Raw genomic sequence first — 134,290 nt, forward strand, 5'->3', positions numbered from 1 at the left:
ACCTGTTACAGCTGGGGTGGAGCACAGCACCTGCTCACAGTGCTTCTTACTAGAGAGCAAGAAAATGCTGAATACAATTTAACTTCATGAAAGCAGATTTAAGTCAGCAAAGCATAATCAAACAGTCTGGAATCTAGCCAGGTCATCAGATTTTAACTGTATCAGACTTGAAAAGTAACACAACTTCTTTACATTCAGGGAGGTTGTTTTTCCAGTAGTAAAATAACTCGCCAATGCCAAGAATTACAACTGAATTTTGGCACAGAACAGGACACACCACCCTGACTTACTTTCCAGAACTCACACACAGGCAGTGACCAGAAGCAACTCAGTCTGAGCCTGGAGATCTGACAGGAATATGACCTAAAGTGCTTTCAGCAATGGCAAAGGGAACTGTCACAGATAAAAAATCTGCAAGAGCAGCTTCCATGCACGAGAAACTGGGGAAGCAAGGGGACAGTTTTGTTCAAGGACAGGGACCTAATCAGTAACAGAGTCCAGCTGCTTGCATGTGACCTGCACTGTGCAGGAAAACTGTGGGACAGCAGGGAGCTCTGCTGTGGAAAAGTGGGCTGTGGATATTCTCAGCTCAGTCAGAGAGAAAGAGAAAGGTTTTCTAACCAGGCAAGAGCCTGGGAAACAGTTGGGAAAGAATGTAAATAATTCTCTAATCTATCTTGTTATTCATATTGTTTATAGATATGTTCTGCTACTGTGCGTCATTCACTGCCCACCAATGGTGTGACATGTTTTTGCTTTAAGACCAATGAAATTAGCCTTCTCGATGTTCTCTATATATAGAGTGGTACATTTGAAATAAAGGGAGAGTTCATTTTCTTTGCCTTCTGATCTGCAGTTCTCTGTTCCTGTCCTGCTCAACGGCATCAGCTGCAAGTGGTCATCCAAAAGCTGCCTCTGCTGCAGTCAGAAAGGATTTATTCATCTTTCTGTAAGCAGGGGGAAAGGACAAGAAGCCAAGCATGCAAGGGTGCAGGAAACAAACATTCTCGTCAGCCTGACCCTTATTTTAATTTTTGCTAGCACTTCATTTGAACACAGGTCTGTTCAGATGGCTGCTTCGAAACAATTCCATTTGGGAAATTGAATCAATTCCCAAAAGATGAGGACTTTGGGATCCCATCACAGAAATAAGAATACTGGGAATGTGAAGTAGAAGATATCCAGAGCACTTCTAATCATCAGTATTTGCAGGAGCAACTAGTTTGGGAGAGAGCAACTGTGGAGAAACTCCAAGGTGAAAAAAAGGAAAAGGCAACTACAGTGATCATGTTATTGATGGAAGACAAGGCTGTCTTAGAACAAACTGCTAAATGTTGGGATGAGGAGAGGACTGCTGGCTTTACAGAAATCAGTACAAAATCTGTGACTTACTTGAGTTCTTTCATGGCAATGAGCAAGGGGTCTGTCTCTCCTTCCAGCTCCACCATCACAGGGGCACACATCCTAGGAAAAACATCAACAGCCACTTGAGCAAAAATACAGAGAGGGAAGAGCTAAACACCTGCCTAGCTGTGTCACCTCTACAACAGCCAATAAAGTAGGGGGGTGGGACACCATCCTGGAAAAACTGATTTGCTCTGCACTTGGAGAAGAAAATTCCCCCAGATGGTTACAGACCAAACTTTTACTTCAGTGTTCTTCCTGTCCCATTCCCTAGGGCTCTGCTAACCAGCTCGTGCTCAAGGACTGGTCAAATCCACACTCTCCTAGTCGCCCTCTGCTGTACTTAAACATGTAGAAAAGAATGGTTCTAAATTAATCCAATGAAAAAGGTGGAATTGCTGTAAAATGAATTCTACAACCCCAACACATCTCTTACATTCTGACTTGCTCACAGCTTCCAGCCCCTGGACAGTGACGGCAGAGAAAGCTCATGTTATGTGTGGGTGAGGCCATGGGAGCTGCTGCTGGTCTGGGATCAGCACTGGAAGTAGAAGATGCAGGTGAAGCAGAACCAGGTACCAGAGTGTTTTGGATTAAAGGCCTGGCATGGGCCCATCTTATCTCCCCCCATTTTTCTTGCCTTTCACCTGTGAGCTTCTAAATGATGCACAAGAGAAGTCTCATTATGAAGGCTCATTATGAACCAAGATGAAACTCAAACCCTTGCCACTGTCTAACAATCTCTCTCAGAAGGTAGTTTTTCAAAAAGCACAACATTTTTTAATATTTATTATGAAAACAAATCTAAAAGGGCAAATGGATTAAGAGCAGCCAGCCTTGACAGCACTTAAAAGTTAGTTCTAAATGTTATTATCTATTATAAATAAGGCCTTTTTATTGCAAATACTTCAAAAACCTTACAGCTACCCACAATGCAACTGCATTTAGAACAAATTTCAGGTTGGTTTCTTCACTCCCAATTCCTACAGCCCTGTGGTATCAACTGAAGCTGTTTTGAAGAATCTCTCTCTCTCCAACATTACCTTTCACAAACTGGTTATGAACTTTCAAGTCCATGCTGACTCTCTGGAGTCTCTCTGGAGGAAAGACAGAAACCAGAACAGTCTTGTCCCATTCCCTAGTAATTTTGTCTGTGATCTAGGAAAACTCATTGTGGCTACTAAATGCTCCCTCTTTATGCACAAGTAGCACAGTTTCAGGCAAGGAGAGACACACAGACTTCAGGTGCAATAAAGAGTCAGCTTCAGGTTGACCAGAGGGTGACATGCAAGCTCAGCAGTCATGCAAAGGATTCAGAAGACCTGGGAATTTTTAAGGGAAGAGGAAAGCACTAATCAGTGTAAGGGAGGCACAGCTGCAGCAATGCTGGGGACACAGTGGGCAATACTCACGCTATCTGCAGGGCACGAGTGCCCAGGACTCTGGCTCGCTCGTACTTGGTCATGTAGGGGGTCGTGATCCGCTTCTGGTTCGCCTGCTGCCGCTCTCCCGAGGGCAGAATCTCCACGTTCTCCTGTCCCTCCTGGTGGAAACAGACCCGCGCCGCTGCTCAGCCGCACCCGCGACCGAGGCCCTGAGGTGTGGGGGGAGCCACCGAGGCCTCCCCAGGCACAGCAGCCGCCCAGCCAGGCTGCGACGCGGCCCTGCGGGCGGCCCACGGGACACCCACCTCCTCCGCGTTCTCCAGGTCCTCCAGGCCCTCATCCTCCTCCACATCGTCGAAGTCATCCCCGTCAAAGCTGCGGGAGAGACACACGCGTCGCACTTGTGGCCGGACCGCCCCCACCCGACCCGCGCCACCGCCCCGAGGCGAGACACGCCGCCGCCTTCCCTCCCGGCCCTCGCGGCCCGCTCTCACTTGTCCTCGTTGTCGGACATGTTGCCCGCCGGGCGCCTCCTGACCCGCACTTCCGGGAGCAACTTCCGGCGGTTGCCGTGACGCTACCGGACGTTATCCCGAGCCGTTGCCATGGCGACCGCCGCCGCTTCCCCCGTTCCCGCTCCCCTCGTCCCGCCCGGTCGCCGCCGTCGCGATGGAGGCGACAGGGACCCCGGGCCGCGGCGAGGTCTCGGCGGCGGGCAGGGCGGCCCGGTACAGCACAGGCACGCGGGAGTTAGTGAGAGGTAACGGCGGAGCGGGCCGGGGCCGGGCTCAGCTGCTCGGGACGCCGCGGTCCCGCCCACCGTGCCTCGCCCCGAGGCAGAGCGTCCCACCGCGGTCCGGCAACCGGCCCGTCGCTGGTGTCGCCGCCCCGGCGGGAGTCTCCCAAACCCGCATCTTCCCTTTCGAGTTGGGGTTGTGAGGGGAGGTGACCCTAGGGCGGGTTCCCCAGCCCGGCTCTGCTGCCTCTTCATCGACACGTTGTGTTTTTCAGGGATGATGGAGGAGTTGCAGATGACGCATTCCCAGAAGCGATACCTGATGGACTATGTGAAACGTGAGTGAAGCCCCCCGGCTCTTCTGCCCGCTGCTGTGCTGTGGTGAGGAGCTTTTGCATCTCGGCATTCGCCCAGAGCCCGCTCGGACGGGCAAGTGCTTTAAACCAGCAGCACAGTGGCTGCTGATACATGGGGACAAACGGGAGAGCTGTCCCCACGGGTCACCCAGGAAACAAGGCGTAACGGTGTGACTTGAACCGCAGTCTGTCGTGCCCAGTGACCAGGGTGAGACATCTCGGGCACTGGGGTCTTCGTTTGTGATGCTGCTATAGATCAACAGGTAGATCAGCTGGCAATGGCCCAGATCCATCCATTCAGAGTCCCCCCTGCCTGATTTGCTGTTATTTTTGGTTCGTCCCCCAGGTGGAGATGCCCTGCCCCTACAGAGATTCCCTCCATCCAGCAAACAGCCAGTGCCTGTTTCCTATCCAGCAGCCTGTCAGCCACACAGGCTTCCAGCTAGACCGCTTCTCCGACCTGCCAGGGTCTGCCAGGCAGGGGATGCCTACACCCGGGAGAAATTCAAGCCACAGCCCACACGTAAGTCAGCGAACATTGCTAATAAATACATGGTGATGCCTGGAGCCTCTCTTCCCCTTCTGTCCCTCCCCTGCCTCTATCTCAGCAGTGGCAGTGTATCTGAATTGTTCCACGTTCTCATGCTCTCAGTCTGCAAAGATGCTTCAGAAATGGATCTCTGAGGGAACATCTGCTGTAAGTGCTCACTGACTTCTACCTGCCAGCTGGGGGGTGACAGGTGATAGGGACCTGGACAGTCCCTGAGTAAGGACCGGGCACTACATGGTATTTTAGCACATAAATGTGAACCACACCTCTGATGTTGGTTTTGGTGGGCTCTGTACACCCGTGTGGTGCTTGCACAAGTTCAGGGATGGACTGACGTTAATGAAACACTTCCTCTGGCACAGTTAGCAGGGAATCAGTGTGGTCAGGCTCCCCCATGAGGAGACGTGTTGATAATAATGTTTTTTCTTTTCCCTTTGGCATTCACAGGAGATTTGGAAAAGGAGAAGAGAAGACTTCAGAACATTTTAGCATCAGGGAAGGATGAGGTGGAGGACAAGATGGAGCAGGTGCTTGTTCGGAAAAAGGAAGAGGAGATAGCTGAGCCCGACCGGTTTGAAGAATGTACGTCTTTATGTCCCCAGGAGGGAGGCAGGCAGGAAGCCTGGGAAGCCAGCTCCCTCCTAGGGCTGGAGTGGCAGGCTGTGTTGCCAGTAACCTGAAGCCCATTACAGGAGGAGCCACAAAGGCCAGTCTCCAAGAGAAAGGACTCACTGCCGTGACACTCTGATCCAGGCATCCTCACAGAGCTTATACTGATGAGGTTTGCTGGCAGATGGGCTGCCCACACAAAATGCATCCTGCTGGCAGGGGAATAGCCTAGGGATTTGCAGGGATACCTGGGAAGCAAGCTCAGGTACTGTTAGTCCTTTTCCCAGCAAGCATGACTCAACATAGACCAAGTCACTTGATAGCCTGACCACAGTTTGGGCCGTTCCACTCCAGGATCACAGCAGTTATACTAGCAAAGCTTGAATATCAAGCAGAATTTGAAGCAGTGAAAGACTTTGGCCTGCAGTGTATACTGGGATGCCAAAACCCTGCCTAATACCTCTCTGTGCTTGAATCTTCAGTGTGTGTGTACAGCCCTGCCAGGCCTTTGCCAGCCAGGGCAGCACAGAGCATTGCTAGAATAATATGTACAGAAGGGATACTCCCTGCTGCAGGGAGCCAGTGCAGCTGATTTTACACATGCTTGGTAGCCTCCAACACTTGTCCTTGACACATCTGTGACAGGATTTGGATCAGCTGGCTGCAGGTCTGTGCTGCAAAGCAGCAGCTGGTGATCCATGCCTGGTCTTGGATGGTTGCAGTCCCTGGGTGACACATGTTAACTAATGAACCTCAACAGCAGGTTCTGTCTTCATCCACAGACTGGTTAAATTGCCCACAAGCAAAAGAGAATTGTCTACATAAAGAAAACTAGAAAACTGCTGTTCCTGGGAGTAAGGGAGTGGTAAGAAGTTGGGCAGAGGGGACCTACTATCCATTATGTAAGGGACTACTGAGGTAATTGTGATGACATGTTGGGCAAGGTCAGTGTTACAGCAGATATCACCCTGCCTTGATGGGACTGCTGTTCAAGCAGAACTTTAGGAAATTGGGGGTTCAGATCTAGACAGAAACGAGTTTTCTTGCCGTTTGGCTGCATGCTATTTCCACAGTTCTTTCTCTTATCCACCAGTGATGAATGAAATTCAAGAGAGGAGGGAATTCCTGGAAGAGATGGAAGCTCTAGGACAGGGCAAGAAGTATCAAGGGATCGTCCTCACTGAAATCTCACAGGTATACAAGGGCCTTGGCTGAACAGTGCATGAAGGGAATCCCATGTGTCAGAGAGCATAAAGCAGAGTCTTCTCTGATATCTGAGCAGGGAAGGGGGCAAAGAGCTGCTTCCCTTCATAGCACAGCCGAGGCGTGAATTTGGGGAATGGTGGATAGCGGTTTTCCAGCTTTCTTTCCATCTCTGCCTGTAACGTAATCAGGGAAACAGAGTTTTTATTCTTGAGATTGGCAAGAGAAGAAAAAAAAAAGCTGCTGGCTTTCTCTCTGCTCAGCTCTTCCCCTTTCTACTTTGCAGAAATTGCATGAGATGGAGATCATTGACAAGAAGAGAAGTGAGGAAATGAGAAATATCATGACAAAAGCCTTCCCTGTTGGGAACAAATCCAATCTCCAAGACTAGGCCAAGGGCAAAACACAGGTGCAATTTGTTCCAACCTATTCTTCCCAGACTCTGGGCATCAGAGGCTGGTCTGTGTCTGTTTCCAAAGAGGGGGCAGCGCGATCTGTTGCCTGAAACTAGAAGGCAGGACCAATGTGTACATACACAGTGACAGAAGTTGTAAAATCCTTCCCACACACTGGATCCCTTCTTGCTCAATAATATTAAAGACATGAAAACATATAGCAACAGCTCCCAAAACATGACAAAGCAGAGCCTTCTTTTTCCTCTGCAGTGCCTCAGCAATCCATCCACAGAAATGTCATTCCTTCCCATCTACCCAGAGGTGGAGGTTTCTCGTGACAGCATGATGGTAACACACATTGCCACCACACCTGTAACCTGCTTGCTCCTGGCCCTGTGATGCCAAGAATGTCTCTGGAGGAAATGCAGCTGCACAGCCTTGTGCAATCACAAGCCCTTGGCATTGCTACAGGTCACTGTGACTGTGACCTGCAGCATCAGCAAACCTCTGGTGGCAGCCCACTGGGCAGGGGCTCAGGAACACAGCTATGCCAAGCAGGGACAGGGAATTTCACCCCAGTGGCTGCTGCTCTTTGCTGTGGACTTGCTGTGATTTTTTGGTTCCTGAAAGCATGGTATGCAGAATAGCCACTCTATTCCCATAGAGACTGGAAATGGCTGTTTGCTCACCCATAAATACCCGCACTTCTGTCCTCCAGCAGGCTGAAGCATGATGTCCCACTTTTCCTGTGGAAATCCCAGCATAACATCCAGTTTCCAATTTCCTTAAGATCTCATCCTCTGCTTCTTAGCAATACTCATCCACTTTCCAAAGCCAGGCAGCATGCCCTGGCCCTGGGACAGCACAAGTGCACAAAGGAATCAGAAACCTAACCCACGATCATTTTTTTTAAATCCAATGTTTCTTTTATTTCTGTTCAGGTGAATAGAAGTCATGGGGTTAGTACAGTATAATTTACAAATCAAATTTCTGACCGGGCACAGGGCCAAGGGGTGTCAGGCTGCAGCAATCCCAATGGCCTTTGGCAACAGTGATGTGACAGCAGGCTCTAAAGCAGATTTGTTTCTCTTTGCAGAAGAGTTGTGCTTTGGGATCTCCCCTCCCCTACCACTGTTCCCCATCAGCCTGCTGGGTATGGCAAGGGTGAGATGGCATTACCAGCAGAGGGCTGAGCTAGCCAGCTCCCAGCCATGGGGGCCATGCTGGGATTGAGGAGGGGCTCAGGTCCCTCTGGTTTTAGGAAATGAGGATCCCTCTCCAGAATACTACACCAGCCACCTTGCAAGGCACTGCTCCGAAAGTATTTTGGCTAAAGCCTGTTGGGTTTTTAGAAGAGACTGCAGCAGATGGCTCAGGGCTGGTTATGTCTAATTTGCTAATGAGAAGGCATGATGAACAGCTGACCAACCAAACACCCATGAAACTCTAATTCAGACTGATCCAATAATTCAATAAATAACTCATCATCTTGGAAGTGAAGGCAGGAAACAAAAATGGAAGGAAGAAGGGATGGTTGGGAGAACACATTCCCTCCTCTGATGTACACACACGCACACACATGACAAATAAAATACGGGGTTTAAAGTTTTAGGATAGGTTTGAATTCATCTAGTAAAGGAGGTGTAAAAAATAATCAGCCACATCTGCACACTTTTAAAGTATACACAGATGACGCTGGGTAAAGGTCAGTTATGACCGCGCCTCTCTCCCCTGCTGCTCAAGGGTGGCACTGGTGAGCAGGGACACAAGCTTAGTGCCCCTCACCAGCACTCACTCAATCTTGAGCTTTTCTGCCCTTGCCTGGAAAAGGAACAGGTCCTCCCTCCCCAGGAAGGCAGCAGAGTCAGCAGTGTTTAGCAGCAGTGGGGTTCCTGAGTAGGGCACGTGAGCTACATCCTAGCAGCTGTATGCCATCCCCTTGGGTCCTCTCAGCCTTGGGATGGAGCCCACCCAACCCTGGCGCTCGAGGGAGGGGACGGCTCAAAATAAATAGGGCACCAGTTGTTTTGTTGGCTATGGCTCTAGAGCCTTGTGATGCAGGAGTATTTTCTTAACCTTTTAGTTTAGGCCAGTAAAACCCAAAGGATCCTGATTCTAATGTCAGTCTTCTCCTGAAGTTAAAAATGGGACAGAAAAGGGACAAGAGTGGGCAGGCAGGGAGAGACAGGGAGGCCCAGTCCCCTCCTGGCAGAAGTCAGAGGCACATGGAACTATCACAGTTAGGGTGGGAGAAGGGACGGGGTGCAGTTAGTGCAAGTTTTCCACAAACACGAAACTCCTTTGTTGTTCTCAGTTAATGATAAGAGCACACAATTGGGTAACGTATCTGAAAAGCAAATCCGTCTTCTCCTCGCTTTGTTAACAAGGCTTCACGGAGGGTATGGTCATGCTCCCCCACAGCCTCGGGAAGGGGAGGGCTTTGGTCATTCTCACCCGCTCTGGGCTGAGGGCTGGCATCTCCCTGGGGTGGCAGCTTGGGTGCCTGGGGAGGGAGCAGGGGGAGAGGCGAGCCAGGGCCAGGGAGAGGCGAGTCAGGGTTCCCTCCCACTGCTCTAGCTTTTCTCCTTGGGTGACTTGCTCTTGGAGTCGTGCTTGTTGCCCAGCAGCTTAAGCACCTTCATGGGCTTGAATTTGCCTTTTTTCTTGCTCTCTGTCTCCGTCTCCTTGTGAAATTCTGGGGTTGCAAAGGGAGGTTGTTACTGTGGGATGTCAATAGTTGTACAGACATTTACAAGACAATGGGCAAAGGTGACAACCATGAATCAAAGCCCTCCACTGCATACACACTTTCTCTGATAACAGGGGTGTGCAGAACAACTGTGCCTCTTACTTTATTGGCCCTACAGGAAAGTCTCTCCAGTCTACACGGAACAGATTCAATCTCTCCTACACACAATTTCACAAATGGCTCGTGCTGCCCCTTACTGAGGTCAGTAGTGAAAACATCACTCCAAAAAGCTTCCCATTTGTTTCTTACCTTTCCTTTTAATCATGGCTTCCAACATTTTATCCTCCTCCTCTTCTCTGAAAGAAAGAATGGGAAGGAGGTCAGGAATTCAGCCCTGAAAACAGCTGCTGTATTGTTTAAGGCTAGAAAACCTCCTACTTAGAAGCCATAGAGGGGCAGATCCATCACTGTCTTGTGAGCATTTGCAACCAGCAGGATAAATCCCACAGGCTGCACATGCTGTCCTGTCTTTCCCACACAAAGCATTCAAAGAGACAAGGATTAGGAAGCCTGGGAAAGACATCAGCAACATGGACATCTTGGGACACCCCCACAAGGCACTCATGTGGCACTGAGTCAGACAGGCTGTGCTTTTCCCTTCTCCCCCAGCTCACCCCATTCCTCACTCACCTCTGCCGGTCCTCGTCCAGGCAGTTCACAATGGCGTTCCTCTGCTCAATGATGGTCACCAGCTCCTGCATCAGCACCTTCTCCCTCCCTCGATCCTCATCGGTCCAGTCCTTCTCTACCCAGCCAAACCCCAGGGAAGGACAGGCAATTACATGGCTGAAGGAGCACTGACATTCAGGGCTTCGGGGCAGAGATCTCCAGCACAATCCCCTCTACCCTGCCATGTTACAGGGCCAGTTGGGCTAGCAGTGCAATGGGGACAGAGCCCTGCATGAGGCATTCCCTGGGGACAAAAAGAGCACATCCCTGCACAAGACTGGGACATACATTGAGATGGGATACAGCCTCTGGAGCCAGCTGATTGCATTGGCATCCCTATAGATCTGCCTCTCTTCACCTGAGATCCTCCTAGAGAGAGGGGAGATGATTCCCAGGGGAAAGATGATTCCTGTGGGTCCCTTCCAACTCAACATATTCTATGATTCTATGAAAGAAGGGGTAAGCACACCCAGAGTAGTGCTTTACCTGGCTTGTTGAGGAGGCACCGCAGTTCATACTCCACGTCTGACTGCCGCTGCTCCAGGTTCTGCTGCTTGAAGCTGCAAAGGAAGGGGGAAATGTTGGGAAGCACTGCAAGGCTCCAGAGAGGTGGAACATCATCCCAAAGTACAGGGTGAGCTGGGAAGAACCATCAAGATGCTGATCTTGTCCTGTATAGCCAGGGAGCCAAGGACCAGTAAGGACCAGCCCTGACTGCTCAAGGCCTTCCCAGAGTAGATGCTGCAGAGGCTCTGGTGACACACCGTGGGTCAGTTCTCAGTGCATCTGGACAGATTTGCTTGCCCTTATTCCCTCCCTTTTTAGGCAAGGAGGCCCTGTCTGGATTTCCCCTGGAAGCACCATTTCAGGAGGGCTGAGAAAGGTTCCCCAAGAGAGTGTCAGTGCCTCTCCACACACCTGCACACACTTACATGTAGATGAGCTCCGACTCGTGGCGCACCAGCATGTGCTTCTCATGGATGAGTTTGAACCAGTCCACAAGCAGGCTGTCCTCAGGGTTGTCTGCCAAGCAAAGGGACAGTTCAGAGCCATTCCCAGCCCTGGTGGATCCCATCACCCTGCAACAGGCTGGGCTCTGCCCAGCCAGGGGAGAGGCACTGGGCTAGAGCCAACCCAACTTCAGCCTCTTTCTGAGGCCCAATGAGACCCTATCTCTTCTCCCACCTGTTTCTATTCTAGGGACATCTCCATGTTCAGGGTAAGGTTGTGACCAATCTTGGAGGCCAGCACAGCCTCTTGTGCTCTTCCAACCCCAGCATCAGCAGGGAAGAAGTCACTGTTGCTATTTCCTTGGCTGGAGAGAGGATAGCCCTAGGGTCTGTCCTGCCCCACACCCACAGACAGCCCAACCCACACACCATTCTCAGCACTGCGCAGTTTTTCCTCCAAGGCCACTCCACGGTGCTCCAGCTCATCCAGCTGATGCTCAATGGCATCCATCTCCCCATAGATGTCTTCCTCAGGGATGTACTGATCTGTCTGCACCTGCCAAACCATAAATCAGACACTTTCATTACCACCAGACTCCAGTTTCCAGGGGTAATCCAGAGCTTGGTCAACACTAGCAAAGGCAGGGGGACAACAGAATATTCCATTCAAGTGTGGATCTGAAATCCCCATCCCACTCCACTCTGGAGTAAAGGAAGATGATGGTGCTTTCATGAACAAGGTGTAGCCTACACACCCTCCTCTCCAGCCACAGCCATCTCCTGTAATCCCAGCCCACACATGCCTCAGCAGGGTGCCTGCAAACTGCTACAGCCCTGGGGGATAGCACAGAGTTGGCTTTTCCCTCCTTGCTCCCCAGGGCCCTTTTACCTTGCGTTTGATCAGTGGGAAGCCATGGCCTGGCGCAGGAGGACGCACAGGCTTGGAGCCCTTGGGAGGTTTCTTTGCCGAGGGGGAGGCAGCAGGTGATGGCTTCCGATTGAAAGGGTTCTCTTTGCAGGAAGACTGGAGAGGGCAGACAAAAGCAGATATATGAGCATCCAGGGAAGGGAAGGGATCCCATCAGGTGAGAATAAGCAGACAGGGCAGCACTAGGGTTTGTCCTGCCCCACAGCCTCCTAAAGGAGGAACACAGCACTCATTTCCACAAGCACCTAGTCAAAAAAATTGCTGTGCTGCTGTTTGACAGCAGTTTCCCAGCCTCTCTCTCACAAGCATGCTGAAACATTTTCCTTCATGGTTCCCTTCCTATTTGCTCAGACTGCATGACATCCTGCCTCTTCTCTAGCACATGGGGTACAAGCAGAGTACAAACAGAGCCAGCATTTAACACAGGCCTGAAGCTTGCTTGCAGGGAGTCACACATCAAGCCTACCAAAGGGCAAGCCTGGACCTAAAGATCCCCTGTGACCAAGTGATGGATGGGGAAGAAAAGCCCTGTGATCTGCATGGGGAGAAGGTCATCATCTCACCTTCAGCTGTGGTTTGGGTGAGGAAGATGTCTTGGGGCTCCCAGCACCCCCATCTGAAGCCAAGAGGATGGGTGTAGGGCTAGCCCCAGTTGGAGGCTTGGGGGGCAGCCGGGTGGGGCTGGTCTTTAGGCTGCCACTCCTGCTGGTGTGCAGGGTGCTGGGCTGTGTCTCCCCACTGAGGCTGGCCAGCTCGCTGGAGGAGGAGAAGGAGGAGTTGGTGGAGAGGCTGGCTGGGACAGCAGGGCTTTCACTGCAGGAGACGCTGGCCAGCGGTGCATCAGCGCTGGAAGTCTTGGCAGCTGTTGGCATGTGCACAGTGGGCTCGGAGGAGCTTTTGGGCACTGAGGCCTCATCGGTGTCTCCCAGCACCTTGGCTGAACTCTCAGAGTTGATGCTCTCGAGGCTGAGGGCTGGAGATGGGGTGGAGGATGATGGCTCAGAGTGTGACAGCCTGGAGATGGGGTGGTGGGCTGCAAAGTAAAGGTAGAGCTCAGGGAGGAATGAAGGGACAGTCAGGACAGAAGGGGAGGGTGGCACTGTACACAAGGGTCAGCATAAAATCTTGCCTGCAGATGCTGTGCTCCAGTGGGTAGAGAGGACATGGCTAATGCAAACTAATGCAACCATCACCGCATAAAGGCCTGGCCTGCCAGGGTGATGCAGAGGCACTTGGGAAAGGGTAACCTCCAAGGGGATGCACAGGGGCTGCAGAGGAGGGATAAGGGAGCGGGAGGAAGCTCACCTAGCGGGGAAGCATTGGGGGCTCGTGGAGCTGGCCGCTTCTTTGCCTTTGGACTGCTGGTAGGAGTGATGCCATACCAGGGGTGGAGAGGTTTGGCAGCAGTCTCGCTCTGCTCCTGCTCAGGTGTGCTCTTTTGGGTGTCAGCACTTTCCACTTCCTCCTCATCCTCTTCCTCAAAGGGATTGTACGGTTTGGGCTCTCTGGTATCAGACCTGCTGTCCTCACTCCTGACTTTCCCCACCTCCTCTCCATCCTCCTCCTCTGAAGTCCTACTTGGAGTCTCATGGCTGTTGCCTGGGGGAGGAGGGGGAGCTGGCTTCTTCTTGGGCTCTGCTTGCACTAAGGCCATCCATGGTGGGTCCTTGGCTCTTGCAGCCGCTCCACCACTGGTAGAAGAGAAAGAGAAATCAAGATGGCAGAGACAAGATGGGGTGGCAAGGCACTGGAGGGGGACTTTGCCCTTGGGGGAAAGGAAAGATGGAGCAGGATGTCTCCCATGCAGAAGCAGCTTCTTCATCCAAGGACAGCCCTAGGCTTCCCCAGACACAGTGTCTCACTCTCTGTGGGCAAACCTACAGACCTTAGGGAAACACAGCCTGCCTAACTTGCCTGCTGGGCCCAGTGTTTTGGTGTCTGAATATGACAGCCTCCATCTGCTAAGCAGTGGTAAAGGCTGAGCTTTATGAGCATAGCTGGTCTTCCCACCTTTCCCAGGACAAACCCTCCACAAGGCAGACAAATGTCCCCTTCTCAGCACCCACAAGCAGAGCCATTTCAGAAGGCATTTGGCAATCTGCCAGTGCCACAGAAACACCTTTCTGAAGCTCTCAAACTCTTTACAGTAAGAGAAAAATGCCCTGGGAGGTACGGATGAACACTGTCAGCCTGACCATGCTGGGCTAGCACCTATTGGAAAATAGGTCAAAGCCTACATCCTCCTAAGAGCAGGAACTGATGGAGGTGGGAGAGAAGACTTACAGCTGTGCTGTCCCCATAGCCCCACCTCACTGTGGAGTTCTCAGGTGATCTGCAAACAGAGGGACGTACCGATCAGAGGAGCAGGGTCTCCCTCGAGGTTTTGGGATAGGGGGGCTGGTTTCAGGTACCCGACCTAGAAAGACACAGAGAGTCAGACTGTCACAACACCAAAAAGACATGAAGAAAGGTTAAACCAACATGAGGCACCTTAGATACCTTCCCACAGGAAGGTGGCTATTCCCACTCACTGAAGACCCTATGGCATTTCTCCCACAGTCGATGCAGCCAGGTAACCCCAAACATTCCCTCTGCCTTTTTCTCCCCACTTTGCCCTGGAAGCTGCACCTGGAGAACTAACATGCCCCTCTGTTCCTGCACCTGCAAACCCCTCCGGCTCTACCAACTTCCCTCCACACTGGCTTGCTGCCTTTGGAGAGCTCTGGAGAAGTACAAAGGAGCAGACAGGAAGGAAAATTAGTACTGCTCTCCTTGCTATGGGGATGGCTGGCAATTGCTGACAATCAAAGACCTGGTATCTGAGCCCAAGATTTATTCAGAGGCAGAAGAATTTCAGGCTGCAGAGAAAGAAGGGAACTCAGCCACTGAGGATGTGGAGGGTAATCCCTGCCACCCCCTGCCCTCTTACCGTTCACCATGCCAGGCCCACACTCGCTGCCTTCGCCCTGCAGAGTGGACCTGGGCCGGGGGACAGGGTGGGAGGTTGGAGGGGAGAGGGCAGACGCATCGGTGGCTTTCCTTGGGGCTGGGGTGGGACGCGAGTCTCTGAGCTGTCCATCCAGCGAGCTGGCTTTGTCCTGAGTGAGCCCTGCAGGCTTGCTGGGGATTGGAGGCCTGGGGGGAGTTTGGGAGACAGGTGCCCCACTGCCAGCATGAGCAGGGGGTGTGGGTGTCTCTGCTTTGCTGGCTGTGCTGTCCTTCTCTGCTGGGCCAGCAAGGCCCTCTGCAGGCGTAGAGGTCTCTGCCACACTCTCCTGGGAGTCACCATCATCCTTCCCCACCTCTGCTCCTGCCTGGAAGGCATTTTCTCCCATGCTGTCAGCCCCAGTCTCAGTTCTTAGCTCTGGTTGGTCTAGGCTGGGTCTCCTCTCTGCCTTCCCGCTCACGGCCAATTTACCACGATGCTGCGTGCAGACAAACGTCCCTGCCTCTGACCCAGGCTTGTATGACCCTGGGAGCAGCGTGCTGGAGCATTCCTTACACCTGCCAATGAGAAGAGAGAGCACCATGAGATGGGGGATGCTACCCTGCCCTTCACAGAAGGCAACACACCTGGAAGACCCTTGTAGGGACAGAGTTAGTTCTTACCCTTGCTATTAAATCCTAGAGTGCCCTTGGGGAAGTCGTTTGGAAAAGAAGTAGAGAAACGTAACCAGGCCACTGTAGGACCCCATGACAAGTTCACAACTCAAATACTGCATGCATTTGGGTTCTTCCTTCGTCTCAGAAATGATTGAATAGATGTGGAAGGGTGACAGTTGGTACTGGGACATGGTGTGGTTTCCACACTTGGAATGAGGAGAGGGATCAACGATTCACAGACATGAAACAGTGAATATCAACTGGAATTAGGAAGCAACTGGTTCAGAACTGGCACAGGGAGGCTATGGGCTGCCTTGCAGGGGCCAAGGGTCCTGGCACGTGAAAGAGCTGTCAGACACATTTGTTTGTAAAACAACCGCTCCCCAATGCTGATTATTAAATAAAATTACATCAATTTCTACTTGGGAAATTACTGTGTTGGAGGCTTCCAGAGTATTCAGGAGAAGAAACACACAAGCCTGGCCTGGTCTCATGCTCAGCCTCAGTAATGCTGACCATGGCATCCAGCTGGGCCACAGCATTTGGCTGGAAGGACAAGGGCCTTAGGCAGCAGGGCCATTCTTACACACTGCCTTGCCTGTTGAAATTGGGCTAATAGCTTCCCTGTTCTTTGCTGTCTGCCACATCTCCTTGGATCATCCACTCTTCTCCAGCTGAGCCTCTGAATGCTTCCTAATGAAGCCCTCCAGGCGCAAGCATGATACAAAGCACTGGCAACCAAGTCAGTCCTTCTCCACCTGGGAAGGGAGGTGGATAGCATACATGAAAGACAGCCAAAGGTAAGGGGCTGATCAAGCACTCCCATGAAAACCAAGCTTGTTCCTTCTTGTCTGAATACCTGGTGCTTGCAGCAGCTGGCTGCCCTACGCTGCCAGCAGATAATTTTGGCAAGGAATTCTGCTCTGGGCATCCAGTTGACTGGGATTTCCTTTGAAAAGGAGAGCACAACTGTGAGGACATAGGGACTCTAGAGAGAAGGGGTAGGATGAAATGAGGAGGTGGAAAGACAAGGGGAGAAAGCAGTTTGCTTTGGGTTTATTTCCATCAGCCCATGAGAACCACTGCCACAGGACATTTCAGACCAAATACTGTCCATGAATCAGCACGGGAAAAAAAAAAAAAACAGAACAGAAAATAGACAAGAAAATAATCAGGAGGCAAAACATTTGGGATTAAATAACGGGGTCTCCCTGCTCAGTCTGAAGGGCAATGAGCTGTGCCATGGCAGACATGGCACCTCCCCTATTCCTGGCCCATGAGGGAATGTTGCACCTGCACCCCAGAACTCCTGCTTTTGTCCCAGCTGCAGATGGGAAGCCTGATGGGCCCCAGCTCAGCTGCCCTCCTGTGACACTGTTTCTACAGTACATTGCCAACTGGCTTAGGCAGGTGAATGAGGCCTCCCACATCTTCCCAGTGGCTCGATGTTTCTGACCAGATGCCAACCCTTGTCCTGTGGCCCATGGGAGAGATCTCATTTCTTCATCATCACAGCAGGGAAAGCAAAGTGAAATGATTTCACAGGTGCTGCAGGTAAGGACCTGCATCAGGGAGTAACCAGAGATCTGCTCATTCCTCAGTTTGTTAACAGTCTGCAGCTCTCCACATGCTCCCTGGGAGCTCAGCACCACCCAGGCAGCATGGAAGCCTGTATATCCAGTTGAGGATGTGGAGTGTAGGTGGAAGGAGGTCTGTAGGATGATGTCATGGCTCAGACCTCAATGGAAGGGGAAGAGGGGGTGGTCCTGGGTAGGCAGGTGGTAAAGAGGCAGAGCATCATTTTTTATGGAGGTGGGAGAAGCTCAAGAGGCTGGGATTCCAATAAGTGAAGGGGGAAAGTACAAGTCAGCAAGGGAGGCAGGGAACAGGATAGGAATGGAGCGCAGGGACACAAGGAGCTAGTCAGACCTTTGGGACAGGGGGCTGGAAAGTAAATGGAACATCTTCACTTTTATTTCAAGCACTGTTGTTTGTGTTGCATGTTGCCCAGGGATGCAGACACTCGAAGATGGAGTGCAGCAGGCCACAGACCCCCAGTGTGCCGAGGGGAGAGGCTGCCCCAGCAGGCCTGGCCATGACATACCTGAAGCACTGGCGGTGGTAGAGCTTGCCCTCGGCCAGGTAGCGCTGCACCAGGTGGACGTGCTGCTGGCAGGCTGCACAGGTGCTGCTGAGCGTGCTGCGCTGGCACTGCTCCGAGGGGGCATCATCCTGGGACACAACGTGCAGGCAGCTCAGCATGGGGGCCACGAGCTGCTCCCCAGACCACAGATTCTCCAGAGCAGCTGCTCCCTGTGCAAGGCCCATCGCTGAGGACTCGTGGCACAGCTCAGGGACTGACCTCAGGGGCTGACAATGTACAGAACAGCTGCCCTCAAGCCCAGGCAGGCTGCCTCTTCCCAAATTAGAAGGGTCCACTTCAAAAAGGTGCCCTGACCCTATCTACAGCTGAAGGGCTGTGGAAGGGACTAATCTATACCCCAAGCACCAGGGTCCTGCAAAACATTGAAAAAAGTCCCATCCCAGACAACTGCTAAAACCTGAAATAAAAGGCATCCTTTCTGCCATTCTAGTCCCACATTCCTGCTCTTTTCTCATCTACAGGGTTATCCCCACATAAGGAAGGACACCCAGCACCAATCTGCCCAACCTCTTGCCTGCCATGGACAAATTACAGTCCACAGACTCATAGAGAAAAATCAGTCTCAGCTGCATCCCACAAGAAAACAAAATCCCAAACACCCCTCACCCTCCAAATACACAGGCAGACTCCTGCAGAGATCCATGGCTCCATGACAGGCTTGTTCCCATCTCCTCACCCTCAGCACAGGGGGTACCACTGCCTCAGGCTGCCTTGTAAACTTTACCAAGAAATTAGGTACCTGTGGTGCTGAAGGACTCTCAACTGCAGCCACAGGCGTCTTGTGGGACAGCAGAGGAGGAGGGGAGGCAGCAGTTGGTCGCTTCATAGGCGGAGGGACGCTGGCTGGAGGCAAGAGGGAAGGAGGATCAGGCGTGGAGAGCAGTGGTGACTCACACCACCCATGTGCGGGAAGGGGAGGGGAAAAAAAAAAAAATCATCCAGCCTTGTGACATAGGATGAGACCTGCCACTCCCAAAACACCCATTTTAGGTGGAAGAGACAAACACAATCTAATAATGGGTCAGCTGTGAGGCTGCCAGAGAGTCTGGCCTGCTGTGGATCCCCTTCTGTGGCCCAGGGATACCAGCCTCCCACTGTGATTTTATTTACTCATCATGTGCTACTTGGCTTCCTCGTAATTGACTCCCTAAGCAACGCTCAAAGCCCAGAGCAGCTGGGGTAGCTGCTGATGTATTGCTGTGACCCACTGGGCCCCAGGGCTTCCAGGCTGTCAGCAGGTCTGTGAAGCATCTCTTGCTGTTCGGGCTGGAGCTCACACACCAGTCTCCAGCAGGATTCCTTGTCTGGGAGACCAGCATCCCTGGAGAAGCATATACAAGTGGAAGAGATTTATCTGATGTTGTGGCTACAGTCTGAAGCAGAGGAGACCTGGAGCTCTCATCTCCACCCAGCCAGAGGATGCCCGGGAAGAGCTGTCTCAAAGCACTCAGTTCAGGCTGCAGTTGTAGGGACAGATGAGCTGATTTGAAACATTCCAGCCTGGTTCCACTCCCTCTGTCCTCCAGTCACTTTACATGTACCTATGTCATAAAAATTAGCTGTGGGAGATGGGCTCCTATTTAGCTTTCTCCTATTTTAGTGGGTTAGAACAGATCACAAAGGGTTTTGGTGAGCAAGCAGGGGTGGTGGCCCAACCCAAGTTGGCAGGAATGCAGTGCAGAGGGAGGAGAAAGGCGTTTCTTTTTCCACAGCCTGAGCTATTACATCACCCCACACCTCACCCCTATGCACTCTCTCTTTCAAGCCCTCCTCAGGGGCACCAGCAAGATGTAGGAGAGGCAGGTACTACCTACTCCTCTCCCCTTCCCCACAAACACAGCTCCCAGTTTCCACAGGAAGGAGGAAGCACAAGGTGGTGCTGGGTTTCCTGTACTCAAACAGGGGCAAACTGGAAGCCTGAGGGGTTGGGAGGACACTCACCTTGGCTGGGGTTGTTGAAATGGTTGTAGTACTGAGACACGTAAGTCATGATGCTGAGGCAGTCAGGGACTTTCATGGAGACCATATCATTGGGATCTAGCAGGGCTGGGATGCCCAGCTCCCGCTCTGCCAACTCAAAGGCCTGCAGGAACAGCACAGAGGCATTTAGAAAAGAAAACTGATGTTTCATGAAAAATAACAGAAATATCAAATTGGAAGGACCCCAGAGAAGGTTAGTGAACCTATGGCATCCCTTATGGACAGAGGCTTCCAGACATGCTGCTTGACTAAAAAAAGTAGCAACAGAAGCAAGGTTCCCTTCAAGTTTTCACTGAAAAAAAAAAAAAAACCCAGTGTTTTTTCAGCTCAACCAGCAGTGCCCTCACACAAGAGCCTGCCTGGCAGAGTCTTGGCTGGCACCACAAAGGGCCAAGGGCTGGCAGGTACTTCCAGTGACACTGAGCTCTATGGAGCAGCGCCCCCAGCCACCCCAAATGCTCACCCCACAGAAACACTGACTGCGCATCCTTTCAAGCTCTGAGGTGCCACACCTTCCCCTCCCACAATCAACAGAGCCATCCCTGCTCAACATCCAGCACCCTGCCACGCACAGGCCAGTACTTTCAGTACTTTTCTGTGTCTCAGCAAGCAGAAACAAGGACACTGTGATAAGAAGCACCCATCTCCTCCAACTGCATACACAGCTACCCAAAAGGAAGGAATGGAAGAGATAAAAAGCTGTTGGAGAGTTTCCCACTTGTCAGTGTGTGTGGATTACTGTCTCTACACTGGCCATCCCTCTGCTGAGCAAAGGGCAGCGAACCCACATTGATCTCCCAGGGATAGGGGTCTGACAGGGACAGGTGCAAGACTATGACAGGGACTGAAGAGAAGTAAGTTTGGAAGAGATGAGAGTGGTTTGGGCACTGAATGGTGAGGTACCAGGTGAACAGGTAAAGGTACTGGGTGTAGGTAAAGACTGAAGGTGCCTAGTCTCTGGGGCAGGAGGTGCTGTGTAGGGTGTGAGATATAAAGGAAAGGAATGGAGAAACAAAAGAAAATAGATATTTGCAGTAACTAGGGGTGTAAAAGTGCCCCCCGTGGACATCCTGCTCTGTTCAGCCTGGCTTTAAGCCAGTTGTCTGGACTGAGTCTTACTGAACACAAGGTTGCAAGGAGCAAGGAGTAAAGAGAGATCTCACCTGAGAGGTCTCTAATAGGACAAGATACCCATTGTGTGGGTCTTGAATGGAAAAAGCTGCTAATGACTGAAAGGGCCAATTGATGTAGGAAAGGACATGCCAGGACACAGCTGGACAGCCCTAATCCCATAAATCCCAAATCACAGAATTACAGAATGGCTGGGGTTGAAAGAGACCTCAGACATCATCTAGTCCAAACCTCTGCTAAAGCACATTCACCTAAAGCAGGTGACACAAAATCACATCCAGCTGGGGTTTAAATATCCCCAGAGCAAGAGACTCCACTTCCTCTCTGGACAGCCTAGTCCAGTGCTCTGTCACTCTCACAGTAAAAAGTGTTTTCCCTCATATTCAGCTGAGGAATTTCAGTAATTCAGTTTGTACCCATTGCCCCTTCTCCTGTTGCTGGGCACCACTGAAGAGTCTGGCCTCATCCTGGACATCCACCCTTAAGATATTTGTATGTAGCACAACTCATCTTGGGAAGGTGATGGGCCATGCCTTTCCACAGACTATCAGATGGAGCCTGCAGCAACTAGGTCTTTTTGTCATTTAAAACAAAAGGGCTATTGCTGCTCTGAACTACCACTAGCCCTGGGGCTGGGCACCTCCCCATTCCACACTGCCTGCTTCTGCTACTGGCTCCAGCTGTCCCATGCAGGAAGGGAACATTGCAGACCAGGGACTACATGACCTTCCCCTCTGCCGATGCCTGAAGTAAAACTAGCTTCCTGCTTCCATTGCCTGCAAATCTGGAACAACTGATGTCAAGATGTTGCACCATTTAAATCTTCGCCTGAGATGTTGTCTTGGCAACAATTAGGATAACCAGGCTGGAAGCTGATGTTTCAGATTCCCTTGTTTCCAGATAAGCTCCTGCCTGTTACTTACAAACACAGATTTTTCTTATACCCTCAGCACTGTTGTCACAAATTCCTCCCACACTACATGACCTCCATCAAGTCATTCTCACATAATTTCTTCCTTCTGTGCACTGCAGAACGGGAACTTACCAAGCGATTATTCTCATAGACGTCATCCTTGGAGAGAGAATCAAAGTCTCTGAAATGAGAAAGCACAAAATAGCTACATGAAGTGCAGAGGAAAAGTGCCCCTATGCCATCACACATAGATTCCCAGGATAGTCAACCTTACAACAACTCAACACACAAGATCCTAGATAAACAAAACCTTGGCAAAACAGATTTCAGGTTTTAACGGGACAAGGAAACCAAAGGGAAATTGCAATTAAAAAAAGAAAACTACTCCCAAATGGGTGGTGACCAGGAAATTAAAATGTCATTTTTGTCTCTTGTTACCTGCTTCTGCCCTTGAGATTAAAGGCTTCAGAAACACCAGGGCCATGTTTCAATTAGCACCACACACTGCTGCACCAAAGATTGAACGACATGACCCCAAACTCGCTTTTCAAGGCCACTGGCATAACAGTGGTGGGTGGGGATACAGATCCCTCACCTCAAGAGAAAGAAGGGACAGATATAGGTGGTGCTATGAGGGTCCTTGGACAAACCTCCCTGCACCACCTCAAGGAATCTGGGGTGACACAGAAGATCTTCAACTGTACTTCTGCCCTTGCTTTCCCCCAAACATTCACAGTGCACAACAAATCATCCTCAGCTGCAGCCCTTGGAGCTGAATGCAAGGTGCTCAGGGCACACAGAGGATTCCCAGCAGTCTCCAACCCAGGGGATCCATTTGTTGCAACACATTTCACTTGTTCCCCTGGAGCCCTTTGGGAGTTCAACCTGGCCACAGGGACTGATTAGCTGCCTTCACCAGGGAAGCAGAGGGCAGAAAGTTAAAGCAGTCTGCAGGCTTTCAAAAGAGGGGGAGAAATGCAGGAAGGAGTTAGTTACGCCTTTTGCATGTGCATGTGGGTATAACGTGTGAAAACAGCATCACGTTGCACTGCTTACAGCTCCTTCCTGCTGAGGATCTCAGCTTTGTTACAAAAAAAAACCCTCATGCAGCAGCCTGGTGTGCCTGCTAGCTGGATTCACGGGAGGATGCAGTCCAGAGAGGTCTAGGGTCAAGCAAAGCCACCCCAATGGACCACAGAGACGTGCCAAGGCTTGGGAGATAACACAGGACAATTCAGACTAGAGGAGGGAATGCATTCCCCACCCCGAAGGTGGTGTGCAGGATCCAGGCGAGGTGGATCATGCACCTGCAGAGAGGGGCTACATGAACCTCCTTCCTCCATCCCCCTCTGGATTTTATTGCCTTTTCCTGGAACACCGACACAACCCGTCGCAGCGCCGCATGGCAGGGCAGCCCCTCACGCAGCTTTCCCAAAGCTGCAGAGGAAGTCCGTGATGAGCTCAGGAAGGTTTTCCCGGCTGCCTACACCACTATAAAATTACACTTCCTCCCTTCAAAAGTAAGAGGCTGCTGGTGCCGTTTCCTCACAGACGAACAAAGCTGCAGCCGCTCACTGCTGCAGGAGCAAATGCAGCAGACACACAGAAAGGTGGGCTGGATGTTCAGCTCTGTTACCTTCCTGAAAGCTCATGTGAATGCATGTACAGAGCTCAGACTGCTCAAAATAACACAACTTTACCTTCTCTACAGGCTGGTGAGCAAAGGCTTCAGCTGCAGCCTATGCTTTAAAATGTCAAAACCACTGCCATTTTTGTAATTATAACTAGTCTCCACTGGGAGATGTTTTTTCCCTAGGCTTTTGTTTTGTTTTTGCCAAGTCCTTTAACCTTGCAGTATTTTTTTTCCTTTTAAAGAAAATGCCAACTTGGAACACAGGAGAAGCAATGACAGCAAAGTTATATATCAACTGTCCTCTAAACATTCATGACCTTCATTTTGAATGCCTTCACTTTCAGGATATGGGAGTGGTGTAGCTGGAAGCTCGAAGACTCCTTGGCGAGCTGAGAGAGTATTTTCTGACAGACAAAATATCATGTCCATTCCACTCTGCTTCAGCGAACCAAAGCTGTTTTAGTGTATCAAGGCAACTCCATTAGGAAAAGCAGATGCCAGCAGAGAGAATGTGAAGCTCAGGAGGTATCAAGGGGTTACCAAGCAGCAAGGGAATAGGAGATTCTTTTCCACTAATGCAGGATTGCAGGCTCAGCTTTATCCAAGATGTTGAAGTCCATCAGTACATGGCCCCAGGGATCAGTTTATTCAGTTCCTCTCCACTGCATTTTCCAGCTCCCTCTCTGATAAGCCAAGCAGGACCACACTGACCTGTGTTGCTCCTGACATGAGGACTCCCATATACCATTTGGTCACGTGGCATCCCTGTGGCTCCAGGCAAGCTCCCAGTACCAATGTGCAAGGAGCATGGCCTCTCAGGCATGGGGAAAAGTCACTCCAGACACACCCCTTTCCCCTCTATAAACTGTCTGCTCTGCAGAGAGCCCAGAACTTGCCATCCCGCAGTTCTGTGACATGCAGCTGCATGTCACATTATTTCTTTGCCCTGATGTCAGCAGTCTTCCATCCAGCCCTGCTCAGGCTCCTCTCCTGCCAACAAGGGATTGAATGTAAGACCAGGCAAGACTCTGGCCATCCCAGCTGAACAACTGTCTTGACTCAGCAAACCTCAGTGTTGTACCATATCCTGGACTAATATTTCTATGCAAATAACATCCCAAGCACTTACCTAATTAGATACATGCAGAGCCACTAAGCACTCCAGGGTTTAGGGCAGCTGCCAGGGAGCACAGCAGATCCAGGGAAGGGGGAAGGGTGTGCCGTACAGCTAAAACCAGAGCAAATTCCTGGATTCCTCAAATATAAATCATGAGCACTTTAAAGCAGTGCCACATAATAAGCCATTCAGCTTTCCAGGTCTTGTCAGGGAAATGCAGGCAGTACATGGGAAGGAACAAACAAGATTTGTGATCCTGCCTGTAACCAAACCCACGGCTCTAGGGACACAAAACAGCGTTTCTTAAACAGCTCTCATCTCCTGTGTTCCTCAAGCCTCCATCTCTCCCAACACTCCAAAGGCATGTGCCATACCCCTTTATTCTTCTCACCCCTGAATGCCAAGATCCTTCCCTGCATGCCAGGGAGCCTGTACAGCTTGAGATGCTGAAAGATGCTCTTTGCTTCATTAATCTGTAGCAAACACCTTGTAAACACTAATTTTGTGCTTCAGATTTCTAGAGCACTGAGCAAACAAACTCATTAATCCCCACAGTCCACTGTCAAGTTGGTCTGGATGTTGACAGCTTAACTGTGAAAAGGGAAGAGAAGAGATTAAATGCCTCATCTCCAGATCACACAGCCAGCAGCACAGTCAGAGGCTAAATCCAAGTTTCCCATTTCCCTGACTGGGACAGCGAGGTAATGAAGCCAAGTGAAGTGCCTAACAACAATGGAGTCAGGGATTTTCATCTGCATGGTTCAGCACACGGGTCCAAGAGGTGTCCACCTGGTTCTTGGTGGTCACTTCAAGACACCTTTAGCTGAATTCAGCAGGCACTGAGGAATTCCAGTCTACTTCTCTCAAAAAGCCCAAATCTACAGTGTTTCCAAGAGCTCTGTGGGAGCTGCTCCAAAGCTCTCCAGGGCAGCACATCACTCTGATGCCAATTTGCCTTATTCCACGGTGATTGTGTTCAAATCAGGAGTCATGCAGAAAACTGTCCTCAGTTTCACTTACCCATATGGTCTTTCATGACAGCTTCTCCTCAGTGTGTTCCCTCCCAGCACAGCAGCACAATAGGGGTGCATCCAAGCAAGGTCAGAAAACTGGGATAGGCTGACAGCCACCACAGCAGCATTGCCCAGGGGATCAGGGTGGCAGAGGAGCAGTGTCACACAGGTAGAGAAGAGCTTCAGCTCAGCTCTTCTATGGATGTGCCCATTCCTCCTCTCTGCAATCCCAGGGGAAGCCAGCAGGAAGCAGGGAAGCAGAGGAACTCGAAGTTCTGTGGAGCTCAGAGAACTCCAGCCTTCGGGGACAGCGCAGCTGTCTCGTGCAGGCCAGGAGAGCCCCGCACAAAGGAAGACCACAGAAGGTCAGAAAGGCACTTGCAGATCCCTGCCAAGTCCCATTACTGAGCTGACTGAAAGCACTTTAGAAGAAAAGAAGGGCAACCACTTTTCCTCGGCCGTCAGGAGATTTACTGTCTCTGATCCAATCTTCCCACTTCCAAATTGGGACAGGCTGTAGAAGCTGGAATCAGATGAAATGATGCTGCTCTCCTGACGGAGGTCTGAAAATCTTTCTACAACATGCCATGTCCTTGTAAGGCCCTGGGCTTTGTCTCTACAATGCAGCTCGTGCAGACGTGAAGCATGTAGTTAAGACATCTGCTGGGAGCAGATTTAAGCCTGCTGACAACTTAAGAGCAGCAGCCTCTGCATTAATGGGATGGCAAATATGGTTAATGGGAAACTATCAGGTAGTTTTAGTGGTGTTTATCGTAAGCTTTTACTGAACCTCTGCTTTTCAGTTTCCAGCTGCTGTGCTATTTACAAAAAAATTAATAATTGCAAGTGTTCCTGTCCTTAATTTGCCTCTTCCCACCCAACAGCCTTGCAACTGGGAGCATTTTCAGAGGCTCCATTCTAGCTAGTCAGAGTGAGATGTTGCGGTGTGCTTTCATGGGTTACCCCCGAACCCTGGTTTTCTCCCCTGAAAACTTCTTCCCAGGTGTGTCAATCACTCCTCCTTTCCCCACCCTGACCCCTGCTGAGCACTGTCTGTCACTCCTGGCATTCCAGAAGTGCATCGAGTGAGCCATAACATCCAAGAGTTGCAGGACACAAGACCACACAGCTCCTTCAAGACCCAGAGATGTGATGCAAAGATGTCTTGGCTCTCAGTCATTCCAGAACACCATGCTGAGGGTTTTGGGGCAACCACCTGAACTGCAGCAGGCAGCAGTTCAGTTTCCAGCCTACCTGCTCAGCTTTAGCTTGTAAAGACACCCACCTGTTCCACCCTCTCATGGACACCACAGCTCCACAGTGAAGTCGCAGTCAACCCTGTGCCTGACAGAGGTTGCTGTCACAGCAAAAGGCCTTCCTGAGGCCAGGTCGGGAAAGAGAACTTGGTCAGTATGGGCAGCCTCAGAGGAAGAACCACCAATCCCAGAGCAGAACGTGACGGGACACATCATCCTTGCCAGCTTTAGCGGCAGGCCAAGGAGCGCGTGCACACCAACGAGCGCGTGCACGCCAAGGAGCACGTGCACACCGGAGGCACAGCGAGGTGGGGCAATGCCTACCTGCCCTGCAAGGGCTACCAGGGATTAGAGCAGATGGGCGCCGGATTCCCAGCACCGCCGGGGCACACAGGGTTACAGCGGCAGGTCGGGGCAGATTCCTTCCAGCGGCTCAGCCAGTTTCTCCAGCCTAACACAGTGCCCCCAAGCAATCCCAAACTCACTGTCTGCCTCCTGAAACTCACTTTCCCCCACAGAGACACCCAAGCTGGGGGAGCCTAGAGAGGCTCAATACCCCTATTGGCATTTGCTACCTCCTGCTTTCACTGTGGAGAAAACAAGCTAGAAGCAAATGCAAGCAGCAACCTGGTCCAGCCTTCTACACAGTTCAGAGTGGCTGCCTCTGGCAGCTGGGAATGTCCCTGTGCAGGACAGGCCTCTGGCCCTCCTGAAGTGTGAAAGCTCACCTCTCATTGAGGCAAAACACCCCCGCACCCAGATTCCAACACCATGTCTCTTCTCCGGTAGGCACCGCTCCCATTAGGGTGTATGGACCTAATCCACCTCCATGACCTCACCAGCCTTACATCACACAACTTCTGCTAACCCTGACCTTGACAGGTCTGCAGGACCAGGTCAGAAGGTCGTTTGCTGAAACACAGAGTGACAGAATGGTTTGGCTTGGAAGGGACCTGAAAGATCATCTGATTCCAACCCTGCTGCCATGGGCAGGGAAACCTTCCACTGGACCAAGATGCTTAGAGCTCCATACAATCTGGCTTTGAGCACTGCCTGGGAATATGGAATCCTTCATTGCCAATACCCAACTATTTCTCAACAGCATCTTCTTCAGTGCATCCCCAGTACACCAACGCAACAGAGACACATCCGCTCTCTGAGCCCCTTATGTCCGTGCTCAGGGAAGCTTCCCTGCCGGCCTGCCTGGAGCTGTTTCCCACGGCTCCTCCATCCCCCCCAACCCCTGTGACCCCCGTGATCGCTGCTGGGCACAGGCGGCCAAACCCCTCCAGAAAGGGGGGGTCCCAGGGGTCCCGCGCCCCAAACCGCCGCGCCCCCCGCTCCTTCTGCCAGCAGCGCCCGCGGGCGGCAGCCGGGGCCCCGCGGCGCCCCGTCCGAGCGGCGGGCAAGGCGCGGCCTGCACTCACAGGAGGTCGGGCCGGTGGCGGTGCAGGATGGCGCAGAAGGCCAGTCCGTCGCGGAACGAGGTGCTGAGGTCGCGGATCTCCACGCCGCGGTAGCCCTCGCACTGCCGGCGGCACCAGGCTTGCAGGGCGCCCCGCGGACCCGACATCGGGGCGGCCGCTCCCACCGCCGCCGCCGCCGCCAGCCCGCGGCCGGGCGGGGCCTCCCGGGGCGGGGCTCCGGGGGGCGGGGCCCGGACACGCCGCGGAAGCTCCCGGGCCCGCGGGCTCAGCGCTTCCCGGGGAGCAGGGCTGCGCGCTGGGGAGAGCACCCTGTCCCACCTCGGGGAAAGAGTTGGGCCTGAATACAACTTAAATTCAACTAGATTAAAAACTACTCGGCAACCTGATTTCTGAAACCCTCTCAGGCTTAGACACAGGCTGCTCCAGGCAGAAGCAGTTCTCAGCAGTCCGAGGGGCATAAGCCGTGGCAGTGGAGTACATCTGGAACGTAGGTGGCTCCCAGGGTAGGCTTAGGGCCAAGGAGAGCTTTGAAGATCAAGACACTTGGAGTCACAAGGCAGCGCTTCACAGGAAGCCGTGGAAGAAGCAGAGGAAGAGTGCGATACAATCTCAGGAACCCTGAGCAACATCGAGGCAATGGATTGTCACGAGAGCTGGTGTGCACGCTCAGGGTGATGGTTTGACAAGGGGGGAAGCACACTATTAAAGGCTACTTTATTGGGCTTAGCTTCCTTTTCACCTCCAACAGCTACCTCTACCTCTGTGGAAGACCAAACCATCACACTGATGTTGAGCTGCCAGTTCCAAATCTTTAAGAGTCCATTCTCTGCAGTTATTTTGTTTGGGCTCTACACTCCTTTCTTCACTCAGATTTCATCAGTCGTACCCTGTTTCTTCTACTCCACTGTTCATTCTATATCATTCTATGGTTCCAGAACTGTAACAAGTGAAAAATAAATTCTCTGACTGGTTTGTACAATCTCCCTACTCAGCGCCCTAGATAAGCTGTGCCATAAATCACAAGAAAAACTACTCTGTAGCAAAAAAGGAAATGAAACATTGTGTCGGTTTTGTAATGACTGAGCTGGCTACTCAGCATCTCCCTGATCTGCCTGACAGCGTCTTCCTGACGTAACCCAAGGGACAGCAGAAGGGAGGTTTTCTTGAATTTTCCAGGTTCCATAATTAACTCATCCCTTCACAACTGTAGGTCAGAGACAGATACACAAGGTACATGACCCTGTACTGTGGTTCCCTCTGACAAAACCATTTTGTCCAGAACCACTTCCACTCACCAAACCCTGCTGCAGCAGGCGAGGCTTGAGCTCTAGCCACCCCCACCTCCCTCCGGAGCGCCTTCCCAGCACCAGCAGGGCTCTGTTGAGGCTGCTGAACACCCTGCATTCCTCCAGCTTCAAGCAGTGCCAGGCACCGCAGCTCGCTGAGCCCATCTTTCCACCCAGTGAGAGCTGCAAGCTCCTCCTGGCTTCGTTCCACCAAGCGCCAGTCCTGCTCAGTTAACCTTCGGCAGTCCCTCAGAGAAGGCATGGAGCCTGGGAGATCAATGGATGGTCTCTGTGCATCCTTTGGAAGCTGCTCTGGCAGATGAAAACAAAGCAGCAGCATATTCACAGACCTGAGAACAGTCTGTAACCACTGGAGTGTTTCAGATGATACAGATACGCATTAAAAATCTGTAACTCCGACATGCCAACAAGATATTAAAATCCCAGCAACACGCTAAATTCCTTTTCTATGCTATGAACTAGAACTGATCATGGAGATACCTGCCAGAGTTCTCATGATGAGTATCACATCCACCTGAGCACTTCCTGGGAAAGATTTAGGCTTTGGTTAGTAAGAAAGTAGGGCAGTTGCTGTTGACAAGTACGTTCACTATGATGCTGTTGGCAAATACACAGAAGGAAAAGTACCAGCCCCAAAATCAAAAAGGAGCAGATTCTGTTTGATATGAACACAGCTCCCCACAGGCTGCTGCAATGCAGGGACACCTCAGTCCTTTAATTTCTTAATGATATGGCTGCCTCAAACCCTCCAGAAATTGAGATAGTGAGCTCCTAGAATCCGTAACACCAACACCAGCAGCTAGAAGGCCAACAGGAATTGCCCTTTTAATCTCACTGTGCTGCCTGTACCCTGCCAGCCTGAGTTACTTTGTGATGGGAAACAGAGTTTACTTTTGGGCAGTATCTAGGACACTGGAAACCTGACCCTCATTCAAACCCAGAATATAATCCAACAAAGGCTAATTATTCCCTTTGTTTAAACAGAATCACACACAGAGCCAAACTGGACAGCTAGGACACCTCTCTCAGTGGAAAGGAATGAGAGGGAGAAGTACGAAGAGGCAGATGGTGCATCTGAAACACAATTTGTGTAGCTTTCTATTACACATGCAGGTTTTCCTCTTGCACCTGTTTCTACCACTCAAACACCAAACTATTTAAAGATGGCAAAAGGGGGAGAGGGTGTGGAGAGATGCGATTCGTTCTTTGCATTCTCTTCCGCAATACTTGCAGGTCCTTGATTCCCTTTTACGTGACTAGTTTTCAACTTTTTTTCCCCTTCTTTCAAGGCACTACAAATTTGCGGCTGGAGGCGAGGGAAAATTTGCATTTAAAGGGTTTTAATAAATTAAAGACCCTCGGGGAGTTTTCCAGAGAAACCAAACTCAATTAAATTAAGGGCCAGGTCTCGGGCATCACTTCTGCTGAAATAAAACACAACCTCCAGCAAGGACATATCATCAGACGACTAGTTAACATTGGTTCAATGTTTATAAAAATTCTCCCCTCTCCTTTAAAAACATGACAATCCACTTTGGAGCATTTCTACTCCATAGCAACTAAAATAAAATAGAGGGGAGAAAAGGCAAAAATACAACCTTCTAAGAACATAACTACAACTCAGGTCTATTCACTGCATGGGGTAAAAGCTAAAGGAATAGCATTAGCTTACATCTCTTTCCATAATCCTGTGAAGACACTGTCGAATATCTCATTTTCTTCCTGTCAATCAGTTCTGGAGCTTCCCCATTTGCTGAGCACCTAAACAGATCTGCTCTCTATTGTTACCTGCAACATGGACCAACAAGGGCACAAACCAACAGCAGCTGCCGATGTCTCCAGATGCAGTTATATTCTTCCACAGAGGAAAAAGAAATGAGTACAAATGCACAGGAAAATTCCACTAATTTATTAGATGTCTTGTCCTTCGTAAGATAGTTTGAGCCAAACAAGTCTGCATATTTAAATACAAAATACCTTCTGAATTACAGGAGATTCCAGAAATGCCAGAACTCTGAGCTCTCCTCCATCAACACAGAGAACAATCTCTCCCACCCACTTCTCTGCCCAGGCCTGCACTGCATCCACATTAGGGTCTCTGGCCCATCTTCTTCAATGTTCGGTTCAGCTGGAATTAGAGAAAGCAAAGGTCAAAAAATACACAGTGATTGATACACACTGCTGCTCCCCTCAGCAGACCTTATCCAATACCTCTTAACTCCTTCCTCTCCAAATCTCTGACAAGAGAGCTCTTGAGCCAATACAGCATGTCAAGCAGAAGGGGAGTAAGTAGAACTCTCCTCTCCAAGACAGCAGAGGAAGATGTGGGGAGAAGACAGGATGCAAACTTGTAGCAGCGGTATCACAACCCTGTATTAAGTCCCCAAATCTCAGAATTTTGCCCTCTGAGTTTCCAGTGCAGAACAACCTCCCTTGGGAGAGAGTGTAGCAGTGACAGAATGTTACCTCCTGGCCAAACTCAATGCTGAAGCCATCTATGCTCCAGAAATCTGAGGCCATTTTCTAGAACCACAGTTATGAAGTTAGAGATATGATTTTGGTTGTGTTACTGACAAGGACACCACATTTATCTAGAGACAATGGAAACAGCATCCCCGGACAGTAAAACTCTCCTCCTTTTCCACTGTGGCTCAACTGAGCACTTCTCACAAAAACATACCATTTCTCAAAGGCCAGCAGCTGCTGCTTAGAACACCTGCCTTTGCCCAGTGCTTTGCAGAGCCAGGCCTAAGTCCAGCATGGAATTACACAGCTGTCTCTCATACAAGTGTGGACCTTTGAAGGCCTGCACAGCCCAATGACTGCCCCATGCTTCCTACAGAGCTACACAGCTCTCCTGCCCAGTCCTCACCTCCTCAAACTTGTGGATCTGGCGGATGAAGAAGTCCCCGTAGCGTCGAGCAACCTTTGTGTCTGCAATATGGATCATGTCCTGGGAAGAGAACAGACGAGATTAGGAAAAGGACTGTGCTACTAGCTACTAGCAAACATAAAGATCAACCTAAGGAGCTTCACCCCAGTCATGGTTCAGTACCACATATATCTGACCTGTGCTAGTTCCACAGCACCCATCCATTCTCCTTGGGCTGCCTTCCCTCATACCTTTGTCTGGGATGAGTCCCCCATTTACATTGTATTCGCTTCCCACATCCTTATACACTCTGTTTTTTTCCTCCTTGCAGCAGTTTGACAGTTCCAAGCTCAGTTCATGCTTCTCTCTTTTCAGTCATACTACATGCCATGACAGCTGGGCTGAGACATGGCATGAGACCTTGCAAGAACAGGTCCGCTACAAGGACCAAGAACACAGGGTAACCTGGTCTCCTTCCTAGCAAGAAACCTAATGGTTACTGCTATCTTCTTTGACTACAGTCCTACAAGACTCTTTGCTACGCTTCCTGCTCCTGGAGCTCCAAGGCAGATGGTGATAGCTCCACACTTTGTGTTAAGATTCCTCCTAGAGTAACCACAACTAAATGCTGTTCCAGCACAAAGCAGACCTGTAACATGACCAAGCAACATCTCTGCTTTGTCAAACAAAGGAGAGATGTGGGGGACACCTACAAGGACAATCCCATCTGACACATAAGCAGCAGCACTATCTGTCACTCAATTATCACCTCCTAGAAAACGGACAAGCAGCTCCCTCTGTCCTGGGGAAGTGTTTGTTTTCTAGGTACATTGACTGACAAAGCTGCCTGTGATATTCCATCACTCTTCTTTCACTGACACTCTTTTTATGCAAGGCTATAACGTCATCGTTGGCAGGCAAGCCCTATAAATGGCAAAGGAAGAAGGAATGTCTCCCACAGAACAAAACTAGGTGCTGCCAATTCCAGAATTTCCTGGGTGAAAGAATTTCCCAGCCAGTAAGTGGCAGATACCAACCTTGTCAATATAGAAGTCAACCTCAGAGGCAGATTGGAACTCTCCATCCAGGGCAGATATGCCACTGGTCCATACCAGGTTCTTCATCTTGTGCTTGAAGACGAGCAGCTGGATACGGAACTCCTGCTCTGTGAGGTCTAAGAAGCCGGCCAGCTTCGCCACAGGCATGGTGGTGTAGAGCTTGAGGAAGCTACGGATGGTTGAGAGCTGGGCCTGCTGCTGAACTTCATCAGCGAAGACCTTGAGCTGCTGCAGGAAGGGCTCCTTGTGGTAGTTGGGGTGCACATTGTCATAATTGGGCACCACAGGGGAGAGGAACTTGGGGCAAGCATAACTGAAGAGCTCCTCATAGACCTGCGCGTCGCCCTTCTGCATGCGCAGCATCTTGTCCCCGTACTTCTCGCGCAGCTGCAGGTGGATGCTCTCGTCTATGCGCATGGGGTACATGGTGAGGGCGATGGCCAGCAGCGCGTGCATCTGCTCGTTCTGTTTGTTGATCTGAGACAGAGAGGAGACCCTGTCAGCACCACCATGTGCTCAGGCTTTAGGGTGCCCAAGGGAGCTGGCAGCTGCACTTTGCAGAGGAAGATCCTTTACACAAAGCACTGATGGGGGACAGCACAAAGAAGCAGTGCCTCTAGGCAAAGCAAATGGATGAACCAGACATCAATGCTCTTAGAAATAAAAGAGAGGGTGGGCAAGAGAAAGATATAGAGTAAATGCATCCAGAGCAGCACAGAACCCAGAGGGCCAGAAGCGTGTTTGACTGTTTTGGTATGAGAACATGCAGAGAAGGGAAGGCAGATAGTTTAACAACCATCTCCTGGCAACGGACAGTTGTCATGGAGGTCAGTGAAAAGAAGACTGAGAAAGAATATTTATATGAGTGTGGGATGAAATGGACAGCTGTGTGGCTGAAACAGACACAACCAACTTTTTGAAGTGGAATTAAGACTGGCAGGATTTGGCTAAACAAAGAGTTAGGAATTAATCGTAAGGATAAAAAGGAGACAGCAGGTAAAACAGGCACCAAAATCAGGAGGTAAGACAGCTTTGGTAGAAAGAGAAAGGAGCTTTGTTATAGCCATGTCTGTGAATAATTATCAGATAATGGAAATACATCTGACAATGGCAGCAACCTGAAGTGCAGCATTGGACTAGAAACACAGCTAAGTCTGAAGAAGCGTGGACAAGAGTATCATCAGCAGCTGATACTCATTAACAACCCTGCCTAGAGCTAGAGTGCACATGGACCTGGGGCAACAATATGGGGAACACCCAAAGTAACTAGTAACATAGCTAAGAGCAAATATTGCCTTCCATGGCAAAAGAGTTCAGAGGATCCCCCAGTCACCATCACCACCAAAGCCCAGGATAATAGCTGGACTATTAGACATAAGCTACCAGGTGATAGAGGAGGGATGGGAAAGAAGACAGTGGCTTTTTCTTTGGGTAAGTCTAGTCTATTTTTTCTCTTACCATCTCATACTTGTAGGTCGTCCTCTGAAACATGCTCTTTGTTCTCTGGATGTAGAGGAGGATGTTGGCAAAGACACGGATGGCATCCTGGTAACGCCGCATCATAAGGTACGCGAAGCCCACATAGTAATAGGTGGTCACCTGGCACTCAGGCACCCGGGAGTACATGCTCTGAGAAGGAAGGAGTAACATGCTATGTTAGGGGAAACAATCCACACCCCTTGTTACACAATTCAGTCACCTCTGCTTTCACTCCCATCCCAAATACAGAAAGGAGAGGGTTAATTCAGGATACCTCACCTCCCACCCATCCCTGCAGCAGCTTCCTCACTGTTTTATTAGATCATCCCATTTCCTATGTTTTCCAGTTTTAGCTTCCTGCAAGGAGAGGACTCTTGCTCTGTGCCTAACATTGCTCTGCTCAGTTCCCTTTCCCCCTATTTCACTCCACATCCTGTGCCAGAGAGCACAGATCTGTGCAGATCTGTGCCAAGCCTTGACCCAAACCCATTGCAGCTGAACTTTTATTAGCCACAAGCAGTACTCAATTCTAAGGCAAATACAGCCTAGGTGGGAGTGGGCACAGTGAGAACAGAAGCCAAAAATACAAGAAGGAGCCACTGGCAAAGTTAAGAATGGTGTGTTCAGGTAGTTACCACTGCACTACCATTTGTAGTTCCAGCAGTATTCTCTGTAACAACACTGTGTTGCACAACTCGACAAACCTCCTAAAAAACTGGCCAATTGTGCTGCAACAGCATCAGGCATTATCATGTGGCTTGATTTAATGCCAAAGCTCCAGCTGTGCTCAGCCACAAACTCCGGACAACTACAGCAGATACAAACAGTTCCTCAGCTGGAAGATTCAGTACAGCAATTTTTCACCAGCATGCTTCAACAGAGGCATTTGGAAGACTGCAAAAGAAGGGTTAAAACATGTTGCATTACCTTCTTGTTGAGCTCGATGTTCTCCAGCACCTTGATGGCTTGGTAGTAATCTCCCAGCAGAGAGTGCAGACGCAGCAGCCCAACCAGGCTGAAATAGCCCAGCATCTTGTACAGGGAGTGGCGCCCATATTCACCAGCCACACTTTCGGGGTCACCTAGGGAAAAAAGGAACCACAATGCCATCCTCCAAAGAAGCAAGCTTCCCTTACAATACTTTTCTGTTTAAAACAAAGGGAGCAAGGCCTGAAATGTAATCACTGCTACTTCTCACCTAAGGCAAATAGAACCAGTTCCCAGCCAATCCATCCACTGATTATGGGTTTGATCCAGCTCCCAAACAAAGTTAAGCAACTTGGGTCAAATCAAAGCAAGGCAGCACAGACACCAGTGCTGCTTGGCACCTCCTAAAGCTCACCTCCACTTGTATAGACCTCCAGCTGTCGGTTGATGTTGGATTTGTCAACCAGAGAGTGCAGCACATTAAGGACACTGTGGACATTCCAGATCTTGGGGTTGGAACGAAGGAAATCAATTTCCTCTTCAGACTTTTTGGCTGTTTTACAGCGGTACTGGCTGAAAGACTGGAACTACAGGAAAAAGTAGAGATTCAGTGATGAGCAGCTTGTCTAGAGATGCTCAGGCAAGTGCACTAAGCTTACAACTTGCTCACACAAATGCATTACGATAAATTACAAGTTGCATGGAAAAAAAAGTTTCATGTGAGATCAAGTGGAAATTAAAGTGGCAGATTATACCACCTTTACAGAGCCTAAAAGAATTATACAGTATAGAGGGAAAAGGCCAGGAGACAGATTGAAGCAGAAAAGGAAACAACTAGGAAAGGCAACTAAACACAAATTTGCTGTCTGAACAGGTAGAAAAGAGAATGACCAAATTATAAGATGTGTTTGCATACACACATCTTTTTCCCTTATAGGCACACATCCTTTTGGTTCTCAAGATTGACAAGACAACACTTCCAGGCAGCTCTATAATAAAGAGTTACAGAGAAGGGAATATATTCTCTGAAGAGAAAAACCAATAGCATTTGAGATCTGTACTGCTGCACTCAGAACAGTAAGTGAAAAACAATTCTTAATGTCAAGATCTCAGACCATAGCTTATTTCAAATCAGGTCATCAATCTCTCAGTGCACACATAAGGGCCCTACTGACTAAGAAAGACAGAAATTTTGTTCTGAAAGAAAAATAGGCACAAAAGCTCAGAACTCCCCAAAGAGCACCCTGTAACTTAAAAATCTGTACAACTACTTCATCTACTTGGCAACACAAGAGTAACAGTGATCACCAAAGATTTTCAACTTGCAATGGTACCCTTGCTATGGAAATCACAGCAAGGGAAGAAATGGAAAATTTATATAACTAATAAAGGAAAATACACCCCAAAATGACCCAGTTTTATAATCACATACCTGGTATATGAATTCATCAATGATATCCCAGAGCCACTGGTTGGGCAGTTCCAGAGGAGCAGGGCCATCAGCATCTGCAGGAGAACACATGAGAGGGTTAATACCTTCAGCAAGAACACTGTCAGAATTGGAGGAATAGACAAATTAAACAACACAAGAATTTCCCTGAAATGGGAGATGGGGCAGCAGATGAACGAAGCTTTCAGTAGGGCTGAGATGCAGCTTTGACTACCTCAACTGCCTTCACTTTCAAAGACCATGAACATGCACAGGGTTAATCTCTAGAGTGTGACTGCTCAGCAGCATCAGCTCTCAGAAGCTCCACACAGACTGCAGGGATTTATCCTAACTGATCCATTCTCCATATGAGGCTTGGCAGGGAGTCACAAACACTACCATTTGCTCCAAGGAGAGTTAACAACAGTAAACAGTTATGAAACACTGAAAGTTTTCTTTAGCTTACTCCTTCGTTTTACTTTTTAATACAGATAGGTGAAGCAGTTCTCAGCAAGACAGAAAGCTAAGTAAGTTTTATTCTTTACACTATTTCAAAAAGCACTGGCAACTATTTCTGCTTTTTCTGGTTTCAAATTCATGGGTGTAAATTGCTCTTCATTCAACTCAAACATGCAAAGAGCTTATACCTTTCCCTCTATTATTTATAAACAAGCATGCTGCTGTTCTTCTGACCCTTTCTTCAGCTCTGCTCTCTCCATCTGATCTTTCTCTCCAAAACTCACAAACCAGAAATTAATTGCAGCAACTCACTGAGGATGTAGTTGAAGAGATTGCAGTAATTGTAATAGGACTCAAATCTCTGCTCCAGCGTGGGCCCCCCCTGCAAAGAGAAGTCAGCAGAGTCTGCTTCAAATCAAGTAGGGCAGGAGGGAGTTAATGGGCAACAGCATAAGAAGGACAGTCACAAGAGTAGAGGGTCTAGTTCAGGAGTGCTAGAGCCAGTATTCAACCAGGACACCCACCAGCATCACCCAGAAAACCTGAAATTGTAGCACTGCTGTCTCACAAAACAGGGATGGCTTTTCCTGTACAGGCAGCTTCTCCCAGGATACCGAGCAGTAAAACTTCCTGTGAATATTCTGCATTAACCTTCCCTGTTCCCCTCTGCTGTTCAGATTCAAGAACTTCCTATTACCTTCACCAGCTTTCCTTCCTTCTCTGCTAATGAAAAGCCTTAATAGATCAACAATTCTGTTTCTGGAAATCATTTCTAAACACTTGACCTACTGGTTCTTGTTTCAGCTGGAGACACTGAGTCTGAAAACCACTAACAGCACAGCTTGAGAAACCAGTTTCTCCTGTTGAAGCCTGGTTTGGGTACACAGCAGCCTTTTAAAAGTGCCCATTTCTCCACCCTCTGGTCCACACTAAAACTGCAGTTATTACTTATTTACCCGTAAGTCATGTATCTGTTGAGACTTTTTCCTTTAAGAACCAAGTACTATGACTTTCTCACCGATTAAAGAGGCTTAAAAATAGGCTTTAAAGGCAAAGTTTGCTTTGTTTCACAGAGCATTATTCCTTTCATTTCCTTCTTCTCCATCCTTCAGGGTATCCGTGTTTCCCTTTTCACAAGGCACTCTGTTCCCATGTGAGGTTTTTCATGACAAACAATGCACCTTCCTCTTGTGACACCCCTTCTCACTGCCAGCTCATTTGAAGAGGAGCCACAAAGAAACACACATAAGCAATAAAAAGGAAAATTCAGTTACCTTCCAACACCCCCTTCTTCCCTAACTCACTAACCATTACATTTGCTGTTAGAAACAAAGAGCCTCCTGAACACTCAGATCCAGTCTCCTGATTCATCTGAGCTACCAGAGAAACCTGCACACTCATCACCACCAAGCCTGAAGAGACAGGTAATGAGCCTCAAACAATCAAGTCTTTCTTGCTTTTCAGCAGAGAATCCTTACTAAACTAACAAAAAGCAAGACTTTTAACCTTCCCTAAAATCAGTGTGACTTACAGCTCATGAACCCATCCAATCCTGCCTTGCAAAGATTAGGGGAGCACTGATACTGTAGTGGCAGCAAGACCTGTCAAGTTTACTGGCACAGAGAAGCCAGCATGCAGCCCACAAGAAGACACAGGGTCAACACTCACGCTGACTTTGGCGTAGATGTGCCTGTAGTACAGCTCCTTGTAAAGGATCAGGAAAACTGCATCTGGAAAGATGACAGAAGAGGACATCAGCAAGCCACAAGGCCTATGAGCCTCCTGCCACAAGAATTAAAGGACAAAAAGACACTTTGCTCAAGTCTGACTTCTTGCCAGGCATCTGCTGAAGGTGAACGAAGTTCACACTTGCCAGAGTGAACAAAGGCGACTGACTCAGACAGCAACAACGCCGTGCACCTGCTAACTCAATGTCAGGAGGGATTCAGTTCCTTCTCTCTCTGACAACCCAAGGGAAAGTGGAAAGACTCACCATTTCCAACCTGAGGAGCAATGGCCTCAGCCTCTGGCCATGGAGTGTTCTTAAAAAACCTTTCTGTCAGTTTTGTCCAGCTGAAAAACAGACACACATGAGATATGAAAATCCACATTTCCCTCAGTATGACAGTGCTGGAGTCAGAGATGACAACAGAGAAAGGCCTTGGACTTGGTGAAAGCTGAGCAGCACCACCAACTCCTGTTAGTAAGTCCAATGTTGAAGCAATTTATGAAAATCACAAACTAAGCAGTGAGACTTCAATTTATCCCCCAGGCACGAAACAGACGTGTATGTCACTTCCACACTCCCTTTATGTCAAGCTGCCCCAGCTACAAGCAGGAGTGGAAGTAGCTGTTGGGAAGACACACAAAAGCTACACCTCATAGATTTTTGCAAACTGCCAGACTAACACCACTGAGAGCCCTCTTTGCAGCCTCTCTTCCTGTTAGGCCAGGGCTGACACTTCCCTTCAGACAAATCACAACTTATGTATACTCACATTAGCCTAATAGGCTGGAAATACCTAGGAATTTTTTTCCACAGCAACCAAGCCAAACCTGTTTCAGAGAAAGCCCAAGTTTGGAACAGCACAGGTAGTAGTCAGCCTTCCCTTTTAATAGCATCACAGTTAAACAGTGATTTCCATCTGTTGGAAGCAGAGTATTGTACCTGTTCTCATAAATGTCCTGGATCTCGTACACCTTCTGGTCAATAACATCACTGGAAACACGGCTGGCCTGGAGCTCGTACACCTTCTGGTCAATGAGATCTGACACCGTCTTGTGAAAATACTGAATGAAGTTCTTGATCACTTCGGGGATCACCTGGTAGGTCTGCTGTTCGTACTGGCGCTCGTAGGCCAGGTCTTGCTTGGGGTCTCCTGCGGAGAAGGAGGAGCAGTGAGGCAGCCGCCGCACGGCCCGGCCCGGGCCCACAGACCCAGCCGGGCGCAGGCAGGCCCGGGGCGCGCGTGGGGCGCTCACACTCACCCGTGTGCATATCATAGTCGTTGGAGTACGCGTAGGGGTCGTAGGCAGCCTGTGGGGAGAGGGCGGCAGTGAGTCCCCGTGAACAACCCGGACCCGACCCCCGCCCCCCCGGGCCCGCCGCCCGCACCTCGTTATCGTAGTCCTCCCCCGGGTAGGCCATGGCGGCGGCGCGGCACGGAAAGGGCTCCGGGCGGAAACGCGGGACTGGCGCGGCGCGGGCACAGGGGCGGGGCGAGCAGGGGAGCAGCTGAGCCCTTCTATTGGCTAAAGCAACTGCCTGTCTTCATCCTGCTGGGCCGGCCATGGCCCCCTTCTCTATTTGATTGGAGAAGACAACTGCCCGTCAGGCTCTCCTGGGGTCATGGCCGCCACTTCCCGCCCCGCCTCTCTCCTACCCGCTCCCTCCCCATTGGCTGCATGCACGGGTTCTGTCGCCTTTCATTGGTCGAGAGGACGCGGCCCGCCCCGTTGCTATGGCGATGCCCCGCCCCTCTCCCCGGCCCGGGCCGTGATGGGATGGAGGGCGGCGGTGGGACTGACGGGGCGCCCGGCGCGGAGCCGGGACCGGCACCGGCACCGGGGTCAGAGCCGGGTCCGGGCTCACAGCCGCGCATCGCGCTGCCGCCGCTAGGACCGGGCGCACCCCTCGGTTACCTGCACGTCCTGTGGCAGCGGGAGGAGCCCGCGGGCAAGATCCCGGCCCGCCGCCTGCGCAGGGCCGCCCGCCTCCACCGCCGGCTGGGGCCGACGGGCAAGGAGGCGCACGGTGAGCGGCGGGCGCGTGCAGCCGCTGTTTCGCTGCGGAACAGCCCCTCCTTCGGCCGGCTCCGCACGGGCTTCGGGAGGGGGGTCGGCTCTGTTCGGTGGGCGGCTGGGGAAGGCGCCCCGGTCCTGCCAGAGGAGGGTGCCCGTCAGGCACTTCGGGAGGAGACGAGGAGAACCATTCTTACCTGGTGCCTTGATCTGCTTCCTATTCTCTGGAGCCAGTAGCAGCGTGATTTGGCCCCGCACGTGTGCTTGAGCACCGGGATGGAATGTTTCAGTAGGGAAACGTGCCTTTTTCCTCTGTGCTTTCCAGTAATTGCTTTCTTTCCTCCATAGCTCTGAAAAGGCTGCGTGAAGCTGCCAATAGCAACGATTTGGACACAGGTAACGCTTCTGTCAGTCCCACTTGGGACCTCTTCTTGGAAGGGCAGTATCTCGAGGGCTCTTACTTCAGGAGAGGAGGAAGTGGGTGCAGATAGTTTGTGGGCAGGATGCTTTAGATGCTTCAGATCTAGAAAATGCTTTTTTAAAAACCCAGGTTTGTTCTCCAAGCAGAGTGGGGCTGGTTATTGTTTTCACTTTTTCACTGCACCTGGTTCATAGTGTTAGTTTTCCATCTGCCTGGAGCTAAATCAGCACTGCACTGTCCCAGCTGTTTTGGTATGTTCTTTTGCCCAGTTGTTAGCAGCAAGAGAATAATGTTTTGATTTAGGTGGAAAAGTTAGGATTATCTAAGCCATACCCTATATGATGAGGCAGTGTGACCCAGTAGATTAGAACCAGGGCCAGAGCTGGACTCTTCTGGTTTCTGCAAAATTCCCTTGTGGTCCATAAATTCTGCTTTCCAGATGTCCAGCCTCAATACTACATCTTTCTCTCTCAGGCTTTGTTAATTGAAGCATATCAGAGTTAGTTTATCAAAACAAAGTTTTAGTAGTTTTTGCAATCTGTGCTCCTACAAAAAGAACTTAATGACAACTTAGCTAGATGCTGGCTAAGAGTAATAAAAGAATAACACACTATTTATAATGAATAAATATTTATTGATTATGACTAAACAATCTACTTAAAAGGTAAATAAAACCATTAACTAAAATTGCTAAAAAGTTCTGATATTTCCAACAATTCCCCCCTTTGGAAGTGATCTTAATTTTCCTTTACGATTACTTCCACTTAAATCATTGAGTATCTAGCAAAACTTCAGACATTAAAATGCAAAAATTTTGCTTGTATCTTGTTATAAGATATCATAGATCATTCATTCCAAATGAAATTCCAAATCAGGGTATTATCTCTTTTAACAATATCTTGGTAACTTCTCTTGCTTTGTTGATGCAAGCAGCTATCCAAAGAATGTGTCAGCTAAAACCAATAGGTATCAATATCCCTCTTGTTGAGGTAACTCCGAAAAATCTGTTTGCCTATAAACTCCAGGACAGTTTCCTCTTTTTGTAGTCCCTAAAGGAGGTCTTTTGTAGGGCTGTGGATTGTGTTGCAAAGATATTTTACACTTACTGACTACACTTTTGATTCCTGGTATTTTTACACTAATTGCTTGATGTTTCAAGTTATTTCTAATAGCTTCTGCTCCCCAATGTGTTTCTCTGTGTTTATCTTTGGCTGCTTCTCTCATCACTGCTTGAGGTACTATATGTGGTATGTCTTTCCATTTCTCTTTCTTTTGGTAATATAACATCAACTCTAAAATACCATTTTGGTGTAAAATACCATGAACTAGCCATTTTTCTTGATGATCTAATAGATAATCTAGCCACGAGAGAATACAATATGCTGTTACCCGTATCCAAGTTAAAGAATTGCTTTAAAATTCCTTCCAGTGCTGCAAAATACAACCTAAAGGTGAACACTTGGGTATTCCCCCTCTTCCTGGGCTCGAGAAGAAAAAGGGAAGCCCCCAGTAAACAGAAATTCCAGCAATGACTAAAACCGACACGAGAGAGCGCTCTGTGCACACCAACGCAATCCCAGTCACTGCAGCAGTAGCAGCCGCTGTGCTAACGCCGGGAGAGAGCTCTGAGCAAACGATCCTCGCTTTAGCAATTCACATTGCCCGAAACCAAACACTTAGTACACACCAAATACCGTAAAATTCACAATCAACATACAATGGCTTCAACACTCTTACAGCCAATGAATTTTCATACAAACTCAATTTATACTTATGACACACTCGCATTACCACACACTCTCATTTTCCAATGCTAACAGATACCTTAGGCTTTAATAAGCAGAAATATCTGGGAAAAACCCTTCCACAACATGGCTCTTCGTGCAAGCAGCACTGTCTGACTAATTTGTGGGCAAAGCAGAGGGTGAAGACTCAAACAACACCTTTTGATAGTCACTTATATAGTTTTATAATTAGAGTTTTCCAACTAGGCAGTGGGACTCAAACACAATTCCATTAATATGCACTTACAGAGTTTTACACTAACTTTTAATAGAAAATAGCCAATTATATATCATCGCTTTCTTAACTCTTATTATGTTAGAGAGTGCAAGCTTGTGATTAGGTATACCTTTTTAAACCTTCAGTAATGTCTTAATAAACTCCCAGGGGTTTTTGCCTTGAATGCAGCTGGATCAGAGGATTGAACATTTTCCCTGAAAAAAAATCTTTCAGTATGCACCAAAGTCCTTGTTCCTGTAAGTCTGTGGAACATCAAATATGTTGTCTCACCTGGGTCACCAGTAAATTGTTTTTAAATCCTTCTAAATTGTTGGGGTAAAAAAACCCCTCTAACACTTTCTTTTTAGTGTTAGTGCGCAAGATGTTACGTTGTTGTTGTTGGCCAGGAGGGATTTGTGTGGCTCACAAAATTCTGGCCTCCACTCAGACACAGATCTAAAACTTCTTCACTTATTTATACTTTTTAGCAAACAAAGAAATTAATGTTCGTTGGTTATAAATTACATAATTCTCTTCTATTAATTAGTACTCTGTCCTCTGTGGGGTATTGATTTCTCACTTCTCATGCTAGTTAGTCTATATTTTTAGTCTTTTTAGTATCTTTCTCCTCTGGTGGGGACTTTCCAACACATATACTGAGTCTTTGTTAGTCCCTTCTGATAAAGAAGGGTAACTGGTTTTTGCACAGTCCTTGTGGTCCATAAATTCTACATTCCAGATGTCCAACCTCAACCATACATCTTTGTCTGGTTTTGTTCACTGAAGCATATCAGAGTTAGTTTATCAAAAGTTAAAGTTTCAGTAGTTTCCCCAAGCTGTGTTCCTACAAAAGTATGTTATGACACCTTTGCTAAATACTGGCTAAGAATAATTTAAGAATCACACACTATTTATAATTATGTATATAGACTATGATTAACTAAAGCAATTAATTTCAAAGTTAATGAAAATCATTAACTAAAATTATTAAAAAGTTATATCATTTCCAACAGGAAGATGAAAGAATGCAGTTTTATGGAAGTCTTTGTTTCAATCCACCTTGGATTTGATAGACAGGTTCCCATGTTTACAGTCCTCTTGTGTTTTCTTTACTCTGCAACTTGAGGAAATGTGCTATGATTAATTTATTTTTCATCAACAAGTAAACATCTTTGCTGTTTCCTGTGGTGGCACTGGGTGGAGAGGTTATGTCATTCCTACTTGGTTCAGGGGAAGAGTAGCTAAAGTGTTCCTTTTAATGATTCTCACTGGGGCACTGACAGTCTCCCATTCTTTCTTCTGAAGTATCAAACATTCCATGTTAACACCACTTCCATCTTTTTAGGTGTTCTTTTCAGTTCTGTACCACACTTGAAGTAGGATGTGTACAGGAAGAAATTCAAAGGTGGCTGTAAATTCACTTTCTGGAAGCTGAGATGAATGGTGACTTTCAGTGGCCTGAAACAGTCTTGACTGTTGTAGAAAATGCTCTTTAAAGATCTCAAAATATAGTGAACCTGTCAGCATTTTTAACAACTATGGAATGAGCTCTATTTTACATACCAGTATGTCAGGATGATCTCAAAGCAACAGAAGTAACAGCCCTTACAGATGCCCCTAACACAATAATAGCACCTATAGGTGCTATTTTTATGGCCCTAATCTTTTCACCCTTTACTGATCTCTTTGCTCGGCTCTTGGCAGGTCGGTGCATTCCCCTGCCTGCTTCCCAAACTGTGGCCACCATTGGTTAGGAAGGGGCATAATCAAAACAGGTGTGAAGAAGTGGCTTTTCTCACTACCTGTGGTTACACTGTGAAAATTCTCACCACAAGTCCATGTAAATATTAAAAGTTTACACAGGTGCAGAAAATAACCATGTAAATTCACAGGGAAAGCCATGGAGGGGTAGTGAGGACAGGATGCTAATTCTAGCTTGGGAAGTGCCTGAGATGCAGCTGACTAAAACCAAGAGTTTTTACCACATCCTTCCTATGCTTTTGTATTCTTCTCTAGGTATTTGCTGCTGATTGACCTCGGAGCTTGAAAATTTGCGTAGGTGGATCTTTAGCCGTTAGAGCTGTTGGCTTATCTTTTATGGCAACATGTGGAAGGTGGTGAAGGCTGAATCAGAGGGTGGAGGTTATGCCGCTTAGGCTGGTTCTGCTGAGCTAGGATAGTGGAAGTAACTGGTTCAAGTCCAGTTGACTTAGCAGCTGACAGCACGTGTATCTACCCCCAAAAGAGCAGATAGCATTACCTCTCTGATCAGGTGCCCCTTCAGCTTACCTGCTTTCTTCTCCTTGGGTCTGTCAGTGCAGCAACTCTTGGAGGACGGAACTGACCCCTGTGCTGCGGACGACAAAGGCCGGACAGCCCTGCACTTTGCCTCCTGCAATGGCAACGATCACATCGGTGAGTAGGGAGGGGGAAGTTCTCCAACCTCTCTGTGGCAGGGATTTTGAAGGATGCTTTTTATTTTGCTTCAGCACCTGTCAGAGGTTGCTCTTTTCTGTTCCTTTTGTGTCAAAGTTGCCAACTCTGGCCCCAGGGTTTGCCATGTCTGCCTGCTGGAAGGGGAGCAGGACCTCCCAGCTCTAGGACTGTACTGGTGCAGAAGGAAGAGTGTCCTTCCTCCCAGTTCTTTGCATCAGGGAGCCCAGGAGCAGTGGCACTGCATGGCTTTGTGCTGGGTCCTTCTGCATCGCTGTGCAAACCCCTGCCTTGTCTCAGTAAGGAAGCTGATGAGCTGAACAGAAGCACCTGTAGGGCAGCCTGGTGGCTGCCACGTGGACCTGTGGCCCATGTGGGCCTGACCTGTGGGGCAGAGGGAAGGGACTGATGTGTCTCTGTTTCCTTGTTTCTAGTCCAATTGCTTCTGGACCATGGGGCTGACCCAAACCAAAGAGATGGGCTGGGCAATACTCCCTTACACTTGGGTAAGTGCCACACAGATGAGCTTTGCATGCAGAGAAGTGAGGTGAGAACCTCCTTACTGTTCCTTTCCTCTCCACCTTCCTCTTGCCTGTGCCTCATAGAATGCATCTCCAAATTTAAGCACCTAAGAGGAACTCTGCACTTCATTAGATTCACTCCTCACAAAGACTTAAAGAAAAGGTTTGAAAAAATTGATTTCCCTCCCTCTGCCAGCCCCAAGGAGTGCAACATCTGTTCCAGATAGAGTACTCAGGCTTGAGTGGGTGGGTACCTTAGCATTTGGGCTGTTCCTATTTCCTCTGGTAGAGAAGCCCTCAGGGAAGCAGCAAGCTTTGTGCTTGAGCAGAAACTCATTTTTGTTTGTAGCTCTGAGTTGTGTGTCCTATGTTTTCCCTCCCCAGCTGCCTGCACGAACCACGTTCCTGTCATTACCACGCTGCTGCGCGGAGGTAACATTTCCTCTATAACAGTTACAGCCTGTTCCCTTCCTGCCCTGTTGAAACTCCCCAGGGACACCAAATCCTGATGACAGACCTCACTATCCCTGCTTGTGAATCTTGCAGGGGCCAGAGTTGATGCCTTGGATCGAGCTGGCAGAACCCCGCTGCACCTCGCTAAATCAAAGCTGAATATCCTGCAGGAAGGATTCTCCCACAGCCTGGAGGCTGTACGCCTTGAAGTGAAACAGGTGAAAGAAACAGCTCCATATTCTCGTGAGGGGGTGCAGCCCCTGGCAGCCTCCTGCACCCTTTACTTAAATGCCTGTCTGTAGGCTCTTAACTGCTGTGGGAAGAGTTTGACTTCCATTTTCACAGACGTTCCTTTTTCCCAGCCTCTACTTTAATTTTTCCAGGGCCTCCCTTGGCTCTGGTCAGCTAAGGATGCAATTAGTGAATTCTTGGGCTGTATGGAGCATACTCTTTTCTTCAACCACGATGTAAGAGATGCCTTGTGGCAGGAGCACAGCACAAGGCTATAGCTGTGCCATACACATGCTCTGTATTCATAGCACACTATCCTGCTGCAGTATGTGGAGGCATAGCACATAGCATTTGCAGGAAAGCACTCCTGGACCTGCAAATGCATGGGGCATGGGCCTCCCTTCAGGAGCCACATAGACACAAGGATTTTTATCCTCTGTGCATGAGCAGATCCTGCTGGAATAAGAAGTCCCTGCTCCTTACAGTGAGGGAAGCTAACTAGCTATAAAGAAATGTTTGATGCTTTCAGGGCTAGACCTTGTGCTGCTTCCTCTGGGCTTATCTCTCTTCCCTGTTCTTAACCAGGCACAAGGATCACAACTAGTCTATCTGTGACTGGTGAACGCTTCTGGTGACTCATTGGAGTCTGATGCTGCCATTAGCGCCATGTAATTGCTTTGCCTGGGTTCGTCTCTAGGGGTCATGTACTCTGCCATGTGCTGCAGCTTCAAGGCTGTGTGCTTGGCAATTTAATTTTTCCTGTAGAAACACTCCAGCCTGGTGCAGCTCTTTGATGTTTGCCTCTTATGCCTGTTTGTTTCAGATTATCCAGATGTTGCGGGAATATCTGGACCGTCTAGGGAGGCATGAGCAAAAGGAACAGCTGGATGATCTCTGCTCCAGGCTACAGATGACTAGCACAAAGGAGCAGGTAGGCAGCATTGAGCTACTCTGACTCACCTCCTTGCTTTGGGACTCCTGCATTTTAGAAGAATGCAACTGCATGAGCAGTGGGGCATTGAAGACATGGTTATTGCTCACATTGGGTCAAGTGGGCAAGTTACATGATGACTCATGGTACTCCTTTAGGTGAAAATTCGAAATGCAGAAGGCATCACAGTGCCAAGCAGCAGAGAAGCTGAGGATCAGATGGGCTGAGGACACAGTGTAAGGCCAGGATCAGCACAACCACACAGGGTTACAGGGCCTGGTTTTTTTTTTTTCCTACAAAAGACTGGCCCGTAGAAACAGGCTTAGAGGAAATAGCCCTGATACCATATTTGAGTTTTGGGCAATGTAGAAACATGCTTGTATTTTAAGGACTGGCTAAATCACATAGAGTGGATGGAGGTCAATCATCACCTCCTGAAGAATGGAGAGAAGCTCCCATTGCCTTAGATTAGGGCTTGTTTGATGATGAGGATAGTAGCCCTTCTGCATGATTGTTGGCACCAAAAGGATCCTGTCCTAGTATAAGTTCAGCATGGGCATTACTGGCAATTCTAGTGCAAGGATGGTACCTGCTGCATGGGGGTTTCTTCTCTGGGGCTGGATGGCTGCACAGCTGCATTCTCCTCCCTGATGGCCATCTGTATTCTTCTCTCAGGTGGATGAGGTTACAGACCTCCTGGCCAGCTTCACGTCACTCAGCCTGCAGATGCAGAAGATGGACAACAGGTAATGGGCTGCCAAATCATCTTCCTGAAGCAGCAGGAGAAGCCTTAGAGAGAAAAGGAAGCTGAAGCTTGCTTCTCAGATCACTGACTAAACTTTGCTGCCAGCAGCCATTCCTGCCCAGACTGACTCTCCAGTGGTGCTCAGACTGTTCCTGTTGGTGCTGCCACAGCTGCTCCACGGGAAGGCAGCAGGCTTTGCACAACAAAGGCAACAGACAAGAATGCTGCAGCTGTGACTTTGGGGTAAAAGAGCTGCTCTACTTTTTACCAGATGGGCTGGCAATGAATGGGGTACCCTTTCCAGAGATATTTTGCCTTCTCCGAAGTACGTCAGCTCTGACTAGTGCACTCAGCAGCTGGCCAGCATCACAGAAATGCTTGGAACATTCCTGCTTGGAACAGGCACCTTTTGCCACCTCCATACTGCTCAGTTGCACGAGGGAGAAAGTGACTGCCTTGAACAGCAGAAGGCTTTGTGCTATGAGAAGAACACACATTTAATTCTGCATGCTAGAAGCTGAGCAAACATTCTGCCTTAAGAAACATGCCCTGAGGCTTAATCCTCATGGTCCGCAGAGCCTGCTGTCAGAGGGCAGAGAATGTGTCTGGTTACAAATGGGATACGAAGTTTTTCATGGCTAGACTAACACCTTTCACTGCACCCATTTTTTAAGTCTGCTGCAAGTTAGTGCTTAAATATTACGGTGTAACACTTCCAAAAAATACCCAGGTACACAGCTAGCAGGTCAAATCTGCCCTGTTGCGAGAATAAGGATTGGAGGGTGACAGTCTTAACACAGTTCCAGTCGGACATCTACATCTTGCAAAAAAGCCCCACCATAACTAACATTTGTGTTTCCTGTTACTGGCAGTCTCAGGCAAGAGGTCCAGTTGTGACAGGAGGTATTGTGGACTCTGCTGTAGGGCTGAGGAGGTGGATTTACCTCTGCCTCAGCAGCACCAAACCCATTGCTCAGCCATTCCATATCTCTTGCTTGTCATGGAGAACCTCAAGTAAAGTGTGAGAAATGAATTATGGCTTATGCTGGGAGCCTGAAGTGATGCAGCTATGAAGGATGCAGGGAAATGCTCTTACTGCTCTCTCGCTTCTGCCCACTGTGGTTAGCAATTAAGATTTAGGTTGCTTTGTTGTGGAGCAGGGATCCAGGAAATCTCATTGATAGGGCACCAACAGCAACAGGGTGATAGGAACATGTCAATAGTGATCTGAGTTCCCACCTGTGTTCCACACTATGGTGTGCTGATAGCCACACCTATCTCACAGCTTGGGAGTCGCTGGTTTGAAAGAGTTTATTATTAAGATTCAGCTTAAATATGCAGCAGCCATAGTTTGAAGCATTCTTCAGAGATACTTAGGTCAGCATGCTCTCTGATATCTGCCTCTTGTCCAGGAAGAGGCTAAGTGGACCTCTGTTCAAAACTGAGATACCAGAAATAGGCATGACTTTTAGATGGGTTCATCTGTGGGCTGCTGGAGGACACAGCTGGGAGCAGCAGTCTCATGGCTGAGCTAGAGCTGTCATTGTGCATACTGATACTTCATTATGATGTGCTGGATGGGAAGGATGCCGAAAGGGTGGGAGACAATCTGACCTTTTTGTATTTTCAACTTCAATAAAATCCTGTCAGCCTTTTATGACTCCTCAGCCAAGTTCTCTTTTTTTTAGAGTGGCCCATTCCTCTTTCTTTATGTCTGTTCCAGGCCCCATGCACAGCACTGGAATTGGTAACTGCTACTCTCATACCTGGTCCTCAAATCAGAAGTGACAACACAAAGCTGTTTGAGTTCAATCACCACTCTATTATGGTCTGGGGTTCCTGGGGTCTATCTGACCCCGGCTGCCTTAGGTGTCCCAGATATCACTGGGCTGATAAGCACAACCTGTCCAGGTCCCTCAGGCAAACTCCCTGCCACAGAGCAGCTCAGCTCTTAGGTGAATTCAGCTCTTTAGTGATTTCAGCTCTTTGCTTGCTAAGTGCTTCAGCAGACACATAGGGATAGAGAGAGGAGAAGGCTGTATGAGGTTCCACAGCGGTGTCTTTATTGGCAGCTCCTGCAAAGGGTTTCAGTGACAGCTCTTCTGCCGAACTGGGCAGAAATGGGGGTTTATGTAGAGTAGAGGTTTTGGAAATGGTCCAACAGTAAGGGTCGAGGCGAATATGACCTATAGTCTTACAGAGAGATAACGAGGGTCCGAAGGCAGAAGAGGGGCTTCTTTGGTCCAGTCATCATGACTAGGCATTTCTTTTCTTAGGCAAGTGACCGCCAGGGAGGCCTTGCAGGGCCTCTGGCTGCTACACCACTCTGTTTGCAGATCAAAGTACAGGATTGCTGGCTGACCTTTACTGATCCTGACATCCACAGCCAAGAAATCCAAATTTAAAATCTAGGTAGTTGCTGTGAAACTGTAGAAACAGAGGAAAGAGACTCCCAGCAGGAGTGCTTCAAGCTGGAAGATGAGATATTTTGCAGAGAGGAAAAGCAGCATTGCCCCATGCCAAATAAAATGGCTGTGCTGTGAAGAGACAGCAAGAGGATGAGGGGCTGGGGAGGGACATCTGGGCAAGGCAGAGAACTTCCAGCATGGCCCCTATGTGGGGAGCAGGTGACCTTCATGCCCAGTCTTTACTGAACTTGTTTCTTCCCATCTTTACAGCCCAGTCTTGATGTCCACATACACTCAGCTGCCAGTGCTTCTGCCCTCAGCAGCCTTGTTGCTGAGGAGACCATTAAGGTGCCTGAAGAGCACGTGGCTAAAACGCTCTTTATCCCTGCAGTTACTTTAGTTGCTGATGTTGTCTCTAAGTAGATGCCTCTTACAAGCTTGCTTCAAACCCAGGAACACATCTAGCTGAGACTCAGAGTGAAGCTTTTAGTCTCGGCACACGTGATGTTGTCCACAGCTCTTCAGGCTTTTTTCTTGCCTGGCGCTGGGTTTTTTCTTAACAGCTCCTGACACAGGGGAAAGGTGGGGGTGCTGCAGCCTGCCAGGAGCAATTGTCTTGCTGCTTTTGCCACACTGCTCCCACCATGGCAGGAGAGGTAATAAAAAAACAAATGGCTATAGGAAGTCTTGCCACTGCTTTAGCAGTAATGCCAGGTAAGAAAGAGAAAAGCACATCTGGTTTTCAGTGGAGAAAAAAAAAAATGTATCATGTAGGAACTGTATTCTATGAATCACCACAGTCAGTTCTGCTTTCCTGCGTCAGGGCTTGATGCTGTGGGCTGCCCTGAGCCACATCATGTGTTTGACACTGGATGGAGAAAAGTTTTAGGTTTCTTTGCATCAGCCAGTCATACCCAGAGCCTTAACTACCCTGTCATGCTCAGCAGCTGTATCCAGAATGAGAATTAGGTGCTGGGCAGGAAAGAAGCTGTTCCAGGGAAGAAGAAAACATGGCTTCCCACTGTGCTGAGAGCTGTAGACTGGCACTGCCTGGTTTTCTTTCTGCTTCTGGCATAGAGGCTTCAGCTTCTCCCAGCAGCTTTTCTCTGTCCTTGCTCCCTGTGCCACAGATTTCCCTGCACAACCCATGAGGCCAGTGGCAGTTTTCTGCGTCTCCCAGAGGTGTCTGCTGCAGTAATGGAGAATGGAAACAACAGCACAGGTTTCCCTCTGCTATTTATTTTGCTATTAGAATCAGTCCAAACTCCCCATTTTCTTTGTGCTACACTATCAAATGCAACCCTCAGATCCCTTCCTGGGCACTGATTAGTCCTTGTTCTCAGGGCCATGGTATCAACTGGGACTTTAGGCTTTGGTTCCCTCTCACCACTACCTGACCTCCAAATACACTCTATTTCCCCTCCTAATTCAGAGCATGTGATCTGCAGAATTCCCAGCTATTGAACCCAGCAGCAACCTCCCTGGCTCTGAGGCTGCTGCTGTACTGTAAGATGCAACCGAAACCAGATCTGCCCTGAGAGCCTTCTTGAGTCTCACAGAGGAGCCATAGCAGAAGCAACAGCTCTGACAAGGCCTCTCAGCAAAGCTGCATGGATGTTACTAAGCAAATGACCTTTCTCTGGAGCAGCTACTTCACCCACACAATCGAGTGCAAAGCACACACTGCAATGTTTGTGAACATCAAGAATTTGTTCAGCTCTTCAGCAACCGAAATAATTAATCTCCAACAGCTAAACTCATTTTCTTCCTCCACCTTTGCCTTTCCAGCAGACTTCAAATCCAGCACAGCAATTATCTGTGCTGCTAAGGAAGCCCCATGAAGCGTCTTTGGCAAACTTCTCACCCTTTCATCCACTTCCTTTGCTCACTCTGTGAGCAAAGGTCTCTTCCATCACAGATAGATACTTAAAAAAAGATGCCTTCTTCATGCATTGTGCCTGGCCAGCCTGGGGAGGCAGCCCTGGGCAGGCCAGGGCCCATGGGGTGACTACATGGAGGAATCAGCAAGTTTGGATTAGGAAGATATTAAAGGAGGTATGGAAAACAGCGTTACTCTGTTTTTTTTATGAAATCTCTGAGAGGGGAAGAGAGCACATGGAAGAATTAAAATAATCAGCTGCCAACCTGCTAAGGCTGATCAGCAGCTAAATCCAAAAGCAAATAACCAGAATTTCCTTCCCAGGGCTGCCAGATTTGCACACAGGGTCATAAGCAGGGTGAGATTCTTGACACCTGGGTCTGGCACCTCGCAGTTTGTCGGGCTCATGTCACACATGCCAGGGAGATGCCAGACACCAGAATCAGCACACAGTTGTCAGGACTAAGTTACTCCACAGAGAAGAGCTGATGCTTACCCCTAGATGCAAAGCCCTGACCTGATCATACCTCTCCCATTTCATCTACCCTGTTCCAGATCTTGGAACAGCTGCACTCTACCGATGTGGCAAACCAGCCCTTGCAGGGTTAAAGATGAGCTTGTCAGCCCGAGTGATAAAAAGTAGGATAGAAAATAAGAGAAAAGAGTAATTAATTAAGACAAGAAGCCGGGAGCAGAGACTGCAGAATGCCAATCAGTCTGGAGGGAAGGCTCAGTGGAAAGCAGCAATCAAACGCCTTCGGTTTTAATTAAACCTGTCTCTCTATTAAGGATGCAACATCTTTGCTTCACCTCTGCTTTTGAGCTGAGAAACCAGTTGGAGCATGTAAACTGGTACTGGATAGACAGGAATTCCCTTCTGGCTCCAGAGCCTTCCCAACCCAGGCTCAGCATCTGCCCTTCCTGCTCATGTGCTCCCCAAAATTGGGGCTTAGCACCAGGCAGAATGTAGTGAAGGGGTCCAGGGCTTGCAGCCACTTATCATGCTAAATGCACCTTCTCCCCAAGATCTTCCCTGTCCTCTCTGTCCTGCTTCATTTAAGCTTCACCCCACTGTGCAGCAGTCAGCCTTGATCCAATCTGTTCCGTTTGCAATCTGGGACCAGGAAGAACAGGATCAAGGGTGAGCAACAGCCCAGCTGCTTCTAGGCAAGAACAGGCAGTGTCCAGCCATGCCATATCACTGTTCCTGACTGCTGTTCCCTTCTCCCTCCAACCCTTTGGGCTGTGGAGTGAGTCTTCACCTGAAGAAATGATGAAACCATGTGAGCTGGCCACCAGCCATGGCATCATGTGCAGAGGGTGGCTGCAGAACTCACTGTTCCCACGAAGGCACACTGGACACATTTCTGAAAGAGATCTGCTGTAGAGGAGTGGCAGCCACCATGAAAGGAGAGAGGTGGAAAAATCATAAACAGGGAGAGAGGCAAGGGAGGCTCAAAGTGCAGAAAGCAACAACAAGCACTTGAATGGAAAAAGAAAACTAATTCCCAGCAGTGTTGGCCTTCCTCTTCAGTTACCCTCTGCACAGAAAAAGGGATGTCCTTGGAGCTGAGCTCTAGCAAGCTGAACAACAGCTTCAGTGAGCATTAAAAATACCATGTCACCTGGGAATTAAGAGTGGGCAGGACAAAGCAAAAGGGAAAGATTTATGCAAACAGAAGTAGGGAACAGTAAAAGAAGAAAAATAAGGGGGAGATCATGGCTCTGCTCATGCACATCACAGCTCTGCAATCTGCCTGATGTCACCCAGCCTCACTGTACAATGGCTACAGCACTGGCTGGGGCCAAAACTCCTTTACTTTTGACACAACTTCCAGCACCATGCATGGGGACAAGCGAGGACACCAGAGGATTTTGTAGCCCATGCAGGGCTTAGGACACCTACAAGTGCCATGACATGCTTGTAATTGTTTCCCAGCTTCAGTGTGGAAGTCTGGGTGTCCCACAATGTCATGGCTTTCCTTAAACACTTTTTCCTAAGCTTCCCAATTTTCACCTTCTTTTAAGAAATTACAGGTGCAAATCTGCCTCACATTAAGGGTTACATATTCAGGATCCACACAGCACTAATAAAACACCATACATAATTAAAGAAAAGGACGACTGTTGCAGTCGCTTAAAGTTTACTGTGAATATAGAGTTGGGATGATGGCAGATCTCAGACATGACTACAGGATCATGGAGGAGGTGCTTGAGGAGTTCTGGGGGACTTGAACTCAGTTTAATGGGTCTGAGTGAGCTCATCTCTCACTGCCAACATAAAACCATCTCAGTGGGGATAAGGCATGGGCATGATGATCCTGGAGGAAAGCAAAACCACTGTGATGTGGTCAGAAAATGTGATGCCAATATAGACTTCTTTCTTGCCTCTCTAGCCCTTTTCTAGGGCTTCTTCTTGGTCTTGTCCAACAGTTCCTCTTAGAGGAGTCACATCTAGGGAATGGCCAGCTGTTGCCAAAATTTCCTCCTCCAGTATCTCCTTCTGAACAGAGACCATGGCACCTTGTACCTGCTGAGTCCATGCTCTGGCATGACTGGCACCCTCATGGTCCCTCTTCCTGGTGTTCTCCTCTGGGGTTTGGGTCACCTCACTGTTGCCTCCATAGAAATCTGTCCTGTTGGGAAAACCTCTTTCCACGTTGACCATACGGACTTTCCTTTCAACCCTCTTCTTCTTTTTCCTGATCTTGTTCTGGAAGAAGAGGCAGGTGAAGGCCTGCTTGAAATGTTTGCGGAAATGCTTGGAGATAAGGGCGTAGACAATGGGGTTGAGGCAGGAGTTGGTGTAGGAAAGGCAGTGGGAAGCCAGGCGGAAAGCGTAAGTGGCCCGGTTGAAGGGAAAGTGGCCAAACCAGAAGCAGAGGATGACCAGGTGGTGGGGCAGCCAGCAGAGGCAGAACAGGATGGCTACTGTGACAATCATCTTGGTGACCTTACGCTTGGCTTTCCGAGACTCTGAGATTCTTTCTATGGGGTCTACAGAAGTCCACAAGAACTTGATGGTCCTAGAGTATGCCAGGCTCACCACGGTCACAGGCAGCAGGTATCCAAATACAAATGTGAGGATGTCCAGAACCTTTCGGCGCTGGTCCTCCCAGATGGGGACACAGATGGGCACACCATGGTAATGGATTATCTGGTAGTAACTGAGGTAAGGCCCTGCGAAGAGCAGCGACAGTGACCAGATTACCACAATGGCCACTCCTGCATTTTGGGACGTGCGGAGATCCCGGGACTTCAGTGGATAGCGAATGGCCAAGTACCTGGCAAGGAGGGGAAGGAGAAGGAGAGAGAAAACACAGCATGGGTGAGATGAGGTATTTCTCCTGCCCTGTGGAGCTGCCATCTGTGTACCCCTTCCCATGCAGCCACCCATCTCTTCCCTCCCAAATCTTTTGGGAGTGAGGGTTACAGTGAATTCACAAAAATATCAGGGGCATTCCAACAGTGGGCTTGGGATCTCTATCATCCACTCTGCTGTGCTAGCTCAGGAAGGGCAAGCAATGTATCTTTTGAACCAGGTAAGAGAAGGATAGGAGCAGGACTCTCCTGTTTCTTCTGAGTAGTGTTGCTGCCCTGGGGGTTTTGCTGTTCTTGCTTATGCACGGTGGACTCCCCTCCTTTCCAAGTGAGCGCTGGATAATTAGGCTGAGATCTTGGCTTGGTAGAGGGGGAGGGCATGGGGAGCTGGGGAGACTGGCTCTGCTGGCCCTACCTCTGGGGAGACCTGACCTGCTTCTTACAGGACACCCAACTGGGTAAGTAGTGGCCTTCCTCCCAGCCTTAGCTCAAGAGAGGCAAACACAGTGTCCCTGAGCTGCAGAACTCAAAGGGAAGGGGACACTTACCTGTCAACAGAGACAGCAGCCAGGGTAAAGCTGCTGGCATACATGGTGAGGTAAATCAGGAAATGCACGGCCTTGCAGGCAAAGGCCCCAAAGAGCCACCCATCCAGGGTGTAAATGGTGGCCTGGAAAGGGACACAGCAGATGATGAAGCACAGGTCAGCCACAGCCAGGTTGAGGATGAAGAGGTTGGTGGTGGAGTACTTGACTTGGCCATTCCACAGCAGCACAGCCAGCACCAGCCCATTTCCCACAGTACCCACAAGGAAGATGAGGGAGAAGATGATGGGCACAATAATCCCTGCTGCTCGTAGCTCCGGGCTGTCAGAAGAGATGTTCAATTCCCCTGGCATCTTCCTGTCACACTGCAGGGACCTGCATTGGGAGAAAGGAATAATAGGCCCCAAGGTGCCTGACCCCAGCCTTTGACACTCACGTTTCTCCCAGAGATGACAATCCCAAACAGCTGGTTAGATGATGCCACCAAGATCCTCGTGACATCACTGGCAAGAATGCTGTTGTGGTCAGTCAGCCCACAGCTGCCTGGCTTGAGCAGAGCTGAAGCCTCTTTCTCCTGCCCAGATTCACATTGCCATCAGAACACCTCCTGTGCTCCCAGCACTCCGAAGAATCCCTCCTGCCCTGCCACCTGGCCTCACCCACATTCCTCCTACATTCCCAAATCTGCTAAACCCCTTGGCATTGCTTGCTTTGGTAAGTTTAAACCCTGGCTAGTGTTCAACAGGGTTTGGCCACGGGGCCTGGGGTAGGAGGCTCCCATGGGCTGCAAGCGGTCCCAGCACACTCAGCCCAGGCCTGTGCCACCTCCCGCAGCAGGGACCCGATGCGTGGATCACACCCTGCAGCAGCAGCACCCCAACACATTCCCACCCCAAGGGAACTCCTTAAGCTGGGGCCCCCTCCACCTAGGAGCTGGCTGCTCCTTGCTCCCTGTGCAGTAGTTACGGTCCACAGAGGAAAGGCAACTAAATGCACCTTTTCCTGATGCTGAGAGGTGATCAAGGGCTGGATGGTGGCAGGTAGGTGAGGATGGAGAGGAGACCCTGGAGCCACCTAAAATACAACATGATGATCACTGTGAAGAAGCCTGTTATTATCACAGCTCAAGGTATTGCAATTTGCTGCAAAACTTCCTCCAGCCCTGAGTAACACTGTGCTCAGGCAAGGAACACCAACAGCCTATCTCTGAATAAGCCTTCTCCTTGTTAGGCTATCATTAGAACAAATTGTCCTTCTCTGAGCAAAAACAGAGAAGGAAAGATACTGTTATCTAGCTACTGTTGACAAGTAATTAACTTGGTTTTGGGTCATACAAGCTCCCCCATCCCTCAGTTCATGCCACTTCTGCTTCTCAGCTTCTTTGTGTATCACACCAAGAGACTGTCCCTGCCTCTCTGTGTCTCTGGTCCCCTCTGTCCTACTGATAGCTACCCTCCAGCTTATCGTTCTGGCCCCATGGGATCTCCTCACTGAAACAGAGGAGCCCAGTCTCCTTCTGGGCATGCCAAATGCACCAGGGTGTCTCTATTCAGGGAGCCTGAGGCCACCTTTCAGCTTTGGAAGCCGTACTCACCTTTTTGAGGAAGGGCCTGCAGCTTTGCCACTCGCTTAGGGGGAGACCTCTGTTCCAGTCCACGGCAGTGGTAGCGGGAGGATGCAGACCACAGAAGACTTTATCTGGGCAGCTCTGTCATCCCAGTCACTCCTGCCTGGTGCTCCGCTGCCTCCCCCTGCCCACCACCAGCTCTGCTCTCTCTTCTTCTGGAGCTCCTCTCCTCTCTCTCTGACTCCCCCTTTTTCCCTCCCTCTGCTCTTGCTGCTGATCCATAGTTCTCTGTTGTTTTTTTTTTTTCCCTCTCCCTGAGGTTGGGTTTGGAGTTAACTCCTCTCTGTCCAGCTTTCCTGCAGGCTCTGCTGCTCCCTGCTCCTCCTGCTGAGAAGGGGGGAAAGAAAGCTCACTACTCTGTGGTGGAAAAGGGAGGATGGAGGGGGAAAGGGTCCCTTGGACCTCAGCAGCCACCTCTCGGTGCTGGGTGCTCAGGATGAGTTGTCCAACACCTCTGGGGAATGCAAATATCCCACAACTGTGAACCTTATCCCTGCCCTGTCCCTCAAATATAGGGTCCTAAACCCTCTGGAGGATGAGCAGTTAATTGCTGTTACTAGATGTTATTAGTTAATTGTTAGTAGCACTGAGCAAATTGAGCCTCTCCCACAATGTCTGACCTAGGGAAGAAGGAGAAAGCAGGTTTTGGATTCCATCCAGTCCAGGTCTGCACTCCACCAGTACTACAGTAGGGGAGGGAGGACAGACAAGACCTCCAGGATGGCGACCTCCAGAGGTCCAGCTCCATCATGTGCCAGGAAAGAGCAGTGACCCCGCAGCCCTGCCGCTCTGTCCTGGTGACAGGACCTGTGCCCTGACGACTTCCAGATGATCCTTTCTCAGCAAGACTCAAAGGCCACCAGCTTCCCTTCATTGGCAAGGTTGTGGGTACCTCCTCCAATGATGGCGCAGGATATGGAGAAGGAGGCGCTGGCCCCTTCCCCTCCACAGCAGCCCAAATTATCCCCATTGGCTCAGTGACAGGAGGGACCATAAGGCTTCTCCCCCCCACCCGCCCCTCTGGTGGGAAGGAGCGAGGTGTCCCCGCCAGCTCCCTATCAGCCGCTGTAACCAGGGAAAAGGGGAAGGCCATGCTTCGGTACGCAGTGATAACCCAGGGGATGCGGCAGAGTATGAGCCTGCAGCCGGGCACAGCCTGTCACAGCGCTGCTCGCCATGGAGGGACCACACCGCAGCTGCCTCCTCCTCCTCCTCTGCCTGCTCCCACCACCGGGCATTCCAGACCCACCACCACGTCTGGAGGAACCTCGGGAGCCGCTGATGCCACCGTCCAGCACCGCTGACCCCGCCGCCCACCTGCTGCGCGGCCACCCCTCGGCCCCGGTGCGACCCTACAGCCTGTCGCTGTCCCCCGAGGATTATCGCTACGCCCCCAAGCCCCGGCACCTGCGCCCCGGGCGGCTGCGCCGGCTCCTGGGCTCGGCCTTCGACCCCTTCTGGATGGCGACCGAGGAGCCCCGCAGTCGCAACGGGAGCATCTTCGAGGAGAACCTGGAGTCCATGAGCAGGGACCTGGCCGAGGGTGCCGGGCGATATCACCGCAAGCTGTGGCGAGAGGTGGAGGGGCTGGAGCTGCCCCCCGCCCCAGAGCTGCCCCCAGAGCTAGCGGGGGCCCTGGCCCGCCGCCTGCGGCAGTGGCTGGTGGAACGGGCCACCTGCCGCCTCACCTCCGCCTGGGTCGACCTAGGACCCGTCTTCTGGCCCCGCTGGGTGCGCCACACCACTTGCGAGACCGGCCCCCCCGGCTGCTCCTGGCCCCCCGGCATGAGCTGCCGGCCCGCACAGCTCACCCGCATCAAGCTGCTGGCCTGGCACTGCTGGACCCCGCAGCAGCCCGGGCCCCCAAGCTGCACCTGGCGGCAGATCCCCTACCCCGTTGTGGCCGCCTGCAAGTGCTCCTGCCGCTGAGGGGGCTGCGGGGGCTACGGAGGTACCCCCGGTGCCTGTTCTTGCAGCCAAAAGGCCTGAAAAGGCAAACGGCTGCCTGGACTCACCCTTGGAGCTGGGGGAAAATCCCCCAAACAGAAATAAACCTCCAGGAAGGAAGTGGGGATGGCTGTGGTTGTTGCTCTGTCTCACCAAAACTCCTGGGTAGCGGGTGCAGCTGCTTCCCCCCTCACCCACCAGTGCCGTGAGGCATTAGCACCAGCGGAGGCCCTTGTGCAGCATTTATCTCCTGCAAAGGATGAGGGATGGAAAAATTATGGCACTGAACGGCAGGTTCAGACCCCATTTGCAACAGCCCCAGCCGGCTCAGTCCAAGCTGGGGCATCCCTGCCTGCCTGGGTGGGGCTGCAGGCAGAGAGCCAGGGCAAGGGAATTCCAGCAAAAGGTAGAGGTGGGTCACTGCTCGGGGTGGAAATAGCAATGTGGAGAGGGGCTGGAGTGAATCGGGGGCAGTGAGGTAGTTTGGGACTGCAACAAGGCAGCCTAGTGAGAGTAGAACTGGGAGGTGGGCCACGACCCAGGGCTGGAAGCATTTCTGGGGCTAGGTGTGTATGAAAACGGGATGAGATAGGATAGTCCCCCTACTTCGAGGTAAAATGGATCCCCCACCTATCCCACAGTGCAGAGGGTGACAGCTCCAGACTCAGGACTGCCTGAGCAGCATACGGGGTATGGGGCAGGTCAGGGAGCCCAGGATGGGAACTGCATCTTCAAAAAGGGGCATCTGCCTCCACAGCAAAACAGCCTCTGCTTTCTGGGCTTAAAGCTGCCTACAACTGTAGATCAGATGTAGCCTGGAAGGCACTGAAGCAATAAAGAGCAGGAGGATGTGCCTCAATTCAATATTAACATGATGCCTCCAAGTCAAACGAGTATGGCATTATTCATTACCAGTGTGCCATCATCTGACCCTCCTGCCTTCCTGGGATTCCAGCACTACACAGTCTGTTCCCCAGACAGCTCCACAGCCTGCTGCTGAGCTTGGCCTTGAAGCAGGCAGAGTGCAGGGAGTTGGCTGCTGAGGCACACGAGAGATATGGAGGTGAGAGGGAGGTCAGTGCGTCTGGTGAGAAGAGGAGCAGAAGGGCGAGCCCACAAGTTCATGCAAAAACAATTGTGAGCATCACAGGAGGGAGGCTGCTCTTGCTGCTCTGGCCTGCAGCTGAGCAGAGAGACATCTGTAGGGCTGCTCTGCCAGCGAGGAGGACTTGAAAGCTGGAGCGGGGTTAAACTGCTGAGGTTGTCTGTCCTGAGTGGAGTGGAGGCATCAGCAGGGAGGCCTGCAAAGGCCAGGGGAGAGGGGGACACCAGGGCTGGGGACCAGCAGGAGAGAAATGTGAGGGAGGGTGGTACAGGTGTGCAATGGAGGTGTGGCAGGTAGGGGGAGCAAAGGGTGCACATGCATTGGGCTCGAACCAGCAGTGATTTAGTTTAGGGTCTCAAACCTCCCTATACTTGAGCCCATCTGGCTGAACTTTCATCTCTTCCAGGTTGCACAAGGGGCCTGAGAGCAATCTCCCTGCCTTCCCCATTCCAAAATACTGCCTGTTGAAAAGGGTTTGCAGCACTGCGAGGGCCTGGTGCCACAGAAAGGAATCTCCATATCATAGTTTATCAGCAGGCTGAGCTCAGGGCCTGTGGGGATGGAAAATTAAACAAAATCAGCACACAGTTACACTACCAGCTGTTCTAAAAGGGTTTGGTTGCAGTCCTATTGAACCTACAAGACACATTTCTTCCCTATCCTTTGCATCCTTATAAAGCCCTACGATCCTGGAGTAACACCTGTATTCTTCTGCAGTTGCTCTGGCTCAGGTCAGACATTATTACCTTGTAGTTTGCTCCCTGACAGCCTAGTGACACATAAGGACTTCAGAGCAGGTCTCTGCTAATACGACCCAGTGCTCCAGCACTCAGGCACAGTACACTCCATTTCAGCTAGAATCTGTCCCTGGCTGCAGCTACTCATTCAGCACATAGGCAGCTGGCAGGACACACAATTTCTGATCTGGAACAAAACTGATGCAAACAAAGCAATCCTAAGAGACGCGCAGGTCCCACTTGTGCCTTTTTGAGTGCTGAAACACTACAGCACAGCTTGGAGGAACAAATCCAGAGATTCCTGCCATATGGAAGAGAGTTAAAGGTTTCTGTCACCTGCTCTGCCCCTGGCCTCGGCCTCAGTCAGATGCAGATCCTCTCACCATGCTGCTGGTCTCTGCTGCCTCAGCTTGCCCACTGCCTGATGGCCTCTCTGGGGCAAGATGTCTTTCCCAGGGCAGGTTTGGGACCACTGAAGCAATTGGAAAAGTCTTGTAGCTGGGGACCAAGTAAGCCTCATGTCTAACACGTGAAAGTGAGAAGGAGGCAAAGGAGCACCAGAGCTTTGGGGGGCCCATATCCTCTTTCCCTAACCAGCTGCCGGTGGCACAGGTTGCAAAAGGTGTAGGAAACACCCTTGCCTCAGTGGGGAATTGCAACAGTCAGATCTGCCAAGGTGATGCTGCTGGACACACAGGACAGCATAGAAGAAGCAGGCAACACCAGCAATGCTGTTACTTCCATCAGCAGGAGACAGCAGGAACTGCAGCACTTCACCATCTGGACGGAGGCTTCGGGGAAGGCATAGCAGAGTGTCTGGTCACAGCATGAGAGGATGGGGATGGGGTGCAACTCCTGGATGAGGAAATAGGAGGCAGACAAATATCCGCTGCACTGCGGGACACCTTTAATGACACTTTTAAGTGCTGTTTACCAGTGTTACTGCCAGCATGCTGCAACAGCCAGCTGGCTGACTCATGTGACACAGGCTGTGATGCCTTGAGGAACAGTCCTGCTTTTGGCAGTGTGCTGTTCAAGCCTTTTTCCCCATCAGAGGCACTTGGTTGTGGACGGGGATGGTGTTGAAGAGGTGTTTTCTGGCCCCTCAAGACAGCGCTCCGTGCTTCCGTCCCACCTCGGTGAAGGCTTCCACGCAGCGGTCGATGTCCTCGTCGCTGTGCACGGCCGAGATCTGGACCCGAATGCGCGCCTTCCCCTTGGGGACCACGGGGTAGCTGAAGCCAATGACGTAAATGCCTGGGGAGGAAATGCAGACAGAATCAGAGCTGGCTGGGATGGAGACAGGCTGAGGTGTACTGGGTGATAGAAAGGCTCCCCTCCCAGTAACCACTTCCAGCCTTCAGGGTTTTCAAGTGCCATCTGCTCCCAAGCATGGAAATGAGGTTAAGGGCCAGCAATGGGGATGGAGTCCAGCCTAGCAGGACACAAGCATTAATGTAAATCCCCTCCCTAACTGAGAAAGAAGGTGCAGCCAGCAACATCTAGGGGAGACCATGAGGACATATGCAGCTGGAGGGGGGAGGAGTACTGGATTTTGTGCAGGAACGTTCTCTGAAGAAGGGCTTGTGGTGGCACCACCGCCAACAGTCCCTTCCCTCAGGGAATGTGTCTGCATACTGAGCTCCCTCCCCAGATCACCTCTGTTGAGCATGTCCTCTGCCATCACTGACGCCAGCCGAGCATCCCCCAGCATGACTGGACAGATGGGGTGGTCTTTCCCCGAGATAGTGAAGCCAGCCGCTGTCATCTTACTTCTGAACCTGGTGGAGGGAACAACAGGATGAGTAAAAACCTCAACAACCCTGTCCTTGGAGACCACTGCCTTTCTTTCCCCTGGGAGCCCTGCCCACTGAGAACTGGGTAAGGTTTGCTCCACTGTTCATCTTCTGTGCAGGGAAGAGATCTCTCTTCTTAGAGTGATCTCCTACCGTGTCCTGCCAAGCATAATGGGACTGCAGATCTTTGAGTGGACAATGTGCCCCAGCTCACAGAACATCCAGATGCGACACATCTGCCTGACACAGGCACATCCTGCAGCCTCCCCTGAGCCCTGACATGCAAACTGTCTTCACAGTTATCACTGGGAAAGGAGGGGTGAATAAATCACAGAAAACTCACTCCTAACAAAGCTGCCCTTGCTCCCACCCCAACATGGCCCCCTCACCGTTGTGTTTTGGCAGCCATAGACTGTGCAATGGCATTGCTCTCCATAAGCAGGTCCAGGGCCTTGGATGCACAGCCCACCACGGCAGGAGGCAGGCTGTTGGAGAAGAGGTATGGGCGGGAACGCTGGCGGAGCAAATCGATGAGGGGTTTGGGACCTGTTGTGTACCCGCCTGCAGACGGAGGAGAGAGAACTGGACAAGGCACCCCAGGGTGACCTGTTTAGAGTGAAGCTTCTTGATAAAGCCAACCTGGCACCTGTAGCAGGAATTTAGGTACAAACCAGGTCTAAAAATCATAGCTGATGCTTTTGACCAAGAGTTTCCACCTTGACCCCAAAGGCAAATGCATGAGAAAAATGACAACGTAACAGGCACATGGCAGGATCTCCCTTAATCCTGCAGCAACATCACAAACCAAGCCTTATGCCACAAGTGGAAAAGGATAACATGCATTTGTTACTCTATCATTAGGCAGAGGAAGGAAATCTAAGACCAATGCTGTAGAGCTCTTTAGGGCATGCAGGACGCTGGACAGGAAAATGCCTTCACCTGCAGCTCCTCCAAGAGCTTTTCCCAGAGTAGAATTGATGATGGTGACTTTGTCCATCACTCCCAGGAGCTCATCAGTACCCCTGTAGAAAAAGGAATGTTACATTATCAGCTGTGCCAGCACGCAGCAGGGAATCTGCTGGATACCTCAAGGAAAACAAAGCACTGTCAGCCAGGTCTCTGGCATCCCTCCTTCTAGACAAGGAGGAATAGCCCCTTGAGATAGTTCAACCCAAGTGTTGACCTTCCTCTCCTGCAGAAAGCCTAAGCTGGGACCTCACCAAGTAAGAACATGGGTTCTTCATCCCTTAGAGATGGGAAAGTGCTCAAACTTCCCACACAGAAGTTTAATAGTCCAAACAAAGCACCTGCCAGGAGAGGTGGTGCCCAGATGAGCTGGTCATACCATCTGTTACACACTGAGAAGGAGCTGTCACCTGGGGATGGATCACTACTGAAGTATCTCCTTTCAATCCAAAGGTGAGGTGCAAAGCTTTCAAGGAGTCCCCACACAAAAAGACGCTGGCCATCAGCAGCTTAGTCCTTGCTTCAGAATTAATCAGGGTAGGAGGAAGAAACAGGGCTGAGGCAGTCACTAACCGCCCATTGGGTCCCAGGAATCCTGTGGCATGGCATTCATCAATGAAGACCAGGGCATCATACTTCTGGGCCAGCTGGCAGATTTCCCTCAGGGGCGCGATGTCACCGTCCATGGAGAAGGCACCGTCAGTGGCCACCAGCCGCAGTCGATGCTTCTGTTGGAGGGAAAAAGGCATCCCCAGGGGTGAAGATGTCACCCTGAGGAGAGGGGCTGGCGAAGGCACACACTCAAACCCCTGTATGGAGAGGATGTACCTAACTGAGATGGAGGGGATTTGCATCACAACCAGCTGCTTTGCCACCTTGCCTATCCATGCCTGTCGGCAAAAACAACGCCTATTGCATGGGAAAGGGCAGAGCTCACCCTCCAGGACTGGTTACTGCACAGGCAGCACAGCTAAGCAAGTGCCCTGGCGTTGGGATGGGAGCAGACTTCCATACCTGCGCTTCCTTCAGCTTGGCCTCCAGGTCCTGCATGTCCATGTGCTTGTAGCGGTACTTGTTGGCCTTGCACAGGCGGATGCCATCGATGATGGAAGCATGGTTCAGCTCATCTGACAGCACTGCATCCTCTGGGGTCAGCAGGGCCTGGCCGTGCCAAACAGAAAAGATCATCCTTTGCTCTGGATGCCACCTCACCGAGATCTCCCAGCCTCCCTCAGTACAGAGAACAAGGTTGTGATTGATTCCAGCTGCCACATCTCTCCTGGCACTGCTAAACTTTATATTTCCTTCCTAGTCACTTTATCCCCTGATTTCTTTATGCCAGGCTCTTGCTTGTGGTTTCTGAGCGCAAAATCTCCCTCCCTCTTTCCTAACATGTGACATCACCCCTGTCCTGCACCTACACTTTAAGGGTGCAGAAATGGGAGTCCTCCCCAGGAGCTAGAGCTGGCTGGAGACAGCAAAAGTGAGGGTGGTTAAATGCCTCTGCATGGCTTCCCTGGTGCAAGGGCCCCAAGTCAGGGCTCTTCACCACCAGCCACTGCTATCTTTTCTGGTGCATAGAGCTCATAGCAGAGCCTCTGGAAGGCATGGGAGCCACACTGCTGTCACCTCCCTCCTCCATGCACAACACAAGGAAAACCTTATGAACCTCAAAGATACCAGCGTTGGCATCAAAGCAACTGGCATAGAGAATGGCATCTTCCCGCTGGTGGAAACGTGCAATCTTCTCCTCCAGGTCCTTGTGTATGCTCTAAAGAGAAGAGAGGAGCAGGAGTCAACAGTGGGGCAGCACAAGTTCTTGCTTGCCCACTGCTGTTAAATGCTGACTTGAAAGGGCTGGAGACAGACAGGTTTTATCCAGAAAAGGTGTATGTGCGTGGGAGAAGTTACTCGTGTTCAGCAAATGCAGCCCTAAAGTATAATTATGGGTTTGGATGCCAAAGCTCAGCAGGGAGACTCCAAGCACCCCATGCACAAGGGAGAAGCTCTGCTTGTTCTTTGCACTTAATCAGGCAGGACTCAAAAAAGGCTCCAGCAGGGATAAACTGGGCTGGGTCTGATGGAGCCACTTTAAGTCAGGTTCACTGTAATTTTGACCCAAAGAGAGAGAAAAAGACATTTATTTTCTGAATTCAGAGGCGTGTTCAGTTTCTTTGCTCTCAGGTATTGTAATGGTTTAAATTGGCGTATTTCCAGACTAACAGGGGTCTGGCAGGCTCCTTTTCTCGCCGGGCCACGTGTAAGTCAGCACTGTGCACGCAAGCCGAGTGGGAGTGTCGAGAGGGGCGCTTACATGGACACCCTGCGAAAGACCCGCGGGGAAGGGGATGCTGCCCAGTACCTGGGTACCGCAGATAAAGCGGACAGAGCTGAGCCCAGCGCCGAACTTCTCCAGGGCCTCCACAGCGGCACGGATCACCTCGGGGTGGCTGGAGAGCCCCAGGTAGTTATTGGCGCAGAAATTGATGATCCCTGCGTGAACAGAGAGAGAGAAGCAGGGGCATGGCACCGAGGGAAGGGACCGAGAGCCCTCCTCTTCCTCCCCGCCGCACGCACCGGCGCCGCCGCCCGCCAAGCGGAGGTGGGGACCCTGTCGGGAGACGATGACACGCTCGCTCTTCCAGGTGCCGGCGCCGCGGATGTCCTCCAGCTCGCTCTCCAGCCGCCGCCGGAGCTGCGCCGCCGCCGCCGCCGCTCCCGACGCGGCCCGGGGGGCGCCGGCCCCGGCCCCGCGCAGCGTCCGCACCGCCGCCGCCCGCCACATCCCGGCGCTGCGCTCCGCACGCCCAGGGGCGGGCCCCGGCGCCCAATCGCCGCTAATTAACCACGGGTTCATTACGAACCAATGCCCATTGGCCGCCGGGGCACCGCCCCCGTCAGGCGGGGCGAGCGGCCGCCGCAGATCCAGCGGCTTGGAGTGCTTGGGCACGTTCTCTAGGAGGCGATCGGCGTCTTCTTTGGAGGAGAGGCTCTGTCCCAAGGGGTTTAGGCACCCCAGAGCTAGATATGTGATGCCCGGCGTCTGAAGGATTTTGAGGGAACGCCATCCATGACATTTAGGAACTGTAATGGGGTCATGTACTAGGGTCTGGGGGATTTCATAGCAACAGGGGATCTCGGACCTCAAGGATCAACAAGCCCAGGACATTAGGTGCCTCTGCCTAGAGATTTGGGGTCCTCAGTACAGATGACTTGGATCCTTGCAGATAGGTGGTTTATGGGTGCCCACCACTAGGGATAAAGAGCCACGGGTCTGTAGCATGTGGGTGTATTAAGCTGAGGTGACCAACAATCCATTGGACAGAGAGCTTTAGGACTTACCAGGTGAAAATTAGAATACCCAGACCCAAGGGATTTGAGCACCTTTGGCCAAATGTGTTTGTAAACTATAGGCTCAGTGGCTTTAGACACAACTGGTCATAGAATGATAGAATGGTTTGGGTTCGAAGGCACCTTAAAAATTATCTAATTGCAAGCTCGTGCCATGGGCTGGGACACTTTCAACTAGACCAAGTTGCTCAGAGCCCCATCAAAACTCAGCCAGAGTATTTTTAAGGATAGGGCATCCACAACTTCTCTGGGCAGCCTGTTCCATCTGGATTAGGTATCTCCTTCCTCTACTACAGCTGACTGGGGAATTCTGTGGCCAGAGTGGTTTAGACCACTCATTCCAGGGGAATTAGGTACCAGGCTCTTGAAAGATGTTTGGGATCTTCAGTCTAGGTGTTTTGGTAGCCTTTGATCCAAGGGTCTTAGGAACAAGAGCCCACAGGGTGCATCCAGGCCAAGGATTTCAGTGTTCTGAAGCACTGAATTTGGAATCCTGAATGGTTAAAGGACTCAGGCACCATTTGCCCAAAGCGATTTAGGAAGGCTGAAGGATTTGGGAGCCATCAGGAGACCCTGGTGAAGACCCTGGGCTTATGAGAGTTAGGCACAGCAAGTCCAAGGGCCTTGGGCACTCAGAGCCCTTGGGATTTTGGAACTCCTGGCCCAGGTGGTTGGGGATCCTGATTATCAAGAAGTTTATCTGTCTCTAGCCAAGAGGGATTAGGCAGCCACTGCCGGAGGCTCAGACCCTGCTGCAGTGAGGCCAGCCCACAGGCTCCCTGCCAGCCCTGGCTGTCAGGATCACCCAGCCCAGCCCAGGGAGGGGCTCTGGCAGGGGACAAACAGGCCCTGGAATCGTGCCAGCCCCACTGGGCACAAAGCCAGAGCCCTCCTGTCGCAGCAGGGCTGAGCCCAGCAGTTCTGCCTCACCCTGCCCTGGCTGCCCACCACATCCCACCTGCAGAGCTGTCCACTGCCTCAGGATGTTCCTCCCTGGGGAGCAAAGATGCTTATGGCTGTGTTTGACCTTTCTCCCACTTCCCACTCCATGGACACCTTCAACTCCTTGAAAGCCAATGTGGACAGACTCTGGCCCCACTCCATCTCCTCTGTCCCATCCCTGCCCCAAAAGTCCCGGCCACCATCCAGCTGTGCTGAGGCAGCTCCATAGGCAGGTGAGCAGCCCCGGTTATCTCCAGCACCTGCTCGACCTCACACCCAGCAGCCCAACATTCCTCACCTCATCCCCACAGTGGGGATCTGCAGCACCGGATGAGGGAACAGGGACCCCTTTTCCTCCTCCAGGGAAGGCCAGGGCTTTCACAGCCATATACTCCGGCTTCCCCACCAATGTCTTTGCCCGGCCCCAGCAAACACATAAATGCGCGAGGAGCTGGGGCAGGACCAGGAACTGAAATCCTGCATGACTCCAACAGGCACACATCACTCCCAACACACAACAAGCAGTCCAGCATTAATAAAACCAACAGACACACATGCAAGAAATTTCAGAGATATCAGAATAAAAACCCAGACCAGTAACACTTTAAAATTGTTTTTTTTTCATTCATCAACTGCCTTGTTTCAGCTATTTCAATTCACGAATAGAACAATTCTTTATAAAATGCAGTAGAAAGGAGTAAAAACAAAGGCAACAGCTATTTACAGAACCAACGGGGAGAGTGCCGAAATGCCTCTAGACTTCTCACTTCTTCTTGGGCGACTTCCGGGCACTGGACTTGGCTCTGGATTTCGACCGCCTTGCCTTCTTGGGTTTGGATGCCTTCAGGGACTTGGCCTTAACAGTCTTTGGCTTCTTGGCTTTCTTCGGGCTCCTCGACTTCTTCCTGGCCTTCTTGGCGGCAGATTTGGGCTTCTTGGCCGGGGACCTGGCTTTCCTGGACCTAGCTGGCTTCCGAGGCGAAGTGGATCTCCTGGCTGCCTTCTTCCTCTTCCTGGAAGGAGACCTCTTCGCCTTGCTGGCCTTGGCTAGGCGGAAAGAGCCGGAGGCACCAACTCCTTTGGTCTGCTTGAGGACTCCAGTGGCCAGCAGGCGCCGGATGGCCAGCCTGATCTGGACGTCGGCATTCTGGCCCACCTTGTAGTTGCTCTTCACGTACTTCTGGATGGACTGCCGGGATGCGCCACCACGGCTCTTGTCGGCTCGGATGGCTGCTGTGATCATGTCCGAGTACGCAGGGTGGGCTGCCGGCCGCCGCGCTGACCGGGCCCGCTTGGGCTTGGTGGCCGAAGCCGGTGGCAGTGGGATCGGGCTGTCACTCATGGCGAGTGCTTCGTCCCGCGATGCCCTGCTATGCCCTCACGGATGGAAGCGTGGCCCGCCCGGCCTGGGACCCCCGCCCCTGGGCGGGGAGAGGCTGGGAAGGGAGCGGTGGGTGGGTGAAGCCGCAGCAGAGCCAGTGCCGCTCTGCCGCCGGTGCCCCCGCTGGTGCCTCTGCGGCCGCGCCCGCCGCGGGCTCCCTTTAAAGCCGCGGTGCGGACCGCGGGGAGGACTGCCCCGCGCGCGCCACCCGCCGCCCGTGTCCCCGCGTGTCCCCTGCCACGCCCTGACCCGACCCACCGGGAGCGACAGGGAGGGACAGTGCGGGGGACACTGTGGAATAAATAAGAGTATTTGGGGGAATACATGGTGGGGACAAGGAGGGACACTGGTGGGATCAGCGGGGGACAGTGAAGAGCGAGGACTTGTAAGGGACATTTAGTGGGGCAGCTTAGGTACGAGGTGCATTTGGAAGTATATTGTGTAGGGACAAAGAAGGACACTGGGGGGACATCGGGGACGCTGGTAAGACAGGGACAGGCATGTCAGGGATATTCAGAGCAACATCAAGAGATGCAGAGGGACACTTGGGGAAGACACAGGGTTAGGGAGGGACATTTAGGGGCAACACAAGGAGACATGCTGGAGAAATATCAGGGGACAAGGAAAGACACTGTGGAAGATATTAAGGGGGCAAGAAGGGACACCAGAGAAGACACTGGGCACGGCACCAAGGAGAAAACGGGGAGCACTGGGCACAAGTCAGCTCAGCAGCAATACCCCAAGGCGAAATGCCACTATTCCCTCTTCTGCCCCTTTGCTCTCCACCAGGTGCTTTAGGAACACCAGCTCAGCCCTTGCACATGGATGGTGAGGGGTCACAAATAACAGGCTGTCCCCTGGTTCAACTCTTAGTGTGGTGTCAGAGTAGAGACATAGTGGCAATCAGCCATCCTTTCCCTGCTGGGTGAGCGGTCGGCTGTTCCTGGGAGATTAAATATAGCCACTATCATCATCTTGCCTGTAGGATTTAGACGATGTTTTCCCCTTATTTTTTAAAAACATGCGGGTGCAGCCACCTGGTGCCCACCAACATGCCATCTGGGGCTCAGAGGTGAACCAAACCTCCCAGTGCTTCAGTTTAGCATTAAAATACACAGTGAAGCACCTCTCAATAACCTCTGAGTTCCCTTGGTCTCCAGGGCCATGAAAACCACCAGCCAGGGACACACAGAAGTATGCATCAATAAAACATCAATATAGATATAAAAATACAAATAAAAATAAAGAAATTGAAATAATAGAAATAGAATCATAGAATCATATAGGGATGTTTGGGCTGGAAGGGACCTTAAAGATCATCCAGTTCCAATTTCCCTGCCATGGGCAAGGACACCTTCCACTAGACCAACTTGCTCAGACCCCCATTAAGCCTGTCCTTAAACACTTCCAGGCATCCACAACTTCTCTGGGCAACCTGTTTCAGTGCCTCATCACACTCACAATAAAGAATTTCTTCCTAATATCTAATCTAAACTTGCCCTTTTTCAGTTTAGAGCCATTCCCCCTTGTCCCATCCCTACATTTAAATAGAAATAGGAATCTTTGATGTGAAGACCTGGCGTGGAAGAAGATACTCAGGCCCCTGATGCTTTCCCACAGGTGGAAGGACCAAGTGCATCTCCTCGAGCCTTCCTCCCTGATGGAGTTTCTTCACATGCTCTATCCCATTTGGGGAGTGGGAAAGGCTCTCAGCACCTGCAAACCTTTTGATTTAATTAGGAGCAAACTGCTCCTAATTGTGGAGAAGAATAATTATTCTCCTGCCTCCCTTGGGGTTTGCTTTTGTTTAAGACCTAATAAATAAATGGCTTTCCATCCCATATGGAGTGCACAGAGCTCCGGTGGCCTCTGTGCAACGCTTTGACCGGCTGGGGGACCTCTCATTTTTCCTATCTGGGAATAAACCGCTGGCGCTGGCTGCTGGCACGTAGGCAAACCCAGGCAGGCAGATAAGGCACCATCTGTTTTTATTTGCATCCAAGTTTGCAACCGTTGCGTGTGGCTCACCCATGCGCCAGGCTCTGAGGGGAGACAAGGAGGTTGAGGAGGGGTTTAGGAATTGGCCCCTGGGGCTGGCACAGCACCACGGGCTGCCTGCGGAGCCTCCAGCCCTAAAACCCAGGCAGCAATTATCAATCCAGCGCAGTGATGGGGAGGCAAAGGCGGCGGGGGGAAAGGCAGCAGGGAGGGACACGGCAGATGCTTTACCTAACTTTGGCCACCTTAGGAGTCTAATCTCACTCGTTCACCTGGGCAGCTCCTGCTGCTGATCCGGGCTGCTCATCGTCCTCCGGCGGGTGCCGCTGCTAGCAAACAAACATGCTCTCCCCTGTGTGTGGAGGTTCTGGCCCTTTCATACAGACTAGATCCCTAATTTTTAGTCAGTCAATCTAAGGGGAAGATCCCGTGCCCCCAGGCAACTCACTGGAGGGAAGGCGCACAGGTGGTCACAGCTCATCAAGCTGCTGCTGGCTTTGCACATGGGGGGTAACGTGGTCATGGCAAAACCCCAAGCACCCCAGCTGATACTGGAATGCACCCCTTGAACCTTGCACTGTTTTGACAATGCATCTTTAACATGAACTGGTCAGGACTGAGAGAGAGGATGAGAGAGTTTTCCAGCCCCTGGCAGGATGTCAGGCCTGGAGGTAGAAGGCAGATGCTGCCAAGCAATGCAAGCCCTGATGCCTCTGGGAAGTGGGTCCAGTGCTTTTGGCACCTCACTGCAGGCAGCACGGGGGACTCATCCAGAAGGAAGAGTTTTTCCCATAGGCACACGTGCCACCACAGCCATCTTGGGTTTATGCCTGTATTTTTGGCCACAGGAACCTGCCACCATTCCCAGGATGGGGTGGGTTACCCCCTGCACCCACTTTTCTCCTCAGGAATTGCTATCCAACCACTCCAAGCCTCCTGAGCCTTCTCTTTCTGGCATTATTCTGCAGAGATTGGGAAATCCCACATCTCCAACAAACCCCAGAGGACAGAGCCTGGCAGAAGAATCCTCTCTGTAATCCTGTTTACCTTCTCCTCCCTGCCTGCACTGAGTTCAACCAGACCCCATGGGAATTTACACATTTCCAGCTGCAGATTTTGTCTTAAATGGTCAAACCACGTCTACTGCGGATGTGCTACAGATCATCGGGTAATAGCCCCTGCCTTGTAGGGGCAGGATAGCTGTTCATAGGCCTTTGAGGGCACCAGGGCACTTCTGGTGCCCAATTAATGTCAGAGATAACATTTCATTTTAGCCAGTTTCCATTTCAGAGAGACTCAAAATCCCCAGCAGTGGGACTTGGTCTTGGTGGTACTAGGATCCAAGTGCGTCTGTGCTTTTTTAAGAGCAAAACACAAAAACTAGCTGAAGTTCCAGCTGTGCTCATAAGAGTTTCAGCTCTGAGTCCCTGGTGTGCAATGCAGTGTGGTCAGCCCAGCATGAAGCCACTCAGCCTGGCCATTGCTAGGGGCAGAGCAGGCTTGAAGGATACAAATAAATGGCAAAGTACCCCTCACTGCTGGACTGATACCACTGTTTTAAAAGATTTGTGGGTTGCTTTTTAAGAGTGAGCTCATTACATGAGCTGCGGTGCTGGCTCCCATACAACCATGGTGCTGTAGAGCTGTGGGTTTTCCCTGTGCTTGAGGCTGGGATGTTTGTCACAGCCACAATCCAGCTGCAAGCAAGCGGATGGGACACAACCATTGCTTTGGGATGTTTTTGGGGCTCTGCCAGCCATCATGCCTGTCACCCACGGGCATTTTGGTCATCTCCTCTCCTGGCCACTCTTCCCCTGCCCAGGTCCCCTGCTCCCAGGAGATAAGGATGTGGAGACGACGGGGTGACCATATCGCCCCGATACAGGCGAGACAGGCTCTGCCTGATTAACGCCGCGCCAATTTTGGAGGCGCGTCCCCCATGGCCCCGGGATGAGGGGAAGACTCTACCCTGCCCGGGGCTGATCTGCAGCCACAGAGCCTCAAGGAGGGGCAGCTCCACCACATGTCAGGGGCACACACATTTCGCCTGTGCTTACGCCACACACTTATCAGGCTGAGCAGCCCTCGTCTGAAAGGCAGAAAAAAACAACACAGCACCCCAACAAACCAACCCAAACACAAGATACCAAACTCTTCGGGGAAGGGATGGGTGAGCAGGGTGCTGAGCACTGTGCAAAGAGCAGTATGCAGTTCACCCCTTGTTTACCCCCAGTGCCCCACTTTTGGAGTTTCCTCCCCCAGGAGTAGGTATAACTATACAGACTGTTGTTTGAGTGGTTATTTTTTCTAAAAAACACACATGGCCCGCAACACTCTGTCCTGAACCCTTTTTTCTCCTCCTCTTTTGGCTCCTATAAATTCCCATGGCAATTCCAAGCTCTGCAGCCCAAAAACACCTGCCCTGAGCTGTTCTTTCACCGCTTGCCATCCCATGAGCAAATCCCCCACATGCCAAATGCTCACCCCTTTCCAAACTCAATGGCAACAGCCATGTCCTGCTGGGGGGCAGAGGGAAAAGCCTGGACCTTGGGCAGCACAGGGACAGAAGGGTTTCTAGACCAGAGGCAGAAGGCCAAAAAGCATCAACAGCAAGCCCTGGTGCTTGACAGGCGTAGTAGGGAGCTGAGCTCATTGCTTGGACTCTTGCACCATCCACTGGGTTGCCCAAGGGCCTTGTGCATGTGACTAAAATCTGCAACCCAATTTTACCAGAATTTGTGACTAACAAAGTGATCTGCCTTTCCTGGGGAAAGTAGTCCCTGCAGCCCTTCCCAAGGGAAGGGCAGGCCTGCACCCTCTTGCTCTAGGGAATGCCAATACCATGGCAAAACAGCAAAAGAGTGTCTCCCTAATACCCCTCATTTCAGCTGCCACTGCATTCTTACACCCTGTTTCCATCCCCAGGTCTCAGAGTACTCCAGTCTCTCAGCCAACACATCTGTCACCTCCATCCAAGAATCCTCCTCGACCCCTTTGTCTTTCCTTCTTCAGATGCTGCCTCCAGCCCCAGCATGTGACAACAATTCGATCTCTTCTCTGCAGAACAACAGCTCCTCTTTATATCGGGATGGGGCTGAATGAGTAGTAGTCACCACCAGGTCCTCCATCCTGACATAAAAGCAACATGCTTCACACAAAAAACAGGAGGAGGAAAGCATTTGTGATCTCTGCCATCTCCCCAGGATATCTATATACTGTTTACTCTGCCAGCAATTTGCAGTGCCATGTACCCTTCCAATACTGGATTTACTAATGCAGCCCAGGCTCAGCTCTTCCTCCATGAGGCTCAGGGTCCACATGGAATTTTGGGAGCAGCGCAATGAAGCAGATTATTTGCCCCCTCAAACACAAAGGTGGGGCAAACTTGCTGGGCCACTGCAAGGCTCCTCTCACTCTCTGGCCAGGGGTGCTCCTGTTTCTTTCCCTCACCAAATCCTGAAGAAAGGAAGCAATTGGTCAGTATACACCAAAACCTTGAAAAATCACACACACAAACACACCCCTCACCACTGGATTAGGGCTTCATGGCAAGCCTTCTTCTCAAGGAACACATTTTTCTCAGCGAAAGGGGAAGACTTTATTAAGTTAAAAGTTGAAGGGCACAGCGGAGCAGCAGCAGCTGTCACCTTGGGGAGATTGGCTCGGGCGGGTGCAGTAGCAGCCTCACAGCTCCTCTTCCCCAGAAAGGAGAAGCCCCGTGGCTCTGGGCTCCTGCCACGGAGAGAGAGCTCGATCATGTGGACTCTTGCCAAGGTGTCCTCTTTCAACTGTCTCAGGCAAGCACATCCATGACAGATAGCCCCAGCGGCTCCCTCCTATGGCTTACGTGTCTTCTCCGCAGGTCCCTGGGGGCGGCACGGGGAGGGGGAGCATGGTCCTTGCCGTACATCCCAGGGGGACCATGGAGACATTTGGAAGAGAGGGAATATGTGCCAAAGGTGGCTGTGTGTGGCCAGGAGAAATGGAGCTAGGAAAGGGGGAAAAACCAGGTTCTCTTTTTCAGGTTAGAAAAATGCTGGTGATGTAGTAAAAGTTTTCCTCCTCCTCTTCCCCTCCTTTCCATGGGGAAAAAAATCCTCTATAAAATATAATTTTCACATATAAAATCCTGAGGAAGGTGCATGTAAGGAGCCAGTCCAAACAACGTGCTCAGGTATGCAGGCAAAAAGGGTTCATCAAAAAAGCTTTGGGAGGGGAGTGAGGAGGTTGGGGGTGTGTGGGATTCCTCACCAAGGTGGCAACGGATAGGGATTCAACCTCCCTCTCCCCACAAGTGAGGAATGGAGCAAATACAAAACAAGAGCAGATAACAAATGTAGAGCAGACCTAGAGAGAGACAAAACCAGACATGGTTTAGAAAGATTCCAGTGAGCACAGAAATGCCATCCCTTCAGCTCCCTGGGGAGGTGGCTGCCTGGTGCCCTGCTACAGACCCACTCATCTCAGCACCCATCAGCAAGCGCTGGTGGAGCAGGGTGAGCCCAATACAAGCAAGAAGCAGAAGCACTCTGGACAACAGGATGCCCTCATTCCTGTCACCTTGCTCCCCCCCCATCTGTGGCAGAGATGCCTGCAGGTGAGCGTGGGAGAAGGGCTGGGTCTAGTCGGGCCTGCTTTGATGCAGACCTAAATTAACGTGCTGCGATAGGGAAACCACTTCAAAGGTGAAGGCAGCAGAAACACTGCCTACACAGGGAATGTGTAACTACCCACGCGGTCACCCAAGCCATGGGGCGAAGGCCAGTATTTGCCTGGCTCCCACAAGCAGCCTGGTTGAGGAGTGATTGGTGCTGGCTGCATCAAGAGCACCATGTAAAGGGGGCTGGAGCCCTCGGAAGAACATCAGGGACAACAGGAGGGCCAGCAGTGCAGGCCAAGAGGATGCGAGCAGCAGAGAAGGATGAGTTTAAGCCTAAAGTTTCAAAACTGATTGGAGCAGGAGAAACTGGCAGCTTCCAGGCCCCTGCAGCAGCCAGTCTCAGCCACCTGCACCTGCAGGGGACATCCAAGCATCCCCAGGCTCACCGTTACTTGCTGTTGCACAGCGACTCCTTCTCCTGCAGAGCCGCCATGGCCAGGCGCAGGTGCTCCTTCAGCTGCTCGATCTCTCGCTCCGAGCGCACCTTAATGTGATTCAGCTCTGCATAGACATCTTGGTATTTCCCTGAGGCAAATCTCTTGTCCTGCCAGGGGAGGGAGGGGGGCTAAGGCAGGTTGCAGGGCTGATTTTAGGGAGGGTGGCTGCAAGGTGAGCCCAGTAGAAGAGCCAGCAGGTGAGGAGGGGAGAGCTAGCCCTGGGTTTGAAGCCCATCCCAATCTGGGCCAGGCAGAAACCACTCAGAAGAGGAGCATGGAGGTATCACTTTGCAAACACCAGGCCAGGGAAGAACGCAGAGACACTGGTTCCACATCAGCAGGGATGTGCAGCATCAGGTTGAGGAGGTGATGTAGGCTTTAACACGGCTTGTGTGCATGTGGGGCAGCCATATGGGAAACATAACCCCACCAGGAATGCAGGCCACTGAGAGAGCTGTATGCAGCTGCTTATATGGCCAAAAACTTATGTGAATAAGTTATAAACTCCTGGAGCATCACTGAATTCCAAAGCCTCTTTCAGGTTCCCCATTGGCAGTGGCCTTTGAAAATTCCTCTGAAGGAGCTGCTGCCAGTGGAGGGAGCAGCACACCCGGAAACGGTGCCCAAGGAAACCCATCCACTCAGAGAGGGGACAGCTAGGGGAAGCAAAATGCCAGGCAGCCTTAATCTAGGTTTCCCACTTGCAGAAGGTGGCCTCCTGTCTTGTCCGTGCTTATGTGTGCATACATCTGGGGAAACCAGCAACTCTGTGACTCCTCCCTTGTACAAGGTCAGCCTATGCCAGTCCGTGCTGTTGGAGCTGCTCTGTGCTCTGCAGTCAGCAAGGACAAGCAGCACAGGTAACAAGAGAGTTTGTCTCAAGCATCCCATCAAACCCAGCCAAACCCTGCTGATATGCAGCCCTGCTGCTTCCCTGCCTTCCCTCTCCTGCTCTTTCCCAATTGCTCTCAGAAAACACTGACCTTTTGCATCATCTGCAGCTCCTCCCGGAGGCACTGCACCTCCTTCTTTACGTACTGGAGCTCATTCTCCTTCACCCGCAGCAGCACCTGGGCCAGAGAAGGGGGAGAGGAACCAGAGGTGACTCAAGAGCCACCGCCTCGGAAAGGCCGGCAGGCCCTGGCACAAGCGCAGCGGTGGAAAAGGAAGGAAGGGCCAGAAGGGCTGGGGCAGGAAACGGCGCAAGCAGCCTGAGAGAGCAGAGGAGGGGAGCCTTGCAATCTGCTTCCTGCACCGCTCCATTCGTCACCCCCTCCCACTTGCTCCAAGCCAGAGCCATCAAGAGGAGAAGACCCCCAGAACGGGCGGGGATGGAGGCAGTGGGGCAGCCAGGGGGAGCCCGTACCTCCAGCTCACAGGAACTCCGCTCGTTGTTGTGCGAAGCACGGTCCCCAGAGCCCCGCGATGAAATAAAGCTTCGCAGCTTCCCGATCTCATCCGAGAGGCGGGTCTGCAGCTCCTGCAGGCAAAGCCAAAAGACATCAGAGTAGCCATGGCACAGATTTCTTACTGTCCTGACCATTCCATCTCCATGGAAGACCCTGTTCAACTTAGAGACCATGTTGTAACCCCCTGTCCATAGGCAATGGCAGCATCTACATCCAGCAGAATACACTTGCCATATTTAATGCCACAGATAAGACGGCCTCTAACTCTTCATCTTTTTCTTTCTGATGATAGAATCTCAGAAGGGAAGAAATATGAACAAATAGGAGAGTTTTAATAGAGGGGCTGTGCTGTGTGAAGGAGGAACATGCTCCAGTGCTCCTCTCTGCTGGCAGGAAAGCCCTTCTCTTGCCTGATTTTTCTGGAGGAGGTCCTTCCCCTCTTGCTGACAGCGCTCCAATATCTGCTCCCGCTCTTCTGCCTTCTGGGTGAGCTCCCCGATTTCCAGGCACTTTTGGGAATACTGCTCAGAAAGCACCTGCAGCTCCCGCTTCAGCGACTCCACGTCCAACCTGCCAAAGAGGCATCAGCTCATCACTGCCCCAAAACCCTTGCCAGCGCCTGGCCCCTGGCACTGCCTTCCTGCCTGCCATGGCCAGCCTCTGGCCACATCAGTCATTAGCACAAGACAATGTTCCCTGTGAACCCGAGCTTCAGTTCCCACACTCCTGCACATGAGCGTGGTGCTTCTTGGACCTCCAAGCCATGCAGAAGAAATGGAGGAGCGTTCCATAAAGAAAATAGAGGGGAAATAGCTATAGGTATGAGGGAGGTGCTATAGGGAAGAGAGCCAAGCAGAGGACAAACCTCGCTACCTGACAGCTGCAGCAGCTCTGGGAGCCACTACTGGGGCACCCACTAGTCTTGAGGAAGGAGCTGGGGAAGTGGCAGGAGGAAAAAGTCAGGGCTAGAGCTACAGATGGAGTGTGGTGACAGCGGCACAAGGCAGCATCATCAGACAAGAGGAGCGAGAGAGATGCTTTCTTACTGGTGCTGCTTCTGGAGGGCTTCTGGGAGTGAGCTGCATTGCTGGAAGCTCCGTGACCTGCCCAGCTCCTTATTCATTTCCTCCCGGTGGGCTTTCTTCAGTGCCTCAATGGCTGCAGAGGAGGACAGGGAGAAATGGGGGATCAGGCTGTGCCAGCCTCATGGAAAACACACCTGAGAACTGGCTAAGCTCTTGTCACTGCAGGTTCCTAGATCTGTCTCTGCAGATTCCCCCTCTTCCCCTTCTTCCCTCAGGGTATTCCCCACCAACTCCACACTCCAGGATAATCATGCTGCCAAGGAGACTAACACAGGGCACTGTGGGAGCTCTCTACCACTTCTGCCTTGCCCACCCACAATAGTGTGCTGGTCCCCTCCCATCTATCCAGAGGCATGACCCCATTTCCTTCAGTATCTTTACCACCCCATCTCCACCACAGCCACAGGAGCAAGAAGCACCAAAGCTTGTGCTCCAAGGAGCGCCAGCCTCACACCAGTATAGTGAACAGTGTGGCTCCAGATGACTGGGACGACGGGCTTCTGGCGAGAGATGTTTGGGGAGAGGCAGGAGGGACCCAGCTGAGCAGGGGCACAGCTTGGTGTTTGCTCCTACCTGCTGCCGTTGCCGCCGCCTCCTCTGCCAGGAGCCGCTCCTTCTCCTGCCGCAGCCGCTCCAGCTCCCGCTGGTGGTGCCTCTGTAGCTCCTCCATCACTTGCTGGTGGGATGATTCCATCTCAGCCAGGCTTCGTTCACAGGCCTCCTGTTGTGAGGAACAAAGGAGGTGTGAGAGACCAGAAGAGAAGGTGGAAGGGCTTGGGCCAGGACAGATACCTGGCTGCAAGTCCAGGCACATTTTTAAAGAAGTGAGACTACTTCCCAGGAGGGTCTTTTCCTTCTGAAAGTGAGGTGGCACTTGAATCACTGAACACAACCATTTTACAGGGACACATATCTTGCAACCCCCCTTTGTACTTTATAGAGAAAGAATGTTCCTGTAGCTCTTAAAACCAAAGCAGCAATACAGGTACATCCCTCTTGGTCCAAGAGCTGGGAATGACATGTCCGACACCACAGTCCCAACTCTACACCAGGCTGCACTGCCTGGCTGGAAGAGATCAACAGTGGGAACTGCATCTCAGTATCTGCCTTTTAAATGAAGCAGCATCCCCTTGAATCAACGAAAACCGAGCCTCCTCTCCTGAAAAGTGACACCCTGTACTACCCTGTGACATGATGGAGGTTGCCAAAGAGCCCTCCCCACAGCCTAGTGGTTAGGGATCTTCCTCACACAGCCCTCCCTCCTTTCTGATGGCTCTAAGACCAAGGGGATGGCTCTTTCTATGCTGAGTGCTATGATTAACTCGAGCTAGAGCAAAGCAAAGAGGTTCCCACCTTGGCGCTATGCCTTCACTCCCCCTCTAGATGCTGGCAGTGCCTCCCCGAGCCTCTCAGGAAGGATTCGTTCACCAGCAAACCGTGCCATGATGATTAATAGCCTGAGCCTCAAGGACATCAGCAGAGAGCTGAGACATCATCACATCCCCCAACAGCTCCTTGCCATCCCATCCCTTCCCCAATGAGGACTAAGGCTCATACAAAAGACACTGGAACATGTTCTGTGAATGCAAACCCTTCCTGGCTACTCCTCTCTACTGTGATGAGGGAAGCTGGGAAGCTTCACAGAACAGAGGAAAAGGTGAGGAATCAATTTGGTAATCTACCCAGGGACCAGCTGCAGCCCTTGGCAGACAGGGAGAGCGAATCCTTTGGAGAAAGGCCAAGTTTGGCCTCAGATGTGAAATGCTGGCTTTTTGAGCCAAGTTATTAGGAAGATAAGGAAGTTCCTCCCCACTGCTTTTGCTTTTTTTTTTTTTTTTTGACCATAAAGAGGCCTGTAAGATGTAAATATTAAATCACAGTAACACAGAGACTGCTAAGTGTCTGGGCTGGGTGCTACAAGGCTTGTGGGTTTCTTCATCTGTGCTAGGTACAGCCAACCCTGTGGAACAGACTTCACCAGCTCCAGTTTCCTGCCCTGCCAACTACCTCTGCCCCGGTATCTTCCAACACATAAGGCTCATCCTGAAAATCCCACTCTATGGTCAAACGGCAGCCTCCACACAGGAAATCCCTGCGGGATGTGACCCTGCTTGCTTTGGATCAGTCAGCGAGAGGGGAAAATAAATAAACAAAGAGAAGTGAGAGGATGAAGCATGAGCAAATTCTGCTTTGCTGGCTCTCCCACGTGCTGTCCCAGCAAACGAATGGGCTGTGCTGTCAAAGTGACCTTCAGGGCTCGGGCTGTCCCCAGGGACTGACTGACTGACTGCTTTTAACAAGACACGTGGGAGCCCCAGTTAGCAAGAACCACATGTGGTGAGCACTAAACCACTAGGGAATGACCAGAGGCTCTGCAGGAAGCTGCTGACCCATTCCTGAGCTGGAGGATGGCTCACCCCCACGGCCCAGGACAGCATTGTACCCACATGCAAAGCAGGACACAGATCCTGCACCTCTCCCCAAGTTATCCTTCTCTCCCTTTATAACCCTGGCCCCTTTAAGGCCAGGCAACATGCACCAGCCTTTATGTAATTAACATTGATTACAAATGGGCCCAGTTAGGGTCACCATGGCAACCCAATGATTAGCAGTACCTGCTTGGCAATAAGCTGCATGCCAGAATTTCCCAGTTTGGTACTGGCAGTGACCCCCAAGCCCCAGGTCTGGCACTCTACTCACCTGTGAGATGTACCCTCGGGGCACATGGCTGTCCCCCTGGGATTTTGCTGCCTCCCGAAGGCTCTCGTTTCTGGCCCTGCAGGATTCCAGCTGTGCCCGCAGTGACTGGATCTGTGCCAGGGAGGACAGAGAAAGATGTTCAGCCAAGAGTGGAAAAGTGCCATGGCCTGACTGATGTGCCACATCCAAGCCCTGGGCCTAGGGATGGGGAGGACAACACACGGCCAATGGAAGCCTCTGCTTCCCCAGCAGCCTGCCAAGAGACCACACAGGCAAAGCCAGCCCCAGCCTGGTTAGTGCCGCTAAGGAAGGGAGGAGACATTCCAGCTTTCAGAGGTGATCCATGCTGGAGGAAACCACCACAACATGGTTCCTTTCAAAGGCTGGCAGGTGAAGTGCTTGCAGACTTGGGAATAGCCAGCGAAGAAAGGCTGTGAATGTACTCCCAGGAAACATATTCCACACAAGTAGTGCCACTAAATAAATTATGCTGAACCAAAACATGCTCTGGGGAACCTCTGCAGGTGCATGAGAGCTGGCCTATAGCCTTGCATTACTAGGTTCCAAAAGCTTCCATGCACTTGAGGAGACAGAAAGAATGAATATCTCTCTGCACCTCTGCCTTGCTCTTCTGCAGAGCCTCCTGTAGCCAAGTATCACATTAAGGGGCCACCAGAATCCCAGAGATTTCAGAGAGGAGAGATGCTCTTACCTCCTTTTTCAGTGCCTCATTGGTGTCTCCCTGGCCCGCCTTGCTCTGGTTCAGCAGTGTTGTCAAGGGTACTCGCCGCAAGTCCTTCAAGGGCAGGTGCTCCAGCTCCAGCCACTTCTTCTCTATCTCCTCATTCAGACGAACCCGTTGGTCCTCCGAAAGCGGAGGAGTGGGGAGGTCCTGCTCCCCAGCCTTGTGGGAAGGGTCTCCTACTGGGCCATCGCTGTTTGGGACCCTGCCATCGGGGGTCTCAAACCATTTCCGCCTCTCCTCTGAACGGATGGCCAGATCCCGCTCCAGCTCCTCATACCTGGGAGTTCGGTCCGAGATCTTCAAGCTCCCTTTCGTCCTCTGCAGGGACCCCTGATTTCCAGGGTCTTGTGGCAAGGGAGACAGCTCCACATAGTCAAAGGCATGGCGCTGCCCATCCGCCTTCCAGTGACTGCCCTTTGAGTTCCCCTCGGAGCCTAAGCCCGGCTGCTGCTGCTCCTCCGTCCGGAGTGAGCCTTTCTGGGGAACACAGTTACGAAAGTTCTCCTTGTCACAGTCAGGGAGTCTGAAAGCAGAGCAGGAACTGGTGAAAGAGAGGCACGTGTGGGAAAGGATGCCAGGAGAGGCACTTCCAACTGCTCTAGGCTCAGACCCTCACTCAGCCCAGCCTTACAAAACCCCACCCTGAGTGCAGAGCTGGACCTGTAGCATCCCATCCCTCAGGGAAACAGATTTCTCCACCAGGCAGCAAGGATCCGCCCTGGTTCCAGCTATGCTGGTGGAGAAACCAGCCTAAACTTATGTGGTGAGGCAAAAAGCAGGTAAAAGAAAGGGAGCCATCAGGTTCTCAACCCCTGTTACTGGCTGCTGTAGCCAAACCACTTTCAGAAGGCGTAGAGGGCAGGGCTGCTCTGGGAGTGGTGAGATTTCCAGAGGGGCCTTCCTTGCCCCTGCCAGTCAGGGTAGAGGGACAGCAAGGGAGAAGAGGACAGGCAGCACTGGGCAGCTCTTACTTGGTGACGTCTGGAGCACTGACTGGGCGCACATTCTTCCTCAGGGCCTCGATCCAGTTGCGCCGGATGCCAGAGGTCATTGCTGACAGGGTGAAGACGGCATCCTTTGTCTGCAACAGGGAGGTGACAGAGGCCCTCTCAGCACCCAGTGGATATGCAGCAGCTCCCTCTTGCTCCCTGAGACCCACAGCCACTCACATACACCTGCGCTGGGCTGTTAGAAAGGCCACCCTCTGTCTCAGGCTCTTGGGGACAGCTGGAGGGGTGGGAGAGGAGAGGTGGGAGGGGTGTTTGAGAGGGATCCTTTATGAGACCATCTCCAAGCAAAGGCAAAAGAAACCTTGCTGGTGCAGTGAGCCAAACATCCAAACATGCACTGGTGCAATCCAGTTGTTCAGGTGCCAATAGTCAGGTGCCAGCACTGGCGTACGGCAGCAGGGCACAGGGAAACCCAGACCATGAAGTGCCCAACCCTGCACACCCACAGAAATATCATTTCTCATGCTGCCTTAGCAGCCACCTCCTGCTGCTACAACAAATAGCCAAGGGGTTATTGTAGTGTACTGGGGCTGGATCCAGGGTACAGGCTGTCACTCAGAGCATGGTCAGCCAGGTTACGTGGAGATCTGCAGTGCTCACTACTCCCCCCTGCAGCTGTAAAAAAGTTGCCTTGGCCAACATGTCAGACACTCCTGCCTTTTAGCTTGGCTCCTGGACTGCCTCCAGTACAGCCTTTAGGCAGCCCTGCAAAGCCTCCTCCTCCTCCTTCCTTCCTTTGCAGGCAGCCAGCCCTGATGTCCCAGAGCACTGTCACCCATGTGTCAAAAAACAACCTTGGGCCACCATGCTGGCACAAGATCTGTATGAATTGCCTCTCAGCATCTCGGCACAGGGAGGGAGCACACACTCCCAGCCCGTGTCCCTTGGTGCTGCTGCTCCGTATGCGTGGTGCCGGACACTCACGTGTATCTGGAAGCCGTAGTTGCGCTGCACCGCAAACTCTGTCACATCCGTGCAGGAACGGAGGTCGATTTCTCCGTCAAGGTCATCAGCCTGCAAGCACAGCCACCCGCTAGGACATCAGTGTACAGCCAGCTTTGAAAAAGGCTACCTCTGCCTTCATCCCACAGTTCCCTGGGAGCCAGGCACAGCTCTTTGGGAACCAGGCTCAGTTCCCCAGCACAGCATGGCCTCTTCTAACAGAAGGGCTGCCAGCAGCATGGATGGAGAGCATCCCACATACCCAGCCACAGGACCAGCCCTTCCCCCAACTCCCATCACTGACAGTCCCCCCAGACTTTGCCACCCTGCCTTCATCCTCTTCATCACCCCTTGGCAAAGAGCAGCTTGGCACCTCAGTCGTCCTTCAGGAGGACATGGTGCTGTTGCTTGTCCCTGGTCATGCCAGAGCTGTGCTCCTTTCCCCCCTGGCCAGGAAGGAAGAAAGGGCTGCTGAAAGGCTGGCCACACTTACCTCCTCTGCGTTCGAGTCCCGGTAATACCTCAGGCTCGAGTCGGTCAGCACGAACCAATGTTTCTTCCACTGCAGGCAGGGGCACATTGGGCAGGGGGAGGGAAGGGAAAAGACAGGAGGGAAATGGACAGGCAGTTACCAGGGAAAGCGTAGGAACAAGGAGGGACGCTCTGCACTATGACCTCTCGGCCTTCTCTTCCCCCTCCTCCCTCCCAGATCCCCCTCGTGACCCTCAGCTGGGAGAGAGGCACTCGATGAACCTCTGTGTCCACACACCGAGCGAGGCACCTCCACCAAGAGTTTCCCACTGCCTTTCCCAGCAGGAGAGACCTCAGTAGGCAAGGAGGAAGGCAATCAGTTGGCTCTCCAGCAGCAGGGGATAGGGGAAGAGGCAGACTCTCATCTGAGGCTTACCTCTCCGGGCTCGTCCAGGATGGACATCCATCCCTTCTTGAAATTGAGAAGATCCGGCTGAAAAACAAAACAGAAAATTACTGTCTTGGAGTGATCCACAAAAGGGTTTTCCATGCCAGGGGGTGGAAGGTGAGTCCCCTATGGCAGAACAAAAATGGGAATAGACTTTTAGGAAGCTCATGGGGCTATGCAACCCTATGGCAAAAGAAAATTGGGCATAGCTCTCAGCAGAAGTCATTCCTGTAAGAAGAAGCAGGAGATAAGGGAAGAGGTTTTTAAAAAGTAAAGGAAAATATGCAGCAAAGAGGTTTCCACAAGGTGCCTCAGAGGTATTTATTCAGAGAGGGGGAGGCAGGGACAAGGAGAGTGGGCAGAAGGGAGTGCTCCACCACCACCAATGGAGCTTGCCTCAGAGATGGAGACAAAGCTACAAAGAACCAGACACGCCTTGTCCCAACCCTGGCTCTCCATGCCCCACAGCTATGTCCCTCTGGTAACTTCACCACTAATCATTTATTAAAAACATAGTATCTCAGCTCTCACCAAAAACCTACAGGAGGCAATTCAACAGCTGTGAAAACACGTTGACTTTAAACGATGTGCCCCAGGGTAGAGATGAAGTCAGTGCTTGATCCTCTCCCCTCTCCCTCCAAGGTTCAACCCTCTCTGAGATTCTGAATTTTTCTCTTACCCAGCTCTGTCTGCTCCCCCCCACTACAGAGTCTGCCCTCTGCCCAGCCACAGCTAGAGAAGATAAGGATTAAGAGAATTTCACCCAGATTACCCTGTGCCACAAGGAAGTTTCCACGCACTCTCTGCCTCCTCCTAACCTCATGTTGCTGCTGCAGCATCCCAACCAGTTTATCTTCTTCCCAAGGTGGAGCACCAGAGAGCTGACTCAGGGGAACCTCTCTCCCTAGCTTTGTCCTCAGCCAAACAGGCTCCAGCTGGTCCCTCCTCCCACCTCTGCCAGCTCCCGGGAAGTTGCACCATCAAAGAATTCAGTCCAAGGCCTCTCCTCCCATGGAAGTCAGTTTGCCAACCTGCCTCTTCTCAGGCAGCCAAACCAGGCAGGGACAGCGTTGGAGAAGTGACGGTACCGGAGCTGGAGCTCCCAGAGGTCCAGAACCAGACCTGCCACTCCTGTGGAAGCCACCAGCAGGCCCCACATCTTACAACCACCAGCTGAGATGGAGCTGGAGCGAAGGAGGTGGCTCAGCAGCCGATGGCTGCTCCACATCCCCTGAACAAGCCCAGTGGCCAGGCACAGCTGCCCCACAAGCCCAGCTCCCTGGCCAAGCTAGGCCAAGCCTTTCCCTGCTTTCATCTCCCTGAGCTGCTGCTCATGGGTTACACCCAAGGTTATGGGGCGGCAAGAGCAGAGTATGTGCCGGCCCACCCTGGCGCTCTGGCTATTGGTTCAAGAAGGAGCAAGGAGTCCTGCCAAGGGGAGGTCACCGCCTGCTACAGCTTCAGGCCTGGCCAGAAGCATCCGGCAGTCCTGAGCTCCCTGGGAAGGGAGGGAAACCAGAGTGAAAAGACATGGAGGGCTCCCAAACCTCACCTCCTAATGAGGTGACAGGCAGCTGGTAATGGCAGCTAGGAGACAAGGGGGATTTATGCTCCCCATACTCCCATCAACCCAGATTTGTGGTGGCTCCACTGCTGCCCTGAGAAAGCACCCCAAAAATTAATTCTTTCTCTATGGCAGCAGCTCCACCCTTTTTCCCGTTATTCCTTCCAGTCCGGTGACTTAAGCTCCAGCTCTGAATTCAGAGTGGTGAGAGGGAAGGAAAGGAGACAAAACATCAAAGTACAACCACCCCCCTCCTGGGACGCACGTGCACTCAACAGTAGAGAGAGAGATGGGCAGGCTCCATGGAGGCAGAAAAACAATGTAGGGAGAGTGGGGCTGTTGTACAGATCAGCTGGGTCTCATCTCATTGAGGATTTACAATCCCAAAGCATTAGGTGCCAAAATAATTAATACTAACAAGATGCATGCCGCTGAAAAAACTGCCACCAAGTCCTGCCAAAACTGCTGCCCCCAATGCAGTGCTGGAGCCAGAAAATCCCCCTGGAGGGCTTTTCCCAAGCAGGCAAACTGCACAGGGCTTCTGCTTTCCCTGCCAGCCTTAGACATGAAGCTGCAGCTCTGTAGAATTGTCTTTGAACTATTCTTGTCGTAGTTCAGTGCCATAAGTAGAGGCCTCAGTTGATACACAAAGTGCTTAAAGCCACTTTTCTTCCCTTCCCCACAACCAAATCCAGTTCCCTCACCCAGCATAAAAGGCTCAGAGAAGAGCGCAAGGCTCAAATAGAACCCCTCATCCAGAGGAAACGGCCCAGCAGTGGGAGGAGGAAACATCCAGGAAAGCCGAGCTGCTGGGAGAGATCCGGGTGCCAGAGATGCAATGATGTGGCAGGATGCACCCCCGGCAAAATGCACGGCCCTGCAGCTCAGGGCTGCGGATGGCTTGGGAGGTGGTGGCAGTGATTTTACCCAGTTGCATCCATACCCATCAGAGTTTTAAGTTCAGCCCCACAGCTGGCCAGGTAAAGGCACTGGAGGGGGTGTCAGGTAGCTGGGGACATAGGTGATTTCTGGAAAGACTGGCTTGCAACAGCAGGTTAAGGAGCGGCAGATGCCTGCTCTGGTTGAAGAAGGGCTACAGGGAAGGTGATAACAGTCTGTAAGTATCCGAAGAATGTAAACACCAAAGAAGGAAAAGGGACAGGGTGGGAGCAAAGGAATTGCTCCCGGGTGGTACTGAAGCGCCAGGATGGAGAAGTGGAGGAGAAGAGGCCGCAGAAGGCTAAGAAAGCTCAGTGTCCGAGCAGGATAGTCAGGTGTGTCCTTTCGTAACCAGCCTTTGTCATCACCCTGCCTCCTGCTCTTCCCAAAAGCTCCTCAGCAAAGCAGGTTCTGAGGCACTGCTTCCTCCCACCTCCGGGAGATGGTGCAAGGGGCTCTCAAGCCTCCCGGAAAGCACAACGTCTCCTCTCCTCTAAAAGGGGAACCCACTTCATAAGGCGTGGGCCCCAGGCCAAAACACAAAGCAAAACCGCTCCAGCTCAGCTGGGTGAAAGCAAAATCACTCCCAGCCTGGAGCACACATGCAGCTCCCGAATTTACACGTGCAGTGAGAAGAGCCAGCGGACGACGGGCTCTCCCTTTCCCACCGCCCCCGTGCGAAACGCCGGCGGGCACAGCCCAGCCTGTCACCTCCATTACCCCGCTCGCGGCCGGCAGCCGCCTGTGCCAAGGAAAGTTCGCCCCAGGGGTGGGATGCTCCCTGCCCCAAACCGCATCTGTTTCCCACAGGGAGCCGGAGCTCCCCGCGCCCGGGGGGACACCAATTTCGCATCCGACTGCGGTCATAGGTGCGGTGAGCTGGCCTGACCTCAGCCCGGTCCACGCTCACGCTTATCGGGGTGAGGTGGTGCCCACTGGTGTCGAAGCGGCCACGGGGAGCTCTGGGGGCACACCGGCGGTGATGGGGAAGGGAACCAAGGAAGAGCCGCCACAGCCTCGAATCCCGGGGCCAGAGTCCCGCAGGGAGCTGCGGCTCCAGAGATCCCCGGAGCGCAGGGACCCCCGGAGGCGGCGGCTGACAGCTGGGGTCCCCCGCCCCCTCCCAGCCTCGGACTGTCCCCCGGGATCCGAAGGAGAAGTCCCCGAGATCACGGCCCACCAAGCCCCGAACCCCAAGTCCCGACTCACCGTCATGGCGGGGGCGCCGCGGCCGGCGGGGCCGGGGCCGGGGTCGCGGCGGGGCCGGGCGCTGGCAGCCAGGGCGGCGGGGCGGCTTCAGCGCCCGGGCGGCTTCCACGGCCCCACCATGCCCGCTCCGCCGCCCACCCCGCGATCCCCGCGCGCCTCTTTCTTTTCTTTTTTTTTTTTTTTTTTTTTTTTTAAGGAAAAAAAAATGAAAAGGAAAAGGAAAGGAGGGGGGGAAAAAAGAAAACCACCCCAAAAAACTTTTCTTTCCTCCCCCCAGAACTTCCTGGGAGGACCCGGGCAGGCCAATGGCAGCCGCAGCCGCCGCCCCGACCGCCCGCAGCCAATGGAGCCGCCGGGGCGGGCGAGGCCGCCGGTCCGCACGGAAAGGGGCGGTGGCCCCGGGGCGTTGTGGAGTGGACGGGACGGGACGGGGGCGATGCTGGGGCTGAGCCGTGTCCCTTTCCCGGCCCGCTGACCCGGGAAAGGTGAAGCCCTGGGAGGGACGGGTTCAGCCGCTGCTGCCCCGGGAAGGGACTGCTAGGAGCCCAGCCCAGCCCTTACCCAGGCAGGGTTTGCTCTCAGGCTGGGATTTTTCGAAGGCAGGGATTTTCAGCAATGCACACAATGGAGTCCTCGCCTTGGATCCTGGGGCTGCTCGGTTTTATCGAACCAATTGAACCTCTCTGGGCTCGTGGCAGGGGTGGTAGGAGGTCATGGGGAGGCTCCCAGTGCCCCTGGAAAGCGATGCCAGCTGGCCTCAGGAAAGGGAATTGCTAGAGAGGGTTCCAAAGGAAAAGGGGAGAGGGGCTGTGCATCACAAAATGCCAGGCTCTACTGTGCAATCACACCAAGGTGATGCTTCTTGCTGCAAGGCAAAGGGAAGGTGCCAGAGCTCCATGCTGAAGAAACCTGGCACAGGTGAGGCGATCTGGCCCAGTTGTACAGAGTTCAGGGCTTTGGGCTCCTCTCTGGCCTGATGCAGGGAAGTGAGGGAAAGGATGTCACCCGTTTCAAGTTTCAGAGGCCTTTGACAGCCTCTTTCCTGGCTGCAGTTTGTCCTTGTGTAAAGAACAAAGGCAGGTCCTAGCAGAGGATGACCTGGCTGAGATGACTGATGTGCACAGAGGGGGACAGAGGCAGGAACTTGTATGCAGCTGCCAGCTACATGGGCTCCCGGAATACTTTCTGCAGCCCCCCATCGCTGCTGCAATGTCACTTTGCAGGAATACAATACACTTTTGCCAACACAATACACTGTATCTTCTTTCATACCACTAAAGCCCACTTCATCCCTGTAAAACCCTCGGTGCCATCACAGCACTGGCCAATAATAAAGCAAAGGAAAGCAGCTGTACTGAGATTTTAGTCCCAGGTCTACTGTTTGCCCTTCTCCAGCTTTATAAAAGGGCTCTGTGCCTCAGTTTCCCCACCCGAGAAATGGGTGAAGGACAAAGAGAAGGGGAGTGCTCGTGAGCATGGCGTTCAGGACATTATGGGAAGGCAGCACCGTGCTCAGGACCTACTCAGGTCAAATGCTGGAGACCTAGGTCCTGCCCTCAGTGACTACCAGAGAAGGGCAGCTGCCCTTCCTCACACTTCCCAGGGCCTGGCCCCTACCTTGTTGCGCTTCTTACTGGCATTCAAATGTGGCTGCGGGCTTCCTGAGGAGCCAGTGCTGCTTTGTGGTGGGAAGGTGCTTCCACCCAGCTGGGGCTGCAGGGGAGAAAGCAGGAGCTGAAGCCATTGGGGTTTAGTCCTCACCTCAGTTTCCCAGATCCGAGCATCCGTCTCCTGGCGTGAGGCAGGGAAGAAAGCATCTTCCCTCCTCCCAGTGCCAGGCGGGCAGTACAATTTCCCTGGAGAAGCAGAGGATCCAAGGGAATCAGGGTGCACAGAATTGTGACCCAGTGGACCCACCCAGCCTGTGCTTGCCACTTTTAGGCCTTGCAGGGTCCCCATCACCTCTGGCTCCTGCCCTACTCACATGGTAAATGAGAAGATTCTTGTTCCCCCAGTCAGTTTCCAATGGCTTCTCAGGGTTGTGTGTCTCTCGTGCATGCTCAGGATCCTTCCAGTCCTCTTCCAGATGCTGTGCTGGACTCTCAGGCCTTTTCCAGCTGTCATCTGACCGTAGTCCCACATCCAGACATCTAGCAGGGTTTTTCCAGTCCCTTGCCAGCTGGCGCATCACATCTGCATGGCACACGGGCATCTCTTGGTGCTTCTCCCACACCTGTGCTTGGTGGGCGTCCCCCCGGCCCCTCCAGTCCTGCTCCGGTGGTCGCGTTGGGCTTGTGGGGCGCAGGGGCTTGCCTCGGCCCTTCCAGTCACTGCTGGTGCCCTTTGCGGGCTGGGAGGATGTCAGCTTTTCCCGGAGGCTCTGCCAGCTGCATTCGGATGGCTTCCTGGGCCCTGCAAGGTGCAGCGGCTCCCCTGGCTTCACTCGTTGCCTCTCTGCCCCCCGCACCAAGCTGGGAGGGGAGATCTCCTTTTGGCTTTTCCTTGTGCTCTCTGTACGTCTCCCAGGACTGAGGGCCCGTGGTGGTGGCTCTACTCGGCTCAGCCTGAAGTTATCTGAGCCCTTCCCAGCACCTGTGGGGTGCAGGGAATCCCCTCGGCTCTTCTTCTCCATTGCCTGCCGTATACCCCCTGCTTGCCAGGTGGCTCGGCCCCTGTCTGAATTTGGGGGGTGGGCAGGCTCCCCTCGGCTTCTCCAGCTTTTCTCAGTGCGACAGGGAGGGTTCACGGGCTCCCCTGCTCTCCTCTCCAACCTGCGGGCTGGGCTTGCGGAGCGTGGGCTCCGGCTGCCTCTCTCCAGCAGCCAGCTAGGGCTGGCAGGGCGTGGGGAGTCCCCCCGGGTCCTGCTGGCCTTCTCGGGGTGCCGAGCTGGGCTGGGGGAACGCCGGGGCTCTTTGGGGTCTCTGCTGCGCTGCTCGAGCTGCCAGGAGAGTCGCTGACCCTGGGTCACAGGGGAGAGAGAGCAGGGATCCTCTTAAAAAAGTGCCAATGAGCACAACAAAATGGGATTAGGGCTGGCCAGGGTGATTTGGTTAAATGGCTCCCCAGAGAGAAGTTGCATTCCTGTGCATGGAGCCAGTCCATACTGTAGAGAAGCCTCTTGCACCCAAAGGGTGAAAGGACTGCTGCATTTTAAGAGCCACGGGTCCCAATCCATGACCCGTGGAGAGGGAGAGCTAGGATTAAAGGGAAGAGGAAGAAGGGGAATGAAAGAGAGAAGCATGAGGCAGAATAAGAGGAAAATGTGACAGGAAAAAGCAACTCAGCTTGCAGAGTTGGGATGAGGTCCTGCGGTGCAGCCAAGCCTCACCTCCCTGGGCAGGTTGGGGCTGGACCGCCTCCGGGTTAGGTGGCCTTTGCTGGGTGGCACTGGCGTCTTGCCATCGAGCCGGTCCACACGGCCCTCCTCCAGAGCCTGGAAGGCCTCCAGTGTCTCTGATTTCCTGTGGGCACACACAGTAGGTCCAGCTGCCACCCTGCTCAGCTTGGAAGCAGAACCCCGGCAAACCCTGCTCCACCTTAGCCTGACCCTACAGATCTCCACCTGCCCCAGACACCGTGTGTGCCGTAGCCTTTCCCTGTCCCCACCAACCACCTCAGCTTTCATATGCTGCTGCCTCACCCATGTCTTCTTCACACTATTCCTCAAGCTTCCCTCCATCTTTACATCCCATCCACTTGCCCAGGATACTTTCCCAGCCCCTCTTTATGTCTTCTCCTGCCCTGTGCTGCCAGTACTGGAGCCACTCTTGCTCCTCCAGCTAAAGCCTAAACAGCTCCTGGGTACTTCTTGGCATCCCCTATCATTTCCTGAGTGGCTCCTACAGTGAATGTGGAATCCCTGGGGAGCTACTGATGCTAGGATTGGGGAACACCTCTTTCCTGGCCCTCTTACTGTGAGGAGCCCTGCTTTGCAGCATGTCCTGCAGCTTCCAGGTGGCTATGAGGATGAGGAAGGTGGGCTGCTTCCTTCTAGCAGTGTAGCTTAGCTCCACCTTTCCAACAGCCTCAGCTGCCCATGTGCCGCAATGGAGGAAGCTCTGAGCCTAGATCCAACCCTTGCTTTGAGGGAAACCTAAGCACAGCTGAAAGGTGAGCTCTGCTATCTAGCCTTGCCTTCCTCCTGAAACACAGCCATTCGGGGGGGGGGGGGGGGGCCGTCCAACAGCATGGAAGGGCAATCCCCTGCCTCTGAGCACTGTGGAGTCCCATTACTTCTCACCTGCGTTCGCATCCAAATATCCTCTCCACCTCCACTCGGCCAGGGCTGAGTGTCCGGGAGCCATAGCGGTCAGCAGCATCCCGCTGGCCGAGGCGCTTGGGCTTGGGCAGGTCTGCCAGCACCGTGTACTCCTGCCTCTCCAGCCCGTGCCGTGCCTCTGCACCCCCACTGACACAGTGCCTGTGGGAGTCCTGGACCCGTGGGCCAGAGAGGTGCCCACTGCCACTCAGCAGGTCGCTGCGGGCCGGCGGGGAGCCAGCTGGGGCGCGCGGCAGGGTGGATGCCCAGGGAGGGTCAGTTTTTCGGTGCTTTGGCCAGCTCTCCTCAGGCTTCTGGCTGGCAGGACGGCGCTCTGGGACGGGGAGAAGGCCGTTACTGGGGGAGGCGCGAGCGACGCGGGATGCCACCACATCCACGGCAAAGCAGGTCTTCGGAGGAGAGCTAGAAATGGTCCAGGAGGGCAGAGATAAAACCCAGACTCCCTCGAGGAAGGGTGGGAGCACTGGAACACAGCACTTCGAGCCGAGGACATGCCAAACCATACAGATAGAGAGCACCCGAGACACCCAGGGTTCACAGTCAGCACACACACAGATGGACTCTCACATAGTGCCCACGGATGTGTTGAACACTTCCTGGGACCAGAATTAGATAGAGATGCTAAATCTAAACAGAGATCTGCCTTGAACCTCAGAGACCCCTGGGTGGAAAGCACACCAGAACCAGGATCTCACACAGGAGCAAACCAAGAGTACCTGCTTTCAGTGGACAGATTTCTTTCCTAAAGCCCTGGGCTTCAGTTCTCACCCAGGATCCAGAGGAAACAGGCTGAGCCCACCTGGGTCTGTCTGCCTGTGGGACTCGTGACCGCATCTCCTCCTTATGGCCCAAGTAGCTCATCATGTCCCGTTTGCCCGATCCCAAAGTGTTGTCCCACAACCGGGTCATTTCCCCTTCCTGGGAGACAAGATAGGGCAGATCTCTGCAATGGGGACTAGTACCTTCTGTGGGCTAGAAGGAGGTAAGAGTATATATGAAAACTTCCAAAACTTTTGAGCCTGTTCAGCTCAAAACTGCTGGTAAAAAGGAACCAGAAGAGGAGCTGTGTGAGTATAAGATGATGCCAGACCAATGATGGCAAGAAACAACGTAGAAGAGTCCACATGGGAGTATCCAAGAGCAAATCTCATGAGCTCTTCAGGGGGAGAGCCTCCTTTGTGTGTCTCAGCTAATCCCCCCTTGCATCTCAGGACCTTAGACTCATAAAATATCTCAAGTTTTAAGGGACTCTTAGGGATCATCAAATCCACCTCCCTGCACATGATGGGCTCTTTCTTCCATCTGCCCAAGGCAGGAGAGCCAGAGGGGCAAATTCAACATGTCTGTGTGCCCAGGAACCTTCTGAATGGGCCCAGCAAAAGTGGCATTGAAGGGCCAAGGGAGCTGGGGATACCAAAATAACCCAAACCACAAGACATCCCCATCTCACCCTGGCAAGCGTGGAGTTGGCTTCAGCACAGGCGCTGGGGTCGGTGCCAGTTTCTCTGTGCTCACCCTCAGCTCCGGGGCTGAGTGGGGGATATCGCCTGCTCTCGTGCCAGCTGTGGGGCAGGGAGAGAGGACAGCTGGTGGTCAGCACAGCCCGCAGAGCTCAGGGGCGAGTGACAGCACTGGCAGCCCAAGCCACACTGACTCACTCTCTACTGGAGGGGCAGAGGCTGGCAGAGCCCATCCTGAGACCACCAGCCTTGCTCTGGAGGGAATGAGGATGAAGGACACTCTTTCAGGGGCCCCCTGACCTCTCCAGGGTCAGCCCAGAGGAATGGTTAGAGCGCATCGCATGAGGGTTTCTCAGTCCTTTTTCCCAGGCACCAGTGTGCAGAACATCTGGGAAAAGGCAGCTGATTTCCCTCTGCTTGGCTTCCCACTCCCCCTCCTCCATTCTTCCCACCGAAGGGGCTTCTTGGAGCAGCAGGGCTCCCGGCTGGTACTCACCGCTCTGTGCCCTCCGCCGGGCCCACACACACGTATACCTCGCACTGTGGGGCTAAAATATGGAGGGAGTCCCAGGGCTCTCCTGGGGCTGTGTCGCTGCAGGCATTGTGCCCTGTGACCTCCGTGGCATGATCCTGCGGGGAAGAAGGGGTGCAATGGTGCTGTCAGTGTGCCGAGGATCAGGATGAAGGCTGCCTCTTGGAAATGCCTGCTCCTTCTACCTCCTCCGAGAGCAGCCTGGCCTCCAGGGCTCTTGATATTTTTCCCAGCCCACCGTTGAGATTTTTGTCCTACATCAAGAGGCCAGGGAGGCCCAGCACGCTCCTATTTAATGCTGAATGCTGCGGACATCCCAGAGACTGCATGTGTGGATGAGGGTTCAGGGAAACTGCCCCCCCATGTTGGCACTGATGCTGGTGGTAGCCACTCTTCTTCACCAGCAGGATAGCTCAGGGAGAGGCAATGGAGCCAAGAGGAAGGAAGATCTTTGCAGAAAAGGCTGTAGTCCCAGCCTCTGCCTCTCTCTGTCAGGGCTTGCAGACGTCTCAGCATGCTCCCTGGCCCCCATTACCTGCGGGGCTTATGAGCAGCAGTGGGGGAGGCTCCGGGGAGCCGGCTGTCTGCGCCGCCTTCCCTCCAGCATCTCGCCTGCACCAGGATTCACTCAGAGCTGAGCTGACAGCTCTGAGCAGATCGAGGGTGAAGGGCTGAGGTAACCTTAGAGGGCCCAAGGCCAGGAGGAGAGGGGGAGAGGGTGAGAAAGAGAGAGGGAGGCTCATTACTATTTCATCATCCCTGGCCAGCCGCTCACAGAGGACGTCAAACAACACGAAACCCTCTCTGAACATGAAACCAGCTGTTGCCCAGTCGGGGACAGCCAAGTAGCTTGTGTGTCCAGTCCTGTCCCAAAGAATCATGTTGGATCAAGGTATCTGGAGCCCAAAACCCCATGAGATTTACCCCTCTCCTGCCTTCTCCTCTGGGAATATCTTGCTGAAGCTGCCTCAGGGACAGAACTGAGCCCTGGCCCCAAGCCAACAGCTGAGGCCATAGAGAATCGACCAGGACCATATTTAAGGTGAGGCAAAGCTGTAAATGCCAGCAAGCGTCAAGCAGAGATTAATACAGGGTGGGTCCCTGCTCTGCCAGTCTCCAATTCCCTCCTTGTAGCTCTGCATCTGTGACACCCCTGCTTTCCCTTCCAAGGAAAGGCTATCAAGCCCCTCGTATCCAGTGTCCAGCACTTCCCTGCTCAGCTTGGTTCCCAGCTTTGGTCTGGCACAGTTAAATTAAGCATTCCTATGCCTAGAAAGGAATGCCCATAGAGGTTTTCCCCACCAAGAAATGTAGAAATCCTGGCTGAGCCTTTGTCTTAGGGATTTCTGTCTCTAAAAAGGCAGGTGGTGTCCCAGTATAGAACAAAGAAGCCCTTAATGAAATATCCGTAGCCTGCAGGTGGGATGGAGGAGCTCACCTGGACAGCATGCTGGTGAGCCCCTGCAGCTCGGAAACAGTGCTGGCACAGGCTCTTTGCAAATATGTTGGCTTCAAAGTTCATGCAAGGCACGTCATCCACTGAACCAGACATTGTGCATAGCAGAGACGAAGATCTTTGGCTGATGGGCTACTGGCAGGGGCCAGCCAGGAGAAAAAGGAGGAAGGAACAGCAGCAGAAGAAGCTGTGGAAGCAGGAATGTTATTTCCAGACTGAAGTTTGCTGCTCCCAGCTGTCAATACTGGAATCGAAGGGAACCCAGGTACAAGGTGATCCATATAAATACAGGTAATAAAAGAATGTGCTCTAGCAGAGACCTCTTTTAGAAGGGGCACTGCACTCTGAAACAACTGCTGACACTCCTCTGTTTGGGAGTCCTTGTGAACAGAGGGAATGATGCACATGTCCTGCTATTTTGTTTGATGGAAATGTTTTTTTCTGTCTTAAAAGGCACAAAAATTAAACTTTTTTTCTTAATTATGTTGGTCATAAAGGGATGGCTCTAAGCAGCTTAGGAAATTTGGAAACCCACTGAGACTCTTGTTAATCCTGCTAAAATGTTGAGACCTGTAGGACAGTGAAACTGCAAAACTGTGAAGGGTAACAGGCATTGCTAGCACAACAGCTGGGATCCCCATTTCTGTTCTGTTTTCTTGCAAGCATCCTGCCCACCATCACCTCCTCTGTCCTGCAGGGTTTGAGAGTGAGTCCTTGGATTGGAGAATGTGATCTGAAGTGGGACGGTTCTGCCTAATTTGCCTGGAGGAGTCACCAATAGAAGGACAGGAAATCAGACCAGCATCTGAGATGTGCACATGCCACTGGTACCCTAAACATGGACATTTGAGTCAGAGCAGCTGATCAAAGCTATGGCTGCTCCCCAAAACAACCAAGGCCAAACATCAATGCCAAAACAAAGCTAAAATTTTTGTCAGTGCACTCATTTTCAGTACAGCAAGTTGCACTAGGTGCCAGCCTTGCAGCATCCTTCCTCACACTGGGGCATATTTACTTGACTTGTTCACACAAAATGCTTGACAGGAGTCTAAGCACTCCCCTGCCAGGGATGCAGCACAAAACACGCCAACATCGCTGCCCACCACTGCCCACGCACTGCCACCCGTGGCTTGAACCCCTGGTACCTCAGTGCCTGATGGGCAAATCATTACTCCCCACATCCCTTGGGGCCTACTGTCAGGATAATGGTGTGATTCCCCAGGACCTCTGGCATGCATGCAGCCGGCCGTGCTCAGTGCTCCCAGTACCGCCCAGTATCCCCAGTACCTCAGCTTCCCTATGGCTCCCAGCGCCTCGCCGCCCGCCGAGCTCCCCCTCAATGAAGCTCGCCGTGGGAACCGCGGGCCGAGAGGCCCCGCCCTCCCCCCTCTGATTGGCTGCCGCCGGGCAGCGATTTGAATACCGCCTCCTGAGTGGCCGGCGGCGGCGCGCGGCCATGGCGCCCCCGGGCGCGGGCTCCCACGTGTGGCGGGCAGCGCGCGGGCGATCGAGCGGCCGGCGCTGGGGGCCGGGCCCGGGCAGCGGCACCGCGCTGCGGCTCGGCCCCCAGCCCTTCCCCTCGGCTGCAGCTCCCAGGGACCGCCCCACCGCCTGCCGAGGGGCTACCCAGTGCTCCTCGGAGGCAGCGCCCCAAGAGTCACTTATCCCGAAACAGATGCCAAAGCAGCGGACTTATCCCCGAGCGCTGAGACAGCGAAACGCCAGCGTGTCCCAGCACAGCTCCAACAGGGGGTCATGCCTACCCACAGCACTCAGAGAGATTTGTCTAACGTGGGCTTTACCTACCAAGAACAAACCCTGGCTCACCCTCACTCTTTCTAGCAGAACGCCCTTAACATCTGTCCTCCACTGCTCCTTCTGCAATTCAAACTCCTCTTCCCGATGCTAGTGACAGTTACAAAGCATTCAATTTCACCTTTTGTTCATTCATTAAGGGCAGTCTGCAATCCACTCCTCAAACCTATCTACCTCACACAACCCATTATTCAGGTCCCTTTTAGTCCCTGAAAGTTCTAATCGCTCTCTCAGTAACTTTTTTCCTCGAGTTCGTTTCTGGAACACAATGCTGGAAGCAGAAGTGTGATTGTACTGAGTACAGCCTTGAGCTTGATACACGACAAAAGCAATAACTACAGTGCACCGATTATCACACAGCTCATGCACGCACTGCAGCCATTCCTCCTTTTTGCTGCGCTCCAATTTTCCCCCAACTGTCTGATCTTTTTGGCTTCCAGTCCGCTTTTGATCCTCTGTAATCCCAATTATATTTTTGTGTGTGCATGTGTGCGTAATTGCAGTCTAGCCAGTGAAAGCCATCATGCATGGCAACCCCAGTGTGGCAGCACATGTCAAAGCCCTGCATCTCTGTGCCAGCCTGGGGCATGTGCACAGCAAGGCGCAGGTGCCCGAAGTGACCTAGCTGCGGAGCCACGCGTGAAATGCCTGTGGAAAAGGGGGTTCACAGGGAGCTGCTGGTCTCTGCTTTTCCTGTATGCAGCAGCAATTGCACTAGCATGTTGATTTTTGCAATTCCCTTGCATTTGGAAGCAGCCTCCTCCTGAGCTACTGAGGGTGGGGGGGGGGGGGGGAACCCCAAAATGCTCAAATCTGTCTTGAAAACAAGTGGAAGCAGAAAAGAGGGATTTTAAGCCAGAGTCTGGTATGAACTGTGACGTGTCTGGCAAACGCTTCACTCACTGACTAGTGTGTGAAAACTCATATCCTCATTTCAATATATCCAGGGGTAGCCTGACTGTATACCCTGTGCATAACAAAAACAGCAGACTAGGGCTGAGTCAGTAATTCACATTACAGAATAAAGCTTTAATCAATCAAATGGAGAAATCAATAGTGTAGTGAACAATCCTGATGGTTAACGCTGTACAGGATTTAATAGTTCTGTTCTCAGTCTTTCCATACACTTTTTTTTTTTTTTTTTAATTTGAAAACTCATTTTCTAGCAGGAACTGAAAGATTTCAGAGCGTGGAAGGGGCTGTTGGAGACTTCAGCTAACACTTGAGAAAGGCTCAAAAATGTTATTAGGCTAGGGAAACAGCAAACTAAAAGTGAGAATCTTCTAGATCACCTGGCAGTAAAATGACAAAAATGTAGCACCTCATCCGGAATACAATGAGGTCATCCAGCTCTGTCCCAGCTACCATGCCAGGCTGCCTACAGGCTGGGGAAGGCAACTGATCCACATTCCACACTCCACACTCCAGCAGATTTCTCAAACAGATAGTACATTTCTTTTACAGTGGCCATCCCAGCTCCAGAGCAAACTCCTCGGGTGAGGAAGCATACAGGTCACCTTCTGTCCACAGTCACTCCACAAGGCACTGTGTCCTGGAGAGAAGGGGAAGCTGCTGTATGATCCAGACAAACTATGTTACCCTGCCCTCCAGCTTTGAGCTGCCATCCCCTTGGTGTGATACACCTCTCCAAATAAAACTTCCCTCTCCTCCTCTCCTTCATCCCTCTCAAACCCACCAAGCACAGAATGCTCTAGAGCATGTAACTCCCAAACCAGAACAAGAAATCATTTATGTGCCACACATGGGACCTCTTGAATACTTTGGCTGAGATCCAGCTCAGCATAACACTTTTGGCCTTGCCCGAGTTGTGTTTTTGCAGCTCTGAAACACCCAAGAACCCCAGGTGAGACAGGTGGATAGGTAAAAATCCCATTAAATCCCATGACCTTTCTGGAGTGGTCTTTAAGGCAGTGTTAAAAGGTGAGGTGAGAAAACCACACACACACCTGAATAATGTGACTGAGTTTACTCTGTGTTAGTGCCCAAGAACTCAGCTCAGGGTGGGACTCTGAATCCAAGCATACAAGGCACCAGTGATAAGTGTCCACTTCCCCAGCAATTACCTTCTTCAGAAGGGAAAGGGAAGTGCAAGAGGACCCCATTCCTTACCACAGGCACGTGTGTCGTGTGTGGCCTGGTTCCCTCCAGAGCCTCCCTCTAGCAGAAATTGTGCTGCTGCTGTCAGTGTTGAGATCATACCCTCCCCCTTAACACACTCTGGAGAACAGCTCTGTGTGCACACCCTGCAAGAAACGATGGAGAGATACATCAGGCTGGTGCCATTCACTTCAGTGGCTGGTGGCCATCAGCATTGTTCTGATGTTCCTCCATGCAGCCTCAGGCACTGCTTTACTCTTTTCCCTCCCATTTCTGGCATGAGGAATCTATTTACTTGCCCATTGCTGGGTTGCAAATTTTTCTGGTGTGGGTTTTGGACACATAGGCCTTTTCTTTCTTTGTCATTTCCTTTTCAGTGCACACATGGCATGGGAGGAGGCTTAGCTGACAGAGGCAGAATACTCCAGGATACTCCAGGACAGAGGCCAGCATACTGCCTGGGCTCACTCTCCTTCTCAGAGGATTCACTCACAGTTTTGCCACTGATATTCCTAAATCCCAACCATACAATTTTTTTTTCTTCCCCTGCTGAGGGCAACCACAGTATAAAACATCTGAGGTCCTAAGAAGAAAGACAATTAGCTGCTAATAACTGCAGCAACTCTGAGGTAAAGGACAAGGGCAGTCTCTGCCACTCCCACCCCAGAGAGGGCCACACACATACAGCAAGGGCATTAGGGCATTTCATACTCCCCTGAGCTATCGCAGTTACGATCGGCATATTCAGCAGACAATGGAATGAGCCATTCCTGCTCTAACTGGCTCTGCCTTGCCACAGAAATAGCTCCTAGCTATTCCATTTTCCAAGCACCAGTGGGTTTCAATATCCTTTTAACACCAGGAATTACCTCCTCCTCTTTCCAGTTGGTACTGGCATTAGCATAGCTCCCATTATGCTTCAAATAAGTCACAGATTTTTTTTTTCCTTAGCAAAATGACTTCAAATTTATTCACAAAGTTACCCAATTTCACCTGGCACAAGTACCAAACAAAAAGTACCCTTGCATTCAGGTGTGGCACTGTGTTGTGTGGTGAAGAAACACAGGAGACAAGATGACACCATGTCTCCATGGAAAAAGGATTTACTGCACAGCAGAAATGCCATGGCACAGATGCAGGAGTGCAAGCAGAGCGCTCCCAAGTCTCTCAAATTGCCCTGACAACGATGTGCCTCTTGCACTCTGCCCCAGATCCTCTTCTTTGATAAAGCCAAGTATCAGCTCTGAAAGGGGGGGCCAAGGACAGAAGGGCTACGCCAAGTAGAGAACATGACCTTCAGCAGAAGTTTTTAAGAGATTCTGTGGTACCCAGACACTTAGCTGGAGACCACTGCAAAAATAAATGGGTAGAGTGTCTAGTCACCCTGGCCAATGCTCAGGAAGCTACAGAAAGGCTGAACAGGCTTGGGTTAATGGCTGGTCAGAATGCCATGTAAACAAGGTGCTTGCCCACAATGACAGGGTCCCAAAGAGCAGCAGGCCAGATGTAGAACACTGTCCCAGCTGGTGGTCTGAACATTAGTTTCTCTGTTAATCCTGGTCACGGCCCATTTTGCCAGTCAGCCTCCGACGCTGAGTCTTGGTGGTTCGCCCGGTGCTGGACTTCTGGATTTTCTTACGTGGGACTTGCCCACGTTGGGATCTTTTTCCTTTTGTCTTTTTCCAGCTGTGCATGTGCAGCGTGGCAGTAAGAGAAGAGATTCTGTGCAGGGCAGAAAGAGAAAAGTGTTTGGGGACCAAAGCTTGCAGAAGCAAGGCGACACCAGAACAATAGCTGGAGATCTCTGCGTGGCCCAGCAGGAATGGATGCCAGACACAGCGAGTCCCAGAAGGACTCTCAGCTATGCAGGAAACCTGCAAGTCTTTATGTGTGGTAACAACAAAAACTAATGTTGTGAGCATCGTGCTGCTCAGACCCCACAGAGTTAAAGCAACTCTCCACACCCTCAAAGCAGTTGTAAAACCTGGATACTGAAAAATGCGGAGAACGCCTTAGCTTTCAGCTTTAGGAGCCTCTGACCTTCAACCCTAGAGACAAGCTCTGCACGCTGCGGAATGTGCCGCGATGAAGGACTGGGTGAGAGGTGAGGACGCAGCCCACCCTGCCGCCGCTCCTCCCGCGCGGTCACCGGGGCGGCAGGAGCGGAGCGGGGCGGGCCGCCAGCGCCCCCTGCGGGCCCCGGCGGGGCAGCACCGCACCCCTCCCGCGGCCACGCCGCGCGTCCCGGAACCCAACATTCCCATCAGCTTCCAGAGCCGAACAGCGAAGGCCTGAAGGAATCTGTACATACTTTTCAGACAGGAAGGGGTTTCTGGACTTCTTGGGCATTGTTCTCACAGGCTTGTTCACCACCTCTTCCCCCTTCTCTTCTTCAGATCCATCAGTTTTTCCCTTAAAAATAAAGCACTTTTTTGATTCTGGTGTTTCCACTACCTTCTTGGTTTCATCCTGTTTTGTGAACTAGTCACAAATGAAGATTTCTTAATTCTCCACACCACTTGCTGTCCAAGTGTCAAGGTTTCCTATTGCAGTCCCGCAGAAAGGCACAACCAGAGATGTCCTACAGTAATCCACCCCAAGATCCAAAAACTTCAGCATGATTTTAATGGCCATGCGATCGAAGTTTAAACTTGAATGAACCAAAGGTCTTGGCTTTTGCTTAAATTACTATCAAGACCTCTTTGAGTGGACTTTCAGATTAGATGACCTTACAAATATAAGCACAACCACTACCTTAGAGTCTCTATGAAACAAATACAAGCTCTTAGTTACAATGTATTTTGAGAATAAAAGTGACCACAACCAGAACTGAATGGTTTCCTTATTTGCGGTCCAAGCATGGGATGATGGAGAGAAAAATGTCTCCTCATGCTAACAGTAATATTTCTGAACAGGACACAGGAAAGAGGTCAAGGACAGACCATTCAGCAAAGCCTGAAATCTTCCTGTTCCTCTTGTATCAGCTTTTAAAGCATTACACTGTTGCCATCCAGTCCAGTAACACTTCATTTAACCAGGGTCAGTCGAGACTAGCAAAGCATTCCAGGGAGGTGTGAAGTGAGCTATTCACACAGAATATTTCCTTCTCTTTAGAGGCCCAGTTTAAATTATGGAAAAATATAAAAGTTATGAGTTTCCCTTTTCATCCCTGTTCCCAGCCAGCTGCAAGGTCTTGGACATACTCAGGAACCACCAGCCCTGCCTCACCAGCCCCAGGAGTGTGTACAGGTGATACAGAGAGGTAGCAAGAGGCTTTACCACGGGGCTGGTCAGTCCCAGCTGGCGTGCCCCCGAGAGGTCCAGGTCGCTGATGGTGGTCACTGTTACAATGTGGTTTGGGTGGTCGATGTTCACAGACTCTGTCCGCGATGTCACCAAGTGCTCCAGTTCATCAGCCTCCTCTGGGAACACAAGAAATCCTACACTGCAAAGTGCCCAAGTTTTCACGGGATAAACTCACTTGTTCCTGATGCACCATGCTGGGCTGGGGTGACACCTGGCCTTGGCATGCGGGGATAAAGGGCAGAGGGGCTTGGCACTGCAAGCCTGGAGGGCTTCTCCCCCGTGAGGGGACCTTGGAGATGTCCTCCTGCTCCTTCCTTTCTGTACAACTCCCATGATTGCCGGGACAGAGGGCTGCAGGGTCACTGCTCAGATTGCTGCCTAGCTTGTCTGGGGAACACGACAGGACCGAGCAGTTGTTGGTGTGGGTGCGAGCATCCCTGCCCCAACTCTCAACACCCAGTCAAGGCTGTCGGACCACGGGCGCCCACCTCCCTCCCCACCGAGGGCCCAGCACGTACCGAGCGCCTCCTCCCTCTCGCTCAGCATCTTCAGGTACTCCTGGTGCCGCTGAGGAACGGAAACAAGTCATGCGGCGCCTCTGCCCGCCCTGGCGAGGGGGGGACACAAGACCCTTCCCTCACCTCCTCTTTCATTTTCCTCTGCTCTTCCTTCAGTTTCCGTTTGATCTCCTCCAGCGCCGCCTTCCTCCGCTCTACCTTCCGCTTATGGAAGCCGGTCAGGTACTCCCTGCCGCCGACAACACAGAACCGCCCGGCTTTCAGCGACCGGGGGATGCCTTCCTTCCCCGCCTCCCGCCCTGGGGCCCGGCCTCACCTTCGCCGCTCCTCGTCGAAAGTCACCACCAGCCGCCCCTCGCGTCCCCCCGGACCCTTCTTATTCTTCTTGCGGCCCATGGCTGCCCCACGTTGCCGCTGCTGCCGCCCGCCCCTTCCGCCGGAACGCCGGCCCGGCGGGACAGAGCAGCCAACGGCGCGGAGCTCGCATGCGCCTGTTCCCGGCCCAAGAGTCCGGCCTGGGGGGACGGGGTTTGCTTCAGGAACGGGAGCCTCCGGCTACGTTCCTCTTCAGCTTCCTCCCAGCAAAAGATTCCGTGGCGCTGCTTGTGTGGAGAACATGGCAGTGTAGCACCCGACCTCACAATGCAGTCCGAAACTCGTTCTGATACTGCAGAGTGTTTTGCATCTACATCTCTTTAATAAGCGTCACTCTTACTAATAGTTGACATCTGCAGTTCTTCAACTGAGCATTCTTCAATAGAGCTCTGAGTTTATTTCAAGCTTCAGTCGTTTCTTGGTGTTAGCACAGCATGTGCTGCTCCTCTTATCTGGGGAAGGCAATTGTGGAGATGAGTGATCACAGCTTTGATGCTGTGTCCAAGTTGCAGCATCTGGCTGGACAGCCATAATTTATGTAGTGGTGGAGAGAGGTACTGGTGTGGGTTGATGTGGGCATCAGGAGTGCCGTGTTCTGATGGCTTAGAGTGACATTGGCTGAGCTTCTGAATCCTTATTGCTCCCCTGTTCTCACCTTAAAAATGGGTGTAATGCTTGTGTGGTGGCCAGCTGACTTCGGTGGAAGCTTCTGAAGTGTTGTGGGGGCAGCCAAAGCCAGCTCCCCCAGCCCACAGAGCATGATGAGTCCTGACAGGAGTGCCGTCACAGCCTGGCAGTCACTTGTCCACAGCCAGCTTTCCTTTATCAGCTTGCTTGCTGCTTTTGCTCTTTTCCTGGTCTGTCCTTTCACCAGCAGAAATGTGGAAAAACCAGTTCTGTGGTTAGTTGCTGCACTTCCCTCCACGCCCATGGGGCAGGTCTCCTCCTCCTCCTCAGTCCTCACGCACAGTCTGGGTGCACTTCAGCCTCCAGCCTCTTTGCCCCCGGCTGTGCTCAGCCGGCTCAGGTGCACCGACAGGTACCTGAGTACCCTTTCCATTTACTTTAACCTTAGGCCTCTCTTGCTTTCCTCTTTTCTCTCTGTGTGCCAGAGCTTGTCTCTCTGGTGGCTCCTTCTCTCCTGGATAACGCAGTGGGTTGGCCTGCAGGTACAAAAGGTGCAGGCAGCTGCCCTCCTGGCCCTGTCCTGCCCTGCCTGGAGGGATACCATTCCGAGGTGATGGCTGGAGGAAATGAGCGGAGCATGAAGGCCCTGAAGGAAGTGTGGAAAAGAGCAGAGAACTCTTTGTGTGCGGACTGCGGGAAGCCAGGTGAGTCCCCGAAGGATGCTGGAGGAAGAGTTGGAAGTAGGGAGCTGGGGCTGATCTCTAGCAGCCACTTAGGGCTGGCTATCTGGACTTCACAGGAACCTGGGGTGGAGAGAAAGGGGAGGCATCGCTCTGGGTATTCATTTCCTTTCCCTTGAGGAGGGTTGGCAAGGGAGGAGGGAGAAGATGCTGCCATAGCACTGGTGGGAAGGACAGGGATGTGGGAATGCCAGATTAGCAGGGGCTCCATAGCTGCAGCACCGTGGGTTGTAGTCATGTCAGTTCTCAAATGCAAATCAAGGTCATGCCCAGTCAGGACCTGACAGGAAAGCTTGCAGTGAAATCCTAACTTCTCCAGAAAGAAGATATGATTCAGGAGGGCATTGTCTCCACCATGACTCAGCTGTGAACTGACAACCTGTCACCGTTGACTAGGAAATTTCATTTACTGAAGGGCTTGCCCTCTCAGAAGGGTACCCAGTTTGAGGTCCTACAAGTGCTGCTAAAAACGCCCATCTTACACCTCCAAAAGGAGTGTACTACCCAAGCCAAATTAAGACTGGGCAAATTACTACAATTTTGCCCTCTTTAATTATTCCAGGAGAGTTTTAGATTCAAGGTTGTTTTTCACTTTCTGAGCTAAACTCTGTTAGGGGTTTGCTGTGATGCACTAAACAACTCCTGGAGTCTTTTCCCAGAGGTGATTTCATTTTCCTCTGGGTGATCCTTTACACAAAGGGAGTTCACAGAGCACTTTGGGGTTTTTCAAGATATAGGTCATTAAAAATTCAGTCAAAGTGATTGGAATGGGGAATGAGGGACCAATAGCTGTGTTTTTTTCTTGACTGGCATCCATGCTTTGGGTGTTAATTACTCAGCTCAGATGAAACTGTGGTCACTAGCTCTCTGTTTCTCAGGATTACCTTATCAGGTGAGGCATATCTCCCACTTCTAGTTATACCCTTTTCCATATTCTCAGATCCTGACTGGGCATCCTCTACTTTGGGTGTCTTTATATGCCTCAGCTGTTCAGGAATTCACCGTAACATCCCTAGCATCAGCAAAGTCAAATCCCTGAAGATGGACTACTGGGATGATGCTCAGGTGCAGGTGAGATCTTTATCCCCATGGGTAGGGCAGGTGGTTTGGACTAGGCTATACACTCAGTGTCCTGGCAAAATTTAGTCCTTTGACCTCACAGAGTTGGAATGTAATCTGGTTTAATCAGTCTCTTTTCTACTCATGAAAATCAGGGATAACTCCCCACAACCCACTGGGAGAGGGAGGATACGCTTGCTTTATGTGTCTCCTCATACCCTGTTACTTTATGGCAAATGCAGAGCTCTTGCAATGTATCTTACTAAGGCTTAGGGTCTTTGTTGCTTCAGATTACATGTTTTCCACTTGCCAAGACCATCCAGCCTCAATGTCTCCTCTTGATTTCAGCAGTCCAAGGGGAAAATCTTGGGCAATTCCATTCTCCAAAAAAAGTTTCCAGATATAATACAATCTCTTGGGAAAAATGGCACTTATGAGAACTTGACTTCTCCCTGTTACAGCCCCCTCAACTCCCTAATTTTCAGGGGACTGAAAATATTTTCTGGAGATCCAAAGAAAATAATCTGTGTCTTGTTGCTCTTTGGAAGAGGTTGGAATTTCCTTCCAGATGCCATTGCAGAGCTGCTGTCAAACTCTCCAGGAGATGTGGGTCATGGCAGCAAATCCACTGAATATGTGCACACCCAGCCTTACGGAAGTGACATTTATGGCACTCTGTTGATTCAGGTGCAATCGCTGTAATGTCTGAGAGTAGACGAGACCTTTGAGACCCACCTTTCTGCAGCCAGACTGCTGGGATATTGCAATGGAGGGGAAAGAGAATGCTCCATTAGGGTTTGATATGCATCTGACCCTGTAGTGAGTCAGGAAAGAAAAGGTCCAACATGAGTCTGCATCAAAGGCAAGGCACTAACTCTCTGTCTAACTCTGCAGTTTCTGGCCAAGCATGGGAATGCTGTGACTAAAGCCATATATGAAGCTCACATCCCTATTTACTATTACCAGCCAACCTACAATGACTGCCAGTAAGTTGCTGCATACAGAAGAAAAGGGGGAAGGGCAATTCTCTGTTCCTCTAGTTCCTCTAGTTTGTTTCTAAGCTACCTGTCCCCTCTCTCCATAGAGTGCTGAGAGAACAGTGGATACGGGCCAAATACGAACGCAAAGAATTTACTGAGCCAGGAAAACAGCTGCCATATTCTGATGGTAAGAGAACATCAAAACATCTAGTTTGTTGTCTTTGCTGGAAACTTCTGAGCATCATGAGGTGTCAGTGCTGCTAATCCCACAAGTACTCCTGAGAACCCAAGTGGTCATTACAGGGCTTTGTTTTGGGGGTGTTAAATTGTGGACAACATAGGCTGGCACTGCCACAGGTAGCTTAAAAGCCTGGTGTTACTAGGTGGCATTTTTCAAAGACATTTGTTATCTGGTGGAGACAGACATCTACAATAAGGAATATCTGTTCTGCTGCGTGCCACCCCCTTTAACCATGGCAGTTGCCCTTGAAATGGCACTTCCAGTCCTGTGACAAAAGGGCATTGGAGCCCAAGAGCCTGCAGAGTCAAGTGGGAAGAGTTCTGGTCCCACACCAGAGTCTGCATGGGCCAGGACTCTAGTGTCACAGGAAACAGCTCTCACACTGTCAGAGGTAGTAGTAGGAGCAGGACTAGGAGGTGAGAAGAATCTGGGAATGACTTTTGGTGAGCGCTTATCTGCACTGCAAACATGGGAACACACCACCTTTAGTTGTAAGTCAGAGGTGAAACATCTGAAGTGTTTACTCTCAACAATAGTCCATCATGTTTTTTGTCCCAGAGGGGTGGCTGGGCCCCAGGCTGCATGCAGCTCTCTGGTGCCTACCATGCCTGTGGGGAATGCTATTATAAGTGACTTTTCTGCTCCAAGGGGTGAAGGAAGGCATCCTTTGGAAGCGAGGTCGGGACAACGGGCAGTTCCTACCCCGCAAGTTCCTCTTGTCTGAGAGAGAGGGATGTCTGAAGTATTTCACCAAGCAGGATGTGAGTATGGTGGTCAACTCCCACCTCAGTGTGTACTCCACCCAGAGCAGTGGGGTCACAGAGATGTTCTGACTTCCTATGCATGTTTCTGAGGTTGCTTTGTTCATCCCAGCTCAGAGATGAGAACAAAGCATGGCACTAATAGAAGGGTCCCCTTCCTACTGTCAGAGTGACTTTTCCTCATGCTCTCCCTTTGTGCTTCCCTCACTACTGAGAAAAGGGCTGATCTTTCACTTCACTCCTATCCATTTGCCTGGATGTGTAATCCTGCGCCATTCCTGGAACCAGCCTCACCCCATTGTGAGCCAAGTCGGCAAAAACCTTTTCTCTGGTTGGTTTTGAGGAGGGCTACTTTTCTGCTCATTCATCTCTCTGAAATGTGTGGGGCAAGAGCTAAAATGCTGTCACAAGGGAGGGAATGGCTCAGGGTAGGGAGAAGCAGGACATGCCATCTAGAGAAACCTAGACAAGCTCCAGAAGTAGGCTAATATGAACCTCAGAAGGTTTAAAGACCAAGTACAAGGTTTTCCACCTGGGTCAGGCCTCTGACCCTGCCTTACCTCAGGCAATCAGTAGCTCAGATCTCTTTCCTTCTAGGATTGCTCATGCATGGTCAATGCCATTCTGTTTTCAGGCCAAAGAACCCAAAATCAATGTTAAAATAGATGTCATCAATGCTACATTCCAGCCGGAGAAGATTGGGAACCCCAATGGCCTGCAGATCACCTATCTCAAAGACAATAAGACCAGGAATATATTTGTCTACCACGAAAGTGGAAAGGTATCTGGTTTTAGCATCAAACACTGCACAGCCATTGAGGTGCTTTGAGGAGCTGCTGATATTAAATAGTATGAAGCATGGGTAGGATGGAGTGTGTGAGTGTGAGTTGCTGTAGGTAATAGGGTGGGGGTTCTGGCTCTGTTTGTGTATCTCTGAGAGAGTTTTGCTGCAGGGAGCAGGGCAGGAGCACTGGCTGAGTTGGTTTGTGTGGGAGGAGTTCTATAGAAGATGTGCTGCCTGTGCCTGTGGGGAATGAGGCAGCCGTGCTGGCTGGCTGAGTGCATGTGAAGGAGATGCTGCAGAGGGAGAGCTGACTGTGTTTGTAGTTAACACAGGGCTGGGTGCAGCTGGGGGAATTTAGATGCCCCACTGTTGCTCTGGCTAAGCTTTTTGTCTTGTCCTGTTCGATCCTCAGGAGGTAGTGGACTGGTTCAATGCCATCCGCTCTGTGCAGTTCCATTACCTGAAGGTAGCATTTCCCATTGCCAGCGACAATGAGGTAAGGCAGCACTGGAGCTCTGTCCTAAGTCTCCCGCTGCTTACATGATAAAAGAGCTCGTTAGTTCGTATTATAACCCCAGGTAGGGAAGTGGAAATTGCAGGGTAAAGACAGAGGGATGAGAAGGTGTTTTTAAAAGGGCCTGTGGTGGTCAGAAAACAGCTGCTCTCTGCTGTTTCTGGGCATTTTGGAGGCAGAAGTGATGCCTAGCTAGGCAGTTTGGGAAATGTAAATTTAGAAGGTGACTAAATTCGGGGGAATAGAAGGGTGGGGGAGGGAAATGAATAGCAAAGAGACACAGCTAAGTGAATGTTACTCTTGCCATTTTGTCAGATTAAAAATCGTTTGACAAGAAACTTCTTGAAGGAGGGATACATGGAGAAGACTGGTCCCAAGGTGAGCTGCTATGGTAGAAGAAATCTAACAGGGGCCTGCCAGAGCACCACTGGCTTTCCCTACTTCAATGTTTTTCTCCTGCTGTTTCCTCATTCCCCCCTGACTCTTTAGACACCCGTGGGAAGAGTGTGTGTGCACCAAGGGAGGGGAGAATAAAAGGAAGGGGAAGGACACATGTGAAAGGAGATGAAGCCAGAGTCTCTGCTTTCTCCCAGAGCGACAGATCTCTCTGCCTGTGTCTGTGTGTGTGTGACCTTACAGGTATTTAGTGTCCAGATTTCTCCTGTCTCAATTCTGGGGTCCTTCATCGAAGTTCAGGAGTTGGGGACAGCAGCTGGGACTGACTAACCCGATACTGACCCCCAGTCTCTGTTCAGAAAGGGCAAGGAGGAGATTTAAGGCAGGGGCTTGCTTCAAGCAGTTGGGATGAGTTTGGGGTATCCATTCGCACTGCTCGCAGCAGAGGGCACTGTCCCCTCACACATGTCACCTCTTCCCTTCACAGCAGAGAGAGGCTTTTAAGAAGCGCTGGTTCACGCTGGATCACCGCAGGCTCATGTACTTCAAGGATCCTTTGGTGAGAGGGAGATGTGACCTCCGGGCAGCTGCTGAGGGCAGGGTCAAAGTGCACACAGAGTCTGTGCTCTGCAGTAAGGGTGGCTTGCAGGTTTCCCAGCTGCTATGAATGGACTCCAGGTCTTCCCCTTTCCATCCCTTTTAGTTCATCACACGTTTTTTGTGTTTGTTTCACTGCCTGCAAACAATGGGAACAGGGAGGGCAGCAGTGTAAAGGTGGTGATGGGAGGGTGACACAGAGAGAGCAGCAGTTCCTCTCTCAGACCTCTTGAGAGTTATGCCCTTATTTTTTTCCTTTTCACTACTGCCTTTGAGCACAGACTCGCTGCTCTTCTGAATCCCCTGACCACCTCCAAAACCTTTTGCTGCTACATCCCTGATCCTTACACACTGTCCTCCTGTCCTTAGGTGCCCTGTAATGATTCTCTTGTTCTTCTGGGGTTCCATAAGTCACTGTCTTTCCCTCCTGATGTGCAGGATGCATTTGCTAAGGGTGAGGTATTTGTGGGCAGTGGAGAGAATGGATACAGTGTCCAGAAGGGATTGCCTTCAGGGACACAGGGCAACTTCTCTTGGCACTACGGCATCACCATTGTCACCCCTGACCGGGAATACCTCTTCACCTGCGAGACAGAGACTGACCAGCTGGAGTGGATCAGAGCCTTCACTAGTGTCATCAACCAGGCCATGACACCACAGGAATATGCAAGTAAGTGTCTGGATGCTGTTTCCTTCCCCTGCTGCCACTCCCATTCAGGATATTGCCCTAATGCACCACCTTTTCTCTTCACTACAGTTGAAGCCTACTTCAGATTTAAATCCTAGGAAGCCATGCAGGAATCTCACTATGACTCAACTCTACCTGGTCCTATTGGGTGGCTGTCAGGACAGGAGAGGAGATTGACATCAGAGAACACAGTGCTCTTGGAGCACCCTTTGAAGCACTTTTGCCCCCACAGAATATCCACTTTGTTTTGAGGGCCTGATGAAGCTGCTTCTTTTCAAGTGCAAGATTTTGTGCATCTGAATCCTCAGTATAACCTGTCCCTGTTAAATTGCTGTCATCTGACTGAATGCTGACGGGTCTTGCCTGTCAGTCGGGCCTTGAAAACTTTGGCACTTACTATGTTGGACGTGAGACCCAGCATCACTCCTGCATGAAACTGCAGACAGCCACCCACCTGAAGCAAGAAAACAGCTGCCTGGCTGGAGCCAGGCACCACAGCGGGTTACAGGGGCTGCTGGACTAAAAAAAACTGTTCCTTTACAAGAAATATCATACCTGCTGGTGACAGAGATTTGAAACATCTAGATATTTGATCAGTCAGTTAGAGAAAGGTTACTTAAAAGATGTAACCTAACAGCCAAATGTGAGCCTCGTTTCCTTCTGCCATGTATGGGCTTGAAAGCTTCTTCAGATGACATTTGTGTGCAGACCTTCCACCAAATGCTTCAGAGAAGGTCAATAGATCATCTCAAAAATAATGTGGATATACGTTTGGGTATGTGGATAATGTTTGCATGCACACCCATAACAAAAAGTGATGGAGGTGGAATACTGCCCTAGGGAAGATACTGTGAGGGATATTCATGCCTCTGAAGATCAGCTGCCAAACTTGAATCTCTATCAGACCAATGGAGCACAGAGTCCTCTCAATGGAGAGGGATTGGGTCTTGCAGAGAGGAGCTGATAACGTGTATAGAGTTCAGAGTCTGCTGTCTCTACTAGAGCCTAGGGTTGATGCTGGATATAGTAATATATGGATCTCTGCTCCCTCACTGTCTGTATGTCAAAGGCCTGGCACTTTCATTCTGGCCTGCACATTGCATATGTTTATCTTGTATGTCACACATACATATCTGTATGTTCTTCTTGTATTAGTGAGTTAGCCTAAAACACTAAATCAACCCATGATTCATGTCTTAAAGCTCATCTCTTGAAGCTCTCTTGGGAGAGCTGTGCTTCACGTGCTGGAAGGAGTAGCTGAGTTCTGCTAGTGACTGTAGTATCTGATGTGTTTGCAGTTTTACGCAGGCCGTGTGAGAGAAGGTATCTCATGTGTTAAGGGGAGCTATCTGGAATTAATGGGACAACCAGTATTTTAATTAGCTGTTAAAGAAATAATTTAAAAATACCTCTGTAAGTTATTTTAACTTCCTTAATTAGCTGACATGTTAACTGCTGAGGTATGAGGTTATTTCTTGGAAAAAAAAGTACAGACGATCAAACAAAAAGCCATAGCTCTTCATTGTATTTCCTGGGGCATGTGGACTGTGATTATTCCCATCAGAGCCAAATAGGCAGACTCATGGTGCCCCTCTGCTTCTCTGGGGACCCCACACTGTGCCAAGACCACCACAATCTGTTGGGAGCATTAACTTTCTGGATGAGTAGAAGCATCACTCACCCTGCTACCATGGTGCAATGGAAATATCCACTTAAAAGTATATTTTCACTGCATTTTGCTGATCTATCCCAGTTTGGTGCATGATTTTCCTGAAAACCAAAGGTCATTGCACAGTGAGGGGAGTACTGATGGGATGCCTCCTCCTCCTCCTCCTGTTTCCTGCTGAATTACCACTGCTGGATATGAGCAGAGGCATTTGACTCTGCCAGAATGAAGCTAATACACTGATGATGCAAAAGAGTGTGGCTGGAGCGGCCTGAAACCCTGAACTAACAGCAGAGTACATGTAGTATGACACATGTGTCTCTGCTCCGCAAATTCTGTCCCACCGTGTCCTCCTTGAGACAAAGAGGCTCAGATGTGAGTGAGGAAAGGGCAGGGTAGCATCGGGCGTGGGTGTCGTGTGATGGTGTCTCGCTAGAAGGCGGTGGTGCCTGCACAATGGGCCTCTCCTCCCTGATCTGAGGGGAGGCAGCTTCCCTGGGCTTCGAGGGAAGGAGGGGGAAAGCTCAGAGGAGGACGATGGTGTTTGTGGAGAGGAAAGAAGAACTGAATCTAAAATATCCAGACCTTTGAGTCTTTAGGAGCTTGCTGTGACTTGAGGGCAAAGGTGGAAAAGGGCCAGGACAGAAAATGTGAGAATTCCTACCATCTGGTGGGCCTGCTTGCAAATTGGGGACTGCATCTGTGATAAATTGAGGCGAATAATTTGATTCAGCCTTTTTAAGGTCAATTAGAATTTTATTAATTACAGCAAGCAGTAGCAAACAAAACAGCGCTGGGTGGGTAGGGGTCTCCTAACCGCCCCTCCTGCAGTGTCCCACACTGCAGTGCCCCACGCCCCACTCCCCTTATTCAGTCTCTTTTATAGTTTCTTGGAGGTTTCTTCATTCGCGTCTCTTGCGATAGCGGTGGGCGTAGCTTGAGCATCCCTCTGCATCGTGTCTGCATTGTGTCGAGGCAGGTGATCATTGGTTTCACAATCGGTTCTGGACAGTGATGGGCGTACCTGGAGCACTCCCACACCGTCCACTCCGGTGGCCGCTGCCCGGTGGTCGCTGATTTCACAATCAGCTCCAGCCATCCCCCAACATCCTTAGCCTGTGTCTGCAAAAGAAGCTAAAAAAAAGCTCCCTAAATGGTGATTAATCATACTTGTGGTCTTGCGTTTTGCATATGTCTATAGCCTTGCAATATGCCTATAGCCCTGCAGTTTGTAGCAGTTGCTTCCTGTTTCCCAACTTCACAGATGCTTCCCCTATCTCTTAACAAGCAATCTGGTCCCTTATACTTTAATTTTATATTTCCCCCTTTAATATTCTAATTCTTTTGATGAACAAACAAGTTACCACAGTTTATCACAATCCCCCATTTTCTCTTTTACCATTTTGTTCATCAAATTGCTTTGCTGCTTCGTAGGCTAGAAGTAAAGTGTTCAGCATTGTCCTGACTAGAAACATCACTAGGACAGAGCAATAGAAAGCTAATAATTTGCCAATAAGGGTGGAGTCCTAGCCTTGTTTTTGTTTCGTAACACCCTGCTTTCTCTTTTTGGGCTTGCTGCTCTCTTGGTGTTTCGGAGGCACTTAGACTGGTCCTTTGAGGGATCCTAGTACTCGGCTGGCAATAGTTGGAGCATTTCAGCATTGTTCCACTTAGAGGGGGCTTGGCCTTTTCCTCTCTGCCTCGCTCGCCGACTCGGGTGCTTCGAGCCGCGAGGTAAACCATCTTCTCGGCAGCAGCAGTACTCGCCTGAGCGTCCCCTTTTCCGCTCCTGCCTAGCCTTGTACTGTTCCCAGTTCTTATCTTTGACCAGAGGTGGGTTGCAAGGAATCCCCTTCAGTTCCTTTCGACAACACCCTTTTATTATCTGAGCAGCAAATGGAGTGGGCTCGTTAGTATGAAAACAAGAATACTCAGGGTATATAATACTCCCTTGGTAAATATTTCCCACCACTCAGATCCAAAACTGACCCACCGATTTTCCAATTCTCCTATCCTTAGCACAGTTTCAGTTAGTTTTCGCTGAGTTTCATAGCACTCAGTACAAACCCCAATTGGTGGTCTTCCCCTCTGGCAATGGACCCACCACCGTTCTTGGCAAATTTTACATATAAAGCACACAAAAGGATAACAATCTCCACAACCTTCCTTATTACGAATCACTATATAGTCTTTAGCTAGTTTGTAATTGTATCCCTTTTGCTTCCCCTTATGGTTGATTTGGATAATGTCCACAGAGTTCATTAGTTTTTCTTAAGAGTCGCTTTCAAGTTCCCACGCTGGCTAGTCACTCTCCACTGGTTATTTGTGGCAACCGGGCCTTTCACTCAGCTGGCGTGAGTCCACCCCTTTTTGGCCGTCCTGACTGCCGTTTCTGTGATACTTGATCCCCTGGTTTTATCTTATGGATTGTGATATCCAGAGGTGGTCTCTGTGCTAACACTCTTTTCTTCCTCAATTCCTGCCTTCTGCTCATAATTTGGGTGATGTAAAATTTAATATGAGAATCTTTTAGGCAGGGGTGATCTGTGGGGGCTTCCATATCATAAGGCATTCCAGATAGCATTTCAAATGGGGAGATCCCCACATCAGTTCGGGGTTGAGTTCGAATGTTCAATAAGGCAAGAGGTAGGCACTTAACCCATGACATTTTTGTTTCCAGCATTAATTTTGTGAGTTGTTTTTTTTTTTATTTCTCCATTCATCCTTTCCACCCTCCCCGAGCTCTGTGGATGCCATGGGGTGTGATATTTCCATTGAGTTCCCAAAGCTGTCAGGACATCTTTTGCAATTTTAGAGGTGAAATGGGGTCCCCGGTCCGAGTCTAAACACTCAATTAATCCATACCAGGGGATAATTTGCTCTAATAATACTTTTACCACAGTGTTCGAAGTAGCTTGGGCCGTAGGATAAAATTCCACGTAATGGGTTAAGTGGTCTACCAGTACCAATAAATATTTATACCTCCCCACTTTTGGTAATTCTGTAAAATCTATTTGTATATGTGAAAAGGGTCGTTGTGCCAGTTCCCTTCCGCCCATTGGTCTTTCTCTTAATTGTTGTTTATTTATTCTTTGACAGGTTAAACATTGTTGGGTTACCTGTTTTGCAAGATTATAGACCCCTATGCACATATATTTAATTGCAAATTGGTCAACCAGGGCTTGAGTTCCCCAGTGGGTTTTCTCATGGATTGCTTGCAGGACCCTCATTGCCATTCCTTTTGGGAGTACCTCTCGCCCATCTGGTAGTATCCACTTGCCTCCCTCTTTTTCCTTCACCCCCATTTGGTTTAATTTTTGTTTTTCCTGTACCGTGAAGGCTAACACATGGTTAATGGGTCCATGGAACCGGCAATGTTTGTCTTGGGGGTTATCACAGGCACACTGTATCGAATCAATCCCGTATGCATCCCAACAAGCCCAACATGGTTCTTCCTCTAAGTCAGCTCCACAAGTGGAGCAATCTTCCCTTTGTGGTTTTAAACTCATTAGAGCTGCCTTTTTCGCCTCCTGGTCAGCTAAGTTATTTCCCCGTACTGAGTTTCCCATCCCCACTTGATGTCCTTTTACATGAACAATAGCTATTCTTTCCAGACCTCTCAAGGCCTGGAGCACTTTCCGAATTAATTCCCCATGTATCAACCCCTTTCCCTGTGAATTGATAAGTCCCCTTTCTTCCCAGATTTTACCAAATGTATGAACCACCCCATAAGCATATTTTGAATCAGTATAAATGGTCCCAACCTTTCCTCTTAGTAGTTCTAAAGCTCTGAGCACTGCATACAATTCACATGCTTGTGCTGACCAGCTGGGGCTAAGAGGACCAGATTCTATTTTCTTAAAAATCTTCCCATCCACAATAGCATACCCAGATTTCCTTTTCCCTTCAAGGACCCAAGAGGATCCATCTACATAATATCGATATCTTTCCTCTAATTCTTCCTCTTCGAGATCTGGTCTTATTTTTGTTTGTTCTTCTATTTGCAAAAGACAATCATGAGTTAGTCCCACAACTGGTTCCCGTATAGAAACTGGGCTGGATTTTGTAAGCTTGTGGTTTCAATACTTAACCTAGGAGAAGAAATTAGGATGCCTTCATACTTTAGGAGTCTGGCATCTGTTATCCATTTATCCGCTTTTTGTTGTAGTACTCCACGGATGTTATGAGGAGATAAAACCTTCAGTTCACTCCCAAAAGTTATCTTTCCTGCTTCTTCTACCAAAAGGGCAGCAGCCACTATCAATTGCAGACAGGCAGGCCACCCTTGACTAACAGGGTTGAGAAGCTTTGAAAGATATGCCACTGGTTTCTTTCCGCCAGCCCGTTCCTGGGCTAACACCCCGTACGCCACCCCTTCATTGACATTAATGAATAAAAAGAATGGTCTTTTTAGATCCGGGAGGCTGAGAACCGGGGCATTGACCAGTTCAGTTTTTAATGTTTTTAACTGGGTCTCATCCTCAGAGCTCCATTTTAATAGCCCGTCTGTTGTTAATTTTTCATACAGAAATTTAACTTTCCCACTAAAATTTTCAATCCATTGTCTGCAATACCCAAAAAGTCCCAGTAACTGTCGAACCTGCCTTTTAGTTTTTGGAGCTTCCAGGGAAAGTATTCCTTGGACTCTATCAGTATCCAATTTCTTAGTCCCCTGAGTCAGCCAGTGTCCGAGGTACTTAACTTCCTCTTCCACGAATTGTAATTTCGACTTTGAAACTTTGAGTCCCTTAAGGCTTAAATAATTTAGGAGTTTTATAGTTTCTTCCCTTACTCTTTCTTCTTCTTTCCCTGCAATTAATAAATCATCTACGTATTGTAGAAGCACAATCCCCTCCCCCTGTGAATATTCTGCCAATATTTGTTCCAGAGCTTGCCCAAACAAATTTGGGGATTCGGTAAACCCCTGGGGAAGGACTGTCCACCTCAATTGTTGTTTTCTATGTGTATCTGGGTCTTCCCATTCAAAAGCAAAATAATCTCTAGAAGTTTCCTTAAGGGGACAGGCCCAAAAAGCATCTTTAAGATCTATTACACTATACCACTGGTTTTCTGGGCCAAGTTGGCTTAAAATAGTATGTGGATTGGCTACAACCGGGAATCTTTCAGCTGTTCTTTTATTGATTTCCCGCAAGTCATGTGCCAATCTGTAACTGCCATTTGGTTTCTTTACCGGCAGAATGGGGGTATTGAAAGGGGACATGCAGGGTTCTAAAAGTCCCTTTTCCAAAAGTCTCTTTATCTCTGTTTTTAGTCCTTCCCTCCCCTCTTTGGGTATGGGATATTGCCGAATCCTGACAGGGATTTCTGGGTTCCTGATAGTTACCTCAAAGGGTTCAATATTTAATTTCCCCACACTGTCGGGGGTATACCAAACTTCTGGGTTAATCTTTTTCTCGTCTTCAGCCCGGAGAGGATATAGTTTTACTGTTAGTTCTCCCTTTTTTTGCCTCTATCCCTATCCCCAACTCAACCATCAAATCTCTCCCTAATAGATTATAATCTGCTTCTGGAACTAGTAAAAATGACCCAATTCCTAATTTAGAATCACTTTCTAAGAGTACATCCTTAATTACAGGTACTCCAAAGGGTTCCCCTTTGGCCCCAATCACCTGTATTATTTCAGGTGAAACCTTACACCCTTGGGGAAGGGTCTGGACGGTTGATCTCTCCGCCCCTGAGTCCACAAGGAACTCATATTCTCGTTGCTGGGGACCTATCTTTAATTTTACCAGGGGCTCTGTTCTTTCCCTTGTCCCCAGCAAATAGAGCTCCTGACCCCTTAATCTTCTTTGAACTGTTCCTCATCAGCAATCTTCTGCCGACACTCTCTCCTCATGTGTCCCTTCTTCCCACAACAGAAACAGACAATGCTCTCTCCACCTCTCGACTTCCCTTCAAACCAACTCTCGACTTCCCTTCAAACCAACTTCGCTGGACGTCAGTCCGACCTCTGGACTGACCTCCAGTTCCCCCCTCCGGGGACTCCGCTGTCCCCTCCCACTGCTGCTAACACGATTCCAGACTGCTTTTTAAAACTCTCATCCTCTCTCCCAACACACACCTTTTGAGTCTCTCACAACAACTCATCCAATCCTCTCGCCTGCCATCCCTCCAACTTCTCCAACTTCTTCCGAATGTCCACCCAAGAATCGACCACAAAATGCACCTTCAAAAGTGTCTCACCCTCTGGGGTATTGGGGTCCACCCCTGAATACAACTGGAAAGCTTTCTTCAATCTCTCCCACTATCCAAAGAGCTGCATATTTGCTCTCCTCTTGGTTAAAGGGCTCTTTGGAGTTAATATATATATATATTTAGAGCTTGACAGATCCAATCCTCAAACGACCCAAACACGGGCCAATACAGCTGGTCTCCCCCTATCCGTTTACTCCCCACAAATTTTCATACAATAATGGATCATTTTAACCCTATCTTTTCCTTTTCTAGAAGGAAAGGCATCCCAATACTTTACCGTTAAGCCTAGTGGAAGTTTTACCGAGATTCTCCCACCCATGGGTTCAGCAGATTTACTTTTTCTCTGACCCATCTTCTAGAGTGCCTTCTCACACTCAACACAAACAATACGACAGTCGCTTCCCCCAGTTCGTGGCCCACTCCGTCGCCGGATATGGGAAACGCACTACTATGGGGTCCACACTCACTTGGGGAATCTGAGCTGCCAGTTCCCCTCTCACACACACGTTCGCATTCGCTACACTCCAGGACTCCCACCCCTGACCGAGCGACCGGGCGGACCGGACTACTCACGTCTTTCCGGCGCCTCCGTTTCTCGACCGGGGCTTCGCCCTGTGTGTCTTCTTATTCACCTCAATCACCCCGGGACTACACACCCCTAAACGACTCTTAAAGACCCCGTTTCCGGGGTCGAGGCTTTGTCCTTTTCACATGCACTCCGGAGCCCGCTTGTACGGGGCCCACCGTCTTTTTCACACGCATTCCGGAGCCCGCTTGTACGGGGCCCACCGAGCACATACACTTATACTAAATTAGTAAGCCGAAACTTGGGGAAGTTTCTCCGGGGATCCCCCGCCCCAGGAACTTTGACGCAGTCCACCTCCGCGTCTGGGTTAGGCCCGCTTGCTCTCCTCCTAACCCAGGAGCCTCCCCACCGAGGGTAATTTGACGCCGAGGGGGGTGCAGCTCCCCCCCTCCGACGTCCCCCAACCCTGGATGCTCTTGGAACATTAGTCCCTCAATCCAGCAGATTTGAATCAACCCTGGATGCTCTTGGAATATTAATCCCTCAATCCAGCAGGTTTGAATCAACCCTGGATGCTCTTGGAATATTAATCCCTCAATCCAGCAGGTTTTAATCAACCCTGGAAAAAGGAGGCCCACCACCCACCGGGGGCTACTTACGCTTCCTGCGTGTTCACTCTTCCGCGGTTCTTCGTGCACAAAGATTAACGGGGGTACCTTTGCTTGCTACTGAGTTTTAGGTTCGTCGGTAAAGGCCCAAGGAGGAAGCCCCCCCTTAGGGCCACTGCAAAAAGGCGGTGGGGCGCCTCACCCTAGTGGGGCCTCCCTCCCGGGTTTCGGCACCAAATTGTGATAAATTGAGGTGAATAATTTGATTCAGCCTTTTTAAGGTCAATTAGAATTTTATTAATTACAGCAAGCAGTAGCAAACAAAACAGCGCTGGGTGGGTAGGGGTCTCCTAACCGCCCCTCCTGCAGTGTCCCACACTGCAGTGCCCCACGCCCCACTCCCCTTATTCAGTCTCTTTTATAGTTTCTTGGAGGTTTCTTCATTCGCGTCTCTTGCGATAGCGGTGGGCGTAGCTTGAGCATCCCTCTGCATCGTGTCTGCATTGTGTCGAGGCAGGTGATCATTGGTTTCACAATCGGTTCTGGACAGTGATGGGCGTACCCGGAGCACTCCCACACCGTCCACTCCGGTGGCCGCCGCCCGGTGGTCGCTGATTTCACAATCAGCTCCAGCCATCCCCCAACATCCTTAGCCTGTGTCTGCAAAAGAAGCTAAAAAAAGCTCCCTATATGGTGATTAATCATACTTGTGATCTTGCGTTTTGCATATGTCTATAGCCTTGCAATATGCCTATAGCCCTGCAGTTTGTAGCAGTTGCTTCCTGTTTCCCAACTTCACAAATGCTTCCCCTATCTCCTAACAAGCAATCTGGTCCCTTATACTTTAATTTTATATTTCCCCCTTTAATATTCTAATTCTTTTGATGAACAAACAAGTTACCACAGTTTATCACACATCCACAACACCCAAATCTCAAAAGGCCCTGATGTCCTTGTGAGGGAGCGGGGGACAGGTTCTTTCAGTCTGGCTTGGCTAGGGAGAGTTGTGTGGCTGCTCCCTGCCTATTGCACTTCCAGGGCTGGGCCTTGTTTCCCTTCTAAAGCCACAGCATGATGCTTTCCACCCTCCTTGCCATATTATGGAGTCTTGTCTTTCAGTTGTCTTCTGTCTCAAATGAGGACAACTGTACAAGGAGAAATGGGATAAAGAAAGGGAAACAAGAACAAGAAGGAAGACGGAGCAGGATAAAGGAAGATATGGGGAAAGAAAGCATGTCTGCCAGAAAGAGGAGGGAGCCACTGGGGCTCCTCAACTAGTGGCTAAAAGCTCAGTATAAATTTGGAACTGTATTCACACCGGTGTGTGAAGCTGTGAGTCGGGCATATTCCTCCATGCAGTGGTCAAGGCAGCTCTCAGGGGGTTGGTTCAGTGGGGCAGGGCTCACCTCTCCAAAGTCTGTCTGAGCTGACAGACTTGGGAGCAGAAATCTACTTGTTCATCCACTGTTTCTGTGGGCCCAGCAAACTCTGGAGAAGCAACAAAACTAGCGAAGAAAAGAGACATTTCCTCCTGGCTGGCAGAGGTTACCTCGCATGTATTGGTCTTGAAGGAAAAGGCAGTGTCCCTTTCTTGGCTCTTTTATGGTTAAGGAAAACAGCTGGACAGAGCTTGTGATCGACAACATCAGCAAAATGGACTGGGCAGCTGGAGGTGAGGAATAGACTTCTCTGGAGCACCCTGTCTATGTCTGATGACCTCTCCCCATTCTTCCCTTGGCTGCTTTGCTGTTAAGGCTAGACGTGTCCCGTACAGTGAGGGCGGAAGGCAGGAGGAAGGAACAGGTCTCTGAGAGCTTGATTTGCTCTTGCTTAACTTATCCAAAGATGTCTTACAACACTTCTCTCAGCCCAAGTCCTAGAGAGGATCCCAAGGGTGGCAGCTTCTTGGAGGAAAGCAGTGGTGAGGGTGATGACAGCAATGTCTTGGTAGGGGACAGCCTGGTCACAGGGCCACTGGGTGCAGTGCTGCTGGTCATGTGCCTCACTGGGATGGTGGGGAACATCTACACAGTCGCAGTGGCCTCTGGCAGGGTGGCAGGCTGCTCAGCAGGCTCCCTGGGGGTCTACATGATCAACCTTGCCCTGGCTGACCTCCTGTACCTTTCCACCATCCCCTTTGTGGTTTGCACCTACTTCGCCCACAACTGGTTCTTGGGAGATGTGGGTTGCAGGCTTTCACTCAGCCTGGACCTCCTCACCATGCACACCAGCATCTTCCTCCTGACTGCCATGAGCCTGGAGAGGTACTGGGCGGTGGCCAAGCCTCTGTGGGCCAGGCGGGCCAGCAATGCCTACCGCAAACTGGCCAGCGCCGTCCTCTGGCTCCTCTCGCTCCTGCTCACGGCCCCCATGATGGTGATGACTGAGCTGCGGGAGGGGAACGGCCCCTGCAAGCGCATCTGCATCCCCACCTGGACGCCATCAGCTTTCTGGCTCTACCTGACGGTGCTGTTCACCACCAGCGTCCTGGCACCTGGCGCCGTGCTGGGCATCGTGTACACCCGCCTGGCCCAGGCGTACCAGTCCTCGGCCTGGGGCCCGGGGCTGCTGGTGGCCGGCCGGGCCCCTGCCCAGCGGCTCATCTCCAGGATCTCTGCCATCGTGGTGGCCTACTGGGCCTGCTTCCTCCCCTTCTGGGCCTGGCAGCTGGCCGGGCTGTACCAGGGAGAGGGGCTGGGCATCGGCCCCACTGCCCAGGCCTACCTTAACTTCGGTGTCACCTGCCTGGCCTATGGCAACAGCTGTGTCAACCCCTTCCTCTACACCCTGCTTGCCAGCAGCTACTGCTGCCGGCGCCATGGCCACACTGGGACGGGCGTGGCACGGCCTGCTGCACCCTCTCAGCAGGCTGTGGGAAGCCACAGCATCCCCCGGCTTTCAGGGAGTCGTGGGGGTCTGTGAGGGAAAGCGAAGGGTGAGCAGGCTGGGAACATCTGACCTTTGGTTGGGGTCATGTTGAGAAATAAAAGTGTGTCACCTTCCATGCAAGCATGCAGTGTGTTCTGTCAATGTTGTTGCAGTGCTTTCCCTTTTGCATGGCTGCTCATCCTGCTCAGCTGGGCGGGGAGAGTGCTTGTCTCAGGGATCCTGACTCCATCCTCAGATCCTTCAGCTCTCACACACTAGCCTCCGCCTTGCACAAGGCTGGGGAGTGGGTGGAAGGGAGCAGTCAGCTTCAATATATCTAAATTATATATCTGGGGAACCTTTGCCACCCCTCATCTCCTTGCTAGCAACGGGCCAAGCCATAACAAAGTCAGGACAATTGTGAGTCACAGATTTCACAAGAACAGTGAGTCACTGCAAGAAACAGCCACGCTAGCAGGAGACCTCACTAAGGTTCATTCTCCTGTGGTAAAGCTACCACTGAGCTCTCTTCAAGAAACTGTCACAAAAAAAATCTTTGAAGAATCTAAAGAAAGATTGCCAAGTGCAATTAAGAGGCATTGCAGGATTCCCCTGTAGTACAGTGCAGGGAGTCCAGTACATTTGCTTAGCTTTCAACATCAGCCCAGCAGAGGAAGCTGCAAGGAGAGAGCTCTCCTCTGTGTCCATCATGACAGTTCATGGCACCCTCACCAGCACCATGGCCCTGCTGTCATTGAGGGAAATACCCAATTCTCTGACCTACCAATGTACCCCAGTCTGCCAGACTGTGTCAACACCACTGTGTAAACTGAGCCAAGTCTCTTGCCTTGAGACCATCTAGCCTAGCATGGCTCATTTCCATACTGCTGAGCTTCTCCAGAAAGGATGGCTTCATCCTTATCACGCCATGGGAAGAGTCCCCAAGCTATGCTGTCCCCCTGCCATTCCTATGCACAGGGTGGCAATGCTAGATGTCATGTTTACAATTGTAGATGTAGCCCTAAAAAGAGTGTGATGTGATCATCCAAAGCAGATGGGCTTTGGGCAACACAGGACTTCAAGAGAGATCCAGCTGCAGAGCCTCAAGTTGCTTGTACACCCCAAGTGCCCCTACCTTTCAGCTAAGCTCTCATCTTATCTCTCTTCCTTCTCAGACTCACAATTCCTAGCAGCCCAGCCTCTCTCTGCATGGGTACCCAGGACACAGGACCTGGCAGAGCCTCATGAATTATGAAATAAGAATGGCAGGTACAGCTGCTGCAGGGGAAAGTCCCTGTTCTCCAGCTGCTCTGGAGACTGCTTAATGTGAGGAATTAGCCCAGCCAGGCCTGCAGGGAATCCTGTAGTACATCAAATTGTTAGTGCTTTGTGTTGCTTGTGGCCAAGTCTTTCATCCCAGACCAAGCTGGTGACTGCTGTGCCCTGTGGATAGGGCAGATCCCACCTTTCCCACACCCACTAGGCACAGCATGCTCAGCAGCAGCACCAAGGCAGCATTAGACTGAGAGAGACCCCAAGGCAGCTATGCAGTAACATCAAACATGCCTGACTGCCTCAGACTCCTCAGGGTCTAGCCTCAGTTTAGACTGAGAACTGCTCAGGTTCATTTGGGCCACGTAAAATGGAGCAAAAGCACACAGCACACATCCTTAGCATCCCGCATTCCAGCTGGACATTGCTGCCTCCCTCAGCTCTGGATGGAACAGCCAAAGCACAAGGGGCAGAATAAAACCAGACATCTCCACATTGCTGCCTTCCCGTGCCACAGCACAACACTTTGTGCTCCTGCAGTTACTGGAAGAAAGGATTTGGATAAGGAACTCTCTACATGCTCTGCCACACCCAGCAAAGCAGCTTTTCTACTGTCTCCATACAGCAGTAAGAGGTGCCAAGCAGACATAGGAGTGGAACCAGCCTCTACAGAAGGCTGCAGCCAAAACTAGCGCAAGTTGAGAATTTTGCCCTCACTCCATGCCTCACTAGGCTCACCTAGCACAGCCACTCAGTGCTGTCTGATGTCAGCGAGGAGTTTAGGCAATTTATTCAGGCAGTGTAAGGTGTCAATCTAGACCTCAACAGCAGGTGACCTTGCTTAAAGGATGCTTTTACTCTCCCCTGAGTGACAATTAGCCCCAATGCCTCCTTCTGCAACTGTCCTTGGACTTTTAACCTTCTGTCTTCCCAGGCTTTTAACCTTCATTCTCTTCTTCATCCATGACTTTCAAGGACTAAGGCTGAGTCAATTGCACCCACTTATGGTACTCAAGCAAAACTGGCTACCCCTATCCACCCACTCCCAGCAAGGTGCCCAACCCATGTGGACTCACAATATTAAACAGATTAGATTTTGAGACTTAGTACACCAAAACTCTTATTTATTGATTGCTTTTTCTGTATCTTTGAGATGGAGGTGTCAGAGGAAGTTATTCCCAGCTGAGGGACTGAAGTGTGAAGTCCCCTTTTGCATCAAAGTAGTCAAAGACACAGAGGTTAAGCCGGTTAGGGAACGTGAACTGGTGGCCTGGCAGGTGGACTGTCACATCATTTTGGTTGACACCAAAAGTGACCTGCAAGGCAAATGGAAAAGTTAGAGAAAGTTCCCTCGAGCCTCTGCAGCACTGCTGTGCCACCCTCCGCTTCACAGGGTGAACAAGCTCAGTAGAATAACCTGTTCATCAACAGCAGGAGTGTTACTCTGGTCTCCCAAGAGATGCCCATTCCCTGCTCTGTTCAATAGTAGCATCTTTGAGCCAGATGGAGCTTAAACATTTGATCCCCACCCTCCATCAGAGCTCAGAGCCCTGAGTGGTGGCACTGGCCAAGCAGGAGAAGCCAGCCACCTCCTGTACAGACAGCCCTGAGACAGCCCTTGCAGCTGGGTGTCCTGTGCCAAACGCCCTCTCTTCACCAGAGCATGTACAGAGAGTGTATATATATATATATATATATATATATAAATATATGCATGCCTCACCTCTGCTGTGCCCCCTCTCTGGAAAGGAAAGACAGTTTCCCTGTGCTCTGCACCCCACTCTTCCACCTTCTTTGAGTTGCACACGATGGTGTTCACATCGCCATAAGCATCAAAACGGGCATTGAAGTGAAGTCCGACGAGGGTAGCATCCTTGCCCAGATTGAACACAAAGCTACAGAGAAAAAAAAAAAAAAAAAGCAGACATCAATACACCTAAAAAAAAAAATTCAATACTATAGTAACATGTTTCTCATTACTATGAGCATCCCTGGGTCTGTTTCTTCAAGCCCAGCTGAGGGTAACCTAAGAGAAACCCTTTGCTAAATTACACAGCTTCCCTAAAAAGGTGGTGCTGTGGCAATAAGGGCACTTTTCTGGAGTGATAGGCTCCAGAGTGCCATCCCTGGGAGAGACACCAGTTCCTCAAAGCTTTTAACAAGAGAATGGTTCAGTACACTGAACAGAGTTATCATACACCCAAACCAATTCCCAAGGAGTCAGTTACTTTCCATAGATTTCCTTTCAGTCCTGAACAGTTAGCTAGTGCTGTATCCTCCCTGACAGCCACTGCCTTCTCCCCATCCTACAGGCGGCTGAAATAAACACCATATCATTAGCTATCCCAAAGTATCTGCAACAGCAGCGGGAGAAAGTTTCCTAGCCTAGTGTCCACCTTGCCTTCAGGCCTCTCACCGAGATGAGAAGAGGCATATTACCTGGCAAGAGAAAGCCTGGGAGGCTTCACTCAGACAGTATCAAACTTCAAAGGCACTGGGAAGAGCTGGGACATGTTTCCTGGAACACCGCTAGTTCTGGTACAGCAGCTACAGGCTCCACCTTACCTGCAAAGGGCCCCCCCCAGCCACAGACCTGCACAAGGGCTGGGGGCTGCTGCAGAGGCTTCACTGGGAAACCCAGCCACCCTGACCCCTGCACATTTAGGGGTACATTTCCACTTAAGCCCACCTGCTTGCTCACCACCTTTCTTCCTTCTTTCCCCACCAGCATGTGAGAGGCAAATCCACTGGGGCACCATAAATGTCCCTACTCCTGGCCATCTTCGTGCAGGGGAGAGGATGTGGTGGAGCAGATGGTCTCAAACCAAATCTCAGTAGAGACACAGCTTACATTTCCTTCACCCTGCACTAGAGAGGATGTGGTCACTGCCAGCGTGTGCAGTTGGAACTTCACAGCTGCTTTGGCTTAGCCCCTTGGCAGTACTGTGTCTGCAATGTGCATTAGGTGATGACTCACTGGAAGCACTGCTGGTGTTAACCCCTTCTCCTCTTCCACCCAAGGGACAGAGTCCTTTTGCCACCACCTTTTGCAGACCCTCAGTGCGGTGCCCTGGCCGTGCCTGGGCAGGACAGCACAACTCACCTCTTGGCATTTGGTGCAATTTTCCCCTTGACAGTGAGGCGCTGGCCAGGCTTGAGACCCAAGTTGGTGCACACTGGTCCCTGGGGAACATGGAAGCAGAGATGTTAGCTCAGTACCTGTTGGTTCACTTGTTCTGACTTGGCAGCTTTCCCTGCTGCCTTTCAAGACATGCTTTGCTTTGGACCCATGGAGAAACAGGGAAGCTCCCTTGCCCTAGGGCATTGCAGCAAGGACATCCCAGAGAAGTTACCCCAATCACATGGTACATTTGATTGGAGCTCGATTTCCTAATCTGCCTCCTGCTGCTCTCATCAACATATCTGTATTTCACAGCAGTGAAGGGTAAGTACCTGCACACTCCAATCACACCCACCCCATCCCAAACACACCCATGTGCCTTGCGGGTCTTGTGTCATCACACACAAATCTGTCTGGGATGGATGGCAAGGATGAAGACTCCACTCCCTTCTCCTACCTCGTATTTGAACTTCAAGCCTTGCCCAGGTCCAAGGACTCAGACACCTTGCTTCCCATCTCCCAACGGCTTGAACTTTTTTTTTATGTAGGCTCAGTATTTGCAAGAACATTCTTCTGCTCCACAGAGATACCTGCCCCCCATCTTCTCTCTAGGAGGACCAAAGCATCCTGGCAAAACCATATGTACTCATTTTTCATCACAGCAGAGCCAAGACCTCAAGAATACTGAAAATCTTTTCCTACTCCATCTTAAAAAATAAGCTTGCTCTTGGGACAATCCCTGCTTAATCAACCTCAGCCTAATGAAAGGCAAATCAAAGAAATGCAATCACTCTTCTGACATAAGCATCTCCCTAGCAGTCACAGAATAGTTAGGGCTGGAAGGGATCTTGGAGATCAAGTCCAACCCCCCCTGCTAAAGTAGGTTCACGTAGAGCAGGTTGCAGTGTCATGTTCAGGTGGTTTTTGAATACCTCCTGAGCAGCAGACTCCACAACTTCTCCGGGCAGCCTGTTCCAGTGCTCCGTCACCCTCACAGTGAGGAAGTTTTTTCTCATATTCAACTATAACTCTCTCTGTTTCAGTTTGTGCCTCGTGCCCCTTCCCCTGTTGCTGGGCAACTCTGTAAAGAGTCTGGCCCCATGCTGTTGATACCTGCTCTTAAGATAACCTCTCTAACTTCTTAAGGTATTTGAACATAGTCCTTGACATTCACAGAACACTTTAGTAAGGCACATTCCTTCCAAGAAAGAGAAGAATAACAATTCAATGACTCATGAAAACTTCAGCAGAAAGCAAGCAGCAAGGCTGCCCAGAGAAGATGCTCAGACATCAATAAATGTTACTGCAGCAGCTTCTCCAGAGTAGAGCTGCAGTAAAACAGGTTACCCCAGCTTAGGACACAGCCCAGCGAGGATCTCCACACGTACTGCCCCAAAGGGATCCTACAGGAAAAAAGAACCACCGCTGCCAGAACACAAAATAGCAGCCAGCCCTCTGTAGTGGATGCAGCAGGGATGGTCCCTCACCAGTAGCAGGCACCCAGGTCTAACAGACCCTCCTATGCTGGGGCTGATGTGCAGGCTAGCACAAGCACCCTCACACCCAGCCAATACAGCCCCACCTCCAGCAAAGCTGCCCCATCCCTTTCTCTACTCACGCAAGACATCGTGCTGCTCTGCAGGGTAGTGCTCCTCTTCACAGAAGCGCAAGGGTCCCAGGCAAGTAGCTGCTAGAGCCCAACCCTTGCCTTTAAATAGATGGAGAGCTGAGTTGTCCCAGCCCTTCTCCACCCCATGCACCAATGAGAAGGGTAGCAGGGGTTGGTTTTGGGAGGAGGGAGGGTCTATTTGACAGAGCTGCCTCCTCCCGCACTCACCCAGCCTCCTCTCCAGGATGCTGAACACAGCCCTTCCAAACAGACTGTGGGCCACTCCAGGAGGAGATCCAGCTCTGTGTGGTCCTGAATCCAATGGAAAATAGTTTTACAATGAATGTTTTATTATCCAAGGCTCTTATCCCACATGGAAAATGGTCACATGGATGGAGACTTGGCAGGAGGGGTCTGTAGTGAGGGCGGGGCTCTTCAGCTCTAGTTAAATCAGGAGAAGAAGAAATGTTGCTGAGCACAGGTAGTACCTAAAAAACTCGTAGTCCAGGTGAAACCCCAGTAAGAGAGGACTGGAGCTGCATGCAGGGGCACCCGGCTGCACTATGAATCCTTTCTGTCCCCAGAGACTGCCCAGCTGCTGACCCAGCCTTTACCACCCACTTTTGTAGGTATGGAAACCAAAGGAGGGAAAACAGTTCTTTTTCTACAGAACCCATAGGCACCTTCGAAACTGTACAGTTCATCTTGGCTGCAGGGCAGAGTAAGCCAGGAGGAAGCCGCCTTGGAAAGTTGGGAAGAAATTATCTGGGAAAGCGCCATGACTGGCTCTTGCTTCTACCCTGAACACAGCTAGGGACCTGAGGAAGAAGGGGATGGGGGCAAAATGCTTCTATCACAATAAGCCATAGGATCTATATGTCTTTTATCTGCCTCTGTGTTCTCTTTGCGGCAAGTATGATTCACTGGGTGAAAGGATTCCTTCGGAAAAAGTTACCCAATTACTACATGGCTCAACTGTAATTACACTGAAAGAGGAGGGAAAAGTTTAGGCAGTGAGCCAAGCCTGTGGCTTAGAGCTCTCCTTGTCTTGCATATTTGTCTCTAAATCACAAGACGCTCTGTGATTTCCTTAAGAGGCCCAGAACTGAAACTCTCTGAAACAATTTTTTCTTCCATGACTGTGAGGCCCATCAGTTTCCTCTCTGCTGAGGACGTGAGAATCTCCAGCCCTGTTACCCCCCTCCAGTATGACCTCTGAGGATGGCACTACTGAGTATTTCCAGTTGATGCCATCAATGCCAACAGAAGTAGCAGGAAGACCCTGTTGCCTGCCTGTTGGAGAGGGCAGAAACAGGCTCCTGACTTTGGCCAGGTTGCTGATCACTCCATGACACAAGAGGGCAAGAGTAAAGGCCAAAATGGTCTTCTCTGCTCTGACATGCCTGCTCCCCCTTTCTCCTTCTGGTCACTTACCTCAGGGTTCAGTCTTGAGTCTGATCAAGGGATCATGTGGTACAGCACAAGAAGTGCTCCATATGAGGAGGAGAAAAAGTAAATAGAGTCTGCCTCCCTCTACTTGGGATGTGTGTGTTATTAAATCAATTCCTTTCAAATCCGATGTTTTGTGAGATTAAACCCCAGGCATCTCTCCAAGTACTTGAGCTGCTGCTGGAGCCATGGTCTAGGGGGCTGGACTGGTAGGTACTGTTGGATGGGGAAGGGAAATGTGTAAATATTTGCTCTCTTTGAGATGGAGGTGGAGGGGGCCTTTTAAAAGCTATGGGGTAAGTTCTGTGTTTTCTGCAGCATTTCTGGCAGCTGGGCACTGTGACCAAGCCTTAGCAGCCACCAGGTCCTTGAGTTATGTCTGTCCAGGGACCTTCTTCCAAATGCTGCTGGGGAGATTAGAGACCAGCTAATGGCTAAGAGATGATAATGAAGGAGGGGCTGCCATTCCAGAAAAGGTGCTTAAAGAGCTATTCACATCAAGGAAATTCAGGTTTCAGGCTTGAGTCTACCTCGGGCAACCTGTATTTGTCTGATAGAAGTCCAGGTATCTCTACTGACTTTCATGAAACCTTGAATTAAATGGCATTAGCACAAAAGGCTAATACCACAGGCAAGGGGGCCATGAGGTGTCCATCAGGACAATGTCATGTCTGCCTTCCTGTTGGAGACATCATGATGAGATGACAAACTCTAAAGCTTCAGCACCAGCATACTCACAAGGGATGGCTGAACTGAGGGGAGGAAAGGTCCCTGCTCACCCTGGTGTCACACCAGGCAGGGGTGGTGTCCCCAGGTGTACTGACACCTACTCCACCACACTGGAGACACAGAGGTGCTTGCCTGTGATTTTCAGGAGCAATGTGGTGTAGGAAGAGCCACTGTGGGTT

The 134,290-nt window shown here is 51.1% G+C and overlaps 16 protein-coding genes across 34 annotated transcripts in view; 5 read left to right on the forward strand and 11 right to left on the reverse strand.

Annotated features, from left to right (window-relative positions):
• POLR2F (RNA polymerase II, I and III subunit F) overlaps window positions 1-3,390 on the reverse strand; it is a 30,763-nt gene extending 27,373 nt beyond the window's left edge. For 3 of the 6 annotated variants that reach the window (XR_008431109.1, XM_053943623.1, XM_053943622.1), the window contains exons 1-5: window positions 3,284-3,390; window positions 3,095-3,164; window positions 2,817-2,947; window positions 1,841-1,945; window positions 1,393-1,464 (exon numbers count right to left, since the gene is read on the reverse strand). Coding sequence is in view for 5 of the 6 variants with exons in the window: in XM_053943623.1 (XP_053799598.1) it covers window positions 1,393-1,464; window positions 1,841-1,945; window positions 2,817-2,947; window positions 3,095-3,164; window positions 3,284-3,303 (398 nt within the window). In the remaining variant the exon portion in view is untranslated. Of the gene's footprint in view, window positions 1-1,392; window positions 1,465-1,712; window positions 1,747-1,840; window positions 1,946-2,816; window positions 2,948-3,094; window positions 3,165-3,283 lie in introns of those variants that run through there. The other 3 variants (XM_053943627.1, XM_053943624.1, XM_053943625.1) reach the window with 2 other exon arrangements.
• Window positions 3,376-6,864, forward strand: C5H22orf23 (chromosome 5 C22orf23 homolog). Its single transcript, XM_053943617.1, has 6 exons — window positions 3,376-3,549; window positions 3,801-3,863; window positions 4,228-4,404; window positions 4,879-5,013; window positions 6,134-6,234; window positions 6,530-6,864. The coding sequence occupies exons 1-6, from the start codon at window positions 3,459-3,461 to the stop codon at window positions 6,632-6,634; spliced, it is 672 nt and encodes a 223-aa protein (XP_053799592.1). The 5' UTR covers window positions 3,376-3,458; the 3' UTR covers window positions 6,635-6,864.
• A 100-nt stretch (window positions 6,865-6,964) lies between these two features.
• MICALL1 (MICAL like 1) lies at window positions 6,965-29,485 on the reverse strand. 4 transcript variants are annotated; one of them, XM_053943587.1, is made up of 16 exons: window positions 29,467-29,485; window positions 21,858-21,906; window positions 19,643-19,784; window positions 18,441-18,544; window positions 17,642-17,769; window positions 14,864-15,438; window positions 14,287-14,350; window positions 13,240-13,625; window positions 12,498-12,967; window positions 11,896-12,030; window positions 11,436-11,562; window positions 10,989-11,079; window positions 10,543-10,616; window positions 10,018-10,132; window positions 9,637-9,683; window positions 6,965-9,333 (listed from the first exon to the last, which is right to left on the reverse strand). In XM_053943587.1, the coding sequence occupies exons 3-16, from the start codon at window positions 19,725-19,727 to the stop codon at window positions 9,212-9,214; spliced, it is 2,523 nt and encodes an 840-aa protein (XP_053799562.1). In that variant the 5' UTR covers window positions 19,728-19,784; window positions 21,858-21,906; window positions 29,467-29,485; the 3' UTR covers window positions 6,965-9,211. The 4 variants fall into 4 exon arrangements, with proteins under 4 accessions (XP_053799562.1, XP_053799559.1, XP_053799561.1 ...); XM_053943584.1 differs by lacking the exon at window positions 29,467-29,485 and adding an exon at window positions 28,172-28,358; XM_053943586.1 differs by lacking the exon at window positions 29,467-29,485 and adding an exon at window positions 24,070-24,182.
• A 1,881-nt stretch (window positions 29,486-31,366) lies between these two features.
• Window positions 31,367-41,005, reverse strand: EIF3L (eukaryotic translation initiation factor 3 subunit L). The gene is made up of 13 exons (XM_053943595.1): window positions 40,818-41,005; window positions 40,691-40,739; window positions 40,371-40,581; window positions 39,696-39,775; window positions 39,371-39,432; window positions 38,015-38,084; window positions 37,247-37,320; window positions 36,230-36,401; window positions 35,815-35,969; window positions 34,867-35,037; window positions 33,388-33,885; window positions 32,351-32,431; window positions 31,367-31,606 (listed from the first exon to the last, which is right to left on the reverse strand). The coding sequence occupies exons 1-13, from the start codon at window positions 40,848-40,850 to the stop codon at window positions 31,568-31,570; spliced, it is 1,695 nt and encodes a 564-aa protein (XP_053799570.1). The 5' UTR covers window positions 40,851-41,005; the 3' UTR covers window positions 31,367-31,567.
• A 165-nt stretch (window positions 41,006-41,170) lies between these two features.
• Window positions 41,171-50,836, forward strand: ANKRD54 (ankyrin repeat domain 54). The gene is made up of 8 exons (XM_053943613.1): window positions 41,171-41,456; window positions 41,792-41,839; window positions 46,182-46,280; window positions 46,733-46,804; window positions 47,204-47,251; window positions 47,366-47,490; window positions 48,327-48,434; window positions 49,110-50,836. Exons 1-8 carry the CDS (start codon window positions 41,207-41,209, stop codon window positions 49,182-49,184), a joined length of 825 nt encoding a protein of 274 aa, XP_053799588.1. The 5' UTR covers window positions 41,171-41,206; the 3' UTR covers window positions 49,185-50,836.
• A 4,654-nt stretch (window positions 50,837-55,490) lies between these two features.
• GALR3 (galanin receptor 3) lies at window positions 55,491-107,743 on the reverse strand. Of its 4 annotated transcripts, XM_053943606.1 has the most exons (6): window positions 107,731-107,743; window positions 62,373-63,165; window positions 60,975-61,153; window positions 58,927-59,283; window positions 57,336-57,707; window positions 55,492-56,750 (listed from the first exon to the last, which is right to left on the reverse strand). In XM_053943606.1, the coding sequence occupies exons 5-6, from the start codon at window positions 57,683-57,685 to the stop codon at window positions 55,859-55,861; spliced, it is 1,242 nt and encodes a 413-aa protein (XP_053799581.1). In that variant the 5' UTR covers window positions 57,686-57,707; window positions 58,927-59,283; window positions 60,975-61,153; window positions 62,373-63,165; window positions 107,731-107,743; the 3' UTR covers window positions 55,492-55,858. The 4 variants fall into 4 exon arrangements, with proteins under 4 accessions (XP_053799582.1, XP_053799581.1, XP_053799580.1 ...); XM_053943607.1 differs by lacking the exons at window positions 60,975-61,153; window positions 62,373-63,165; window positions 107,731-107,743 and having other exon boundaries at window positions 55,491-56,750; window positions 57,336-57,457; window positions 57,596-57,707; window positions 58,927-59,958; XM_053943605.1 differs by lacking the exons at window positions 62,373-63,165; window positions 107,731-107,743 and having other exon boundaries at window positions 60,975-61,521.
• LOC128788529 (noggin-like) lies at window positions 60,056-60,981 on the forward strand. Its single transcript, XM_053943614.1, has one exon. The coding sequence runs from the start codon at window positions 60,136-60,138 to the stop codon at window positions 60,886-60,888; it is 753 nt and encodes a 250-aa protein (XP_053799589.1). The 5' UTR covers window positions 60,056-60,135; the 3' UTR covers window positions 60,889-60,981.
• Window positions 63,634-68,295, reverse strand: GCAT (glycine C-acetyltransferase). Its single transcript, XM_053943603.1, has 9 exons — window positions 68,088-68,295; window positions 67,873-68,003; window positions 67,180-67,281; window positions 66,525-66,671; window positions 66,084-66,238; window positions 65,484-65,566; window positions 64,934-65,105; window positions 64,408-64,529; window positions 63,634-64,005 (listed from the first exon to the last, which is right to left on the reverse strand). Exons 1-9 carry the CDS (start codon window positions 68,293-68,295, stop codon window positions 63,854-63,856), a joined length of 1,272 nt encoding a protein of 423 aa, XP_053799578.1. The 3' UTR covers window positions 63,634-63,853.
• Window positions 70,401-71,238, reverse strand: LOC128788533 (histone H5). Its single transcript, XM_053943620.1, has one exon. It carries the CDS (start codon window positions 71,143-71,145, stop codon window positions 70,567-70,569), a length of 579 nt encoding a protein of 192 aa, XP_053799595.1. The 5' UTR covers window positions 71,146-71,238; the 3' UTR covers window positions 70,401-70,566.
• On the reverse strand, window positions 71,403-94,296 carry TRIOBP (TRIO and F-actin binding protein). Of its 6 annotated transcripts, none has more exons than XM_053943590.1 (16): window positions 94,130-94,296; window positions 92,786-93,760; window positions 92,419-92,514; window positions 87,078-87,134; window positions 86,664-86,732; window positions 86,153-86,242; window positions 85,190-85,299; window positions 84,186-84,759; window positions 83,474-83,584; window positions 81,347-81,494; window positions 80,735-80,846; window positions 80,099-80,258; window positions 79,646-79,759; window positions 79,263-79,349; window positions 78,229-78,386; window positions 71,403-77,529 (listed from the first exon to the last, which is right to left on the reverse strand). In XM_053943590.1, the coding sequence occupies exons 2-15, from the start codon at window positions 93,431-93,433 to the stop codon at window positions 78,231-78,233; spliced, it is 2,532 nt and encodes an 843-aa protein (XP_053799565.1). In that variant the 5' UTR covers window positions 93,434-93,760; window positions 94,130-94,296; the 3' UTR covers window positions 71,403-77,529; window positions 78,229-78,230. The 6 variants fall into 6 exon arrangements, with proteins under 6 accessions (XP_053799565.1, XP_053799563.1, XP_053799564.1 ...); XM_053943588.1 differs by having other exon boundaries at window positions 84,186-84,741; window positions 94,130-94,251; XM_053943589.1 differs by lacking the exon at window positions 92,419-92,514 and having other exon boundaries at window positions 94,130-94,251.
• On the reverse strand, window positions 94,998-95,583 carry LOC128788534 (TRIO and F-actin-binding protein-like). Its single transcript, XM_053943621.1, has one exon. The coding sequence runs from the start codon at window positions 95,581-95,583 to the stop codon at window positions 95,038-95,040; it is 546 nt and encodes a 181-aa protein (XP_053799596.1). The 3' UTR covers window positions 94,998-95,037.
• On the reverse strand, window positions 95,732-98,813 carry LOC128788532 (uncharacterized). Its single transcript, XM_053943619.1, has 4 exons — window positions 98,511-98,813; window positions 97,037-97,170; window positions 96,531-96,642; window positions 95,732-95,998 (listed from the first exon to the last, which is right to left on the reverse strand). The coding sequence occupies exons 1-4, from the start codon at window positions 98,622-98,624 to the stop codon at window positions 95,732-95,734; spliced, it is 627 nt and encodes a 208-aa protein (XP_053799594.1). The 5' UTR covers window positions 98,625-98,813.
• Window positions 101,352-107,186, reverse strand: NOL12 (nucleolar protein 12). Of its 2 annotated transcripts, XM_053943615.1 has the most exons (7): window positions 106,602-107,186; window positions 106,409-106,514; window positions 106,286-106,334; window positions 105,741-105,883; window positions 104,773-104,873; window positions 102,474-102,607; window positions 101,352-101,895 (listed from the first exon to the last, which is right to left on the reverse strand). In XM_053943615.1, exons 1-7 carry the CDS (start codon window positions 106,679-106,681, stop codon window positions 101,780-101,782), a joined length of 729 nt encoding a protein of 242 aa, XP_053799590.1. In that variant the 5' UTR covers window positions 106,682-107,186; the 3' UTR covers window positions 101,352-101,779. The 2 variants fall into 2 exon arrangements, with proteins under 2 accessions (XP_053799590.1, XP_053799591.1); XM_053943616.1 differs by lacking the exons at window positions 101,352-101,895; window positions 102,474-102,607 and adding an exon at window positions 103,547-104,183 and having other exon boundaries at window positions 106,602-106,954.
• LOC128788527 (arf-GAP with dual PH domain-containing protein 1-like) lies at window positions 107,736-115,537 on the forward strand. 2 transcript variants are annotated; one of them, XM_053943611.1, is made up of 11 exons: window positions 107,736-107,991; window positions 108,968-109,098; window positions 109,981-110,072; window positions 110,171-110,253; window positions 110,956-111,068; window positions 111,703-111,849; window positions 112,265-112,348; window positions 112,682-112,744; window positions 113,250-113,321; window positions 113,798-114,029; window positions 114,117-115,537. In XM_053943611.1, exons 1-11 carry the CDS (start codon window positions 107,901-107,903, stop codon window positions 114,143-114,145), a joined length of 1,137 nt encoding a protein of 378 aa, XP_053799586.1. In that variant the 5' UTR covers window positions 107,736-107,900; the 3' UTR covers window positions 114,146-115,537. The 2 variants fall into 2 exon arrangements, with proteins under 2 accessions (XP_053799586.1, XP_053799587.1); XM_053943612.1 differs by lacking the exon at window positions 112,265-112,348.
• Window positions 115,538-123,483: 7,946 nt separating this feature from the next.
• Window positions 123,484-126,072, forward strand: LOC128788452 (urotensin-2 receptor-like). Its single transcript, XM_053943496.1, has one exon. The coding sequence runs from the start codon at window positions 124,909-124,911 to the stop codon at window positions 125,983-125,985; it is 1,077 nt and encodes a 358-aa protein (XP_053799471.1). The 5' UTR covers window positions 123,484-124,908; the 3' UTR covers window positions 125,986-126,072.
• Window positions 126,073-128,310: 2,238 nt separating this feature from the next.
• LGALS1 (galectin 1) lies at window positions 128,311-132,047 on the reverse strand. Its single transcript, XM_053944205.1, has 4 exons — window positions 131,943-132,047; window positions 130,307-130,386; window positions 128,927-129,098; window positions 128,311-128,519 (listed from the first exon to the last, which is right to left on the reverse strand). Exons 1-4 carry the CDS (start codon window positions 131,949-131,951, stop codon window positions 128,376-128,378), a joined length of 405 nt encoding a protein of 134 aa, XP_053800180.1. The 5' UTR covers window positions 131,952-132,047; the 3' UTR covers window positions 128,311-128,375.
• Between the last annotated feature and the right edge of the window lie 2,243 nt (window positions 132,048-134,290).

The sequence above is a fragment of the Vidua chalybeata genome, chromosome 5, assembly GCF_026979565.1.
Source record: "Vidua chalybeata isolate OUT-0048 chromosome 5, bVidCha1 merged haplotype, whole genome shotgun sequence".
Lineage (NCBI taxonomy): Eukaryota > Metazoa > Chordata > Aves > Passeriformes > Viduidae > Vidua > Vidua chalybeata.

Coding starts and splice junctions, on each gene's coding strand:
- GALR3 (XM_053943606.1), bottom strand. CDS start 57,685: ATGCCAGGGGAATTGAACATCTCTTCTGACAGCCCGGAGCTACGAGCA. Junction 56,751..57,335: donor GCTGCTGTCTCTGTTGACAG/GTAAGTGTCCCC, acceptor CCTCCTTGCCAG/GTACTTGGCCATTCGCTATC.
- LOC128788452 (XM_053943496.1), top strand. CDS start 124,909: ATGTCTTACAACACTTCTCTCAGCCCAAGTCCTAGAGAGGATCCCAAG.
- MICALL1 (XM_053943584.1), bottom strand. CDS start 28,317: ATGTCGGGTCCGCGGGGCGCCCTGCAAGCCTGGTGCCGCCGGCAGTGC. Junction 13,626..14,286: donor AGACCCTGCTCCTCTGATCG/GTACGTCCCTCT, acceptor CTCTTCTACCAG/TGGTGGAGCGGCTGCAAGAG. Junction 12,031..12,497: donor CACCCAAACCACAGCTGAAG/GTGAGATGATGA, acceptor TGCCCTCTCCAG/TCTTCCTGCAAAGAGAACCC.
- NOL12 (XM_053943615.1), bottom strand. CDS start 106,681: ATGGGCCGCAAGAAGAATAAGAAGGGTCCGGGGGGACGCGAGGGGCGG. Junction 106,515..106,601: donor TTCGACGAGGAGCGGCGAAG/GTGAGGCCGGGC, acceptor TGTCGGCGGCAG/GGAGTACCTGACCGGCTTCC. Junction 104,874..105,740: donor TGGGACTGACCAGCCCCGTG/GTAAAGCCTCTT, acceptor TTTATTTTTAAG/GGAAAAACTGATGGATCTGA.
- LOC128788533 (XM_053943620.1), bottom strand. CDS start 71,145: ATGAGTGACAGCCCGATCCCACTGCCACCGGCTTCGGCCACCAAGCCC.
- GCAT (XM_053943603.1), bottom strand. CDS start 68,295: ATGTGGCGGGCGGCGGCGGTGCGGACGCTGCGCGGGGCCGGGGCCGGC. Junction 66,239..66,524: donor CCAAGCTGAAGGAAGCGCAG/GTATGGAAGTCT, acceptor TCCCTCCAACAG/AAGCATCGACTGCGGCTGGT. Junction 65,106..65,483: donor AGCTCTTGGAGGAGCTGCAG/GTGAAGGCATTT, acceptor CTCCGTCTGCAG/GCGGGTACACAACAGGTCCC.
- LOC128788529 (XM_053943614.1), top strand. CDS start 60,136: ATGGAGGGACCACACCGCAGCTGCCTCCTCCTCCTCCTCTGCCTGCTC.
- ANKRD54 (XM_053943613.1), top strand. CDS start 41,207: ATGGAGGGCGGCGGTGGGACTGACGGGGCGCCCGGCGCGGAGCCGGGA. Junction 46,805..47,203: donor CAATACTCCCTTACACTTGG/GTAAGTGCCACA, acceptor TTCCCTCCCCAG/CTGCCTGCACGAACCACGTT. Junction 48,435..49,109: donor TGACTAGCACAAAGGAGCAG/GTAGGCAGCATT, acceptor TTCTTCTCTCAG/GTGGATGAGGTTACAGACCT.
- LGALS1 (XM_053944205.1), bottom strand. Junction 129,099..130,306: donor ATTGCACCAAATGCCAAGAG/GTGAGTTGTGCT, acceptor TTTTCTCTGTAG/CTTTGTGTTCAATCTGGGCA. Junction 128,520..128,926: donor AGAGAGGGGGCACAGCAGAG/GTGAGGCATGCA, acceptor TTTGCCTTGCAG/GTCACTTTTGGTGTCAACCA.
- LOC128788527 (XM_053943611.1), top strand. CDS start 107,901: ATGGCTGGAGGAAATGAGCGGAGCATGAAGGCCCTGAAGGAAGTGTGG. Junction 109,099..109,980: donor GGGATGATGCTCAGGTGCAG/GTGAGATCTTTA, acceptor CTAACTCTGCAG/TTTCTGGCCAAGCATGGGAA. Junction 111,850..112,264: donor TCTACCACGAAAGTGGAAAG/GTATCTGGTTTT, acceptor TTCGATCCTCAG/GAGGTAGTGGACTGGTTCAA.
- LOC128788532 (XM_053943619.1), bottom strand. CDS start 98,624: ATGTCTGGTTCAGTGGATGACGTGCCTTGCATGAACTTTGAAGCCAAC. Junction 96,643..97,036: donor CCGGCGGAGGGCACAGAGCG/GTGAGTACCAGC, acceptor CCTGCCCCACAG/CTGGCACGAGAGCAGGCGAT. Junction 95,999..96,530: donor CCAACTCCACGCTTGCCAGG/GTGAGATGGGGA, acceptor CTTGTCTCCCAG/GAAGGGGAAATGACCCGGTT.
- TRIOBP (XM_053943590.1), bottom strand. CDS start 93,433: ATGGAGAAGAAGAGCCGAGGGGATTCCCTGCACCCCACAGGTGCTGGG. Junction 85,300..86,152: donor ACTACGGCTTCCAGATACAC/GTGAGTGTCCGG, acceptor TCCCTGTTGCAG/ACAAAGGATGCCGTCTTCAC. Junction 80,259..80,734: donor GCCCTCCAGAAGCAGCACCA/GTAAGAAAGCAT, acceptor CCTCTTTGGCAG/GTTGGACGTGGAGTCGCTGA.
- EIF3L (XM_053943595.1), bottom strand. CDS start 40,850: ATGGCCTACCCGGGGGAGGACTACGATAACGAG. Junction 33,886..34,866: donor CGACCTACAAGTATGAGATG/GTAAGAGAAAAA, acceptor TCTCTGTCTCAG/ATCAACAAACAGAACGAGCA. Junction 31,607..32,350: donor AGATCCACAAGTTTGAGGAG/GTGAGGACTGGG, acceptor CTCTAATTCCAG/CTGAACCGAACATTGAAGAA.
- C5H22orf23 (XM_053943617.1), top strand. CDS start 3,459: ATGGAGGCGACAGGGACCCCGGGCCGCGGCGAGGTCTCGGCGGCGGGC. Junction 5,014..6,133: donor GCCCGACCGGTTTGAAGAAT/GTACGTCTTTAT, acceptor CTTATCCACCAG/TGATGAATGAAATTCAAGAG. Junction 6,235..6,529: donor TCCTCACTGAAATCTCACAG/GTATACAAGGGC, acceptor TCTACTTTGCAG/AAATTGCATGAGATGGAGAT.
- LOC128788534 (XM_053943621.1), bottom strand. CDS start 95,583: ATGGTTTGGCATGTCCTCGGCTCGAAGTGCTGTGTTCCAGTGCTCCCA.